The following is a 121,896-nucleotide window of genomic DNA, read 5'->3' as shown; positions in this document are numbered from 1 at the left end:
GAAAATAGTCATTTTTAACTATCTATGTCAACTGATTGTCTGTAGGCATCATTCATTCAATTATGCATCTTCCATACTAAACAAGAAAGACCATGTATACAAGATAGTCATGGAAGGCTTAAACACATATAAACACACACAAACTCATGTATTTATATGTGTATAATAACATAGGCATGTAGTTAGGGTATTTTTGGTTAAGCAGAAACTAGTATTAACATAATTTGATCTTGATGTATTTAAAAACAAAACAAAACACTAAGCACAAACATTTTCTAAGACATTTTCGTAGTTTTAACAGAAACCAGTGTAGGAAACTCCACAGAACACATTACGACATGAATACAACTGATCTGTCACTTGGATGAGGAACTTGACTGAGCCCCAGAACTTTCTGGAAGAGCAGGAGGAGGCCATGGCACTGGGCGTGGAGGAGTCAGAGGAATCACAACACGCAGTCTTCTGGTTATTGCTCACTTCACGTCTTCCTGACCCCGGCTGCACTTTGTTAAGTACATCTCTTTGGCTTGCTAGAACCACGTGACTCGGACTGCTATGTTAGTGTTCACTCTGGGACAGCCCCTGTGAGGCGGCAATGGCTGTGGACTAGGCAATGTCTCTCCAGTAAAAGAAGATTCTTTTTTCTCTCCTCCCTCAAAAAAAGAACATTTCATGAGGGACGGAGGGAGGAAAAAAATGGACAGGCAAAAAAATTAACAACATTGTTCACATGATGACAAAATGTGATGTTATGTGTGACTGAACTAAAAAACAAAACAATGAGCAAACACACCATGGTTCAATATTCCAAAGGCTAAGTAACCAGTAAAGCACAATTCCTTCCAAAGGATCATGAACTTCCAGGCACTTGTCTTGCTCTACATTCTCTTTAACCTCTGTGTAATACTTAAAGTGCAACTGTCCCACGGCTTTTATTCCTGCCGCAAATATCATAAAGAAAGAGCTGTGTTTTGGGTGAAGAAGATATGGCACAAGAAATGAGAAAGAGCTCATGGCTTTTGCAGCCCCTGGCGAATAGCAGGCTGCCATATAGCTGCGCGCAGAAATACTTTATACAACAAACTCTGGAACTTCATCATGAGTGAGATCCAGAGAAAAGTATTTACTGGTTCTTTTGACTGGAAAAGCATCTTGGATGTTGACACACTGCTGAGCCAAACAGCTGTTGCAGTAGAGGCCTTCCTCATCCAGTTCATGGCCACATCCGAAAGTATAGCTCTGAGCGGTGTCCTGACACAGACCGGCAATGCGTAAGAAGTCTTTCTGGTAAAGTCTGATGTCATCAAGACTCAAGCTATGTCGATCGGTGGAAGTCTTTGGTTTTCGACATATGGTCTGCAAAACAAGGGAAGGCTGAAGCAACTTCAAGAGTATAGGCTAAAGTGAAAGGCTAGCAATATTTGCCCCGTAAAGAGAGGGCTGCAAAATTTATAAAGGGTTAAGGAATCCCTGTATGTTAGAGAGGTTTCCAATCTGAGGTACCTGGGCCACTGAGAAGAAAAATATCAGCACCGCCAATAACGATAATAACAGCTAATATTCATTGAGCCTTTATTGTATGGTTGGCCCCGATACAAACACACGACATTGCTATCAGCACATTTAATCTTCCTATTAGTTCTATGAGGCTGGTGCTATTTCCCATTTCACAGATGAATAATCCAAGGCACAGAGAAGCAAATGCAACAGGAATCCAACTATCTCCAGCATCTCAGAAATTAAGCAATTGTCTTAAAATAAGACTATATAGGTACTGTTTCTTTGTTTTTTTTTTTTTTTTTTTTTAGTAGGATATGGCAATTCAGTGTGGCCAACACTTTCATGCTGAGGTCTGTTATTATGTTAATAAAAAATGGGAATACAAACTAATATTACTCAAGAAACACAGACTGAAGAACTATTTTTTCAAAAGCCAGAATTCTTGGGTAGAAAAATGATCTGAAGGGTTCTTGGTGTAGAGAACGTTGGAGGCAAGTGCCAGGATTAAGGGCAGCTCTTGAATATTGCTAGAGGCCATGTTCTGCCAAACGCTTTGCACAGCAGGTAGCAGACTTTTGGAACTCATTATCCCAAGAGGTGGTACTGGCTGAGCATATATAAATAGGTTGAAAAGTGGATCAGATAATTATAGTAATAGAAGATACTAAGTGGGTTATTTATGGAAACGAGGCAGTATATCTCTAATATTTGCTGCTGAACATCACATCAAGAGGCAAAAGTACCAGGCGGGGAGAACAGGGTCTGAGCCTAACAATATTTTACTGGGCAGTGTCATATCTGAGCACTCTGTGAAGATGACAACCTCTTGTACTGATGTCGTCTTCCCAGGTGCTGATGTGGTTTTTCAGAGAGAACTCATTAGGTCATCACTACAAACCCTCAAGGCAGGCACATGGGTGCTCTCCCATTTTGTAGGTGAGGACTCTGGTCCTCGGCTGTGACCCACAAACATTTATGTACAAGAAGAGCCAATGCTTAGTGGCCCAGCAGGGAGGGGGGCAAACCCAGCCAGTTTGACCCTGGAGCTCATCCACCTAATCATCATGCTACACACACAGCCTTAAAAATCATTCCCTGGAGTTTTCAGACAATATTTAATAAAATGTCATTTCACATTATGACCACTTAAATGGAAGAAAGAGGAAAAAAGGGCAAATGGGAGAAAAGGGAGAAAAACGTAGTAGGCAAAGACTGCCAGAGTGTAAGAGAGAAAAGAGAAATAAAAGAAACACACAGAAGAAAAAAGGGAGACAGAGAGCCCAAGAAAAAGCACATGGCGGGGGGTACTCAAAAAATAGAGGCAAATACAAGTTGTACACTATATCCAAACGCTGCAGCCATGAGTGTTAGAGTATGTTCATTTATCTATATCTTTGACATTTAACAGCCTAACTAGTGCACACAGGTTATCAAATACTCTCCCTTAGTATACTTTGAAAATTTACCCTGAATGGAGAATCACAGTGTGGAGAGCCTTCCGCCACAGCACACCAGGCTAGCTGTGGTCCATCAACATACACACACACACACACACACACTCACAGAGTCAACCTCAAGTCTGAACATCGGAGGCTTCCCACCTACATAAAGTGTAAAACTAAGTACATAATTTATCCAGAAACAAAATCAACTGGAAGATAAATAGAACTAGCAAACAGAATGGAAGTAGGTTCAGAATAAAACTATAATGTAGGTGGATTACATTACCTACATAAGAATCATTTCCTCAGGATTTTTAATTTTCATCTCTTTATATAAATATAAATGTTAAGTTCCTTTTTAAAATGTTCAATTCCTTTCATACCTGCGGAAGAGAATCGGTACTCTGGCCACGAAGTTTTACAACTGTTTCTGAGGAGCTGGAGGTGGAAGAACCTATTTCTTTCACAATCAACCCTAAATAAAACAGAAAAAAAAAAAAAAAAAAAAGTGAAGACTTCAAATTATTCATACCTCTCACCACATATCTACTACTATTAAAAATAAAAGATCCAATATTAACCATTATTGGAAAATCTCACTGTGACTCTGGGGGTAGAAAACCAGAATGGAACACATTTTATCTCGTATCTTACACTAAAAAAAGGCGGGGGTGGGGGGTGGGGTGAAATGAAGGTGGGGTCTGAGTATAGAAAGGAGAGCCTCAATTTTCTAAAGTAATCTTCTAATTAAGCTATTTACAATGAAGCTAGTAGTAAAAACGAAGGCCATAGGTGTAAAGCAGTCTCTTGATGATAGCTCCTAAATTTTCCCACTTTCCACATAGCAGGGACTTTGAATTGAACCCACTGGAACAGTGACGTGGCTCTCTAGGTCCGGTTCCACGTGGATGTGCAGCAGGTAAGTGTGAGGCCTCTGGCGTCACACAGATCTGGGTTGGAACTCGGCCCAAACAAGTAATTAGCTGTGTGTGCTGCCCAGTTACTTAACCACCCTCTGTTTCCGTCTCCTCCTCTTATAAAAGGGGGTTGATAACAGCACCTGTCAGTGAGCTTATGACAATTAAAGAGCACATGCATGAAAAGCGTGAGGCACAGAGCCTGTGCGTGGAACATGCTTAGTTCATGGGAGCTCTTCTGGGCCGACGGGGACATGGTGGCCCATCCCTCCTGCAGCTAGTCCCACTCACTGGTCAGAGACCAAACTGGGAGGCCACAGTGGAAATTCAATGTTAGATCCCTAAGAGCAACAGGGTCCCAATCATCCCAGCGCTCAGTGGCAACCTGCTAATATTTAGAAATAAATCTGGGGCTGACGCTTCCTTATGAGACTGTGGCATGTGAGGGAAGCATCCCCCCAAAATGCTTCAGAAGGTAAAATTGCCAACAAGAACTGGAGACATAAGGGAAGATCTTGCAAATAAATGAAGCAAGTGAGTAAATCAAGACCCGGATCCTTAAGGGCAAATGGCTTAAGCACCTTACCACCTTATTTAAAAAACAAAACAAAAAAACTGTCATGTGATTTTTATTCAGACACTGTTAGTAACCTGTAGAAATGACTTTTTGTGTTAAATGCTTCCCTTTTACCCCCTTCCCACAGGCATTTTCGTGGACATTGTTTTAGGCACACACACACATACATAGGAGCAAGAGGGTGCTATCTGTGCACCTATAATGTGTGTATAATTAGAAATTTATATTTAATATATATTGAAATACATTTGTAAGGAAAAATTCAATACAATAAAGCACACAGGCAAAAAAGGGGGAAAGTTGGGTGTAGGAACTCCAAGTGTCCTAGGGCAACCAGCCTGCTGAATCTTTGATGGTCAGGCAGAAGGATTCTCTGCAACCCCTGGCAGGTCTGTTCCTAGTGGAGCAGCTGAAGGCCAAGGTTCTGCTAGGCTAGCAGATGGAATTCTGTAATAAAAGGCTCCTTGTGCGCTGGCAGAGTAAGTGCCAGGAGGGTGGGGACAGAGTGTTGGCCTTATTCACCTCTGACTCCCCGCCCTTGTGCATGGAGAGGCTGAGCCTCAGGGCCTCTGGGTCTGGCAGGGCGATGGCAGTCACTCCAGTCCTAACAGGGTCTCTCATGCAACCAAAGCTTTGAGGAGCCTAACAATGAGCACCGAGGCCCTCCGACAGTGCTGGTCCCTAAGACAATTTGTCTGAATAGAAATTAATTTGTGGCATGTGACAAAAACAGCAGTAATGGAGGTTTAAAAACAAAATTCATACTGCTCCTATTTCTAAGATATCTTCTTTCATTTGACAGAAATATGTATTATGTAATATTATAGAATCCTATAGTAGGGTTATGGTGAATGCATGTTTTCTAGAAGAATTCATCAAACATGGACTTTAAAAGTGCCTTTTTATGTCAATCTTTTTTTGAGACATTTTCCTCCAGATTCCTGTACCTAGTATAACATCCTGGGGGGAAACAAAACAGAGCTGGAGACCCAACTCCTCTTTCTAGCCATGTGGCCTTTGTCCTCTCTAATCTACAGGTTTTCTCATCTATAAAAAGGAGGAGGCTGGTCTAAAGGGTCGCTGAGGACTCTTCCAGATGTGTTATATGATTTTCTGATTATCATTTAAAAGAGAGAGGAAAAAAAAACCCTATTTTAGAACTCTGTGCAGAGCAAGAGGTAGAAGATGCCACTTTCCAGTCCTTGGAGTTCCTCTCCTTCCCTTTCCCTGACATGGAAAGGCTCCACTTCCAGTCCTGTCTCTGATCCAGTTCCACCTGTGTCTCAGTCCAGGACAGTCCACTAGCTAAGGAGAACGTCCCGCAAGCTCACCGGAGTGTCCATTCAGCTTCCGCGACAGGAGCATGTCCTCCGTGATGTAGATGCACATGTCTGGGCTGACTTCCAGGGACTCGTCGTTCATTTGCTCCAGGTCCCTGGGGTCATCCACCAACATCTCTATTTCTGACACAGAAAAGAAAAAGACATTTAGTGACACAAGGGGAAATGGCCATCGTAATTCATAGCCACATTCTGAGGGAGGCTATGTGATTATTCATATTTAAAAATAAATTGGTTAATGAGACTCTACAACAGTCCACTCTCGGGCCAATTCTCAATTAGACGCCATTGTTCTCTTTCTCATGGGATTGCTGGTTATCTACGAGTCTTAAGGGCACGATCTGACTGTCAATTATAGTTTACTCTTTAAGAAAGAAGAAAAGCTTTACTGCCATGCTGCACTGACAGGGCCAACTGAGGCTGACGGGTCACTTTCCTAATGCCAGAGCAGGCTGTTGACAGAGAGAATGAGCAGTTCATGAGGTTCCCCACTGCCCACAGCTGCCCACTCTCAGGGTGTTTAGTGACTCAACTTGAGGTCCACCTGAATTCAATAGTAACCAAATACATGTTCTGCAGTCTTCCCTAATGGAGTGAGTATTTTCTTCCCCAAACCTGAATGCTACAGCAATTGTTTGAGACAGAAAAATAACAAAAAAACGATGTACACAAATGCTAAGTTTGGCTGATATAGCCTGTAGGTCTCATCTTACTTCCTCAACATAGCGTTAGGCAGCCAGGTGCTGTTTCCTTTACACTCCCTAGCATTCTGGCTATGTAAGTACTTAATAAATCCTAATTAATCAAATGACCTGGGTTCAAATATTTTTTCTCTCTTTTTTTTTTTTTGGTAGACATTTATGCCACTATCATTGAATCCAGTCTGTGTCCTAAGCAATGCATATTTCATCTGGAAATCAGAGATGAGGACCCAAGGGCTGCAGGACTCACTTCTACTCACTTTACATAAGCCACTAAAACTTAGAATCCACAACCATCCAGCCCTGTGGTGGCAAAGGATCATGACTGGAGGGATATTTTGTTCACTGTCAAACACAAATAACTCAACCAAGTCACTGGGGATGATGGTGAGAAAACTCTTTCTCTATTGTTACTTCTTAGTTGTCCTCCAGCCATCAATTCTATAGAACTACTACTTGAAAAAAACTAGGAGAGAAAAAGAAGAGAGCCAGCGAGGACAATTCAGCACGGTAAGCTTGGAGGGCCGGGAGAGAGGCTACCATCGTCCTGCGAGTCCTCCTCCAGCCGGTCCTTGCCGCCGCTCTCTACCCCTGAGGTGTGGGAGCTGCCGTGGCTGGTCATTGAGCTGCAGGTCTTCAGCTTGCGGTGGATGGCACTGCTGGAGTAGCTGTCCTCTGGCCCCGTGTCCCGGGGCTTGGTGTCCGCCTCGATGCCCGAGGTGTGGGAACTGCTGTGGCTGGCGGTGGAGTGACGAGACAGGCGCTTATGCTTCGTGCTGCCTGCGCTGCTCCCACTGGCCCGGGACCGCTTTTCCAGCTGGTCCATGTCGAGGTCCAGGTTGTCGCTGATGTAAGATTCCCGGTACTGCTTCTTCTCTGTGTGGTAAGGAACACAGCTCGTCATTATATTCGACCAAGACAGAAGGAACGATTGGTGAACTTAAGTGACTCATCAGGCCAAGAACAAGTATAATTTCACACTCGGAATCTATTGTCTCGAAAGTAGGCTCTCCACTTAAGAACATTGCAATGAATAAAAACCAGGACAACACATTTGAGGGGACTGCTTAAACTACTTAAAGTTTTAAAGCTTCAAAGAGTATTGAAGAGTGCTGCCTGACTGACCACCTCTTGTCAGTAATGTTATTGGTCCACAGTGACATAGCTTAGTAATTGAGAATAAACATTTAGAAAGTTTTAGAGCAATGCGACATTGTCATCACAGCCATTAATGGGATTCTGTATTTTGCAAAAGTATCAGTCCACAGAAAATTAGAAATTTTGAAAACCTAGTTCTTCCCACAGATAATTTCAGAAGCCCTGCTATAGGAGACTGCTTAATAAATATAATTATGCTAATTTCCATTCATTTTATTTGTTCATTTGTTCAATTTGCTTAGCTCTAACTATCCAATGCAATTTAAGGTAAAACTATTCTTCTGAGAATTTCTTTAAAGAATTCTAATATTGAAATGTACATTAATAAAGATTGCTTTTCTCCATTCAGGTTGAATTAGTGAGGCTTTGTCATTCTATTTAGAAAACAGTAATCACTACTGGTTTGCCATGTGGCCTCTGATTTGTAAAAATATTCTTTGATATGCCAATGCTGTTCTTTAAAGCAAACACAATATAGGAAAGTTCCTTCTATCAAATGCTACTAGCCATTATTACATTAAGGCACAAAGTCACAACTGAGGTGCAGGTGTACAACTGACACAAAAATACCATTTTGTGTGCTTCATGTCAGAAATTAAAAAAAAAATAGTTTAGCTTTCTCACATTTTTAATACTGATGAAAAATAACACAGAACAATGCTAAAAATGGAAAGTGCACTTGGGGAATGTTAAGTTGACATTATCTCAGAAACTGCTAACTAGTAGACCTCATTAGATTCTTAGGGGGCTGAAAACGGATTTAACTGCCTTGTTTCTTCGTTAAGTAAAGACACTTGCACTCCTGATGCGGGAATCCAGCTCTGAAGTGCAATCGCCACAGGCCCCCCAGAGAGGGAATGAGCATCAGCAGAAAGAGAAGCTATATTTTCCAGGGAACACAGTAGAAAACATGCTCAGAGCGGGCTAGGGGTACATTTCTGGGCTCCGGCCCATTCATGCCAACTCTAAGGAATCAGGCTAAACACAGAGGTGTACATGTAGCCACAGAGAAAGCCAACTGGAACTGGACATCACAGCCCAATACATACACCACTGAGACTAAAGGGCATCCACCCATCTTGTAGGGCTAGACTGGGTTATAATGATGCCCATTTTCTGAAGGCAACAGGGGTTGAGATGAAGATGAGAGCTAAAAGCATTTATAAAATTCTCATACAGTTTTTACTTACTGTAGTTTCAAATAATAGATATACCTGTGACCCCTGGAAGAATGGCAAGTGAAGGGGAAAAAAATAAACAAAGAAAAAGAAAAAAGACAAAATTACTATAGGGTGTTGGAGTTCTAAGACAATTGGGAATTGTAGATGTAATAATTTAAAAGCTCTTCTACATCTTTACAAACAGTCCTTTTAATTCCAACTTCCCGCTAGGGGTGGGGCCAGTCCTCGTCCTCCCATACTCTCTCATACAGCGAGGGAAGACAAGCACTTGCCAGTCTGCTCTCTTCCTGCGAGGAGCTCAGTGTAAGCCTACTTCCTGCTGCGGTGTCAGCGCAGCTGTGGTGCTGCACGTGGCTGGATTCTGTTCCCGTCACCATGAGTACTATGTCACTTAGACCCTCTGCAAACATTTAAGAAGGGTCACACCACTCAGTTACAAACTGAGGGAACTGCTGAAATAATTCAGAAAAGTACAAGAAATGCAAAATGCAACCTGTCATCTCCTAGCAATCACTGGTGTCAGCGCTGCAGATGGCCAACATGCCAGTGTTCTTTTATTCCCTCTGTGGTAAAAGCCCAGAGATCACAAAGTTTTCCATACATTATTTTAGAATAACGTAGTCAACGTGACTTCTGGATATGTGACCTAAGAATAAGCTCCAGCTACTGAATAAATTTGGGTTAAAATTTTTTTTAACAAAGGTATTTCCTCTCTTCTAAATACTGTGGAAGAACTCTTGTGATCATTTTCTACTATAAAATGCTAAAAAAGTATTTCAGACAAGATAACTCTAAACTAAATTTATTTACGAAAGGTAAGATTCTTCTTGTGCTACTTTTTTGCTGAGCCAATGTTGAGAAAGGGCTTTCTTTTTTAAAAAAGAAAAAAAAAAAAAAAGTCCTAAGTGTGGGTGAGATAACTGGATTCAGGCCAAGGCTGCTCCAGAGAAACTTAATTTCAGGTTTTCTTCAGACCCGGAGGGACCTCTAAGTAGAAGAAATTAAGTATGTTTTCTTTGAAAGGGGAAAAAAAAACCAAACTAAAAAAAAAACACGTTCCCTCCAAATTTATCTGTATTTACCCAAATAAAAAATTCAATTTATAATTTTTCATTCCTTCATTGCCCTACACACGAAAGCCCCCAAATGCATTTTGTAATTTACCTTTGACCTTATGGTTCATTAATTCTTATAGGCTCTAAAAAGCTCCCCTTAAAGTCACCTAAACAAGAATTTACTAAAATGCTGCAGGCAGAGAGCTGATGGAATAAATGAACTTCCCAAGGCACCAGTTAGGAACGAGGCTGACTTGGCACATGGTGGACTCTGCACCTAAATAAGCTACCCACCCATTCTCTCAAGTTTCCCTGGCACTCTGTCCCACGTGAATTCTTCTTAATATCCATGTCAGCATTAGAGAGACATACTTGTTACACCAATGAGTCATCACAGGGAAGAACTGGCAGTCTGGCAGCGAGGAAGCCAACACACCTGACAATTTCTCTCATTTTCTCCAAAGACAAACACAGTTTGGTGGCAGACAGTGGGAAATGAATCATGCTCTTATCACCACCTAAATTAGAATGACATCTCCAAACTGGGTCTCATTTAGATAGAGACAGCTTTTGAAAGATATCAATCAGATGTGCAAAACTCTATTAAGGTTTTTTGCTTGTTAAGAAAGAACAGGTATTTGCCTTGTTTCTCTTGGAAAGGTGGGGACTGAGAGGTCAACATTTGTTTCAGACATGGACCTAAAATATGAATCCGTATCCTAATGGTCAAATGCCTAAAATCTACTAATCTAATCGAGTTACCAAGAAATAGTACAATATGAATTTGCAAAACGAATTAAAGACTTTTAAAAGTAAGCAAATTTGCAAAGTAGCATTTTTGGGGATCAGCAGTTGGAGGGTAAGTGGAGAAACCCCAGGGTACCATAACTCAAGATAAAGGGCTAATAACCTTGTGATTAGTATTGTAAAGCTGATGCCGGCTATTAGAGGTCCCATCTCTGCCTTCCTCTTCTTCTCCATGTGTCCCTTTTTCAGGGTCCAAGATTCTGCGGCCCCAAATAGACTGTTCTAGTCTGTGTCTTGGCATAGTCCCCAAAGGACTGGCTGATAAAACCCTCAAATAAAAAAGTCTCTCTTCTTTGTCTGTCATTCTCACTAAGGCAGACTTGGGGGCCTCCTTGCAGTCAATAAGAGACTAGAGACATTTCTGTGACCCACCTTATTGGAAGGAATTTCAGATGGCCCGCAGATAACAGAACCAAGGTGGATCAGCCTATATACAAAGCTCTGAGGGCAGATAAACCTTGACCAAACCTTCATGTGGTGGCTTTTTACAAGGATTTTCAAGCCAAGCGTGGGATAATTTAAGGAGATTATACTCAAGGGGTAGCTAAACGACAGGGATAACCTCAGCTACTTGGGGCAGGTACGGCTCGTGGTCAAGGCTACCCTTGACTTCTGAAATAGAGCTGAGATGTGAATAGGAATGCTGCACTAAACCTGGAGAGGACTCATCCCCAAAGCCCACTCTTCAGGAGCCCAAAGCCCCAGTTCATGGCAGCTACAGAGTAAGGGGTCGCAGGTGCCAAGGGCATCACCTGCTTCCTCATCTAAGACCCTGCGGTACCTTCATTTTCCTCCAGCTTCCGGATGTGGCGCAGGACAGGCTGTAGATTCATGTAGAGGCGGTGGCTGTTGCTCAACAGTTGCAGGAGGTGTCTGGAGCGCATGGGGCATCCCGTGTAGTATATGAGCTTCCTGGCTGAGGGCAAGCCATCTGGCAGGATCTCAAATTTCTTACCCTGTGGAGGGAAAGCATAAATCAGATTCAGGAAGAAAAGCCTCTGATTTGCCAAGGTCCTCTTCATTTTCTATTTAGTAAAGGAAACTACAGATTCAGAAATAGATGTGCAGCTGGTCCTCAAATAATATTGTTTTGTTATGATGTTGATGAGCTGCTATAGGAACTGAGCTCTTGTTTACATCAATTAGCCCACGTAAAACAGGTTTCATGATACAGCGTTTACAGCGTTTTGCTTAAAGTCACTGAGCCTACTGATGACTTTAAGTGAGGACTCACTGTATAAAGCTCCAATCACAATGTGCTGAGACATAAATTACTATGTTCCCTTTCAACTACGCCACAGACAGAGAATTACCAAAAATTCAGGAAGGTGTCTAGCAAGGGTCTTCTGGGCAATTTACTGTATATAATGGAGAGGGGCCCATTATGACAGCACCCTCAAATCCAACCCCAACACCTTAAGCCAGCAAACAAATTCTAGAAATGTAAGGCATTCAGATACTTGTCAAACACTAGCCGTGTACCAGACACTGTGCTAGACGCTGAGAAAAGAGCAGTGAACAGGACAGACAAGGCCCCAAAGCTCTCGGAGATGTGTTCTAGTGGGACAGATGGTAAATTAACACAGTGAATAATTATAGTTTGTGATAAATTCGGGGAAGAAAATAAATAGCATTATGATAGTGAAAAATACCGGATACCTACTTAAGGTTTAGTGAAACATATAAAACTCTAGCTGAATAAAAAAGGGAGCTGGGAGCTAAACAGATAGCAGGAGGAATGGGACAGGAAAGAGAAGTGATAGAAGCAGTGTAAGTCTCTATCTCATTCTTTAAGTCAAGGATTATTAACAAAGTTCAAAGTTGAAGGTGAGAGTCTGGCAGAGATCCTTACAGTTATGGAATATTATGCATTACTTCCACTTTCCCATTAATGAATAGGGCAGCAGAACTACAAAAAGGAATATTCCAGACACAATGATTCTCAGCCAGAGGTGAGAAGGAAAGCAAAGAGAGGCATATTCTAACTTGGAGTCAGTAGAAAGCAATATGGGTTTGTGTAACTCAGACAGGGATGGAATTTCTCAGCTCTGGTCTTAAAAGAAAAACCACACACAAAAAAAACACACCAGCGGATCCCAATGCTAGAATGGTAACAACTGATACTTAAATGTGCACTAAGCAGATATTAACTCATTAACCCTCACAGTAAATCCATGGGGGAGAGCGAATTATCCCCATTTTTAAGCAAAGGAACGAAGGCACACAGGAGTTAAGTAGTTTGCTCAAGGTCAAGGCTGAGGCTGGCTGTGAGAAGACTCGTCTGAGAAGTCTGTCAAAGTAATTCCTGCTCTCCAGCCCACAGCCACTGAATCTAAAATCTCTAGGAGAGGAGGATGAGGCACAAAACTCTGTATCTTCAAAAAGCCCCTCATTTCAGTCTGATGGCAACCACTGAGTCCAGGACCTGCAAAACACTCAATTTCATAAATGCATTTTATTACTACTTAATTTGGGACATGAAAGGGACAAGTATGGTAATAATTTGCTCTTTTTCAAACAGCTCAGATCCTTTCGCAAAGAGTTGGATCAAAAGAGAGCCCATGAGAGGAGGCAGGTCAGGCCCCACTTAATGACAAGGAAAGTGAAATCAGATTGAGTTGTGCCCAAGTAATTAAAGTAATGTAAAGTCAGGAACCAGTCTTCTGACTCACCAAGCAATGTGGAATTAGTACCCAAATGCAATTTGGCAATTTAGCCCTTTATTTATATAGTCCATCTTCCTTATGGAAGAGAAGCCCATGTGTACAAATCTTCATCTTCCTTCTTTCTTTGTGTATTTTTTCAATAATTTTTGAACAAATTGTGGATTTTGGTGACTACTAAATAGACACACTATTGACTGTAATTCTTTGAACCCTACTAAGAATGGATAAAGAAAGAGCACGAAAAATCATGAATTTTCTCTAACCAACTAAAAAGTATACCATTCTCAATATTCTAAAAATAAATTATTTTCCTTGTTAAGAATGCTAGACCTTTCTTTATAATGATGAGTTTAAATGAATCAGATATTAATAGAAACATCTTTTTATATCACTCTTTATTCCTTGTGCAAATGAAGTAACTCCCGCAAGAACTGGCTAGTCCCACACTAAGACTAGCTTACCCTGTTATTAGGGTTTTCTGTTTTCTAATCCCTCTGTTGTGTGCTTTTAAAATGATTCTATGTGATGAACTCACATGGTACTTACTTCTCTCACTACATTTCTGCTGCAAGTAGAATACCTTAGGGTAGTGTGGTGAAGACTAGGCACACAAATTAAAATCAGTCATTTGTTTTGTTTTAAGACCCTTTCATTTTAGGTTCACCGCTGATGAGTGACAAGAACTGTAGCACATGCAAAAGAATATAAGAAAGCTATCTTCATTGTCAACTTTTAAAAAGCATTAACTTTTGTGCCTGGGACAATATTGTTTTAAAAAACAAATAACAACAAAAAAAAAATCCACAAAAACAAACAAGTAATTTATCTTAGTTATTTTAAACTTACCACAAACACCAACTTCCCAACATTTGTCCAGGGGAAATCATAAAGTAATTGTTTCTCTTCATCTAAGTTCTGTGGAAAGAATTATAATGCATATAGAGTTACTGATGAAACTGACAGACACTAAAATGGCTCTAATTTATCTCCCAGAAAACTAAAATACATTAATTAAAATCTGAAAGAGGCCCTCAGCTCTCTTTGGAGATGTGCAGACAGTAATTAAAAGATTAGTGATACAATTCTGTAGCTTCTGGTTCATGAGTGACTGCGTTAACTGGCTAGTTTAAGGCAATCTTTTCTCTTTAGGCCAATCCCTTAACTTTAAATAAAAGTTCAAAAGACTGAGGCATTCAAGAGATGAGGTAAGGTACTCAGACTTTCATAACTGGATATTTTGTTTACATCAAATATAAGATACCTTTATAGTCTCCTAGGCTCACAGAGAGAGGTTTTTTATCCCCATTGTTGATGGCTGTAGGACAGCACCATCCCACCTACTTATTCAAGGGACAAGCTTTATCAAAAAAGTATAATGGAAATTAAAGCATCTGGTCAGGTACTGTATTAATGTCCTCTTTACACAGTTATAAAAGCTCCAGGATAAGAGTATACTTTAAGTCACAGACAAAATATCTGGATATCTATCAGTGATAAAGTGGGCCAATCTTTGGCTTTTTGCTTTCTGTTCTAGAGGATTTATTACTAACAAGGTTTAGACTGCATCACTTTTGCCTGTCCCACGTCATCCACATCTGTGGCAGACAAACAGGAAGTCATGAACAATCCATGGCCACAAATGGACCAGTGAACCTATCACAGGACCACACAGGCACACTGTCAATTAAGACAGAGTAGATACTATTTGACACTTTTTTTCCTCATTTACTAACCTGGAAAATCTGTATTCCCCGCATGGTCAATCCAAGGGTCAGAGAGGCTTCAATTTCCCTTTTATCCTGTAGGAATTTTATTAAAAAGTATATTTTTCTTCAATAATAAACAATTTAGCACCAAAAAGAGAGAGAAATTATAGAACTGCAAAGTTTTTGAGCTGAAATAACTTTGTCTTTTGCATCCCTAGTTTTCAACAAGCTTTAAGAAAATCATAAGCAGCCCTGGCTGGTGTGGCTCAATGGATTGAGTGCCAGCCTGCGAACCAAAGGATCACTGGTTCGATTCCCAGTCAGGGCACATGACTGGGTTGCAGACCAGGTCTCCAGTTGTGGGTGAGCAAGAGGCAACCACACATTGATGTTTCTCTCTTTCTCCTTCCCTTCCCTTCTCTCTAAAAATAAATAAATAAAACCTTTAAAAAAAAAAGGTAAAAGAAAATCATAAGCACATGGTAAATTAAGAACAGTATATTCTATATTTTTTAATCCTTGATTTTTAAAAGCATTAGTGTTTTCACTATGTTAAATATATTTTCATATCTGAGAATATTCTAAATACTTATGTTTTTGATAACTCTAGTAAATAAGCCTTTTTTGCAGCTTTTGCATCATTTCTTTTTATCTTATATTTCCATTTTATATTTAATCTTTTCTTAGATGTTAGAATCTTAAATCTAATGTCACAGTTAAATTCTGAGATGCACTAGACTTCATATGTTTCAAACTGGGTAAACCTTCCAGCTTAGAAGCTAAAATTAGAGGCAAGCTAAATATTTAAGGGTCTCCTATGAGGACAGATAATAAAGCTGTAATAGTTTTATATTCAGTTAGTTTTTTAAAAACTACTTATTTTTAAAATGTTCAATTATTACTTGCCAAAATGATATACATGTAAATTGTAAAAAATAAAGTACAACTATATAAGGAAAAAGATCTGGCAATTAAGAATGTACTCAGAAATTTGTTCTTTTAAGTGCTTATCTATAATAAGTGGATATAAAACATAAGTTTAAAATAAAAGATACATAAAATTACTACGTAACTATTTTTTGCTATGATTTCCCTCAGTAAAAACAACAAATGAATACGTATAGGTCTTTATTATGTTTGGTGCCAGTTTTCCCATGAACATGGTAAGAAATATTTTTGGAAAATGCTTCCTCACCAGACAGAGAAAAGAGAAGATATAGCCTGTTTTTACTTTGGGGGCTTCTTTTTCCAACCAATATATTTTTACATCAAGAAAGGCACATATAGTAAGAGAAACCCATCCATCACTATGAGTTTAGGCCAATTACCCCTTCAAGGCTGTTATGATTGCTTCCTGAAATGAGACTGTGCTCATAAAAATGCTGGTGTGCGTGTATGAGGCGTGCAGTACTGGGAAAGGGGCACAGAGTGTTTTTTCATAAGTTTCCTGTCCTCCATCTACCTTATTTTCATCTTATAACCAGGCCTTAAATGAACTAGTTTTAGTGGCTGTCCCTTGACTTCTCCAAAGAATGAAAACTCTGCCCATGAGTTAACAATATCTATTTCCCCACTTCACTCAGTTACATTATTATTAATCATCTCTTTTTAAGAAGACAAGAGTAATTTTCTCTAGCAAGTAGAAGTATCACATTTTAAGTAAGTTTGAAAGATTAATTTTCACATGAAAGATAAATTGAAGGATATCTACTTTATTAAATGATTCTTAATAGAATGTTTTAAAATACGAGATTTTCTTATAAGAATCACTAATGTACCAGGCTCCTGGTTATTTCAGATTATCTCATAGAATTTTCTCAGCCTTGGAAATGTATGGAATCATTCCCACTTAATAGATGGCCTAGGATTATAGTTATATTTGCTTAGGACCCCAGTAATAATCAGTGGTAATATAGAGTTTCTAATTGATATCTGATTCCAAAGCCACACTCTTTTCAATGCATCATTAATAGTTCTAATACATTTTAAAATTTAAACTAATTGTCAAAAATGTTATTTATTTGCATTTTTTCCTATAAATTAAGTGTCACCAATAAAATGTCCTAAGGGAAAAAATACCAACTCAATTCTTTAGGAATTTAGCCAAAAAGATTTTATGGAATTCAGTTATGCCTTTCAAGGATAACAAAGCATCAACAATGCATCCCTTGGGCATGGAAGAGAGAAAAAAATACCATCCTTTGGTCCCTTACTAAGTTTTCTGAACCAAGCAGGATCATCACCAGCAGTATATCCAAACTACGACACAGTCTCCTACAGTCTAGTTATGCTCATCTTACCCCAAAGGCTAGAGTAGTGATAATAAGCCTAACAACAATGATAATAGTAACAACAACTGCTTGAAGCACTTTTCATCCACTATCCTTTAGGTCTTCGATAAAGCTCAGAGGTGTTACCATCCCCATTTAATTGTGGGGAAACTGAAGCAGAGACGTTAACTAACTTGTCTTAAGGCCACACGGTAAAAGGTGAAGCTGGGAGTCAATCCCAGAAGTTAGGTCCAATAGACCACATTCTGAACCACTTCATCCTATTTGCTTTGAGAATATACCTCTGTATATATAAGTGGGAATGTAGGAGTTCTTGCCAAAGATATGACACTTAATGAAATATGAGAGGAGTGGCGAGGAGGAGTAGTAAGGGAAGAGAAGACAGAAGATGATAAACAGTAGTGTGAGTGATTCCCTACAAGGGTTGGCCCCAACTGTTATTTGGGTGTGTGACCTCTGACCTCTGAAAAAATGAGGCTAGGGATCCACCGGACACAAAAGAGTCACAACAGCAGAGGGTGAGGGAAGCACAAAGTTTGGTGGTGGAAGCACAGAGGCTGTTTGTAAATAGACCTGAGCTGGATCCTGGTTCTGCCACTTACTACTTTTGTGGTCTTCAAGTCTGTTTCCTCACCTGTGAAATGAAGATTACAGTTCCTATCCTGTAGAGTTGTGAGGATGTTTTTAAAAAAGGATAAATACAAAATGTGTCCCATAAACACAGGATTCAATAAACACTCGCTGTCACGGCGATGTTCTTGTTATTAATGGGTATGGTGCAGGCATGACTTCACTTTGAGATATATTAAAAACTACTGATTAAATGAGTTGCCAATGTTACTTCCCTAGACAGAAATGCAGATTTGGAAAGGAGAAAAAGAACTATTTCTTATCACTGAAAAGCCAGACTCAAATTTTCAGCCAGTGTTATCTCAACATCAGAACCATGAAAGCGTCCACCCTAGGCCCGAGAAAAAGCATCACCAACTGCAAGACTGACCTACGATGACAAACAGCAAGTCCCATGAAACTCTTGTAAAAGCCTATTAAAAAGTGAAATGAGAACTTTAAATAAAAGCTTCTTGGGATGGAGAAGGAATTTCTTCTCGGAAGCTGCAGACACACTACAGTTTTGTACCTTATACAATCTGTAGTAGTGAACAGCGACATCATCCAGTCGGACGGCCTCTTTGATATATTTAAGATGAGCCTCGGAAGCTGTCAGTGCAAACTGATCTTTGTGCATGTTTGGAATGTGCTTCAGGATGTAGTCCTTCCCTCTCTTGGAAACAACCTGTTGGGATACAATGCGTGTGTAATGCAGCATTTGTTCGAGAGAAGTAAGTACCCTCATCTTCATCCACAAATGACAAAAGGACAAGGACATAAAATAAGCCATATAAACTAGCTAGTGTCTATTAGAAAATCCCCACTTTTACTCTGTTTTCACCATTGGTTATGTTACTAGGCTGAATCAGTTAATACTAAAAGCACAAAGTCAATTTAGCTGTAGTACTGCATATCTAAGAAGAAAAATCGTAAGAAATTGGAAAAATACATTATCTTAGCTTGAAACTTCATCAGGAAACAAACAAAAAAGCAGCAGCCCAAAACAAAACCATGCAAACTTGCAAAATTTTTGTACATGTCATTGCTTATACTTGCAAATTATTGGTACCATGAAATACATCTCCTGTCAGCACATCTTCAGGTTCTGGATCCTACTTAACTCTTCTAAAATTACAGCCACAGAGTGGGAGGTTCTAAATGTTAATCCAAGGAAGGCAGGGGACTGTGAGAAATTCTCTGAAATGTGTGGTTTTTGCATAACAGGCTGACATGAACAGTCTATTTAAATTCTTAGATAAAACAATTTCTTTCATACATCCATTGTAATTCACTGTGCCTATATTTGCATAAGACAGTAGCCTGAGCTCTTAAATGTCAAAAATACATAGTGGCTAGCAGCTGCAGGCTAAGAGAAAGGTGTTGATTAAAGGTCCTATCTGATTTCATAAGGATTAAAAAATATGGAAAGAATTAATGCAAAGTAAACAAGACTAGTGTTTAGAATCATCAGAATTTAAAAAGTTAGAGAATTTTTAGTTTTAAAATGTTTTTATAGATAGACATTTTGTTTCTTTCTACTGAATGAAACACAGTAAATTATCAGCCAATTATCAAGTTCTGCTGAGAACTCAAATTACAATTTTTCTTTCTAGATACCTTTTACATGGAGATTATCTATATCAGTACTAGTCAACCTTTCTCAGGTCAAAGAACACAGAGAAAAAAACATTTGGTAGGGCAGTGAAGTAGCAACTGTAGAGACCCCCAGGGCTCAGGACACGGCACCTGGGCACTTTGGGAACCGCTGCACACTGATTGGGAAGTTCTGCCTGGTTTGGCTCAGTGGATTGAGCGTCGGCCTGCGAGCTAAGTGTCGCTGGTTCGATCTTCCAGTCAGGGCACATCAGAGAAGGAAAACTCTGACTCCAAAAAACCTCCGCTGCCTTGCGGCATACCTCTTCAGGGGAAAGGCTAAGGGAGTAAACCCCGACAGAAAATCCGGAGCCGGAGTCCCTAAGGCGGTTTGACGTTGTAGTCAACACCGGCAACTCCTGCGGCGCACCTGAAGCCAAGCTGTATTGACTCCGTCTTTCCCTTGGACCCTTCAGCTGCGAAGAGAGGGGGGGTCTGCTGCATGGGCAACAACAGACCCTCCATATCACCCTGCCCAGGCTCTGTAGCTTCAGCTTCACTGGAGAGGACACTCCAGCGTCATCGCAAGATGTCGATTCAACACGGGAGGAGACAGATACCGTGTCACTCCCGAGTCGGACTGCACAGCCATTCTCGGCGGTGCAGATAGACTCTTAAGAAGCTACACCATCGTCTCTCGAGACGGACGGCTGCCGCCGCCGACGACGACGACTAGTCAACCTTTCTCAGGTCAAAGAACACAGAGAAAAAAACATTTGGTAGGGCAGTGAAGTAGCAACTGTAGAGACCCCCAGGGCTCAGGACACGGCACCTGGGCACTTTGGGAACCGCTGCACACTGATTGGGAAGTTCTGATTTAACTGACCAACCTTCAGTGAGTGCCTGATGACAACTAGGGAACGTAAAAACAGGCTAACTTCAGTCTGGCAGACATTGGTATGTAAAAGCTCGACACCTTTTGTGGTTTCTCTTCCAACAACTGAAGCACTGTCAATTACCTGTCAATCAGTGAACAACTTATATTGAGTACCGTAATGTGAAGTGCTGAAGAAATAGAAAAAGTTAGGTTTATGCCTGTCCTTTAGAGCATACTAAAAAACACTAAGTTTACTAGAGGTGGGTGGGGGCAAAAGGGAAACAGACTATTTGAAAATAAGATGTAAAACACATCCATCCAGGGTCCTGTTGAGCCCAGATGAGGGGTGCTGGACACCTGGACAGTCCACCGGAGAAAGCTACACCTGAGCTCAGTCGTGGAAGACGAACAGGAGTAGTCAGCCAGGTGAAACAGGGAGAAGGGCTTCGCAGGCTAAAAGCATCGGGGGAAGAAAGGCCAGAGCGTAACCACCACAGGAGTAGAGACACAGGAATATAGCATAAAGTCCAAGGTGCAGAACACCAACATAGACTCTGGAAAGGCTAGCAGAAACCACATCCTACAAAGGTCCTCAGTCACGCTTGGGAGCCTGGGCTGCCATCTATAGGTGATAGAGAAGCCTCTGCAGGTTTCAGTCAGAAGCAGAATCCAGCCTCCACTGAGAGGCAGAACCTGGAAGATGGCAGAACAATGGGGAAAGAACACAACACGCATTTACGAAGTTAACAAAAATACAAGAGAATTTTACTTCTTAAGCTGGGTGATGGGTTATCAAGTGTTTATAGAGGAGGAGGCTCTGGTTGACTGGACGAGACAAGGAGAAAGGAGGGTGATAAAAAAGAGTTCCATATGACTCTCAAGTTTCTGGGGGATCGAGCCAGTGGCAGTGCCACTAGCTGAGGTTAGGAACACAGAGGTGGGAATACACGGAATTGAAGTGGTGGGAAGATGTTTTTCACATGGCACATTTTGAATGTGAGAGGCCTTTGGGTAAACAGCTATCTCACAGGGGAGAGGCGGTTATTGAAAGCATTCCACTGGATGAAGCCTTCCAAGGTTGGGAGGGCTTAAGTGTCGAATGCAGCTGAGAAAACCAGGCAAAGAAGTGAGAAGTGCTCACTGGTGACCTCAGGGACAGCAGCAGGAATGGAGCAGTGGGGAAGGAAGGCAGATGGAAGTGGGTTGAGGAGTACACGTGGCAACTAAAGAAGCCAGAAAATCAAACATACATGATTTTTTCAAGAGGTTTTACGAGATTCTTTCCCTTCTTTCTCGCCTGAGGATGAGGTGATGCGAACCAAACATGTCATGTGTGTTCTGACTGGAGGAGAGTTAGTTGGAGCAGAGGCTAAAGGTACAGAAGAGAGAGAAGTTACAGCAGACCTGGAGGAAGGGTGGGCAGGGTAGAGAAAGAACAGCTGAGACAGTTCATGCTGGAATAACCTAAATTTTCTAGCTGAAGTAAGGAGACGGTGGTCAGAACAAGGAGTTTAACCCTGGCTGCTGTGGCTCAGTGGATTGAGCCTTGGCCTGCGAGCCAAGTGTTGCTGGTTCGATTCCCAGTCAGGGCACATGACTAGGTTGCACGTCAGGTCCCCAGCTGGGGGTGCAAGTGAGAGGCAACCACACAGTGATGTTTCTCTCCCTCTCTTTCTCCTTTCCTCTCTCTCTAAAAATAAATAAATAAAACAAACAAATAAATAAATTATTAAAAAAAAAAAAGAACAAGGAGTTTACTTATACAGAGGGTCCTTGACTTATGATGGTTTGACTTGGGATTTTCTAAGTTAAAAAAAGCCATACCCATTCAGTAGAAACTGTGTACATCGAATTTTGAATGATCTAGCCCTCTCTCGTGATGCTGGGCAGTGGCAGTGAGCAACATGATCACGAGGGTAAATAACTGATCCTCTACCATCCACTGTATTGCCAGCATTTTTTGTTTTAGTTCACTACTGCAAACACGCTTCAGGCTGCATTCAGGCTTCCATCTGTGTTTGTCAGTGCTGGCTTCCCAGACAAGCAGTCTGTTTTTCGTTTTCAGTCTAGTATTCAATAAATTACACGAGATAGTCCACACTTCATTATAAAACAGGCTTTGTGTTGGATGCTTTTGCCTAACTGTAGGTGAAGGTGAGTGTTCTGAGCACGTTTAAGGTAGGCAAAGCTAAGCTATGATATTTGGTAGGTTCTGTGTATTGAATGCATCTTGACTTACGATGTTTTCTAATTACAATGGGATTTATTGGGAAAGAGAACAGAGCTGCTCAAATTAAGAGTAAGTAAGAAGATCAAGGCCATCTAAGTGCCAAAAGAAAGCTGGCAAATTCTAAGTTCCACAATATTTAGAATGGAGAACAATGATTTTCCACATCAGCTATCAGAGAGAGTGCATCAAGATATCATGGGTACCACGCTCCCAAGTGTTAAATGTATATTTGGCCATCATGAAGGGTTTCACTGGCCATAAAACATCTGGGTTCCCATTTCTTGAAGCAACAAGAGTAGCAGCATAATGAACTAGACACATGCTAGAGAAAACACTAGAATTTGAAAACATTGCCTACCCAAGATGGGAAGTAAGCCTCCGGCTCAAAGTATTTTCCATAGTGTTTATTCCTTTTGAAGTTCCCAAGATCAGCCTGCAGGGCGAAGGCTGCCAGCAGGAAATAGGCCTCCTCTCGGAGCACACACTGAGAATGAAGAACTTGTTTTCTCAGGTGCCAGTAATAATAGTATCTTGCTGCTCTGTCACTAGGAAAATAAAAGAAAACAGAACTCACATTTTGATGGTACAATCCAATGGCATGTAAACAGACCCAAATCCTGCTGCCCATCTGCTGACAAGGGCTCTTCTGTTTCTGCTCCCTCCTCCCGCCTCCCCTGCCACCCGCCCCCAATTGAAAAAAAGGCCGGCTGTGGGGAACACCTGATCGCTGCCTCACTGAATTCTAAGTCAGTCTACCCGGACTGAAAAAAAGAACATTTCCTAAGATCTGTCACACACGTTCACTCGGAGAATAGAAAAAAGGTCTGAATCATTCCACTCTAATACGGTAACTATATCACGAAACAAGTATGACAACAGAACCCTAGGCATTTGTTGTATTAAAATAATTTTGTTACAATAATGCTGTACACGTAACATAAATAAAGATAAACCTGAAGGCACAATCCTGGCTTTCATGTTTTGCTCCTCTCTTTTGTTTTTCAGTTGAGCACATTACAAATACTCCAAGGCCCTTTTTAAAATGTCTCTGTTTATATGACTGTCTAGAAAAAATTTAACTATAAATGGTGTGTCTTTTTCCCCTCTCTCAGAATGAATGAAATGAAAGATGCTCACCTTAAGTCTTTTTTCTTTTTTTTAATTAAGTGGAAGTTACTTTATGGGTGTGTTTTAACAGGCACATATTATGACAGTCATGATATTCCTCGGAAAGGGAAAACTACTAGTGCACTCATTACAACCCACTGAGGTCAGAAATAAATACAGTCCCCATTAAACATGCTGAGCAAGAAGTGCTGACTGGGAAGAACATGGTTAAGCTTCAAAAGATGTCACAGGCATATAGGACGCCTTTGTGATCAAAGCAAAAATGCAAGAAAAAGACTGTACATGTATATTTAATGCACTTATTTGCCTCCCTATTATTTAGGTTGAATGTTTAACTGCGATTCATAGCTCATTAGCTGATGATAAAACATATGGGTTTGTTTTAACCAAGATCATGTTTAAGTATAAAGTGTTTTAAAAACTAAAGCATTTAACAGAAGCAAAATAAAACAAAGAATAAGGATAAAGCATTTATGTAATTTTTTCCTCCTTGGGACAGAGTACTTTTCAGAGCAATTGTTTTTATAATGCTGACCACTCAGTGTTTGGACTAGTTCATCCCAGGGGAGAAGGGCAGAAGTATAGGGATAAATTAAACATTCATTAGTCCTAGAGGGTTAATTAGTGGCTAATATATTTTCTTTCTTTCCAGTGCATTCCATATTTAGTAGGTAAATTGAGTAAAAATTTTATATAAACTAGGAATAGCTAAAAGGTTCCTTGGCCCTTTAAAAAATTCTTTATGGGCTAATATACTTCACTTTTTTATGTGCATGTGCCAATGATATAAATATTAAGAGTGAATCTCACATACAACTCACCAGCCAAACGGGGTTTCTCAAAGTTTTATTATGAATAAGTAAAACACAGATTTCACATTCTTAGTATTTTCTATCAGCCAACAAAATCACCTTTGAAAGTTCCAAATAATAAACCTACATTTGAAATAGTGAATTTTGAGTTTGTATCATGAGCATAGTGCTGTTCATGCAGCCACCTCTAAAAAAAGAAGCAATTACCCTCTCTTGTCCAACTATATCAAAGATTCTCCATTGGGTGTAATCTTAGCTTTAAAGCTATTGCCAAGAACAGAAGCAAGACCCCCAAAGTGAAAAGAAAACCGGGTTGAATAATACCCATGCCTGTTCATTTTTATGGAAGAGAGTTCTTACTGCTGCCCCTCTTCCTCCGCTCCCACCAAAAAAGAATTTAATCCTTTCATCAATTTCTCCACTCTTCACAAAAGCACTAGTTCCTTCTTGAATGAAGTACCTTTTTGGTGACTGACTTGTTATTGAAAATGTCGAATACAGAATATGTGAGCCAGTTATATTGCTAACATGCTCATTGACAGCCTAACATGACCATTCATTCATTTAACAAATATTTATTGAGTGCACACTGTACCTCTGCTGGGGATACACGTGTGTAAAAAGATTTGAAAAAATAAAAAATCCCTGCTCTTATAGAATTTATAGTCTAGCAGGTGGAGACAAACAGACATGAGTACTTTATTCAGGTGTAAGGACCTTGCTCGGCTTATTTATGTTAGGAGATGAGTGCTATGGGAAACAACGGTTTAGAATCTCTCCCTGTCCTCGTACCTGATCAGTCTGCCATTCTCCACATAGTACTGCACACGGAAGTGGATGATCATAGGCGGTCCGAATTGGTCTATGCCCTAAAACAAGGACACACATAAAAATCAAGCTCTTCTTAGTTACTTCAACAATGGATTTCAAAGGTAATAAAATACCATCATTTACAAGGTACTTTTTAAACACTGAAAGCTTTTATTTACTTCTAATGAGTGTGGTTTGCAGTGGACAGACAGTTGGCCCACATGGACACCAGGTTCATGCACAACCAGGAAGTTATCGAGCATCATTACTGTATTTGATACTCATTCACTATAATGCCAATGACAACATAAGGGAAGATAAAAATAAATGCCAGTGGAAATTTCAGGCTGACATCCAGCTCCTTTCTCAGCTCTGTCCCCTGTGGTGACCATTTGCTCCTCATTACAAATGTTCTCTTGTTCCTCTGGCATTCCACATACCAAATTCTGATATGCTGTTTGTTTATTTAGACATACATGCTCCTTGCTTTGTAGTTAGCTTTGAAGTAGCCTTCCAGTTTATTCCACGAATTCTTAAATACAAATTGGAAGATCTAGGATTAGACACTGGGGATTTATTCCTGACTTGCTAGGGTGATCCTGCAAACACTAGGTAAATCCCTGGTGCATGCTCCCCTATGTGAACAGAACTGATGTTTACTAAAGAAAGGCACCAGAATAATAAAATAATAAAGTATTAAATGTAAGGACAGTAAAAGAAGATTCAAAAATTGCTAATAATATTTAGAACATCAGTTTTGACAACTATAGCCATTGAAGAGGAACACATACTTTCTTCATGTTTTTGATTTCCAAGCATTATCCCATGATTACTGAAAAGTTATCATCCAACATTACTTAAACAGATATCTGAAATCTAGTTATATCCTAAAGTTTTTAATAGTTCATTAATGTGACATTTTAGAACTTATAAAATTCATTTCCCTTTTCAATTCTCTACTGTATAAAAGGTTTATGGTATTTTTAATGTATAATAACTAAAATAAACCTTTCAAAAACCAAGATAATTTTGCTCATAAATGTAATCTCACCCAAGTGACTTCGTATTGTCGTACCTTGCTGGCCTCTTTCTTCCATTCTTTTGGACAATACTTATAAAGCTTTTGTGACAACTCCATGTACACATGTTCATTATCTGCACATTAATTTAAAAAAGGAGACAAGATGATAAAAAAGGTTAGATTTTGCCCTGGCTGGTGTGGCTAGGTGGACTGATTGCTGGCCTGCGAACTGAAAGGTCACTGATTCGATCCCCCATCAGGGCACGTGCCTGGGTTGCAGGCCAGGTCCCCAGCTGGGGGTGTGCAGGAGGCAACCGATCAATGTATCTCTCCCACAATGATGTTTCTCTCCTGCTCTTTCTTCCTCCCTTCCCCCTCTCTCTAAAAAGTACAAATAAAATCTTATTAAAAATAAAGATTAGATTTTTTTTAAAAGAATATATAAAGAAACAGATTTTTTTTTTAAGTCCCAAGATTTGTGAATGTACTCTGAATTCACATGCTACCAAGAAAACGCAGCAAGATACTAGGACATAAATTCTGTGGGCTATAAATTAATGAGGTTCTTTATGAATTATTTTGATTTTGTAATACAGAACACATACTATTAAAACACATAATATGTAGAAGAAATATTAGTTTCCTACTCCTGCTTTTACTTGTTTAACTAGGGTCATTACAGCCTACAGTCTAACTTCCAACACCGTGGGAGTTACTTGGTCTCACCAAAACATGCTTTTGTTTGGCTCACAGAAAACTCTTCTCACAAGTGCAAAATAATGAAACAGTGCAGAAACACCATCTTAACTGCTATATAAGAAATTAGAAAACACTGATGATAATACCACGTTTTCAAGTGAGGAGCCTGACCCATGCTTTATGAAGAATAGCCCTTAAGTGTTCTCTGGGTAAAACACAGCATGACAAAATGACAAACCATTACTCATACTGCCTTTGGGATTGATCTTGTGGGAAGAGGAGAAGAATCTTATGCAAAACAAGAACGAATGCCAAAATAGTTCAAGACGAACAGAAAATGAGACTGCTAAAAACCCATATAAAAATGATCTACACATGTGAAAACAAGCTAGTAAAAAATATTTTAAAAGTTCAGACTTCCCAAAGAGAATCTTTCAGGAAAGATTTATTTCACAAGAAAAGCCTTCAGCATTCCTATCTTGTACAAAGTTTTTAATCTTTTTTTTTTTAAGTTTATTCCTTTTTCTCTAACCTTCACTAAGGGGGCAGGCTCATGGACAGAGGGATGCTTCTTCAATCCACTTATCAGAACAATTACCACCACCTCCCATCTCCCTTGTGTTACTGACTAAAAATGAAATGACAAGACCAGACAACCTTCCCCTTGAATCTGATGTGTGTTTGGCTTGAGTCCCCCCTAAAGAAGCAACATAATGAAGAACAGCACTGAGACTGCTCACCATAATAACAATACGTATTTTTAAAGTATCATTGTCTCTACCTTCTGACAGTTTGACCAGAGCTTTATTCTTAAAAAATTCTCAAGCACACACCAATCCTGCAAAGCAGGTGGCCAGTAATTTCCATTTGACATGTGAGAAAATTGAAACTGAGGCAGCCAGTGCCATATCTAAAGCCACACAGCTAGCTAGTGTAGAACCAGAATTAAGAGACAGGTCAGTGGATTCCTGTTCCAATGTTCTTTTACCATATTACAATCTCTCTTTTAAAAAGCATGTCTTAAAAATCCTTATTTTGAAAGTTAAGGAAGCTGTAAACTGGTTTTATTGGACTGACGTGTTGAACAACAAAGATCAATAGTTTGGTTGTAGTTGTAGTAAGAAGAATGAGTATAAAGTAAAAGTAAAGTTACTCAGAATCTCTAGGGCAACTTATTTCCTTCCAGACCCTTTCTTGAAAGAATGACTGAGGTACATACTCGTACAAGGATGGAGCTGAGCATTTGTGTTTTTATTGCTTTAACTACTGCAGGAAAAACTGAAGAGCAAATGGTTGACTCAGCAGTTCCTAATGTGTGTTCCCTGCTCTGGTCTCACCTAAACATACTACTGGTAGCAGCTCACATTTTGGAGAAGAAAGGCCTTGCTTACCTTGATTATGATACACTTTCCCACCTGACAGTTCTAAGCATTTTATGGTACTAAGGAGAGTTGAGATATCATAAGCCTTTAAATTTAAACCAATTCCAGTAGTAGAAAATAATTCATATCCAAGTATAAAACATAAAAACATTTCATAAAAAATTCTTCTTGAAAAATGGAGCAAAGATATGAAAGGTCTGTGGCATCTAGAAGATTACATTAGAGAAATTTAAAATACCGTTTGAACGAAGAAAGCTTATAAGGAATGGCTATAGGTAAACCCTGGGAACTTAACTCTAACAAAAGTGTTAGGGGGAAAAGAAATCTTTACTCGAAAATCGACTTTAAATAAAATATACAGAGGAAACTGATCCCATATCTAAAAGTCATATATTCTGAGTGGAAAAAAGAGAAGAGTAAGAAGGGAAAAACAGAAAATAACAGTAAATTAATAGATCACTGTTATATAGTCAACTGAATAAAGTCAGTTCTATTATGTCTACATTTCTTTTCATGCCAAAAATTATAAAACAAGTTGAATTACGAAAACATCCAAACTAATTTCCTACTAGCTCCCGCTGCTTCCTCTGTCCAAGAAAACAAAATTCAAGCTTGGTTCATTAAAACATAAAAGAGCAAACACATAAAATCTGGACTTCGAAAGAGGAAACAATTTTTAAGTTTGAACTATAATAAATACATGACCTAAGATTCTAAATCTTATAAAATATACACAAGAGTTAAGTTTAAAAAATGAATATTAGACTACAAATAATGATTCAAGTTACAGATATAAAATGTTACTTCCTTAGGGATTATTGGCTAAATCCATCAGAGATGAGAATAAGACTTACTCTGTATAACACTGAGTCCAAAGAGGTGACAGTCCTTTAGCCTGAGCAGGTCACACACCTGGACCAGCAGCTGGTGACACAGAATTTTAACCTGAAGGAAGAAAAAGACACAATTGGAGATAACCAAGTGCACACAATGAACCACAACTGGGCAATTTAATGCCCCCTAAATAGAGTCCTTGGAAGGACAGGCTGACACCAGAAAAACAACTGCTGGTTTATTGAAATCGTTTAATCCATGGCTGTGTTTCAATAAAGATTGGCACAATACAAATTTTTACAACATGGTAATAAAGTACCAATGCAACCTTGTAGAAGACTCATAATTCTTATGATACACAGGCAAGACCTTAGTCTAAACACGTAGTGCATGATAAATATTTCAGAAGGAACTAAAAACAGCCTACTCAGATTATCCAAAGTTTTAATTTGACAAGTATCTTTATAAGGAAAGTTTCCCTCTTGACGGTCTAAGCAAAATACTCATATAATGTACATTATATTAATTTCTAGCTTCTATTTATCTTAATTAATCATTTTATTGTCTTATACCTTGTAGGTACCTAAACCAGTTTCCTTTCCTGAATTCTTGTATAATTCAAGTATCATAAAACCACACTAATTTAAAACTCTGGGAATAAATTATTCTGAAAAGTCACATGTTGAATGATAAAATAATCCTTAAAAGATAGCTTTAAGATTTATCAAATGTCTAATGAAGTGGTTTGGGGGTTTGTAACTGTGCTGAGTCTACCTTTGTTGAATTCAGAATCACTAGAACTTAAGAGCTGGAATTGATTTTGAGACCAAAGCAGTCAATTTCTTCATTCTGTAGAAGTGAAAAATAAAACCCAGAAAACTTAAAAGTGGCAAAAGCAGGAATTCACAACTTTGCTCATTTGTGTATGTAACATTTTTGTATATGTATATTAAAATATATGCAACACAGTTTATCATTTTATATATATAAAATGATATGCATGGTATTTCACCACTCATTTGTACTATAACTTGCAAATCCTGTCTTCAATGATAATGATGCCAATTTATAGTTTTAATAACTATAAACTGTAAACTAGTTAATTCTGAATCAGTGACTTTTTATCATATCTTAATATGTAACTCAGATTCAGAAAATGAAAACATGTTGAGATTCCTTGGTAACTAACAGCCAAACAATTCAGAATGATGACAATGACAAGTGGAATAGAAAAATAAGTTGAACTACTCTTCTCCATATTCATTATTAAATGGCAACTAATCTGAAGCATCTTATCTGCTGGAAAGTGCAAAAGGTCTTTACATAGGCTAGAGCAGCACAAATTCAGCTGCTTAGAAGCACCAGGAACGCAATGTAGCTGGAATGGTGTCTTATTTTATATTCAGGATATATAGCAGGCACTCAGTAAATATTTAATGAATGAAAGCCAGGAGTCTGATTTCCCTGTGGGCTCCTTTTGTTCTGTTCCACCACTACAGACTTCTCTCTGACTTCCTGAACAGATCATCTTATAAATGTGCCATACAAGAATTTAGGGAAAATGTATTAATGCAAACCCACCAACAACACTGAAAGAACACACTTGCCAGTAGAAAAACATCATTTTCATTTATGAAAAAGACTTTTGATTTTGAGTTCTATATTACCATAATTCTACTTTACAAATAAGCTTAAATAGAATGATAAAGAAAAAAGTACCACATGTTATATAAAATTAAAACTATATACTACAAAATTGAGACTTGGAATGTCATACAGTTTAGGGCACCTTTAATCCTTAGTTTTGACTGTTTTAAAAAATGTCATACACAAAGCACTTAGGATAAAATGTGATGAAAAGTTTTTAACCCAAAAATTCTTAAACCACAAAGCATACATAAAAATAAACTATACTGTATTGTGTAACCCTTGTTCAAATAATGCTGTACATTCCCTCCATACATCCCATATAATTATTATTATTATTCTGTAAGTTAAAATGAAGTATTTGGAGCCTACTGATAAAGCTCTTTAACAACTCTCAAGTAAGTACAGTGTTCTTGTTTAAAAACTTCAATTAACTAAGGCTGTGGCTCTGAAGTCTTACCTGCTGTGGAAACAAGCTTGAGATTTTTGTACATATTGACTTACTGTAAGTCTTTTAAGGCTACATTTTAGTTGCTGTGAAATTTTTCATTCTTTAATCTTTAGGAGAAGTGGGAACTTCAAAAAGTGTTATAGAGTATGAGGTATTAAGAGTAAGAATTAAGACATTATCTAAAAATATACTCTACATGGAAGTTTTTAACAAAAACAGCGTTTGATTCTAAATGTCAATGGTTTGTTCTGGGCAAGAATGTTTAAAATATGTTCCAGGTGGAAAAAACAAAACAACACAAACAAAAAACAAAAAAACCTTTTCACTCTAGCTTAGCTAAGAGCTATAAGCTCTTGGCCACAATTTATACCGCTCAAAAATTTTGTGGCTCTTACATTTACCGTGATTTTATTTCCAAAAATTTCCAGATTTCCACATTTAATATGTATCTGATGATTAAATCATTTAAAACAGCCCCAATCAGTTCAGCTCATGGAGAATTCGGAATGGCCAAAACACTAAATTTATCCCACATGTAGAAAGACAACATTCTATTAACTACATACTCAGGGAATAAATTTTCTTTGTTTAAAAAAACTATTTAGAAATGATGAAAAAAATTAGAGCATTAATGAAATAATTTTTGTTACAGTTAATTTGTTATACCACAACTCTACAGACCTCAACTGCTGCTTTCTGAATACAAAAATAAGACATAATTTCAGTGGCATGAAGTTCAGAAACAAGCAAAATTGCTCTCTGGTGATAGAGGTGGGAACAGTTACTACCCTTTGGGTAGAGATTATTAATGGGAAGAGTGACAAAAGATCATTCTGGATTGCTGGAAATGTACTATATCTCAAGCTGGATGATGAGTACATGGACGTATATACTTGTAAAAATTCACTGAGCTGCATACTTAAGATTCTTATATAATACCTTGCTGCATATAAATTATAATTCAGTTTTAAAAGTTTAAAAAAGTGTCATATTCCTTAATATTCAGGTGAACTAAAGAGAATTAACATTGACTCATGAAGCATAAGCAACAGATTAGTGTTCAAAAGCACAGCCTATTCTTAAAATTGGCTAGACTTGGGCTACTATTAGAACAATGACCAAAACAGATTAAGAAGCTAGCAATTATTACCATTTCACATGTAGGTACAACTCAAAATTATTTAAAAATCAAATTCATATTATATATCAACAAAAATTATATTGCAATAAAAAATTTAAAAATAGCAAACTGTTTGTTTTTCTATAGTATCACCAAAATTCTCAATTTTACCCCAGGTGAGAGAACATTAAAGGCAGCTGCACTTGAGCCATAATTCAAAGCTCATACCTGTGCAGACTACTTTGACACCCCAACCCACCACATTATTAATGGTTTCATTCTGTACTAATTTCACCCTTAATTAACCAAGTCAAAACTTGAATGTGGTCACTGGTAGAAACAAAATTACTTAAATGTTTCTAAAGTGGGATCTACTCACATTTATGATGATGTTCAGAGATTCATCATTGGGAAGGAAAATACACACACTCCGGCGGTCTTGCATGACTCTGTTGTTATGGAAGGTCAGTTTGTTCATCGTGTGTGGGCTCCCCAGTGGTCAGGGCCGGGCTCCGAGTCCTCGGCAGCTCCTCTGGTTCCGAGAACGCCAAAGCCAAACTCTGCTCTTCATTACACACACTACAGGAGAAGCATCACGCTGTCCCACTATGTCGGTTTCATAGCTGTAAAAAAAAAAAAAAAAAGCCCCAAACAGGCCATGAATAAAGGTGGTGAGACTGGTGAGGAGAGAGACAGGGGAAGAGCAGCAACTGCTCTCCTCTCGTCGACTGGCTCATGTCTATAAGCCAGGGCTGCCTAGCAGAATAAATGAGAACTCTCTGCAAAGCATTCTGGGTTTTGCCCACTAACAACTGTTTTAAAACTTTCATTCACAGCTGTGAATTAAACACAAGCCAAGTGCCCCTCACAGTCGAGGTGGTACCACACACTGCAGGGCTCACGGAAGCACAGTCTCCCTTGGAGGAGTTTCCAGCCTCATATAAGAGATAACAAATGGCTCTGAAAATAAGCAAAATGACAAAATAGCAACAACAACAAAATTCTCAAACTTTTGTTCCTTCCATTACAAACTCAAATACATTTCTTGGCTCTCTCATTACATTCCTACTTCAGCCACTTGGGTCTGGCTTCACTCCCTTCACGTCACCCACACGGCTCAGACAAAGGAGGCCAGTGATCTGCAGACCATGAGCAGTGTCCACAGGAGTCACTGTAACTGATGGCTCTATGATACTTACCATGGCTGTTAAGCCCTCCTTACAACTCTTTTCTCCCTCGATTTTTACGGAACTACTCTCTCTCCTGATTCTCTAATCCGACAATGCAAACAATTTTTCTATTTGCTACTTCACCAATCAATAAAATACATAGAAATAACAAGACTGAATATATTTAACTAAATATGTATACAAAAGAAATGTGGATTTTGGATACCTCTGATAACTAATCAGTTTATTAAACATATTAATTTTATTTTTTAACTTCTCTCAGGTTTTCAATGTATACATTTTTGTTTGCAAGTAAAAATTTTGTCTCCAATTTTCAATAATTCACCATTTATTTGTTTCATATCTCACTGCACTGGCAAGACATTGATGACTAATTTTAAAAGTGGTGGATATTTCATACTTTTAAGGAGTGTGTCTAGTATTTCATATATTATTGCTAATACAACACTATTCAATCAAAATATATTAAGACTAGTTGCCTCTCAAACTACTAACAGTATTTATATTGTTCCTTTATATTGTTATATTTATATTGTTCCTATATTAGTGGGATGCAAAAGAGAATTTCCAGGAATATGGAACTGTTTTAGCAAGCAGAGTTATAACCATATAGTTTTAATAGAAAAGCTATTATCAGTGTCCACATAAATCAAAGCATAAATGAGACAGAATCTTGGCCTATTTGTTTCTTAAGGTTAAATGTCCATCTGTTATCAGCAGGAGGGTGGGAGAGAATATATATGCTCTTAGATGACACCATGAATAAATATAAACTATGATTTCTTTTTAAAGTATTGAATATAAATAATACACTATCCACCAGGGAGCTATTCAAACTAAGTAAAAACAAATGGTAATCCTATATACTGTATTTCCTCCTTAGGAAGGTGAGCAAAAGCTCCCTTAGGAGGATGCTGTTTTTCTTAAAAGATAATAGCAATGGCTTCACATTAGGTTGTAGTCAGCACATCCCCCTTTAGGGTCCTGGAGGTCAACGCTGCAGTTCTCTCCAGGGTGGGAGGGTGACCTATGTGTTCTATGAGTTCTATGACTACATACTCACTATACCCCAAACCCAATCACCTATCTAAAACACGCACACTTTCAGTTTAACAGTTCAAAGCACCAATTGTAGGACTGGTGTTGATTGCATCAGAATCCCCTGGGCATTTGTAATAAATACAGGATCCTGAACACAGTGTCATTTCTACTCCATCAGAATCTCCAGGGTCAGGGAGATTCTTTTTAAAAAGCTCCTCAGCTCTTTCTGATATTTATTCATGTTTGGAATTCACACTTTAGTTGACAGAAGGAAGGTATGGAGCACGGGTTTGGATATAATACCTCCACAGTACACACCAGGAAACATCTTGAAAGTACAGAATTAGGGGAAGCAACGTATGTAAATGATATCACATCATAACTATAACTGGGAAAAAAAACTGCCTCAACATTTTCGAAGGTCTAAATTCCTAAAATAGGTTATATGTGTATACTTAGAACATTTTCCTGAAAAATGTTACTAGGTGATCTAGGGATAAATAAATTGGGGATGCAGGGTACCCTATACATATCCTCTCATAGAAATTCAGAAAATGTTAAAGGCTCTGAGTCTTTTTAACTTAATATTTCGGAGACTTACTTGGGCAGAGAATGCTCCCTACCCACCACATATCTCTTAAGGTCCTGTAGAAAAAAATTCTTAGGCATACCATTTAAGAAACACAGTTCTAAAATGATTTCCTTGTCAAAGGCTGTATTTCATGGCAAATTTTCCCTATATATTGATATATTCCAACATGCGGTCCTCCTATCAAAATCTTTCAAGAAGAAATAAGCTATGCTTAAATGCATCTTATTTAAATTCAAAGACTTAAGTGATATTAATCCCAGTATATTTCTTCTTATTTAAATATACACTTCAAATTCAGTTACTCTTATAATTTTCTATTTCTAATTAAACCAATTAAAGGGGGTATTTCTACTGACCTACTTTCTAGAATTAAAAAAAAAAAAACAAAACACTAGGGAAAAATATGTTCTGAGGTTTGGGATGTTTCCAAAGCTTCATTAATTTTAAAATTTCATTTGAGTACAATTTTTATTTATTCCATGGTTCAAATAATGCAGGGGTGGGGGGGGGACTAAAAGGAGATTACTGAAGAAAATTTAATAAAAGCAGAGTGTTTAAGAAGCAGTAATGGTTCATTGCTGCTTTTCCTAGAAAGTTTTCAGTGTGGCAAACTAAAAAAATCCTAAAATAGAGATAGGATTAAGTTTTTACTTTACCCGCCAGGACTGCATAAAAGCTGATTAAAAGGTTCAACTGAAATAGCAAAATAACTGTATCTCTAAAATATGCTCCAGTATAAAATTTAATTTTAAATTGGGCAATCCTGGGGGAAAGAATTAGACTAAACTGATGCCAATCTGAATTGTAGAAATGAGCCCATATCCATTGGCTACATATTCTGTGTCCTAAACAAGGTGCAACTCAGTCACAGGAGGGCACATTTCCTATTCCAGGGCAGCCTTTTTTCTGTCCAATGATCTTAGGCTAGATTATCTACAAAGAACAAACCAAGTCATATCATATTTTCCAGGCAGCAACAAAGCAACTTTACTATTGATCAAACTCTACCTTGCCATTTTTATTAATACCCAACTTACAAATAAAATGTTAAGCTATAAGATGCCCACATTTGGATTTTAAACTCATATTATTTTAAGTCCTTATTTGCTGATAAGCACTACTGATTATAAAATTACTTCATTTCTTTTAAGGATCAGGAAACCACTACCTGGTATGAACATTCTATACTGATTTCCATTTTTTTAGCAGTTATTGGAAATAACTTTTGAAACTGGGTAATCCTGAAATAAAAGTATGGACTTTTAGTTAAATACACAGGGCATGGTAAAAGTAGGTTTACAGTAGTTTGTATGAAAATTAATATAAGAATAAACTCTCCCGTGTACTCAAACTGTAAACCTACTTTTGCCCAACCCTGTAATATAGCAATATTGGTTCATTAGTTGTGACGAATGTACCACAGTCGTGTAAGAGTTAACAACAGGGGAAAGTGGGTACATGTGGGTATACAGGAACTCTCTGTACTAGCTTTGCAACTCCTGGGTACCTAAAAGTATTCTCAATAAAAACTTTATTTTAAAAAAATGAAGTCACCAGAAATTTCCTACCCACATAACATAGTTTCATTTTTAGTGGAGGAAAAGAGGGGTTTTCAGTTTTGACAGTGTCATCCAAAAACACCTCCAGACATTGCCAAGTGCTTCCTGGGGGCAAAGTCACCCACTGTTGTGAACCAGTGCTCTTCAGGTTTCCTCAGAGCCGTTCTGTACTACTTTCTACCATCCAGCTGCTTTTAAGTACAGCAGATCCTCAATTAATGCTTCATTCGATGTTTCCTTACAACATGGATGAGGAAAAAAATTGATTCCCAGGGGGCCACTGTCTGTGTGAAATTTAGACATTCGCCCCAAGGGTTTTTTGGGTGGGTTTTCCCTGAGTACTCCCACATCCCCAAAACGCACACTTGAGGTGGACTAGCATTCTACAGTCTCAGTCTGAGTGACCATGGGTGGGTGTGAGGCCCTGTGACAGAAGGGTGTCCTGTCCATGGTTGGTGCCTGCCTTGTCCTGAGCTGCCAGGATATGCTCTAGCCACCTGGGACTCTGAACTGGAATAAGGGGGTTGGAAAATAATGATCTTGTTTTTATTAGACTTTCTTAAATGTATTATAACTCACATTTATTTCAATGTTTAACATTAAAAGTGTTTTGGATCTTTATTTAGAAGTTTGGTGATGTTTTTATGAGCAGAAATATGCTATAGGAATTTAACTCTTATTTATATCAATCAGCCAATGCTAAAAATGAGTTTTCATTATACATTGTTTTGCTTAAACTTGCAGTTTCCAAGAATCTACTGACAATGTACTGAAACAGTACAACTCTTACTAAACACAAATTTCCCAGGTAAAAGTCAGCAACTGAGTTCCAAACTCAGAAATCTGTCTTGAACATTGATGTCAAATTTTTAAATCTCTTGACTGTCCAATGGCCTCGACTTCAGAAAAGCTTTGGAACTTAGCCTTCTTGAAACTTGAATTTTTAATGTAGTGTTCTGCCAAACTTCTTACATAAGTACACGTCTATTATTACCGGGGGGTACTTGTTTCTAGAGAGCCCTATATTTTTATTCTAGCATCTGGAAAATAAAAAGTTAACCTGGAAACAACTGATACTTGATTTTCACTCTTTCTGTATGTGATATATTATGAGAATTTCTTTTTTCTTAAGGGTCATTTGCTCCTAAGAGCTACTTTGGAACCACAGAATTATGTTTCTCAAGAGTAAGTAAACTGAACAGTTTCTATTTCATGGCCTGTTTTGCAGTTACTGTTTTACCAAAAAAAAAAGACAGTAGTTGACATCTGTGAGCCTTCTGGAAAGAACAAGAGACTCTGTTACTATCTCATTTTACATTCCAACCATTGCTCTAGCAGATAAACAGGGACTGTTGAAAGCTTAATATCACTTCTGATATGACTGAACCTCAGGTGTTTAGAGACAATATGAATAGAACATTAATTAAGAAGACAGACTTGATCTTCCCAATCAGTCAAACCTGGGTTCTAATCTGGATTCTACAATATTAACTATATAAACTTGGACAAGTAACCTAATCTCTGAGCCTGATTCTTAATCTGTAAAATCCATAATATTGACCTCCTAGGATTATTGGAAAGGTTAAATGACATATGGATATAAAGCATTAGCTATGAGGTTGTTGAGGGAAGGGTCATAAAATAAGAGTCATGAGAAGGCACATCTACAAGTAATCAACATGAAAGATCTAACCTAGAGTTCTAGAACTGAAAGTCAGATGCAGCAAATGGACTAAATTTTGGGAGGCCTACTTTGGGGTCAGGAAGTTAAATGTATTGTTTGTTGCAAATGGAACAGTTGCATTATGTTAGGTGGTGACTCCCTTGAAATTTTACTTATGAAATTTATGAAAAAGAGAAAGTGTGTATGAGTGTACAGGTTCAAATGTGTGCTGGAATGTAGATGACACGTGTTTTGATCTACTTGGCACCATCTTTCCGTTGAAGGGTGCTCCTCTCCATCCCAGAGGTTTCCAGGGGCCCATCAATCACAATGTGTTCTCTACTATGGATGGGTGGAGAGATGATGAAAAGTAAGGATGTGACTCATGGCTGGCCAAACAGGTACCCTATTCTCCAGTTACAGTACTTGGTCTAAAGGGCATACATATAACCCGAGCAAAGTCAGGATTCCTCTATGGACTCTGTTATACAAATGTCGGGATGGGGAGGGCTGCTCCTCTTTTCGGATTGCTATTTGGGCAAATGATGTGGGCCTGGAGTGGTTGGCAATCATCTTTACAAGGTAAAAAATTTTCCTGAAGAAGGAACACATCACGGAGGAAACCGAGTCTCAGGAAGAATCCTGATGACATCATTTTAACTGCTGTATCTAGCTGTGTCTGAAGCCAGGAACCACTCCTGGGAATTCCCATATAGTGAGCCAATAAATTATCTTTCCTCTTAAGCTAATTCTGCCACTTGCGACTAAGTCCTCTCTACCACAGCCTGTTCAAACAAGAAGCTGATTTATTGCTTGACACACTATTCATTAATTCACTGTGTTTACTATCAGTAGCTACAAAGATTGATATTTAGTAGGGAAAAAAAAAAAGCAATGCTTTATGGTTTAAAATTTCTCTTTATTCTAAAACAAAATAGAATATTCCCCATGATGAATATTTATCATTAGCAAAGACCTAGAGGTGGAAAAAAATCTAAGTAACTGAAAAGTTCAGGTGGTTGAGTTGCTGTTCAGACACCACCATTCTCTAAGAGCACTACACACAGCAAACAGTTTATGGGAAAATGCATAAATTCCTTTGATGCAAAGTACAGGACAATTAATTCACAACAGAAATGTTCAGCAACAAGGATATCTCATCTTGAATACTAATTTGTTGGTGAACAGTCCTGTCTTATTAAAGACCACAGTGTGCTGTTACAGCATAGTGCTGAATGTGCTTTTACTGTGTTGTCCATTTGTAATAAATTACGGTAGCTGTAAGAAAATGCTTATTTTTGCAAACAAAGTACTGCTAAGTACACTTGATTTATAATTTGACAATTGGTCAGTTTATAGTCGTAGTAATTTTAGCAAAAATAGCTTTAATTTAGTGTCTATTTTATAAATTTGGTAAGAGGACATCATTAAGCTAATTACCAAATGCAATCCAGTACAGACTGTAACATTATCATACTACACAACTATAAACAGATGTGTTATTTGAAATAGTTATTGTAATGTTATTGTATGTAATATATGCAGGTAAATATGTAAATATATGTGTATATTTTACATGTACAACATGTATGAATATGCATATGTGTAAATCTGTAAGTAATCACTACACTTGAATGCAGTTATTGAATCTATGGAAAGTTGAGTTTGGAAAGAGGGATGATGACAGCAGGCAGTATAATGTGCACTCTGGAGCCAGACTGCCTGGAATGCAACCCCAGCTGTGACGCTTGCCACCTGGGTACCCTTGGGCAAGCCTCTTTATCTTTGTGTCCATTTTCCTCGCCTCTGAAATGGAATTGTCATGAAGATTATTTAACAGGTTTCTCACTTTCTACCAACTAACATTATTAACTTCGTATGACGGAAAGCAGCAAATGGGAGAATTGCTTTTTGGTAATATGTGGTGGTCATAATTCATCTATTCTGTCATTAATCGTATCTTGAGTTCAAAAAGAAATGGCATTTTTCTCCAGTTAGTAGCCAACATATTGTTTCATTTCTGTATTCAGCCAATGAGATTTGCTATACCTTGGGGATGGGATGAGAAGAAAATCTTTTAATTAAAGTGGACTTGAGTTGGTGCCAAATAATGCTTATCATACTCTAATAAATAAAATTATGTAGCTATAGCAAAGGGAAAATATAAGAGAGATAAAGGAGCTTTATATTGAAATGAAAAAAAAATTAGTGAAATCGATGTATGCATAAGCTGCAACCAATATGACTTGGCCTGTGGTAAGAGTCATGAATATGCTCATACCTTTTGATTCTATTGGATAGGATCAAATAATCTGACTTCTATGGAATATATGAGGAAATAATTCAACCAAAGCCAACCACAATTTTTAACAAAAGTACTCACTGAACCACCATCCATCAGTGTAAAAACTGAAAGAAAAAAATCTAAGTAGTCTAACAACAAGAATAAATTAGTAAATTTTAGTGCATCAGAAATAACATTGCCCTGGCTGGTGTGACTCAGTGGATTGAGTGCCAGCCTGCGAACCCAAAGGTCACCGACTGGATTCCCAGTCAGGGCACATGCCTGGGTTATAAGCCAGGTCCTCAAATGGGGGTGTGTGAGAGGCAACCAATCAATGTCTCTCTCACACATTGATGTTTCTCTCCCTCTCTTCCTCTCTCTAAAAAACAAACAAAAACCTTTTAAAAGAATAATATCAATTAAAAAAAAAACATTTATTTAGCATATCCCCCCCCCCCACAAATCACAAATGCCCACTATAGGACAAAATTATCCTGCTTTACTATGTTTTTAGAATACAGGTAACAGGAATAAAGAAGGCCCCTAAATTAAAGAGGAGGAAGGAAGGAAAAGTATTGTGTCAGTCAATGAACAAGCATAGCCAACTTTGAGTCCTCCAATACTTTGTTAAATATACTGTTTTTTGTTTTTGTGTCTCTCAAACCATTCTAAATGCCCTTAGAGAGCTAATCTCTTTGAAGAGTCAAAATTAGCACAGTGGAAACAACAGGAAATAATCAAATTGTATTTTAAGTTAAGTGTTAAGCTACACGGTGAAGTGAAGATTATGGGATTTGAGTAAAGGCTGAGAATTGAGGGGAGTGCAGCCTCAGGAAAGATTTCAGGGAGGGAGGGGATGCAAGGGGAAGAATAAAGAACTCCAAGGGCAGACAGTAACAGAGATAAGGAGCCCAGCGGGGAGGCAGGGGGAAATCCTGCCCAGAGAAAACAAGAGAAGAGTGCGTTGCTGTCCCGCGGTGCAGCTCAGACTGCACAGATGAGAAAGCGGCATTTGGCCTGGTCCCCAGCATCTTAAGGCACTTCCCTCAGGACCTTCTGAACAGGCTTGCTGGAACAGCACACAGTGGGCTGTTATTTTCAAAGTTCTGTTCTCTGTAACTCAACCAACCCCTTTCTAGCTTTGGCAACAGTCTTGCACTCTGTGGCACTCAGAGCCCTACTCTTGCAAGCTTTGCCCTTCCTTGGCTTTATTTTCTGCTGCGGCCATACTCACTTTATTCACTCTATTACAGAAGCGAAGCAAAGGGTAACGGTAACAGTGGTACTCAGGGAAATGAAAGCATTACTTTTTTTTTTACATTTGAGGTTAAACACACATTTCTGCAAAGCGTAATTCTGGTGTACTCTCTCTAAACTGAACAGCAAGAAGTGTAATTCTGTTAATCAACAATTACAAAGGCCTCCATACTGGAGTCCATAAAAGAAGTAATGGGGATCTTCAGAGTTATTTTAAATATTTCAAAAATCATGATAAAATTGACATATTTACCCATGGTGATACCTCAAGGGAAGTTAAAAGATCATTTACTTAAGCAATTTTATATCATTTTTAAGTGCTTATTTTGATAGCGGATTTAGTTTTACTGCCAGATTTAAAAAATGAAAACAAATGACTTAATTTATTATGACAAACAACCTTTCCAAACATAAAGCCCAAGGAAGATGAGGCAGAGGAAGGATAACAAAAGTGATTCTCAACAGTCAGAAAGGCTGGGATTGATTTGGTTGCTGCATATGTATACATTTTAAAAACAATCCCAGTAAGGGGAAAAAAAAATCCTTCCTTCTGTCTAGTCTATCATTCTAGCGACTTTCTCCTCTATCAGAGCTCCTCACTGTGTTCTCACCTGGATTTCTGAATGTTCTTGCCTTGTCCCGTTCTTTACATCTGCCACCTCCACAATGCTGGCAGCATGACCTTGTTTAACTGTACACCCAACCTTGCATATCACACCCCCCGGGCACATTCTTGGTGCTACAGCATTTGCACAGGTTAACACCTACCCTGCAAGGCGCAGCCATCTTTCACCATCAGGTCCCATCCATCCTCTCAGTGTGACCGTTCCACAGCTCACATTGCGTATCACAGCAACACTTTTCCACATGGTTCCCTGAACACGTCTAGCTCTCCTACTTCTAATGCTTCTGACCATGCTGTTTCCCTTGCATACAGTCTCCCCCATCCCCCACCTCCAAAAGGAAATGGTATCGTGGTACGACCTGGAGAACTCAGGACACTGGTCTGAGAAGCATGCCTTCACATCTCGGTAGGCAGCAGAGGGTCCGTTCTCTTGCACTTTTTAACAGGAGAAAATCAAATTTTAATATATATGCACAGGGAATTCACATATGCATGAAAACTCCAAAGACAATGAGGTAAAACTGAGTGACTGGGTGATCTGCAGATAATTTAGAAAGAATGGAGCACACACGACAGGTTAATTTTTGTTAGGCAACCAGGAAGTAATGGGCCACAATGGTGGGGTTGGGAGGAGGATAATTAACAGGCTCTTGTTTGGAATCTTTCTGCTTAATTCTTCCTCCTGCATTCTTATCATCCTTGCACCTGTTGACAAGTCAGTCTCCCCAAAGAGGACTGGAATCCCTTCAAGGACACAATCCATCAGTGTCTTTATGTCTCTCATGCCTGGGGTAGTCCTCGGTTTGCAATAGGCATCCAATAAGATGTGTTGAATAAATTATTTCAAAATTCATGAGAAATGTGAATAAATTCCTTAGCAATTAAGATTAAGGTTATATTCATTAAGAGGCACTCCCCCATTCCACTGCTTCTTGAGTATTTTCTGCATGTTATTTACAGGGGAAAAGAGGTACGTTTTTTTCTTGCCTTTAAATTCAGTGGACTAACATAATGGAAGAATGCTATTCTCTACCACTATTAACAAAATATAGTTTCTAGGAAAATCTCCAAGTATATCAGATTAAACTGACTTGTGTAAAAGCAAACACAGAAAAAGATATATTGGTTGGGATGCAGGTTGCAAGAACAAAAATATTCAGCTCAAACTTAGACTCTGGAGCCAAATTGCCTGGGTTTGCCTCTGAGCCAGCTCTTTACCAGCTGTTGATAGGATATTTATTGTAAGGCATATGGTAGAACTATGTAAGTGTTGACTATTAGTAAGCTAGTTTAATAATATAAGGGGAATTTACAAAAACCAAAGTAGCTTGAAGCCCAGAAGTAGGATGGGCGGGCTCGTGGGCGGTTTGATGTAGCTCACAATGTCATCCAGGACCGAGGTTCTTCCTGGTATCCTGAAATCACTATACTTTAAGGCTGGCATTCCTGCCCTGCCTAGTGTGGTTCAGTGCAGTAAGCACAGGCCTGCAAACCAAAAAATTGCAGGTTCAACACCCAGTCAGGCTACATGTCCTGGTTGCAGGCGAGGTCCCCAATTGGGAGCATGTAAGAGGCAACCAATCAATTTATCTCTGGCATGTTGATGTTTCTCTTCCTCTCTTTCTCCCTCCGTTACCCTCTTTAAAAATAAATAAAATCTTTTAAAAAATAAGGCTGGCATTCCTCAGAGTGGTCACATCAAACACGTGGAGGCAAACAAGAGTACTGACACTCACCCTGACCGGATGCCTTGGATCAAGCTGCCCATCACTGGAAGATGGAATAGATTGATTAACTTAAGCCACCCAGTGCCCACCTCTAAAGCCATATCTGGAGTTGGGATTAACTTCCCTGAAGTACACAGACATCAAAACAAAAAGCCTGGCTACCTTTGGGAAGTTGGGGGAAGAGGGGAGATGCTAGGTAGACAACAAGAAGAACACAGGCAATGATAAAATTCATAAATTTTAAACCAAAGAAATTACTTCTGGTCAAGATGGCAGATAGGCAAATGTGGTACTTGCCTCCTCCCACAAACATATCAAAATTACAACTAAACCACAGAGCCACCATCATTCAGAACCATCTGAAGAAGAAGCCACATCAAGGCTGGTAGGAGGGGTGGATACACCCAACAGGCTGGTCCCACACTCACATGTGGCAGGTAAAAATTGGAGGGATATCTCAGCTGCAGAGGTTCCTCCTCAAGAGCCAGGAGTCTCCGCCCCACACCAGGTCCCCCAGTCCTGGGTTCCAGTGCCAGGAAGAAAAGTCCCCATAACTTCTGGCTGTAAATACCAGTGGGGATTGAGCGTGAGGGAGATGAAGGGCTTCTGGTGTCCCAGACAGTTCCTCCTAAAGGGTCCATGCATGGACTTACTCGGACTCACTCCCTCTGAGCTCCAGGGCTGGGGCAGCAGCTTGAAAGGTATCAGAGACATGCAAGAAAGAACTGAAGTGTCTGGCATCAGGCAAGAGCTGGGGGGCAGCTTTCTTTCAAACATAAGAGCTGGCAGAAGCGATTGTTCCTTTGATGAGCCTTCCCCCCACAAAGCCACAGAGACTGCAGACAGGCACTGTATCTGAGACTCCACCAACCAGATTCATACTATTTGCCTGCCCTGGTGATTCCCTGAGGCCCCACCCCACCCAACTTTCAGGCCCACCAAGCTATTTCCAGTGGCTTTCCCATACAAATAGCTCATGCTCCAGATTTTCCCACAATCTCCCAACTAAGCAGCTCTGGCCTCAGCAAGCCCCATACCTGTCTTGCTAATTGGCCCCAGGCCCGGCACTAGCAACAGGTGGCCTTGGTTCACAGCTTGGCCTCTACTGGGCACCTCTGAGCCCAGCACAAGTAGCATCCATCTGCAGACTGCTTTGTACCTTATGCTGTGTGACCCCAGGCAGAACACAGGCAGCACCTGGCCTTAGCCTACATCTCATGGAGGCCCCAGAGCCAGTGTACCCAGTGGACAGTTACAGACCACATTTGAGCACCACTTCCACAAGTGACTAACTCAAGGGAAGAACTCAGCAGGCACCAGAGCCCCACTGAAGTAAGTCCTGTTCTGCAAGGTGAGCCCCCGCACACCCAATCCTCCACGGTGGTTGGAAGTCAGTGGCCAGAGGTTGGTGGTAACAGTCAGTACTTGCAGCTGACTGGCCTGGGGGTAAATCCTTCCTATTGATGTGCCAACAGCAATCAAGACTCAACTACAAGAGGAGGGTGTACATAGCCTACACTAGGGTGCAGATTGAATGCCCAGCTGTGCCACCGAACCCTACAGAACACCTACTACATTAGGCCACTCTATCAAGTCTGGGAGGTGTAGGAGCTCTACCTGATATATAGAAACAAACACAGAAAGGCTGCCAAAATGAGAAGACTAAGAAACATGTCCAAATAAAAGAACAAAAGAAAACTCCAGAAAAAGAGCTCAACAAAATGAAGACAAGCAATCTACCAGAGGCAGAGTTCAAAATAGTGGTTATAAAGGTGCTCCATAAACTTAGGGGAAAAGTAGATGAACTTAGTGAGAACTTCAACACAGAATTAAGAAACAGAAAAACAAAAGCAGAAACCATAAAAAAGAACCAGTCAGAAATGAAGATTACATTAACTGAAATGAAGACTACATTACAGAATCAACAGTGGAGTAGATGAAGCAGAGGATCAAATCAGAGATTTGGAAGATAAGGAAGCAGAAAACACCCAAGCAGAAAAGCACAAGAAAAAAGAATCAAGAAAAAAATGAGGATAGTATAAGCAGCCTCTGGGACAATGTCAAGTGTACCAACATTCACATCATGGGGTTACAAGAAGGAGGAGAGAGAGAGCAAGGAATGGAAAGCCTATGTGAAAAAAAAGAATGAAGCAAAACTTTCCTAACCTGGTGAAGGAAACAGACATTCAAGTCTAGGAAGCACAGAGAGTCCCAAACAAGAAATGGAAGGGAGGTTGGAGGGGGATGGGTGAAAAAGGTGAAGAGATTAAGAAGTCCAAGTTGGTTGTTACAGAATAGTCATGGGGATGTAAAGTACAGCATAGGGAGGCATCAATTATATTCTAATAATGTATGGTGTCAGATGTGTACGAGATTTATCAGGATGATCACTTAGTAAGTTATGCAATGTCTAATCACTGGGGTGGAGTCCTGAAACTAATATAATAATGTATGTCAACTGTAATTGAAAAATAAAAATAATGATTTTAAAATAAATAAATATAATTCATAGTATGGTTTTTAAATAAATAAATAAAAATAAACCAGTAAAAGTATTTTACAGCCATCTGTATTCAAAAGTCCTATTAGGTTTAGCAACCATGCACAAACATTTCTTTCAACCAAGATGAATTTCTAGCATGACTTCACCAAGAAAAAGTGCTGTTCTCAGGGAAAATCCTTCAACTTAGAAGCATCTGCTTCTAATTTTCACAATGAAATCTTTGATTCCTTCTTTCATGGCAACTGCATTCAACTCCCTAACATAGGATCTACAGTTTTATAGATAATGATTTTGCTATGAAATTTTTATTATCTGGTAGTAACATCTAAAATACTGACTTTACTTACGTTTCCATGAAATATTTTTTTCCAAAGAGTATATAATGCCTTTAACAAGGACTGGATTTAACACTTGGAAAGTTGCTAGCTTTCTTTTAACACTGCACAGTCATTTTTCCATGCGATAAATGGTTCTTAAACGACAACGATGAGATGTGATGGACAAACTGGAAATGTGAAAGTCCATGACAGTAGAATATATAATTAAAATATTGCAATTAAAACAATTCAGCAGTGAACATTAATGAACCACAGCTACACATTAACAAGTATGAGTCTCAAAAAACAACACGGAGCAAAAAAAGCCAGTTGCAGAAGATATATGGTAATGATTCTTTTCTATGAATATAAAGTTCAAAAATGCGCAACTCTAAGCCATAACTCAATTAGGGGGATACACACACACACACACACACACACACACAGAGACTATAAAGAAAGGCAAAAGAATGACTAACCTTAAAATGATTAACCTTATTACTATCATTGTGTAAAATGTACATAGACATTATAAACATTTTTCTATGTGTATTTCACAATTTGAAAAAGTAAAATAAATCAGTTAATGATGCTGAAAATGCTGTGAATAACCACATACTAGTAATTAAACTTTAAAAAGATACTTAAGATAGGCCCTGGCTGGTGTGGCTCAGTGGATTGAGCGCTGCCCCGTGAACCAAAAGGTCACCTGTTTGATTCCCAATCAGGGCACATGCCTGGGTTGCAGGCCAGGTCCCTGGATGGGGTTGTGTGAGAGGCAACCTGTGGATGTATCTCACACATTGATGTTTCTCTTTTTCCCTCCTTTCCCATCTCTCTAAAAATAAACAAATAAATAAAATTTTAAAAGATACTTAAGACAGGACAAATATGAAATCAACTAAACAGATTAAAGTAATCCTTATAAAGTATTATTTTGCCTATACACAATTGTTTTCACAGCCCTGAAACTGGAAAAAAAAAAGTCTTAGATATTCTGGTGTTGTTAATGAATTCTTATAGGAGCTTTTACAATCAGTGGCATGTGTATATACTAATTTCTGGCTTCCTATCTACTACCAAATGAAAAAATAAATAAAGTGATAGCGAATGAACACTTGACCACTGTATGAGATCTTAGAGATGATCTAGTCCAATACAAGTGAAGAACCTGACCCTGTAGAAATTGAGCAAATGACCTGGCAAGATGACACCAGATAGTTTTAGGCAGGTACCAAGTACTGTTTCTTCCCAAATTTTTCTTCTTTAAGTTCTACTTAAAAATTCCCATAGAGAGGAAGCAATTTTGTTGAATTTAGTCTCTTTTCAGAAAGTTCGTGTTTTATGTATTTAAATAGAAACATACTAGCTCTAGCCAGGTATCCCAGATGGTTAGAGCGTCTCCCCTATACACTAGGATTGCAGATTTGATCCTGGTCAAGGCACATACAAGAATCAACCAATTAATGTATAAATAAATGGAATAATAAATCCATGTTTTTCTCTCTCCCCTTCCTCTCTCTAAAATCAATTTTTAAAAATGCTAAAATGATTTATTAAAGAAAACATACCCAGATGCTAATAAAACCTGCCTCCTACCCCGGTAGTTGCAGAATTATATGTTTAAAAAAAAAAAAAGTTATGAAACCAGGAAGACTTTGAGATGCAAGGAATACAATTTTATCCTTATACACATAAATTATGAGCTGAAATTATTTTGTTAACTGGACACACCCCAAAAAGTAGCATGTGCAGCAGGACTCACCTTCCCACATACACATATACTGTGCATGTGCCAAATGTGCAGAACGGGGATGAAGTGAGACTCGCAGGTGCAGGCACTCTTATAGTAAAAGAAGGTCTATAAACTTCAAAGTAAAAGATTCCTCTGGACATTCTAACAAGGCTTTATATTGCTATAAAAGTCCTTATTTAACACCCTTTGGGGGTTTTTGCTGTGACTACATAAGTTAGAGACAAAGTTGTCACATAAACAAAATCCAATACTGAGTCACCAAACAGCCCAGTCTAGTCTCCTCCTTTTGACCTGCCTGTTCATTGGGTTTTCTGGTTCTCTGATGTACATCCCCACCCTCCCCAACCTATTGCTAAAAGAGAGCATTCCTTCTTATAGTAATCATCTTCTAATGCTTTGAGAGAGACTTAAAAGTCTTGTTTTTAAGGGTGTGGAGGAAGGAAATCAGAATCACACCTTACCCTATGCCAACAGGGTTAATCCTCCACAGAATATGGAACCACAGCTCAACCTTGAGGGTTAGAGTTAAAAACAAACCAACCAAGCAAACAAAAACCAGAAACCACGCTACCTCTGCTCAGCACTACTTTTGTAGATAGCTCTCGTCATGCCAGAAGGCACCTAGTCCAGAGGCTGACCTACAGACCTTGCCTGGAGAAATCAGATGAGCAGCCTAATTCCAAGGTCAGCCATCCCTCACGGCAGGGCCACGGCCCCACACCAACGGTGGATACCATTTACTCCCTTACTCCTGCCACAAAAAGGCTACATACTGCCAACATTTGTCTTGCAATGATATCATCTCAGATCCAAAGGCAAAACTATTCAAGTGTTCAAAAAGTACTCACTGAGAGGAGTGCCAATTTTCCTTCATGACTTTCACATTTGGAAGGGTAAATTAAGAAAACATGGTACTGACTCTAGCCATGGGCTTTTGAAGGAAAGCTGGATAACAATTCTTTCTCAGATAAGATATGGAAAGTTTTAAGTTACTGTTGGCTTTTCACCTTGAATACAGGTCTAGAGGATCAGGAGACAGAATCCAGAAATTCCCTCTAAAGAATCTTTCAAAGACATCTTCCAATTGAAGTCATCTGTCTACAATTTGAAAATTATTTGCTCTAAGAGTATAAGAAGTCAGGACAGTTTAAGAAAAATCTACAGCTAGTATTACACTTAATGGTGAAAGATTCAATGGTTTTCCTCTAATGTTGTAACAAGGCAAGGAATGTCTGCTCTCACTGCCCAAAATCAAAATTGGAGGAATTATGTGATTTTCATATATGTTAAAAGGTACACACAGTAATTATAATAGTATAATGTTGTACTAAAGATAGATACGCAGGCCTGTGGATAGAATAGAGTCCAGAAAGAGAACCATACGTAGTTATTTGATTTTTGACAAAGATGCAAAAGTAAAACAGGAAGGGAATGAACTTGCAACAATGGTGTTGGAACAATTCGATATCCACATGGAAAACACTGACCTCAACCCTGACATAAAAATTGACTTGAAATGAATTACAGATCTAAATGTAAAAATTAAAACTATATAACCTATAGAAAGCTTCCAGGAGAAGACTTTCATGATGCTGGGTTTCTCAGCATACCAAAAAACAAAACAAAACAAAACAAAACAAAAAACCACTAAATATTAAAAAAGGAAAGAAAACTAGACTTCTTTAAAATTAAATTGTTCTTTGAAATTCACTTTAAAAAATGACAACGCAATCCTCAGGTTGAGGACAAAATTTCAAAACATTTATCTGATTAAACACTTCAACTCAGAATAAATAAATAGCTCTTACAACTAACAAAAGACAACTCTCTTAAAAATATAACAGACGATTTAAACAGTCACTTCATCAAAGAAGATATAAAATGGCAAATAATCACTTGAAATTATGCTCAGCATTATTAGACATTAGGAAAATGCAAAATACTATGTTGAGATACCACTATGTGCCCACTAGAATGGTTAAAATTAAAAAGACTGGTAATGACAAGTCTTGGTGAGAGTTTGGAGTAACTAAAACTCTTAAACACTGCTGGTGGGAATGCTGTATGGTACCACCACTTTGGAAAACAATCTGACAGTTTCTTATGAAGTCAAACATTTACAACTCAGATATCTCATTCTTAGGTATCTGCCTAAGATAAATGAAAAGATATGTCTACCAAAGACTAACACATGAGTGTTCACAGTAATTTCATTCATAGTAGTTTCAAACTGAAAACAATACAAATATTCATTAAAATAGGTAAATGAACAAACAAATTGTGAAAACTGAAAACTACCCAACATTATATAGGAGTTACTGATATATGCAACAAAATTCACGAAAAGAGAGGCAGGGAGGGAGGGAGGGAGGGAGTGAGGGAGGGAGGGAGGGAAGGAAGGAAGGAAGGAAGGAGGGAAGGAAGGAGCACTATGCTAAGCAAAAGAAGCCAGATACAAAAAGCAAGGCCCAAAAGACTACATAAGGTTCTATTTATATGAAATTCTATGAGGCAAAAGTAAAGATCAATAGTCGTCAGGGACTGGGAAGGGTATAAGGGATAAAGTAGGAAGTAAGTGTGGATGAGAAGAGGTCTGACCAAAAAGTGGCTGTAGAACATTTTTTGGTATGACAACAATGTTCTATATCTTGACTATAACACTGCTTCCATGATTATATACATTTGTCAAGTCACTAAATTATCTACTTAAAATTTGTGAACTTGATATTGTATGTAATTTATATCATAGAAAACTGGTATAAAAAAACTTTAATGAATCTACATGATCATTAAAGTGCCTTATCTGTTAATACGTTACCTTAAGCCCTTTGCTGCATGATGCAGCATATAAACACAAGTGATAAACAGTAGTTAAACTGACTAAATCCATGGCTTCAGAAAGTTTAAACCAGACCTTAGAATTAAAAAGTAAGAATTCATGGTGATTTGGAAATGGACTATAATTTTAAAGGATACTAAGTAAAAACAAAGGTTGGCTTTTTAGGTTTACCAAAGGTATCATCTAGCAGAATTCTGGAGAAAAGAAAATTCTTATTTGAAAAAAACTTAATAGCAGAGTTTTAAATAAGTAGTACTGCACCTGTCACATGGTATAACTGTTCATTTGTTTGTCTGTCTCCCCTCATCAACCAGGCTCTAACCTGGAGTACAGACAGGTCCAAGCCTTGTTCAGGTGAGCACATAAATGATTGTTGAATGGAAGAAATGAATTGCAGATGTTCTCATGCTAAATTTAACTTCATTTGCAAAATCCACATGTAAATAAAACTTCTTACAGAAAAGTCTATAGTAGATACACTTCCATAAAACACTAGCGCTATTTCACTACAGCTTCACTGCCTTCTTTATTCCAATTTAAAAATTACAAAGTTCTAAAGAGAAATCAAGTAACTATATTTAATGTCTCATCTTTACATGTATAATGTGAAATCATTCAAAACACCTTTATCTTAATTTTACTAACTAATCCTACGAATTAAAGAGACCTTTTCAAGGCAACAGCTGCTCTGAACAAAGGCTTGATAGTGTGAAATTTTATACACATCTTTCAGATAAAGTCTAATGATCTGGAATTTTGTACCAAGTCAAATGTATTATCATGGGATGTAGACTATGTTTGAGAAGATTACCCTGTCTAGTTCAGACTGACATAAAAACTCTCTATGGCAAAATCAATGTAAGCTAATTAAAAAACACAAGTTGATTTAGTATCTGTCAAAAACTAAAATTGACGTAAAAAGGCACTATCAAAAAAAATCAAAATGTTGCACCATATTTTGTAAATACTCTAGAAATATTTTATCTACAGCGTGGCTGTGGTGCAAGAAGAAAAGGACAGGCCTCAGATGTGGACGAGTATCGTGCTCTAGCTTTGCAACGAACTGTGTCATGGAAAGGTGTCAAATCATACAAGCCATTTAACCTTCTCATCTGTAAAATGGAGAGACTATTACTTGAAGATCAAATAAAAATTTAAGTTCCCTTTAAAACTACACAATGTTACATACGTATAAACTATTATGATGCTAGAAAGCCTAGCTGAAGGAAATAAATGCTCAATAGCTTTTTAAGAAAGAGAGAATATATACAAATCATGGTTCTTAATCTGACAAATATTAGGTATCCTTGTACTATAATATATATGTCCATTCACACATGTGCACGCACACACACGTGCTTAATTTTAGAGTTTCAGAGTCCCCCTCTCATGACCTGTAGTCTACGTTATGCAACCTTGCTGTGGGCTGGCCCATGTACACTATAATAATTTCTAAATTCTTCTTTGTCCTGCTGACACCTGTCAGTAAAATGACTATCCAAATAACTGGAAGACCTCGAGGTGTGTCTGTCTGTACAGGGTAGCACATCTACAAAACACTTTCAAACATTATTTCATCACAGCAGTATCTTTCACTTTCTAAAAATATTTTAAGATGTATGACCTCACTCAAATATTAGCTATAATTCATCTTCTGAATGGTGATTTTTAAAAATAATACCAAACTCTTAATGATAGTTAAAATTATTAATCATGCAGTATGGCTTTATTATCTACATTTAGGCAGAAAACCTCATTAGTTAAGATGTATATCAATTTATGAAAACCAGTTTTATTTTACATTTTAGCATCAGAGAATTGAAAGAACACCATTTGGAATTATTATGATTATCTAAATTATTTTCATTAGGAAATATTTGAAAATATATGATTTTTAAACATTACCACAGCAACCTAATCAATGACATCTTGATTTGTTTCTTTGAAGGAAATGTTTTATTTTATAAGCTACCTGCTCTTGGTAATTTTCAAAATTCAATCTTTATTTATAGTTTCTGAAAATTTTAACAGAATTTTTCTTTTTTCTAAGTGCATCAGAGTTTATTAAGTAGGGAGTGGAAAAGGTGCAGCAGAAATTGAAGTATGCAACACCCAATCGGAACCGAACCCGAGATTCACGAAAAAAAATCTGTTACTCAATTGGCCACTTCCTCCCCCAACTGACACAGGGGCTTGTGAGGGAGGAGGAGGGAATAAGTCCCGTAGCAGGATAGGTGGTTGCTTCTGGGGCTAAGAATGAGCTCCACAGAGGTTTCAAGGCCAGGCTGCGGGCGGGCTCAGGCTCCAGGACGCAGCTAGCCGGTGAAGAGTTGGCTGCCACCCCTGGACGGTGATCTGGGTGTGCATCGCTGGCTCTGACCCCTGTAGGTAAAGGCAGCCGCCCTACCCAGTCAAGCTGTGGATACTGCTGGGTTTCTGAGCGGCTCCCATTGGATCTTTTCCTTATAGCTTTCTCTTGTTCTAGAGCACTCTCTTCCAGGGTCTTTCTGTCCAGCCCACACCATCACACCCCGGCATCAAGTGTTCTGCCCCACTCCCCCTGGTTCATCATTGCTCTGGTCAGAGGGGACAGAAAGCTGTCCTCTGAGACCCAGCCTCAGGGTAATCCAGGTGGTAACTGCCCGAGGCTCTATCTCAGCCAGTTAAACAAAATTTATTTTTCAATGCTCCATTAAGTCTAATTACTCTTACGAGTTATATATATTACTCATATGTCAGACTTGGAAGATATATACATGGGTTTCATAGTTTGTTTTATGGGTCAAACTGCTCACTGGCTTGTGGAAGTTTTAAACAAATTCATAAAGGTACTTACAAAGTAACTTTATTAATATCTTCAGAGGGTAAAATACACACACACACACACACACACACTAAGCAAAGTACTCTAGGAAGGAGTAAAATATCTATTTATAATTTTAGTTAATTTTTTTCTACTAGCCTTTTCATCCCAATATAGAACATATCATATTAATTTTTTAAAATAATAACAGAGAACACACAGGTGATCAGATAAAACAGGAACAGAAAACAGAAGAAGGTTGGAGAAACAGAAGTCTGGGGAAGCTAAAACTCCTTTCTCCAAGAAGGTAAAGGCAATAAATAAGGTGTTTAGTAAATTAATACTCAAATACAGTGATTTTCAACTGGTGTGCTACAAGAATTTTTAAAACATGCAATGCTTGACTATATAGTCAGAGGAACTGACCTCCTTTCCCTTACATTGTCAAATTAAAAAATGGTAACAGTCAACACAACAATAGCTGTCTGGTGTGAATGAATCAAAATCATCCCTCTATTTGGGGGAGGGGGAGTTCAGATCAGCAAAAAACATACTTTTTGGTGTGCCACAGAATTTTAGTCATTAGTTTATGTGCTTGCTCCATGAGATGAAGAGGGTTGAAAATCGCTGTTCAGATAGATTACATAAATGTTACTACAAAGCTACAAAGGAATGGATAGAGTCAATTAAGAAAGCCCCATCTGAGCCCTGGCTGTGTGGCTCAGATGACTGGAGTGTCATCTCATAAACCAAAACGTAGCAGTGCGATCCCCAGTCAGGGGACTTACCTAGGTTGTGGGTTCAACTGCCAGTTGGGGTGCATATGGGAGGCAACTGATCAATGTTTCTCTCTCAAATTGATGGGTTTTTTTCCTCTTTCTTTCTCTTTCCCCCACCCCTCTCTAAAGTCAATAACATCCTCAGGTGAGGATTAAAAAGCAAGCAAGCAAGCCCTATTGCAGAAGTGGATTTTATACAGATTTTGATTTTCAATTATTCTATAGCATCATGATAACCACAGATTACCATCCAATGGAAGCTAAATCTAATAATAGTCAATCTAGTAAATTTAAAATAAACTTGCTAGGCACTCGTAAATTATAAGATATAGTCATTGCCCTCATTAAATTTTTATTAGTTGGGGAGCTAGAAAAAATACACAAAAAGGTGTGTATACAGGAGCATGTGTTATGTTCCAATGAAGTTATACAAGCACCATGCAGCTCAGTTCATTGGAAGGAGGGGAAGCATGATCCAGACAAGTGTGCATGTGCCTGATGGGACAATGGGGAGAACAACTGGGCTAGACTTACAGAGTTCTGCAATGACAATGGAAAATAAGTCAAGTAACTACAACACAGGGAGCGCGAACTCTCGTGCCTACAGGAGCAGGTAACAGGAATGAAGCCTGCAGGGTGAAAAACGCCAAGAGCCACTTGGTCTCAGTGTTGGGGGCAAAAGGATCTCTGCTGGGGACTATGGGCAATGGCAGAACACACACTCTGTATAAAAGAGGGAGCTGGTATATGTTGCTCTAGAAGATCATTGTCACACCTTCCAGTTTTTCAAAAGTTGTAAAATAAATTTAAAAAATTAATGCAAAATTTCTCAATTTTTAAGTGTTGACAAATAAATGTTTTTAATGCTGTGTTGAAAACCCAAACATGTCTGCAGGCAACCTTCCTGGTGGGCCACAGTCTTGCAATTCTGGTTTGGAGTGTCAAATTCCACTCTAAGAGATCTGGAGTTCATCCTGTAGCCACTGGCTTAAGAGACTTAACATTTATTTCAAAATTTGCTTAGTTTTGCACCACTGCACACTCCAGTATTTACCATGTAAAATGCTCAGCACTGCCAAATTATCTCACCTTGGCCTTGCGTGAGTATTTCTGTTACAAGCTAATTATGTTCACTTAACTAACTATAGAGTGACTTATAAGTTTCAGCTGAAAAAACATTCAAAGTGATACTAATAAAACCGTGTTGACAGAGCAGTACCTAAGAGAATGCTGACATGATGTGTATATGCCACAACCGACTAGAAACACACATCCCTGGAGCTCCACTTCTCAAAAAACATGTGCCATAATCCACCGCAAATAAAAAGTGCTTGCTCTTTCCAGTATTTTCCCATAATTAGCAACTTTCTAAAAACTACTCCTATACTTTATTACCAAGTAACACTCAAACACATGTAAAAAGTTTTAATTCCACAATCACTGTAAGCTTTTAACTACTCAAAAACAATATTTAAGCATTAAAGGCCTACGTGTTAGCATTTTAATCAGCTTAGGGAAAGAAAAGGTAATTAGTATCAGAGACTTGTTGATTCGTTTTGATGATAGTATTATAGAAAGTTAGCATTGTAATTCAAAGGTAATTCCCAAAAGAGAAAATTCTTGGAGCATAATTATGACATAAAATACAGAGCTATGAAAATTGCTTAATCACATGCTTTGAAATAATATTCACAATGAAAGTCAACAACAAAGTGAAAAAGAAATATAAAACAAGCAATGTTTCTATGACTTCATTTGTTCTGGCTCTTGAGAACCCCAACCCTGAGCCACCCACTCTGTGAATGAAGGCTTCCAGGCTTGTGGGGCACTATGGTGTGTGGACTCCTCAGCTCAAACCTATCACCACTGCTGAAAACGAAGCCAACTCAAACCACATGTCTCACTGGGACTCTGTTGTATCCTTTTCAAATAAAAGACCAATGGGTTGAACTAGAAAACAAAATAAACAAGAGAGTCTTAACAAAGTGACATTGCTTCCAAGATAAAGTTCTTATCCAAAGGGATGCAATAAAAAAGAAAGAAAGAAAGGAACTGCATTAGAACTTTTTTCTATTTCAAAGAAACAGACTACAATCCACACACTAGAGCTTTACCAATAATAACTCAGGGGAAGCTCAAAGGCTGCTCATCCCTATCAGAGCCTGTAGAAGACCCTCGTGGGCCCCAGCATTCCAAAGTTCCACCCCACATTCTATCAGACATATTAAAAGGTACTCACATCCAATATTGAGTATTTATAAGAAATTGAACTGAAAATCAGAATTATCTTTCATAAGCTTTTCATTCTCTCTTGAGCCCACTCCAACTAGGATTTGTCTCTAATCCTCCATTGACATGGCTCAGGTCAAAATCACCAATGACTTCTACTGCTAAAACCAATGAGCACCTCTCAGTCCTCATCCTACTTGACCTCTGAGCAACCCATGAAACCACTGATTCACTCTCTCCTCCCTGAGACACTGACTTTAAGGGTATTTTCTAATTTCCCTTCTTTCCTTTTGGCTGCTCCTTCAGTCTCCTTTACTGGTTCCTCCCTATCAACTCAACCTATAAAGGCTGAAGAACCTCAGGCTCAGCCCAAGTACCTCATCACAGAAAAATAACTCATAGTCCCTTCTTCCCATGGTGTGGGTCAATAGAACTAATATCATCTTCTAAAAATAACAATTGTGTCGACTATGGTAGAAATAGGTACATAATCCTTCGCCTTAAGATATTATGAGATTTCTTCTCCAGAAACTGTAAATACTGATATGACCCAAAACTTAATCCATGGACTACTAACCCTGTCTACATACATTCCCCAAGTTACCTCATCCGAATTCTACTGGTGACTTCCAAATTTATGTCAGCAGCCTAGACCTATTCTTTAAACTCGATTCCTATATCCAACAGTCTACTCAACTTCACTTGGCAGGTGAACATAACACGGTTAAAACAGCTCGTAGTTATCTTTCTCAAACCAGCTCCTCCGTAAGATCCCTATCTCAGTTCATGGCAACTCCATAATTACGCAGAAAGCCTTGATGTTATCCTTACTCCAATCTCTCTTTCTCATACTCCTCAAACAGTTGGCCAGGAAATCCTATTGGTTCAACCTACAAATTAAGTTTTGGTCATTTCTCACCCCTTCTTCCATTGCTATGAGCATCTCTCAATCATATTACTGCAACAGCTGTATCCCTGCTTCCTCCTCTTGACCACCCTGCTCCATTTTTCTATCTCAACACTGAAGCCAGTGATTCTATTAAAATGAAAGTCAAACCACCTTACTCCTCTGCTCATAACTCTCCAGTGAAACCCCATTTCACTCAGAGTTACAAAGTTCTTAAAAAAAAAAAAAAAATGGCCCACCACACAGGCCTTCCATGATATGCTCTCCAAACCTCTGTGACCTCATCAACTACTTCTTTGTAGCCTTTCTAGCTGTTCCGGGAACACATCAGGCACACCTGTGCCTGAGACCACTGTCAATCCCTCTGCTGGAACACACTTTCCCCAGGTGTCTCTGGATGACTAACTTCCTCCCTCAAGCCATCTCAGTGAGGCCATCTTGGACCACCCTACAGTTAAGTCATCACTGAAAGTCATCAGTAGGTTTCGTGACTCTAAGCAAAAGACATAAGGAAACTGATTTTACCACAGGGTAACTGATATAAATGAGTTAAGTTCCTAAGGAATCTCCTCAACATTATAACAAAATGACACTGAACAAAATGACAGTATTCAAGGACCTGCTGTACTTCAAACTGCCAATGCTCCTGCATCCTACCCCCTGTACTCCTATAAAATTTTCTTTATGTTTACGGTTTGTCTCCTAATAGAATATAAGCTCCATGAAGGCAAAGCTTTATTTTGCTCACTGACATAATCTCTGGGGCCTAGAACACTGCTTGGCACATAGTACATTATGGCATACTACACACAGGCATATATTATATTGAATAGATAAATTAATTTAATTAAACATTTAATAATTCCAATCTCAGTTTTAATACTTGAGTCTTTTAGCAAATCCTGACCATTTTTGTTGTTCTTAAAGAAAGTTCATTTGTCCCTGAAAAATAGAAAGACCCCAGTCTGAGCTCATGGCCCAACCCAAGTCCAGCAGCCCCAGGGAAGCTAGGGACATCCTACCTTTGGTCCTCACTCATTCTGCCCCCTAAAACCAGGACTCCATTTAGTACTTATCTGAAACATCTGAAACCTTACACGCACATGTATTTTGTTCTCCCACCTAGAAAAGAAACACTTCGGTAGGATTTACACAAAATATTTGACATAGTTGCAGATACTTCCTAGAGATGCAAAGCCTGTTTTTTGATGGACTTAGTGAACATTTTCAAAGCATTAAGTATACCTAGTTTAAGTTATTACACAACACATAATAAAGAACAGGGTTATCTAAAGAACAGGGTTATCTGGGGTGAGTCCCCCTTTTAATGAACAGATCACAATGATACATCATGATTATTTTAGAGGATCCTATGCCTATTTTGACTGGGCTTGTAATTATGCTGTTTAGATATAAATGTGTCTTTCTAATGTGTTTATGTTTGTTTTTCTTAAACACTTCCTTTGAAACTTCCCAAGCTATTAATTTCCTTTGAAGAAATGATTTAAAATCTTAAGCCCTAGGCCCCATAACAGAAAATTATAAAGGGGTCTGACCCACATTATAGAAACTGTGCCAATGGTGGGGGCTGGGGCTGGGAGGAATAAACAACAATTGCCTTATACCAATAATAGTGAACCTACAGGGCACAGGAGCAAAAGACATAGGCCACTGGTACTCTTTAATTTTAGAAGTACTTTGCACAACATTAATCATCATAAAGAGAATTTTTAAATCTATAGATTTACTTTTTGGCATCTGGAAAAAAATAATTATCCAGCAGGCAGAAACTGGGGGACTGAGATAGCTAGGAATTAGAAGAGAATTAGGAAAAATAACTCGATCAATTAGTGATCGGTAAAATAGGCCAGCTGTTCTCATGCAGCTCATTATTTGTAACTGAGAAATACGTACTAGATTTTGTTGCCTACTTAATGCCATCAATAAACAAAACACATGGTGGGTCAAAAGTAGATTTACAGTTGTTTGTATGGAAAATAATGCAATAATTAATAAATAATAATACAAGAATAAACTGTGCTGAGTACTTACAACTGTAAACCTACTTTCGCCCCACCTATAGAATACAATCTTGTGAACAACCTCTTATAAACAAAAGCCTAAGGGAAGTCCAAGAAAACTTCAAATCCTTCTATACATCATTTGTTTGTCTTAATAAGAGCGAACGTTACTTGACTTTTTACTATGTGTCAGACCACGCTCGTTGCTTTACCTGTACTATTTCACTTAATAATCAAAACAAGCCTGTTGGATCTCCATTTAACAGATGAGAAAAAAAGGTTCAGAGAGGTTAAGTGACTTTCCCAAGGTCACACGCTGGAGAGCAGTGGAGCCCGGATGTGGACCCCAGAGGACTGACCTAAAAGTTCTCGTTTTTACTATTATTCTTCACTGTCTCTCTTCTATGTTGTCTTCATAACCATAACTCTTTTCTGTAATTTCAGTGAGCAACTTGTTGGAATGGTGGCCTATAGTAAGCACATTTTTTATTTTCTAAGATTAAACATGGTAAGTTTTTGCTGTTATAAGCAGTATCTCATTGAAGCAGGATATATTTACTACTCATTTGTAAAACATCTGTTATTTTACCTTTCTAATGAGCCAAGGTTGAAATTGAGCCTTTTCTTGAACCATGTGAACATCCTTTTTCTCTTTAGAGAAACATGAAAGAAACTATATCAATAGTTTTCCTTTGTAAGCACACTGCTTTATCTATTAGATTTCTCAGGGAAATCATACTTCTAGATTTTACCATAAGTGCTTCCTGGGAACTGTCACAGACTTTAGCATCAGAATTTCACTACTGTTTTAGGTAGAGACCGGATGTTTCCAGGGATGTTTAAGAATTGAAATAACTTGGGGAGAAGATCTGGGGGGAAGTATGCAGTAAAGGTAGGGGGAGACATAATAGCAGGAAGAGGCAAAAAAAAAAAAAAATCTTTTTTGCAACATGTTCTTCAGAATGAACTATTTTAAAACTATTTAGAAAGCAGTCCTCTGAAATTAGGGTCCACATCCTATATCATTTATCAATCACTGAAACAATGAGTCAGGACCTCAAGATATCACCTACTTGGCACTCATAAACCACGGTCACACTGGTGAGCCCTAGAAGAGAGGAAGAAAGGGAGAAAAGAGGAAAAGAGAGGTCCCAAGGGCTCTCTATAGGGGCAGAGGTAGAGCAGGCTTGATAAAGTACAATTCTGCCTCATTGGACTGCATCTCCATTTTCTCTGGGCAGGTCTGAATCTATTTGTCCACAGGACACTTCGTGTGAATCAGAAAAGGGTGCCCTGTCCTCCAGGCCAGTGGACTCAAGGGGCTGGGTTTCAGCCCACAGATGGCACTAGTCTAGACTAGACAGAGTCAGAAGCAGCATCTACTCTCGGCACTGTCATTTGCTGTAAGACTCTGCATGAGTCACTCGGTCTCAAGGGACCTGAATCCCTTCACCTTACAGGGCACCTTAATTCTAATCCTTTTTTCTAAGCTAAAAGGATCTTATTCTTTAATTCCCACTTTTAAATAGAAAGTTCTCCCTACTTTAGCTGTGTTAAATACGCATCCTTCTAAGTTTAGATTTTCCTTGTAATTCAGTGCCCAGTATTCTACTTCCTCCTTCCTCTAAAATTATCCCTTTACTTTATTTCTACTTATTTTTACTGGTCCCCAAAGCCTCTTCCCCAGGATAATGTGTATTCAAAAGCCCTCTCAAAACTACCCCTATATCAAAGTTTAACTACAGAGGCCAAAAGTACCATTTTTCCTGTGTCAGTTTTAGGAAAGATACATTTTAACTGAAATTTCACCACCCATAAAATTCCTTCACTAAACCTTTCCTACACCCGCCCCTGCCCCACGACCTGAGTGCTTTACACACAATCACAATGTAATCAAACTCCCAAAATATGTAATTATATAATCATACAAAAACATCCTAAAGTATATCATACAAAGACTTCCTAAAATATATATCATTTTGAGTACAGGTTGAAAAAATACTAAAGTTTTGGTGAACACACAATATACAGGTGATGTATTATAGAATTGTATACCTGAAACCTAAATAATTTTATTAACCAATTTCACGCCCATAAATTCAATTAAAAATTATCAAGAAAAAAAAAGCAAAGAAAAATACTGGAGTTTTCTTACAAGTTGTGTGTAGTATTTCTTGTTGGCAGAAGGGAGAGGGGGATAAGAGGATGATCATACAAGGACCAAATGCTGTATCAGAAAACACAAATTGTGTTCCAACAGAATTCTACTGAAAATTGTTAAATACACTTAAAACGTTTTTATTCTTTAAATGAAGAGAGTTGGAATTGGCATAATTGAAAGCCAAAGTTTCAATGCTTTGCCCATAAGAATATACATGACTGAATACCTTGTTTCCCAGCTTCCGGAACAGGCTTCATCTACCAAACCAGGGCATTTATGAGGTTTGTATTAATGAGTAATAGGAAAAACCCATCTCTGTACAAATGCAGAAAACTTTCTGTTCCTTAGAAAGCCTAAAATAATATTAAAATGACTTTAGAAAAAGCCTCTAAAATTTAGTTCTAAACTCAGAAAACCACCGAAAGGATAATTTGTGCATGCCATCTGGGATCCAGGCAGCCTGCTCAACAAAAGGGAAAACTTGTTGAGATCATCCAAATCTAAAATTCACATACATTTTTACATCTGGACTGAATTAATCTTTTCTTGGTACTGGCTTTCATGTAATAAAATAATTGTTTGCAGGTTTTATGTTTTTTTTTTTTTGTAAAGCCGTAGCCTTAGGAATCAAAATGTGCAACATAGAAGTTGAAAACTACAAAGAATCCCTTATCAAAAAAGTTAGTTGTGAGGCGGGACTCATTTACATACACTAAACTCTGAACTTGACAGCTCAGTCAAAAGCAATTCTGTTCGAAACTTTCATTTCAAGCATCTGCCACAAAAGGCTACTCACTCTATTATGTCATTGGTTCTGAAAGCCAAAAACTTTATAAGTGAAGTTAGAATAGGAAACGTAGTCCAGGAAAGCTGTACTAACACCCCCACCCCCACCCCAAATACAGCTTTTAAAGAACCTGTAGCTAAAAATTATTACCTAACACCAATATTTTGCTTTCAAAAGCAGTCTTATCCTGGCCTGTATAGTTTTCCTGTAAAGCAAGGAGGAGCATCTTAAGTCTTCCAGTTCAAATTATGTATTCGAAGCTGTTGCCCCCCCTTTTAAAAAGAGGGGTTGAAAACAGAGAAAGATTTCCTGTTCCTTAAAATGTTCTGAGCACCGCAAGAGCTGCTGATAACCGTGGTCCCTAAGTGTCAGATCTCAGGCATTCTTACAAGCAGTTCAACGGGGGTGTGGGAGGGGGGGGCATTAGTTCATGTTATAGTCAGTCTGCTTTCTGGAGAAGATATCCTGCAGATAACTTGACAGTAGGACCCTTCTCATCTAATAACCCCAAAGGCCCAATTTAATATGAAATACAAATCCAGTATGTTTACAAACACACTGAAAGAAAACTCAAATGTCAGTTGTCTCATATTGTGGAGTATTTTCATTTTTAACGTAATAATTCCTTTTCTCAAAACCACATCCAAGGAAAATGATTAAGTGCTAGAAGTTTTATACTACAAAGAACAACAACAAACGCATCTGTTTTTCTGCCTCTCTTCTTGCCTCCCCTCCCCCACTCTCCATCGTGAAGGCTGTTTGTAGGTCTTGGTGGTTGTTAAAATTACGCTATAATGGTCTAAAAATGCTACAGATCCTGAAAAACTTCGTATCCTTTAACATTGCTGAGCCTAAATTTATGCGCTGCTCTAAAGAAGAAAAAGTCAAAAGCGTTTTTAATGACAGATGTATTACGGAAAATTTTCCCCACAAAGTTTTGATGCTGTGAAATATCAACTCCCTGAAATCACAGAAAGGAAATGACTTACATTCTTGGTAAATGAAGCCACTAGCAGCTTTCTCCAGCAGTATTTTCTAATCCATAACTACACCCTGTGGCAACGGGGAGTATTTCCTGCAAAAGCTAAATTTAAATAGATGCTTAAAAAACCAATAAACAAACATCGTCGGGTCCCAGAGAAGAAGAGACAGAATTACACATTGAAAAGCCAGCAAGATGCTTTTTCTGAACATTCAAAAAATAAAAATAAAAAAATAAAAAACTGCAGAGCACAGGCTTGAAGTCAAAAGCAGCCCAAAAACATTGCTGAAGTTTACTTTCTCTGCTGTGGGCAATACACTGCTCCTGAGGGAGATACTGGCAAAACAGATCTGTGCTAAAAAATAAAAACAAAAAGGGTGTACAGAAGCTAACATTTCTCTGGACACACAACTGCATAGCCTGAAAAATCTAACAGCTTTCAGTCAAACTTGAAAATACACTTATTTTGACAGCTTTCCATTTATTCATGCCTTCAAGAAAACGACTTCACCATTTGGTTTTACCGTCCCAGGACTCGAGGTCCTGCTACAATGCCTGTGGACCTCACACTGGTGGCCCCCAGCGGTCCATACCTGACAGTTCCTGGCCATCCTGGAGGAGAGGCTGGTGGTCTCCTCTGCCTGGGGCCGGGCCTACGCGCCCGCGCAAGCTCCTCCAGGAATCCAAATTCTGCAGTCTGCGCCCCCAACTCGCATTCCACCGAGGCCCCCTTCTGGCGCCACCGAGCTCCAACTCAATCTCTGGATCCCCCGACTAGGCACTTTCAGGGACGATGGGGCAGACGCTCCGCTCCGGTCCCTTCCCGCAGCCCGGCCCCAAGGCGCGCACAACAGGCGGCAGGCACCGCACCCAAGAATGCAGGGCTCAGGGTCTGGCCCCGGCGCCCAGGCAAGGCGACGGGGCGCGGCGGACAGGCACCCCCAGAATAGGGCGCCGGGGACCACCGGAGTGCCGAGCGCTACGCATTGAGCTCAGGGGCGCAGCCAGCAGCACGGGCGGCCTCGCGCCCTCGCAGCCCAGGCAGCCCCAGACCTCCGGGTCTCTCTCACTGCCCGGCTCGGTTGTCCCGGGGCCCCTCCTCCCGCCCCGGCGTGGGCGAGCTTCGACTCACGGGAGGCAACCTACCAGCCCGGTGCCCGACGCCCAGGGCCAAGGGAGCGAGGAGAAGGCGAAGAAAGACGCGGAGAAGGGGTCACTGCTTTCGCTGGAGCTCGCGACTTTTCCTGAAACCTCCCAAAGCTCGGTCCAGCCGCCGCCGTCGCCGCCCGGCCGGCAGGGGGCACAGCGGGAGGCCCGGGCGCAGTAGCCGGGCTACGGGGCGACTGGAAGGCCCCGAGACTCTGGGGTCCTGCTCGTACCTCTTAAGAAAAGTCTGGAGCACCAGGTGTCGGGCTCACATCAGCGCTCGGTCCTTTTCTGCCTGCGCCGCGCCTGCCTGGCTTCTCTCAGTCCTTCGGCCTGAACAGCCCAGGGAGCGCTCCGCGTCGGGCCCGCCCCCCGCCCACGCCTCCCGCCCAGCCCCCAGAGGCTCCGCCTTCTTCCCCGTCCCGCGGCGGCGGGGGAGGCAGGAGAGCGGCAGAAGCCGAGCGCCGAGCTCGGGACCGCACGTGCGGCGCCTGCCGACCCTTCCCTGGACCCAACCAAGCCTCCCTCGAAGGGGTGCCGCGAGTGGGGGGGCGGGGAAAAGCGAAGGAAACCACCCCTCTGGGGTCCTAGGGAGAGAGGCGAGCCCCAGAAGGACGCTGTGTTTGGACCCCTGAGATCTAGGCCTTTTCTCGAGCGAAGGCGAGAGAGGCGAGAGGGGTCACTGCCAGCGCCTCCCCCTCCTGGCCCAATGGCCCTCTGTGACTCCCGGACCCAGTTCTCGGGAACTCTTCTTGCGGGCTGGCTGGGGGTGGCTGTTTGGCCTGAGCATCGTCTTACTAATTCGGAAAGACGGAGGGGAGGCCACTCAAAGAGAAGGCGTTTCCAGCGGAGGAGGCTTCGTGACTCCTAGCGTCCCCGCCTGTCCTCCTGTCCCGCACCCGCCTGGCCACCCATCACTTGGGACGCCGCGCTCTAGAGTTTTATTCTGGATGGAGGGGGTGCCGCCAAGGAAGCCAAGGCTCCCCCTCTAGTGTTGCTCCCGGTTCTTTAAATAGACGCAGCCTCTGTCTGCTGTAGTTGAGTGCCTGGGACCCCTCAGAAATTATTATATTTGCCCGCTTCAGATGGTGTCTGGAGAGGGCGACGGATGATGCAAAGGGCCAGTGGAATATGTTTTTATAGCACTGAAATCGAGGATTTTTTGCCATATGTAGCTGTTGGGTCTGGGGAAGGGGCGAGCTATGCCTCACCTTTGAGGCTTCGCCCACTGGGACCTGCAGCTGGGGGGCTGGAGACCTTGGGAGAGAGACCCACGTTCTTCCTGGCCCCCAGGCCCGCGACCCGCAGAGCCCCGCAGAGTTCCAGCCTCCTGGGCTTCTGCCCCCCTAGGTCTTAGGCTGACTGCTGAGCCTGCGATGCCTGGCCGGAGGGGTGGGAGGCAGTAATGCCCTACAGGTCCCCTCACCAAAGGAGTGATGGGTTGTATATTCAGGCTATGACGGTTGGGTGAGAAACGAGGAGGACCTGAGAAAGAACACCACCAAAATCAAATTTACGCTGATAGAAGCCAACTTTAAAACTGCCACCCTCTTTGGATACAAACATAAATGTGTAAAGCTAGCCGTTATTGGTTTAAAGCAATGATTTTCAACCAAAAGGGCACATATAAACTACTAAAATTCTGCAGCACACCAAGAGAAATTTTTTTTTTTTTGCCGACCTAACCAAAAAAAAAAAAAAAAAGTATAATTTTGATTCCTTCACACCAGAGGCAGTTGTTGTGTTGGCTGTTATCATTTTTGCTCTGAACAATCTAACGGAAAAGAGGTCACTGCTCCTGACTACATAGTCAGGTTTTGCATAGTTTATAAAATTCTTACAGCACACCAGTGTGCCTCTTGTAGCACACCAGTTGAAAATCTCTGGTTTAAAGCATGCCAGTCTGTGTGCCTTGTTTGCTTGGCAGAAGAAATTCAGTTTTGTGTTCATTATAGCTGAAGCTCATTTGGAATAGTCTCATTCGCAGCTTCTATATTTTGGGAACCGTGACATTAGAACTGAGTATCATGAACGGTGACCTCCTGTCTTTTCACAATTGTCAATACACTCAGAGCTTATTTCTGATTAAGTAGAGCAGTTTCTAATAACATTGCACTTACGATTTAGAGCCATGACTGCATTATGGAAAGGACAAGAACTATGTTTCAATGACTACTTTTTAAATTAGTTGTAGTTAATTAATAGAATAAATTAAAAATTGATTAACTAGTTGATTACAATGCAGACATTTAAAAGTGGAGGATTGAACCTTTTCTCTTTTTTATTTATTATATACATTCAAAATGAGCACATATTAAACACTAGTTGGGAAGGTCTTAAGTGAATCTGATGTCTAATGAGATAATCCAGCATTACATATATAAATATAAATGAGAAAAATGACTAATACATTAATATCTTGCAAAACAGTTCCTAAATCTGATTTTTTTTCAGGTTTTGTACATAAAAATCTAGTGAATAAAGAACAACACATTGTTAGATTGTGAATATTGCTGCAATATAAAGTAATTAGGTAACCCAAGGAGCAAAATATTTTTAAACAGCTTTTTTAAACATATGTTTAAGATTGGGTTTATTGTCTAGAGTTAGATTGCAGCAAAATTTACTATGTGAATATTTTTTGAATCATAATGATCCTATGGAGACAAGGAAACAGAAGAGGACCTGAGAAAAGACACTACCCAGTTGTGGAATTGAATATTATAATAAACATAGATTCTCACATAATACTTAGTAAACTAAGTACTTTAAAACTCTTAATATTAATTTTATAAACCCCTGAAACATCATAAAATTCTGAAATGGTTGCTTTGGAAAACAATACATACTAGCACTTTCACAGGTCTTCCCCCAGGCAGTAGGGCCAGGATTTGGTAGCTGGTGCTGAAAGAAAACTCTTGATTGCATCCTTGACCTGGGACTGTGCCAGTGGCAGCTGTCACTCAGTGGCAGACAGGGAAAAGGAAAGACATAATCTACTTAACATGGAAGTGGAGCTGAGAAAGAATGGGTTGTTTTAGATATTTATCACAGGAAATGTTTTCCTGTGTTTGTTAGAGAAAGAATGTAATTTTGTAGGCAAGGTTATGTTTTATGATTCTTTTTGATGTTGAGATAGTGTTTTATTTTCATTGGTATGATATGTTTTCCTAAATATGAGACAATGCCCATCACTGAAAATTCATCCTAAACACATGTTAAACTGTTACTTTTCCCGTGGCATATATAAGTATTACCATAACTATAATTTTGCTTTTGGTTTTCTTAGGAAGTTATTCATTCCAGGAATCTATTGAATATACCCATACACCAGGCACAGAGTCAGACTCTGGGATTTGAAGATAAAAATACGCCTAAATCTTATAGTAGTTTGAGGGACCAGGCATGGGAGTAAACAGTTACAATATACTTTACTGCTTGGTATGGTAGAGATATACAGGAGAAATAGTGGGAAGGCTTAGAACCCTCAGGGAGGGCATAGGACATCCCCTGTCAATTAGATGTGAAGGATGAACAAAAGTTTGCCTGAGAACAAGTTGGTTGAGGTGGTGGTTCTCAAACTTGTCCATACATTGGAATCACCAGGAGACTTTCAAAAACTATTGCTGCCCATGTCCCAGGCATGTGAGTTAACTGGTCTGAGATGTGGCCTGGGTTTTGGTAGTTTCAAGATCCTCAGATTATTGTAAGTAGAGATACATGTGGGAATTGCGGGTTAAGGTATTTCAGGTAAAAGGAATGAGCAAGTGCACAGAGGCGCTTTTAAAGTACAATGGCCATAAATTCATTTGTAATTCAAGAGGCTTAACCTTTGGTGGGTGGAATGTAAACATTTTGGTATAAGGAACACAATTATACAGAAAATTAAGAGATATGAACTGTTATGATTCATATTCCTTTACAAGTATTTTCCAAAGACTGAAACAGTATGTTGAGAATTTTGGTTACTTCCATGTACTGGAAGAAAAACTAGTTCTTTTTCAGCTTTTATATATAATTCAAGGTTATTTGGGATTCGGATTATGTTTTAATGCTGAAATACATGTTCTAGTCAGAGAAGTTAGAAATTTGACATACTGGTTTTTAAAGAATACTCTCCCAAAACTAAACTCTGTGCATCATTTTGGCTGAAGATCATAATAAAGAAATTATGTTCATTTTTCTTTTTGGTAATTACTGAAATTCACTTAAAAAGCAAAACAGTGCCTTTGAAAGCAATAAAAATAAATAAGTCCTATTCTAAGGTCTTAAATGTCCTTATAGTTCATATATAGTACTTTGAAAGACAAAATAATCACATGTGGAAAGTTAGTAGTGCAGTGATGAAATCCTGTTTTTCACTGCCTAACATTTAAAGTGCACTTTTTTAATTCTCAGTTGGTATATTACTGTATTCTGCAAAATAGAAACACAAAAAGGGATTTTAATGCTTAAGAAAAAGTCAAGAGAGTTGATTATCAGTCAGTTAATCCAGCTGTCTTATTACTGTGCCCACATGCCTCTAACCAGGAATACAAATAATTATTTTGTAGAGCCAGCACAGCACATGGGTTAATATTACATAGAAATTTAACTCTGGAAGATCTACCTGTACCCAAATTAGGGACCCAAAGTTGAAAAAATTAAATTATGCTCTCTTGCCATCAAATTTTAAGAAAATATTTTAAAATAGGATAACTTGATTGTCCTGGGACAAAGTTTGATTTTAATACAGCATGTAAAAGTTTTTGTCAGACGTCTGTGAAAAGCTACTCCATTTCCATTCTCTAGTTGTGGTGTCACCACAATCATCACATTCCAGTTCCTGAGGGCTTGAATACTTGAATACTCTAGACAAAAAGTTTTATAAGACTGGGTGGGCCAGGCCAGGCCCTTCACTTTTGAGGAGAGACCATTCTAAATGATGCCGCTAAGGAGTTAGCTGCATGAGGTGGGATAATCCAGCACCAAGAATCACACCGAGGTCTTGGGGTTAAAGGAGTTGTCTCAAAGGCAGGTGCTAGATTGAGAGATGCTGCTGTTAACTAAAATGTAGTGAGGAATTTAGTGTGAAAATAGCACAGCTGCCTTATGCCTGGGGCTTCACACTATAGGAAAAAAGATTGAAGATGGGTGGAAGGGTCCTCGTATAGAACAATGTCTAGTAGAAGGGATGAGAGGAGGGGTGGAAGGCAGGAAGTATAAAACTTCAGAATGTATGTATGCCCTTTGTGTGTTTATACAGTGGGCCGCAAAGGTCCCAGAGCAGGTTTTCCAGCTCAGATTCCTTGCAGAGATAGACAAAAGAAAGGAAGTAGGAATCTGATGATAAACTGGTGAGTCTGAGTAATGCATCAGGCACACCCTGATCGTCTTTATCTGATACTAATGTTCTAGGAGGAAGTCACTTTTTTCAAACACAAATGATAATATGGATGTCACTGAGATTCTCTTCAGTATTTTATGACATCTTATCCATTTGTACTTGAGATATGCTGAACTAGAACAGGGAAAGATGTGAACATCCATCCTCCGGAACACAAGCTTACAGACTGGCTGTTAATGGCTTTCTTGAGAATAACAACAAAAGTTCCATTTATAAAGAGGGTTTATGAAAACTGTCCGTTTTGTTTTAACTTGGTTAGCTTGAGTAGATTGTAAGCATAACAAACATGCACTTAAACTTGTTTTTAGTTGCTTAGAAAAGAATGGTGAATAAAAGTGCAAACTAGATGTGCTAGTTCTGGAATTTCACCGGAAGTTCATAGAGGCTATGGGACTCTGTTGGTGGGGTCTCAAAGGGACACTCCACCCAACTCTAGTGGTTGGGATTTTGGTTATATTATAAGGTCCTGTCATGCTGGTTATATTAACTGGTTGGATAAAGGGGAAAAATATTTGTGAACACCCACACTAGGTCCCTATTTGCCTCTTACCTGATGCTAGGTTAGAAACAAAATCTACATTTTCTCTTATTTGACTTGGCTGTGGGAATCAAATGCCAGAAAATCTTAAGAAATTCTTCAACAGGCAAGACAATGGTTTACATTTTTCTTTTTCAAGGGTAGCCTAAAGTATCATTTGATTAGCCTAAACAGAATTCTTATGCTTTAGTTCCCTGAAGAAAGAATGCTGGTAGACGATGGAGTTCGATTTAGAAATCAAGGATTGTGAGGACCTCAGTCCCAGATGCTTAGTTTTGGCAGGCCTGGAGAAAAAGTACCAGCTGAGAGCATTCTACATCTAGATTTGAAGTTTAACAGGGTGCTGGTGGGAGGTAAGACCTTCTTAAACATGCTTTCTTTTTAAAATGTTATGTATTTTTGATATATATATATGATTGAGCCAAACATTCTATGTGACCTCTTGAGCAGAAATACAGAATCAGCAAATCTGTTATTTTCTGTTCAGCCAGTAGTTCTATATTGGAGTGGATAATAAGTTTTGTCACTTACATCCTAATTTCTTAAAGGATAATAAAGATATATATCTATATGATAATTTTATCTATATATAGACTTAATATACAGATAATATGCAAATCAATATAAACTATTTTATCTCGTTACTTATTTTTATAGCACTTTTCATTGTCTGAAGTTATTTATGAATATCTTCACCTGTTTGTCAAGTGTCACTCCCTTTAGTTACTTTTATTTTTTTATATTTTGAATTTTTGTAAGAGTTTATCTGAGCCAAACTGACAACACATGCTGGGAAGCAAATCTCAAATGTTCCTTGCCTCTCCCTTTAGAGTTTAAGCTTCACGTGAACACAGACCTAATCTCTCTAACTGTTGTGTTCCCCAGTATCTAGAACAGTGTCTGGTGCATATGTGTTAAATGAATTAATCCCAAAAATTCTAGTGTGTGTGCACAGGCACATTGAGGGTGGAGTGGGGAAAAGAGAGAAGGCACTGAGGTGACAATGGGAAAAGACTCACATTTTTTGAGGTGTTTCTTGGACAGATATCCCAGGTGATGATGGGAAAGGATCTATCCCTTAAGAAGACTTTTGGTTAATTTTAATGGGGCACCATATATCAGCCAGTTCATATAATGTTTACATTTAAAGTATAAATATGTGATATATTTATCAGCAGTCTGTATCTATTGCTATTCCATATGTGTATTTTATTTCTTTTTGCAGTCTTCCCCCTACTTTAACTATTCACCCTACAGCCTTTTGAGATACTAAGAAGACTGTTACAGGGATTTTACTAGAACAATTAATCAATTATGGAATTCCTTGCCAACAAAACATTTTCTTAAGATACCCTTGGGGACAGAGTGCTTTGAGTTGATCAAGAGGAAAATAAGTGGCCTTGCTTCCATTTGCTCAGTGCCCCCACCCCCATGTGAAGTTGAGCTGAATCTTGTGTCCTCTGGAGCTGCTGCCCCTCAGAACACTAGGACTGGAAACCGCTCTGTCCACCCCATCCGGCCCGTCTACCTTTCCCACCAGAGCTGTTTTTTTGACCTTGAGACTTCCAGTCAACAAACCCCTCCCAGTTCTTTCATTTTATTAGCTGTTTTTGGCTTCACTTACGTCCTTTTGCATTTAATACCTGGACTCACCATTTTGAATATATTCTTCTAATACAGTTACTTAACAATCCAAAAATTTAGGTCAAAGCAATGGACATTTTATTGCACTATGCTTTAAAGTCACTAAGAGCAACTAAAGAAGATAAAATAAACCAGCTGATTAGTCATATCCCCAAGGCAACAGGTACAGTAATGGAGTACTCACAGATGCTCAGTCGGCCTCATATTCATTCCTGGTTGGCTCCCTTTCCCTTTCACTGCAATGGCTGTTCGGATTCTTATGGCTCTCTTCAAGACCCTCAGCCAGCTCAAACCCTGCCACTCTGAAACCTAGTTTACTCTTTGGTGGTCACTGGTCTAAAAGTTAATCAGTATTACCTCTTTGAATCCTCACACCAGCCCTTTGAGAGAGGTACTGTCATTACTCCTGGTTTCCAGATGCCCAAGATCTTAGAGAATGTAAGTGGTGGTATGTGGATCTGAACTCAGGAAATCTGACTCCAACCTCATACTCTTTCTTCCTACACTGTCTTTCTTCGGTTCTTCTCGCTAGGGCTTTAGTCCTCTCCCTCTCTAAAGACCATTCTCTCCTGACTCTTCTCAGTCAGTTTCCTCCTACTAAAGCTCTGTATCCTAGGCCCCACTAGCTGTTTGAGGGCCTTTTCTATCCTTCATTTATTCATTTAGCAAATGCTTATTAAGTGCCTATTGTGTCCCAGGTGTTGGGGACACAGAGGTAAACAAGACCTAATCTCACATCCTGGAGCTTAAATTCTAATGATCTATTCTCCATCTTAAATATTCAATATCTAACACTCCCCCAGGCCCTTCTTTCCATCTGCAGCATATTGAAGTCACCGTCCATTTTATGCTACCCCTAGCACCGACCCTGGGAAGGTATCAGGTACATATTTGATAGGCAGGTAAATTATTTCAGGTAAAGTAATCAAGGTTTGGAAGTTTTTCCTTAGTTCTCTTTCTGAAAAGTAGCCACTTCAGTGGGCTTTAGCTTACACCTTTTTGTCTGAACAGATGTGGGATGCTTCTGAAAACCAGCCCTTTGCCATTACCGACTGACTAGTTCACTTTAGCTAAAATGTATTCCCACCAAAGTTACCTCAGACTGGTACCTGTAGTTTAAACTTTGTAATCTATCATTGTAGAAAGAAAGACCCATGGGCTTATTAAAGGAATTTCAGCATTTTTAAGGGGGAAGATATTTGTGAGACAAGATACTTTTCAAACACATTTTTGCCACTTCTAACCTGGTGATTCTCAAAGAGAGGGTGATTTTGTCTTCAAAGGAACATTTGGCCCTGTCTGGAGACATGTTTGGTTGTCACAACTGGCTGGGGAAGGGGTGGGGGGCACACAATGCTACTGGTGTCTAGTGGATAGAGTCTAGGGCTGCTGCTAAGAATCCTACTGGGTAGAGCATTGCATAACAAAGCTGCTACCACTAGTTGAGAATTCCTGGTCTAAAGGAAGGGTCTCATCTGGGGACCCTAGCTGAACCTGCTGAAGGTCTGTTGACAAGAGTTGCTGAAGGTGAAGGGTCACTTGGGACCTACAAAATGAGGTATCTGAGCTTAATTTCTCCATCTACTCTTCTCCAAATTTTACGTGGATCTTTTTTTGGCCCCAAGACACTTGATGCACGTTTTATGTCATCCTGTATGGTGGGGGAGGGATAAATAGGATAGTTCCTTATCTGACTAAAGCATTTTTTGTATTAGTATAATTCCTGCCTCTGACTATAAAATTTCTAATGTGGTAGAACACATCTCTCTGTCAAAAGAGGTATGGCAACATTTATCTCAGTCCAAATTAAATGATAGTGAAGTCAGAGAAAAAAGTTGTAAACACTAAAGCTTTTCACTAAATCAGTGAAGAATCAACTTACTGAACTAAGATTAGTCTTAAAGAAGAGTTATATTAATAAAGTATAAACTGTATAATTTAACCAGTGAATAGGAATTGTAATTACTTTAAGATATTGCTAACTTTTATTTTATACTACACTACTTTTATTTTAAATGTATTTAATAGATTAAACAACATATGTTTTAAGCTACTGCCAAACATATAGAAATACATTTTGAAAGGATTGTTAGAGCTATCAAAAATTATTTGCAGAAAAAAACTTATTTGCATAAATTACATTGATCACATTTGTATTGACTAAAGTCATTTCTTTATCTTTATACTTCCATTATTCTTCATATCACTAGCATTTATTATAAAAAAATATATATATATGTATTCAAATATATACAAATTCTCATGAAAGCAAGACCTAAGAAGAACAGCTATAAAAAAGTACATCATTCAACACCTTTTTTCAAATATTGCTTGATTTCCACTTAGACTTATTAGCTGATTTATTTTAGATAGTGGCTTCCAAACATGTAAATGTATCAGAACCATTTAAGAAGTGGTGACAAAGAGGGGAATCTCAAATTGAAATAACAAACAAACTCTCCAAATGATTCTGACACCCACTTGTGACCATATAGGTAGTTGCTTTATTAATGCTTATGCTAAAGTAAGATATAAATGAAGAGGCCATATTAAAGGTACATTTGAATGTTTAATTTGAGGCCCCTAAATGCTTTAGGTACTGTAACTCTACCATCTCCTTCCAATGAATAAAAGTGGGGGCGGAGGAAGAGGTTGGGGGTAAAAATGTGTTAAGATGTGATTGGTAATCTTTTTATCACAATAGCACATTGATATCTCCCCCTGGCTGGTTTGGCTCAGTGGATTGAGCGTCGGCCTGCAAGCTAAGTGTCGCTGGTTCGATCTTCCAGTCAGGGCACATCAGAGAAGGAAAACTCTGACTCCAAAAAACCTCTGCTGCCTTGCGGCATACCTCTTCAGGGGAAAGGCTAAGGGAGTAAACCCCGACAGAAAATCCGGAGCCAGAGTCCCTAAGGCGGTTTGACGTTGTAGTCAACACCGGCAACTCCTGCGGCGCACCTGAAGCCAAGCTGTATTGACTCCGTCTTTCCCTTGGACCCTTCAGCTGCGAAGAGAGGGGGGGTCTGCTGCATGAGCAACAGCAGACCCTCCATATCACCTCGCCCAGGCTCTGTAGCTTCAGCTTCACTGGAGAGGACACTCCAGCGTCATCGCAAGATGTCGATTCAACACGGGAGGAGACAGATACCGTGTCACTCCCGAGTCGGACTGCACAGCCATTCTCGGCGATGCAGATAGACTCTTAAGAAGCTACACCATCGTCTCTCGAGACGGATGGCTGCCGACGACGACATTGATATCTGTCCATCCATTTCCAATTAGAGAAGAGTTGCTTATTTTTAATTTTCTTTGATATGAACAGAGTAACTAAAACTGTGATTATTAATTTGCTCAGTAAGAAACCATTCAACTAATATAAAGCAATGGTGTCTACCAGTCTTAGTGAATAACATAATTGCATCTAGTCCTCAGAAACTGCTACATCACGGTCTTAACATTTCCATAAATATGCTGAAGGGCAGCTCTGAGGACATGGAATATGGACAGAATAGGATATGTAAGCATTGCAATTTTACTTCCCATTTCAGAGCTTTGCCCTTTAGATGCTGCCTAATAAACATCTGTCTGTTTCATCCCCACTACACTGACCCATTCAGGGTTTTGGAAGGTGATATCTCATAGATAAGTACAAGATTGCATGGATAGGTACTATTTTGTTCTGTGAATGACAAGTGACTTCAAAAGAGTGGTTTCCAGGATTACAAAGCACTTAAAATAATGACAGTTGATTGTTTTCTAATCATTTAATGCTTTAGCTACTGTGCCATGTGTTTTAAGTTTATTATCTTATTTAATCATAATAGCCCCCCTGTAAGATAGGTACCATCATAATTCTTATTTTTACAAACAAAGAAATCATGGAACAGATAACTTACCCAAATTTAAATAGCCCATTAATACTGGAGTTTCTAAATAATTTTTAAAAAATAGAAAAATTACATGAAAATAATGGAAACACCAAGATGTAATAAAATTTTTTTAAAAAATCTGACACTGGTGTGTCTTCTTTTGTAGCAGAGTGCCTGATTTTCAGGCTGCAAGGTCTGGTGTCAGAATCGTCGGCAGCCGTCCGTCTCGAGAGACGATGGTGTAGCTTCTTAAGAGTCTATCTGCACCGCCGAGAATGGCTGTGCAGTCCAACTCGGGAGTGACATGGTATCTGTCTCCTCCCGTGTTGAATCGACATCTTGCGATGACGCTGAAGCTACAGAGCCTGTGCAGGGTGATATGGAGGGTCTGCTGTTGCCCATGCAGCAGACCCCCCCTCTCTTCGCAGCTGAAGGGTCCAAGGGAAAGACGGAGTCAATACAGCTTGGCTTCAGGTGCGCCGCAGGAGTTGCCGGTGTTGACTACAACGTCAAACCGCCTTAGGGACTCCGGCTCCAGATTTTCTGTCGGGGTTTACTCCCTTAGCCTTTCCCCTGAAGAGGTATGCCGCAAGGCAGCGGAGGTTTTTTGGAGTCAGAGTTTTCCTTCTCTGATGTACCCTGACTGGAAGATCGAACCAGCGACACTTAGCTCGCAGGCCGACGCTCAATCCACTGAGCTAAACCAGCCAGGGTGTCAGAATAGTAGTCTGAAAAGTACCCAGGACATGTGCCCACTCAAACAGACTCAAACCCGGATTTGTATATGGGGCAGGACAGGCTGGGAACAAAATTCTCAGCCCTGTTTCCAAATGGGTAAATGTGTTTAAAAATAATTATAAAGAATGACATGAGGTTATTTGTCAAGAAGGTGTCAATAACGCAGTGTTTGATGACACCCAAGCTTAACAGCTTAAGCTTGCCTGTGCTTTAAATTGATTAAACTAAAGGAAGAAATGACCAACATTCTCAGGTAAGTTGCTACATTCCTCTGCATCTGTCAGCAAATCAGCTGTTTCTCTTCCAGATTCCAGTTACTTCATTTGAGCCATTCATGTGGCATAAAGGAGAAAGTTGGAGAGTACAGGTTGTTTACGGGGAACTGACTGGCAGTCTCTGGAATCACCTTAGCCTGTAGTCTCTATGTTTTTGTTTATCATTGCTGGAGCCAGGTTGTAAAATCTAGCATGCGACAAGAGCCTCCTCTTATGTCAGTTGTGGCTCCCAGGGCAGTGGCTGTCAGCCATGAGAGTCTCCACAAGGAATTTAAGCAATGCAGAACCACCCACAGCTGGAGGCTCCCAGGCTGAGTGGGGTGGTAGGGACCTAGTTACTGTTCCCAGTGACCCTGAGGTTTGGGCACCACGCTGTCTCACTCAGCTCCTTACCCAGGCAAAGAATTTGGCAGGCTTTTTATTTCTTAAGTCAAAGAGTTCTCTGTTACTTTTCCACCTTAGAGAACTCTTAAATAAATGTCCTTGAGTTTCAAGGAAAGCCAACCATTAACATATTTTAGGAGATTGGGGGAGAGGTGAATTAACCTGGAATAACTTTTAAAAACTTTTAGCTGGATTTATGGATTACATCCATGAAGATATAAAGATATCAACCTGTCTTGTGAATTTAATCTTTATCCTCACCTGAGATTGCCTCCACTATTAGTAATTCCTATTTCAAAATAAAATCCCTTTAGCTTTGTGACTTGTAATGCTAATTAACAAGAAAAAAGTGTTTTCCATGTTCTCCATTTCCCTTTTGGGAAGTTTGTTTTGTTGGATACACAGCACTGCAAGTATGTGTGGTAGAGCAAAATGTTTTTTACTAATTGTGCTATTCTGTGCTGATAACATGCCATTAGCTTTATGTCAGTTTTTTTTCCCCCCAGCAACTATTTCTAGCCAGTGGTATCACTCTTATGTGTTACACTTCCAAAAAAAGAAAGAAAAAAAAAATCTGCAAAAGTGTGTTTCTAAAATAAAGTAATGACACATATATTTAACATCATTCATTTACATACTAAATGGGGACACATCAATTATAGAGTAAAACAGTTTTTAAAAGATTTTGATTTACTAGCTGTTATTTAAAAGGTTATCCTTACCCTTAAATAGGAGACCTAATCATATAAATAAAATATCTTGCTAATTATTTTAAAGAAAAACAAAATTTTAAATGTGAAACACGATTTATTTAAGATGTTTATGAATGTGAGAAAATAGCTCAGACTGAATCTTGGCGTTTTCTTCCTCAGTCCTCTTGGGGAAGGGGCTTTCCTTCTCCCTTCAGTCATCCTTCTCCTAGTGCAGAATCAGGACGGCGGTTAGTGGCGCCGACCCTCTGACAAATCCATGTATAACTTTTGACTCCCTCACAAACTTCAGTAAGAGACTTGAGCAGCCATGGTATGTGGTATCCACAGGATGTCCTAGAACCAACCCCTGCAGATAACAAGGAAAACTGTATATAAAATGGTGTAGAACAATGCGTACTGTACTCCATGACCCATGGGAAATGAACACTGTATCTTGTAACAATGAGAGACCTTCCAGGGGTCAAGTCCCACATTCTGGCCTTTGCCCTCTAGATTGTATCTTTAAATTGGACATCTGTATTTGAACTGCAGTTTTTAAACCACAGGCATTATCTCTTTTGCCTCACAAAAACAGTAGGGGGACTTCCTGAAATATCTTCAACACAAGTCAGCATTTCACATGGCTACCTCTTCTTAGCTGCCCAGAACGGGCCAATGGCACAGAGCCAGACAGAAAAACAGTCAACCTTAGGCAACTTTGATGAATTAAAGCAATTTAGTTAGTGGTAGAGCTAAATAGAACTCTGGGGAAGAAGTGAACAGGAGCAGTCAGGCAATGATCGCCGCCTGCCTCCCTCACTTACTCTGCAGATGGGAATGTAAATAGGTCAGAGTGAAGAGCTAGGACATACCAAATGAACTTTTTTATTGTGTTCTATAATAGGAAAAGAATGTTTTCCTAGATAACATGTTTAGAGAAGATCAATTGTAGCTGCTTTATTGAGTAGTTACTATGTTTGAGGCACTCTCCTAAGTGCCTTGCAAGTATTTTCTCATTTAATTCTTGTGCCTCCCACAAACCCATGAAGTAGGTAGCATTACTTATTTTCTTGTTGTAATCACTTAGAAAAGATGAGGTGACTGAGTCATACAGTAAATTTCCTTGTCCTGAGATCTTTTTTTACCCCCAACTTTATTGAGATATAATTGACAGATAACATTGTATAAGTTTAAGGTGTACTGTGTAATGATTTGAAACATATAGTAAAATGTTTTTTTACAGTTGCCAAAATATAGAAGCAGCCCAAATGTCCATCAGTAGGTGAGTGGATAAAACAACTATGGGATATTTACACAATGGAGTACTACTTGATCATAAAAAAGAAAATTTTACTCTTTGTGACAGTATGGATGGATCTAGAGAACATTATGCTAAGTGAAATAAGACAGTCAGAGAAAGACAAATATCATACAATTTCACTCATATGCAGAATCTTATGAACAAATTGAACTAACAAGCAAAATAGAGACAGATTCATAGATAGAGAGCAGGATGACAGCTAAGGGTAGAGGAAGGTTAGGGGATGGAGGGATTGAGCAAAAAGGAAAAAGGACTCATGGACATGGAAAACAGTGTGGTGATTGGGGGGGTGGTATAAGGGAACTAAATGGTAATGGAAAAATTACAATTAAAATTTTTTTAAAAAAGAAATGTCTACTATAATAAGATTAGTTAATACATCTATCTCTGCCTAAGTTCTAAAGCCAGGATTCAAAAGCAATCTGCAGAGAATACAGGGTGGGGCCAAAGTAAGTTTACAGTTGTGAGTACAACAGAGTTTGTTCTTGTGTTATTGTTAATTAATTATTGTATTATTTTCCATATGAACAATTATAAACTTACTTTTGCCCAACCCAAATATTTTTGACAACTGAATACAATGTCTTGTGATAAAATTTACCTAAAATATTAAAGAAAATGTGAGCATTTAAAATAAATTTGTTTAAAAATTGAATAACCAAGAGCTTTTAGTTACATGCCAAGGATTTTGTTTGCCAGTAGCTGAGCCCATGTAATTCAGAATGGCACTGGTTCCATGCAGAGGGCCATGCCAGAATGCCTGTTTGATACTGGAAAAGACCTGAAGCTTAACCCCAAACGCTGGTCAGAAGCTTCTGGGGGAATAATAATTGGAAACTGGACTCAGAATTTTAGAGCTGGAAGGAAACTTATAATTTAACCTCACCTTTTCATTTTATAAATGAGAAAACTGAAGCACAGAGAATTAAGTGACTACCAGGTTACATATAGTTATAACTAGTGGCAGAGCCAGGTTCAAGCCCTGGCTTTCTCTCTGCTTTCTTTCAGTTACACTAAGCTGCCTCCAGTTTCACGAGAGAGAATTTCCATTTACTTTTTCAGCTTTTAAAGAAATATCAGAGCTAATACCCATGTATTTAAGTAAACTTACCTAAATTTATTTTTTGCCTCTATTATAGACATTGGTAAATGAAAATGTGTTTGGATTTCTCAAGAGTACTTGAGTTTCATGAGTTTTACATTTCCTACAGAGAGGCCAGGTTCAGCAACTTAATTTTCACAGGCTAAGAGCTCTGATTAAAACCTTTACATCAACAAATAATTGATTTTGAGAATAGGGGACAGAGATAATCCTGAGATGAGATAAGAATTTATCCATTTACTTAAACAGAAGTATATTGCATGCCTATTGTGTTTTAGGCACTATGCTAGGTATTGGTCATCCAAACGTAAGTACAGCATTCTTCTTTCCCTTTAGGAATAATTTCCCCCTTTCTTTTCTGTTAGCAAAGGATCTGACATATTCTTGCTGCTCCTAAATTAGGTTGATGTCTTTCAAGGTGTATTAAGAGTACCATTTGTGGTATACCACATGATTTTAGATGGTATCAGACAAGCATTAAAAAAATAGTCATGTGTTCATTTCAATGTGTTTTAGAAAACCAGATCAACTCACAAGCTCATATTTAACAGGTATTATGGCTTAAGACATGGCTAATCATGCTGGCAACCCACTTTATGCAGACCATATAAACTACAGGCATGGTGCTCAGACATGTTCTATGAACCTTCTACAATAACATTTCAAAAGTATGATGATTTGGACTAATAGTATGAATTCTGCATGTACAGAATTTCTGTGTTCACTGCATTTTTTAAAAAAGATCCTGAAGGTTGATAGTCATTTAGTATGTGAAGAATAATGCATAACTTTATTATGCTAATCATGTATATTGCCATTCTAAGGAACTTGTTTTTAGGTACATATGTTAGAAATTGATTAGTGTTATTATTATTTATATAGTTTGTTTAAAAATATTTTATTTGTAAAATATAGTATTGCTTTTTTATTATAATTTTATGGTTACCTTCTAATGGCAACTAATTATTCACTTTTTCACTTTTACCTCAAAGATGTGCAACTGTTTGTATTACAAGAGTAAATATCAAAACTAATTAGTAAAAACAAGTCATGTTGAACTTATTTGTTTAATGAGATGGTTGAGGTTTTAGTTAGCATCTGCAGCCTCAACCTATGTATCTAGGCAATAGACTTTTGTTATATTAAAACTACCTCACACACCTACATCACTGCTCTGTTAAGCCTTTCTAAAAAACCAAATATCAGGCTGTGAAGACTGGGCGAGGTGTAAAGGCTATAACAGATGAGAGAAACCTAGTATCTCAGTTTTCCCAGCTAAAATACCCTGGTCGAGTGATTTTTAAAAAAGAGAGAGAGAGAGAGCAAGGGAGAGGAGGAGGGGAGCAACAGATTCCCAAGTCCAATCTCTAGAGGGTTTGATTTGGTAGCTTCGGGACTGATAATCCTGCATTTAAAAACACTTTCAATATAAAAAAATTCAAACGTATGGGAAAATATTATAAAAGAAAAAACAAAGACTATATATCCCATTACTTAGATTGAACAGTTGTTAATATTTTGCCATATTTGTTTCATCTATTTTCTGAAATATTTTGAAGCCAATTTTAAACATCATGATATTTTACACTGAACACGCAAGTATGCATCCTTAAATAAAAACGGGCATTTTGTGATATAACCAGATAGCATTATCACACCTAACCAAGTGAATAATAACTCTTTAGCCTTCAAAATTTCCACTTACCTCTGAAATGGTCTGTTGCAATCCAGGTCCAAACACATTTCATACATTGCATTTAGTTATTATACAAGTTAGTTTTTCTTCTCTTTTTAAAGTTAATTTTGTTTTTTAATAAACAATTCCCCTTTCACATGAAACCACCATTAATCAGTGAGTCCCCCAATCAGGCTGGCCCTCTGGGATTTGAGAAGCCAACTCTGGTTTAGAATGGGTCATAGATATCATTCCTCTTTCAAATATGCTTCTGTGTTCCATGGGTTTCCCAGTCTGGGTCCTTCCTAGAGACATGAGGAAGACAGAAGGTGGGTGGGACGGAAAGTGCTGCCTGGGTACGTGAGCTTTAGACAGGTGGGACAATGTACTCTGCAAGCAGCTGCAAATGTTCTGTGCATCTTTCCCCATAACGTGTTACAAAATAGTTCTGTGATTAAAAGTTTTTCTTTTCAATGAACTCAGGGGGGATACCCCATACAGCATCCCCCATGTAGAGGCTCATAATGCACATTTACTAGTTTTAAAGGCTCTTTGGTGTTGCACAAATTTCACTCAGTGTTTCTCAAACTTAGGAAGTTGGGGTTTTTTTTCCCTCACCACAGATCACCTATTAACATCTGTTGGAACATAGTCTGGGAAGTGCATTGATGTATATTATTATTCTGATTTCAGTAGGTACACCAATAAGAATTTGTTCTGGCAAATACCTTGTAATCACTTTTGTTATTTTTTATCACTCTTAAGTCTGTGGTATAAAACTGGTATTTTTATTCCCATTCAAAGATAAGTGCTACTAAGTACCTGATATGTGTTGAGTAACAAGTCACTGCCAGAGACAGGATTTAATTTAAAGCCCTAAAATTTGAAAACCTAATTGGTAAAAATCCAAATAATTCCCAATTACTATATCAGAATTTGTGTTGGCTGTTGTTAGAGAAAATAATAATGTCCCAGTATATTGCTCATATTCTCATATCCTATCCTCCATCTCTCTTAACCACAACCTCTAACTTAATGCTCTAAGAAATAGAAAGAAGAACTAAAGGGAAATAATGTCATTTGCCCTGAAATCAGATATCCTAAACATGAGTTATCACATTTTTTTTCATGATGCCCATATAAACATTTGTGAGGAAAAATGGAGTAAGAGACACACAGATCAAATATTCCTAAAGACAAAGATTAAGAACGCCTCTACTGTGGGATCTGTAAAGGTGTTCCTTTGAGACAGTTCCTCCAAGGGCCCTGTAACTCCTTATAATGTACTCAGTCTACACATTGCAGTTACCGACGCCACACAGGGGTGCTAGGTGCTGGTGGGTGGAGTGACATCAGTAAAGATTCCATGTACCCAGAGGAAGCAGAATGATTACTCAAAAAATGTACCAGATTAATTTTGGAACTTCTCAGTTGCTCACCCTGGGTGGTAAAAAAAAAAGTCTCTGTGGATTTTTTCTGCACTATCTGGGCAAACGCTCAGAATGAACAATTTTATCTCAGCTGGGAGAAATTCAAAATACCTTTTCAACAAGCAGGAATACAACACCTCATTCCTTCTAATGCTGCCAGTCTGACTCTTAGTCCCCAGGGTTTGAACTTTGTATATGTATATGGCACCAAAGTGTGGAAATAATGGAAGGCCTGCACCACAGATAAACGTTGGCAGTATGATTTAGGTATAATAATTGGCCATTATACAATCTCATTGTTATATTTTCTTATTAGTTAACACTTACATTAACTCTCCTCTCCCTCTCCATTCATTAGAATTTTCCTCCTTTTTCTATTTCTTCTCAGTTGGCATAGCGAAATAAAGTTGGCTTAGGCCCTGGCTGGGTAGCTCAGTTGGTTAGAGCATCTCCCGATACACCAAGGTTGCGGGTTCGATCCCCAGTCAGGGCACATACAAGAATCAACCAATGAATACATAAATAAATAGAACAACAAATCAATGTCCCCCCTCCCTTTTCTCCCTTTCTCTCTCTCTCTGAAGTGAATTTTTTTAAAAAATTGGCTTGGAACCAGATGATGTAGGCTTGAACCTTAGCTTTACTTACTATCTATGTGACCTGATGCAATTTCCCTAACGTCTCTGAGCCTTACTTCTTCACCTATGAAATGGTGATTTTTAAAACTTTCTCAAGGATTATGAGAATTTTGTGATATGAAAAATATCAAAATGCTTATCTCATATCAAGGATGTGGAAACTTCACAAAATCTGAGTTCTTTGCTTTCTTCTCTTCTCCTCTGCCTGAGTTACCTATCACCCAGTCTCATTGGATTGGGAAGAAAATAAAAAAATAGACAACTTCCCTGACTTTGTTTTCTTTAAAATAACATCATGAGCCATGAGAGACTTTTCCTAAAGGGACCCACTTTAGTTTTCTGCAGGAGAGGAGGAGTTGTATAGAAGCAGCTGGCCAGTTGGCTAGAGGGAGAAGACCAAGCCTCTACCCCTGCCTACATTAAGTACTAAGTAATTATTAATTTGTCTTACTTATTCTAATTGACCAAAACAAGAAACAGCAGCTAAGCATTCCTTTTCTGCTTGTACAGACATCAAAAGACCTATTTCAAGTTGGTAAGTGGACCCTGGTCACTAGAATGCCTATGATCCTACTTAAATGGGTATAATTAAAAAAACAATAGTAAGTGTTGGCAAAGATGTGTAGAAACTGGAACCCTCTAACATTGCTAGTGAGAATGTAAAATATTTTCCACTTTGAAAAATAATTGAGAAGTTGCTTAAGAAGTTAAATCTACCATGCGCCCAGCAATTTTGCTCTTAGAAATCTTACCCATGTGGAAATGAAAACATATTCACACAAGATGTAGAATTTTCATAGCAGCATTACTTACAATAGCAAAGATTGGGAACAATTCAAATGTTTATCAAGTGGTACATGGATAGTGAAGCACTATTTAGCCATAATAAGAAACAAACTACTGATACAAGCTACAACATGGGTGAAACTCAAACACATTATGCTATGTGAAAGAAGCCAGATACAAGAGACATTGTATGGTTTCATTCAGATGTATAGAAAAGGCAAATCTATTGTTGAGACAGTGTATTGAGATGGGGAGAGTGGGGGTAGGAATGGGATTAACTAAAAATAAGCACAAGAGAACTTTTTGGGATGTTGGAAATGTTCTCAAACTGGATTGTAGTAATGATTATACAACTCTATAAATTTATTTAAAAATCATTAAATTGTACATTTAAATGGATGGATTTTATGGTATGTCAATTATACCCCCCAAAAGTTCTTCTAAATACATGCTTATTGTTATGTAGTTCATGAGTTGATCTCTATATCAAAAGTAGCCTTCAGAAGTTGTGGAGGATATTGTAATCAGGCTGTAGGCCTGGAATTAGGCACACATCTGTCTTTCAGTTCTGATATTCATTATCCTGTAGCTGATGGTAAACAACCCCAGTGCTCCAACTTTTCACTTGGGTAAGGCATGGAATGGTGAGCGAAGGGGAGGAGCAGGATCGGATGATGGGAGCTACAGAAGAGAGGGCACAAGGAGAAGGTGAGCGGACCAAAAGCTACTTCTGTTCAGGCACATCAGGAGTGCAGATGGCAGGACACCTGCATGGCCTGATCTTTTGAGAACCAGGACCCAATATGCCCATCCTGCCATTTCCTATTTTGGCCTCTAGTCTCTCTTTGCCCAACCCTCTCCCATGACTTCTTTTGTAAAATTTCCACTCTCCTCTGGGCCATACTTCTCCATCTATTAGTCTCTCAGTCATGTGTGCACCAGGGAGTCCTAATCTGTCTTGACCTTATTCTGAAATGTCTTAACTCCTGTATGCAGCAGTTCAAACCAAGGAAAACCCTATACTTTAATCATTATTTTTCAGTTATATATAAAATTTTTTTCTAGATCTCATTGACAAACATATACCTAAGGAGCTAATATTATTAATTGCAATTTACTTTATTGAAGAAAATGAATGTGGGTGAGAATCTCAAAGAATAGTGAAGTATGACTAGTTCAGGACTCAATAATTCAATGGTTCTTCCTTCCACTTCATCCAGTCTCAGTAGTTCAGATCAAAATTTTCAAGAGAGAGGGAGCACTGTTATCATGTAGATAAATGTGACACACTCCTAATACTGATGGTTATACAGAGAAGGAAAACTCTGACTCCAAAAAACCTCCGCTGCCTTGCGGCATACCTCTTCAGAGGAAAGGCTAAGGGAGTAAACCCCGACAGAAAATCCGGAGCCGGAGTCCCTAAGGCGGTTTGATGTTGTAGTCAACACCGGCAACTCCTGCGGCGCACCTGAACCCAAGCTGTATCGACTCCATCTTTCCCTTGGATCCTTCAGCTGCGAAGAGAGGGGGGGTCTGCTGCATGGGCAACAGCAGACCCTCCATATCACCCTGCCCAGGCTCTGTAGCTTCAGTGTCATCGCAAGATGTCGATTCAACACGGGAGGAGACAGATACTATGTCACTCCCGAGTCGGACTGCACAGCCATTCTCGGCGGTGCAGATAGACTCTTCAGAAGCTACACCATCGTCTCTCGAGACGGACGGCTGCCGACGACGATGGTTATAATTCTATAGGCAGTTATAGAAATTTTGTGAATCAACTAAATATCATATAACTTGGTTCATAGTGCTTATTTAACATAAAGCCTATTAAAATGTACTTATAACTAAAAATTCTCTCCCAAATCTATCTGCAGTTGAATAATTTGGATTTTTAATTATATATATATTTTTAAAATAAGGTTATAGTACTTTACAAATAATAGTTAAACTTTTCTGGTTCTGGTGATGTTCCAGGCACCTTATTTAATCTTCACAATGAGCCCACGAGATAGGAACAATTATTATCTCCATTTTACAAATGAGAAAAATAAGATATAAAGATGTTCTCTGCTCCAAGTGACAGTTGATAAGCAGCACAACCAGATTCAAGCTCAGATCTTTCTGACTCCAAACCCAGTGTCCTCAATCACTACCTTATGAATTTAACTAGGCCTCATGCTAATAGCTTGTAAAAATTGTCACCCTCATTTTTACAAATGGGGAAGCCACAAGGGTTCAAGTGCATATGACACATTCAAGAACAGGTAACAAGTCGGTTCTTCGCAGATTTCTGTCCTTGAGCCATGTGTGCCTCCTCTTCAGTGCTTTATAAAACAAATTGTTCACTGGGTTATTATAAGACTTGAACAGAACTCTCTTCTTTTATAGGGCACTTCCCTGAATTCTAGCTGTAGGCTCTCCAGACAGACAGAACATTTCAGACTTCATTTGCTGGAAATCACAGGAGTAGCTGAAGATAAAAGGATCATCTGTGTTTAGGTTAGAGCTAGTTAATTAGCAGTTTGATTTGGTTTACATTTAATGCAAAGGTTTTGGCATTCACTCCACCAAGGAAAAGACAGAGGAGGCTGTGGATCAGGAACATTATCACATGGTGGATAGAATTCATATATTTTAAGTAACTAAAACTAGTCATTTGACTCAAGGTAAATCACTATGTATCAAGTTCCTTTAAAAATCTCTCTTTGGTATGTCTCAGAATTCTTTATCTTCGTCATCTGAATCAGGCCAGCATAGTAGAAAACACTGACAAATCCTGGAATGGGATGAATGATTTGCAGAGGAATATACTCTAAAACTTTCCATTACGAAGATGTGGCTGCTGCTATATTTACTGTGCAGAAAACCCCAGTCCTGTAACATACACAACCCTTCCCATTTTCCCTCTAGAGTTCTCTGATCAAATATAGTTTTATTTCCCTTCAATACGCGAAACCTCAAAACCCTTTTATCTGTTTGACAATCTAATACAAAATAGAATAATCATTCTCCGGGCCTTGGTACATAACCAATAACAACTTCCATTTATTGAGAGCCTGTGATAGAGAAGGCACTGTACTTGGTATTTCACATTTATTGCTTCTAATCCTGACAACTTGGCAAATTCCTTTCTATTCCTATATACAGAGAGACAAAAAACAAAAACAGAACCAATTCAGTCTGACTCAAAATTCACGTGCTTTTCATCATGCTATCTTGCTCTTCATCAGACCTTGGAGTACCACCAGGAATTAGACGATGTTTTTGGCAGCTTGAATGAACATTTATCAGTTGCCTACTTAATGTGTAACATGAACCTAGGATGAGACAACCCCTCCAAAATAAGATGCAAACCTTGTTCTTCAGGAGCTCATAATTCAGCTAAGAGGGAAGGAGACCGAATTAAGTTCTAAGAACAACAATTCCCTTAAGAACTGTGCTAGGAGAACCTAGAGAATGATGTGGTCATGAGCTGTTGAGAATGGGGAAGCCTCTTCAAATGAAGTGAGGCCTGGGAGACCCTGACAGAAGGGTAAGGAGAGAAGAGAGAAGCATTCTACAAAGATCTGGAACTAGGAATGGACAAGTTGCACTGAAGAACGGTAGATACAATGGTGTTTGTGCTAGGGAGCAAAATGATTGGAATGGCAGCTCATTGCGACCCTAAAGAAATTACATTATAGAGAGGGTCCAGGGAATAGCTATCCAGGTACTGCTTCCTGTCATGGGTAGAAATATGTCTATTTTTGCCATCACTAAGGAAAAAAAATAAGGAGAATCCCAGAAGATCTATGGGACAAATAATAGGCTTAGAAATCAGACAGTCTGGATTTTGTTTTCAGTTTCAGTCATTTATTCTTTAAAAATTTCTGCAACAGCAAAAATTATCAAAGTTCTTCAGCATTAGTTTCTGCTAAACAGGAAACTAATATATATGTAATCCCCTCCATACCGAAATTAGCCCCTTTCCAAACATGCGGAAAGTTGGAAGTAAGATTTTTGGTAATGAAAGTGCCCTCAAACTGCCTGGTTTCATTCCCTTCTAGCTCATACTGTGCTGGAGACAGAATAGGCAGTAAATATGGTTTAAAGTTATGACAATGTTGGCATCTTTTAGTATAACGGGAGAGAGTATGTTAACTATCTGTAGTTTTCAAGCATAGTTTCTAGATACAGTGTAATTTTTAAATTACAATTTTCCTGCTACCTGGAAAACTTGAAAATTTTCTGGTGTGTTTAATTATACAGTTTTTAATTTGTGCAAGACTGCGGTGAGCAATTATTTTAGTGAGTTTTAAGAAGGCAAGTTAGCCTTCCAGAGAAATTTTCCCATGCTCCCTCAGCTCTAATTTAGACTTAAAAAAAAAAAATCACTTTACTAACTTATTGAGGATAAAAGATTTAGCTATCTCAGCGCTACAGTTTTAGAAGGGTGAGTGAAAAACATTCCTCTGGGCTCCTGGGGCTGGACTGGAGCAGCAATGGGCAATGCTTGCGCCCACTGGCTAAGCAGAGCCTAGCAGAGGACCCCAGATTAAGGGGATTTATGTCCCACATGGGATAACACACCCATACACACTTGCCTTACCAATTCATCTTGCTTTTAGGAAGGCAGCAATAGTAAAAGCCAGGAATGAAAGGATGAAAGGAAGGGTTTAGAAATTGGACAGCCCCATTTATCCTTTTGTATATCACTCAAGGGTCCCAGACCCTGAAATTTTTCTTATTTGGATCTGTGATTAGTATTGCCCATATGGTGTTCCCAATGAGGGCTACTGTTTGTATGTTGAAAGTAATTCTAATCTATTTCCAAAAGAACTAATCCACACTTCTTGCCTCAGAAGTGCTCTACAATGCCTTCTTGCTTTCACTCATTTACTTACTCAGCATTTATTGAATGTCTGTTACAACCATAATAAATACAGTCCTTACATTTAGTGTAAGGACAGTGGCAGAGGAGGATGAGTTGATAAAACATGACAGCAGAATGCAGAATGCTAAGATGTGGTCAGGAACTAGGTGCTATAGTGACGGGCGAGGACAGCAACGGTCAGGAAGTCTTCCAGGAAACCGAGAGCTGGGAAAACCTGGAAGGATGACAAGGAGTAGTCAGGGTGGAGAAGATGGAAAGAGGCAGTCTAATCCAAGGACCGACATGCCCAGAAGCAGGAGGAAATGTGTGTGACTTCAGCAAAAATATGAAAGGCGACAGAGCTGAAAGAGGGCTGAGTGATCTGCAGAATTATAGCTTTCCAAGTAAGCAGCCAGGGCTCTAGGTTTCACAATGAGATGAGTTTGAGTGTTTGGACCTGTGGAATTCAGGAGCCCATGTAAAAGGGCATTTGCTTGATTGACAGTCAGGAACCATGACGGCTGACTGGTTCAAAAGATATTATTCCTTGAGGCAGAGATTCTGCAATGTATCCAGCTGGTGATAAAACAAGAGTTTCTCATTTCATTTCTTGGAGTATGATCAGGAATTCCACCAAGATCATTTTGGTGTAGTTTTGTTTCAACAAGCACCTATTCTTTCCTCACATTCCATACAGCTAAGGTGTTGCTTTCACAGGTGTGTAGAGGCCAGCTGATTTAAAAATTTGATCTCCTATTTTTTTCTTCTTGAGGAGCAGGTATTATTTATATTTTCATTGTACATCCAAGAAAACTGAGCATTAAATGACAAAGCCACAAAAAAATGTCAGTGCAGAGAAAGAGATAGACTGAAGGACTCCCAGAGCTTGGTGTGGATGAATCTTTAGGGCACTGTGATTAGGAGCAAATACCCTGGAATCTGAGCAGAGTGTGTGTGAGTTGGGGGATGGGCAGCAGCAGCAGAAGCTGGATCAGGGATTGACTCAGAGTGAAGCTCTAGGGCAGGAAATAACTACCAGGGGAGACTACGAAAGGACTGAAGCTTGCAAACAGACAATGACCATTTTCTCCTATTTTTCTTCCTAGAACCAAGGATGAGGAGTCAGGACTAATGCTGCCCATTTCCTTTCACCTATGACCCTCAGCTCCAGCTGGGAGATTGACTTTCTTCTCTAGAGCTACCCTGTGACCATTTTATCCTAATTTCATTGATACACATGGGTGAGGGTTAGAATGGCCTGATCTGCACCCTGTTGGAATAATATTGATCCTTGTTTCTGTCCCCAGGCTGAATACCAAAGCAGGTGCCTTCAGCTCAAGGTATGGCATCTGAGGCTTAAGAAAATTTGGGTGAGAATTAGGGGGTGAGGAGAGGGATGCTCTTGAATAAAAATAATAAAACATTATGTATGCAAAATTAAATGCAAAAACAAATAATTATTTAGGAGAAAAATCACAACAGGTAACTAACTGAAGCCTTGGAGAGTTGGGATTTTTTCCTAAAATATCTCGTAAGGGGAGTTACCAGTGATTCTTACCTAGAGATGCTTCCGGATTGCAATGTGGCTTTCGCTCCACACCTGTAATGCTCAAGTCTCAGCCCCTCCCAGCCCTTGCAGTGACCTGCGCAGGAGGGATGTGAAGCTTATGCTTCATTGGCTTCATGGTTCACCCAGATGTGCTACCGCTGATGAAGCTGCAGGAGAATGACTTCCTGGTTTGCCAGAAAGTCCCAGCTTATGACTATGATTCTTGTTTAAGTTTTAATAACTCCCTTTTCATTCTAAATAGTACAGTCCTGGCTTGCATAATAAATGATATGGTCAACCTATTTCTGTTGTTCACCTCTGTGAACACACAAGCCAGGTACAGGTGGGAGGCTGTCCAGTCTAATTTTAGAACCTCTATCACCTTTCTGACCTGGCTGAACATGGCAGAATCTCTGTTTCCCAATCCTAAAAAGGGGGGGGCGGGAGTAATCACACTGACCTACTTCGGGTGCATTGCAAGGAAGGCTCTTGTGTATTTTTCTATGTTTTGAAGAGTCATTATTTTGGTATGTAAGTCTTCTTTCATTTAGAGATCCAAGAATCTGTAAGTAATCCAGTCGATTTAGTCCTTTCTGTTAAGCTTTCATGCAGACCCACCCAGCTTAAATGGTCGGTCAACAGGGTGGAGTGGCAGGGCATTCAGGCCTAGTTAACATGATCACCTGAATGCCTGTCCTTCAGGTGAAACATTGCATCTAAATGTGCTATGAAGCCAAGGGAAGTATTATTAGGCAATAGCCTGGCCTTGGTGGGTTACACTTTGTCAGTTCATCACCATTTGAGAAAAACAAGCAGGAAAGCAAGGCAGAAGAGCTCCTCCCCCACATGAAGCTGGTTTGCAGGTGGGACTACTGAGCACAACACAGCTCCACTGTGGGCAGGCTACCGGATCCGACACCCCACTTCAGAGCTTTTGAGTCATACATCAGGTGCAAATAACCAGGCTTATTTTCCCTGCCAAAGTCACATGTAATGTTGAGGCAACATCAAAAAGTTAAGGTTTAAAAGGCAGTTTCCTCTGAGTGCTGATTTGGGCACATAAACAGTGGCGTGGTTAAATGCCACTCTGTGTTTAAAGTAATTATACTGCAGCCCTGGAATGTGGTGATGTGAAAGCCCCATTGCAGCAAACAAAGTTGATTCTATCAGCAAACTTGGGCAAGTCAGCTTCTCCCTGAATTTACTCCTTCCTACTTGGAAACTGTCTCTAGGAAAGTCAGAACTTGAGGACAATTTTGAGCGTACTGCCCAGCTCTTTGAGGCTGGTGCCAGCCTGCAACCAACAGTAGGTCAGCAAGATGTCTTGGGAATTTCAGCCCGTTGCAGCTGTGGTCACTTCTGTTCAGTGGGAGCCCTTGGAAAATAGCTGAGGCCTGCGGCAGTGGCAGTGGCCTGGATCTACGCATTACCTTCTCTTGCCCGATCCTGCTGGAGCCAAACAGCGACTGCTCAGCAGGGAGAAATCCAGCCAGAGAAAGGCTGGTGGGGTGGGCAAGGCTTCTTGGGAAGGGAGACGTCCCCAGGAAGGAAGAGATGATGATGACTCTGGCTGCTGGTTCCAGAAGCCCTGCTTTAATGGGTCCAGGCAAATAGCTGACGGGTAGAGTCTAACTTTGGCCTCAACAGAAGGACACAGGGGCTCTTTTATCCATTTCTGCTTTGGAATCCTACCTTTCTCAGGGAAGAAGACCTGGTAGTCACCCCTCTGCCCTATGTCCTGGCATCCTATCCACAACCATGTGTCTGGGAGAATCATTTCCCTTTATCCTTATACAACTTCCTTCATAAGTTACTGCTGGCAACATTATTCATGCTAATTAGCTGCCCTTGTTAGGTTTATTTCACTAGCTGTAAATTTTAGAGGAGCCATTACCAGGCCAACTTAAAAGTAGAATTCAAGAACAAGCTGAGTGGAAATCAGGTTTGGATGACCTCCACAGAGAAGGTCAAGCCCATTCCCATGGGATGTGAACACAGTGTTCCCGGGGAGGCATGTTCAATTGGAGTGACAAGACCTGGAAGTTTCAGGGAGACCATTTAGTTCAGTCACTTCATTTTACAAACGAGGGACCTGGGGCCCATCAAGGTGAATGAACCTGCCTTCTCACCCAGCTGTTCACTGGTCACCTCTGAAAGTGAAAAGGAGTTGGCAACACTCTTGACTACAAGGGAAATCCCTTTGGGGACAACTTTAACATAGTTATCATAAGAAAAAGCTTTGTCTATTTTTCTCAAGTTCATCTTTCTTTTCACCTCCTAACTTGTTTTTCATGGAGTAATGTTATATCCCTAAAGAAAACACATGGAATCCAGCTGTTGAGATTATTTCAGGTATTCCAAAAAGTATGCAAAGTAGCTTACATAATTTAATAGGTGCAGTGGACCAGCTGTTGCAAAGTAGGAGTTCCCCAAACATCTGGACTGATCTGTGTCCTAGGTTCTAATTATAAATTGTCCATTAGCTATAAATCTTTATGCTCTGAGTCTGGAGTATTCTCTGGTCTCCCGTCTGTCTCTGGCACTTTAACAGTAGTTAGGGAAGGTTCTGTGAGGCGGTGATGGGAGGGAAGATTGTTTAATGGGGTATTTGGGAAGAAATCTTTCTTGTCATATTTATTACAGCTCTCAAATGGTATTTTTTCTTTATGTACTGGCCTCAAATTTATGAGAAGTGAAAGTCAGGATTATCTTTTCTTTCTCCTTTCTTTTCTCCCTCCTTCCTCCTTCTTTCCTTCCTTCCTCTCTCCCTTACCCTCCCCCTCTTCTTTGCTCTTCTTGTCTTCCTTGTCCTTCTCTTCTTTTCCACTCCTTCACACCTCAAAGCCCACCTGTGCTATTTAATAAACAGTTGTCCACAGTAAGTGCTTGTGGAAGGGCTACTGCAGCAGCTGGTCACTTGTTGAGGCCTGGTCTCCTATGCATTTGTTAAAAGTAAGTATTCCTTCATATTGCTCAACTTTCGTATAGATATTATAAATATTTGTGTTTTAACATAAAATCAACAAAACTCTTTTGTTTTACAATCAAGACCAGGAAGTTTTAGTACAGAACTTCTGTCATGAGAAATCTCTGTCTTCTGCACAGAGCTCTAACCTTAAATTTAAATGATAACAAAATAACAGTCCAGGGGTTACTAAACCACTGGATGATTGATTATATATTTTTTGCCTCACAACCAATTATTTAAAATTCTATAAACGTAGGGAGTCCAAGGATCGTCTGCACTTTCTTGACAATATAAATGTATATATCTGCATCAGATGAAACTTTTGTCAGTTCTTCATAATATATAATTTATAATCATGTTATGATAATGATTTTCTGATTGCAGTGGATTAAAATCACTTGCATTTCAATGAAATGAATTGAAACCAAACCTATTCCTCCTACAGACTACATTGTCATCAGTGGTTACAACACCTGCCTAGTATCTGGACTAGAAATCTGGAAGTCGTTCTAGACAACTCTCAGTCCTCACTTTTCACAGTCAACCCATCACCAAGTTCTGTCAATTTCACTTCAGCAATAAACTTTGGCTCTGTCTGTTTTGCTTCCCATCCCCATTCACCCCAGTCTTCCTGAGCCTCCTTCATTTCTTTGCTGGACCACTCACTAATAACTTTTCACCTGGCCTCTCTTCTTCCACATTTCCCTCTTTCCAATCTGTTCTGCTTACAGCAACCAGGGCAACCTTTCAAAGAAGTGAATATGAGAAAGTTGTGCCATTGTCCCCAATTCCTTAGTCTAGATCTCCTGCTGCTTTTTCCTTAGCTCCCTATGGTATGTAAAATGATCTGGAAGATTTCCTCCCTTTCCTCTACCTGCCCCCTCCCCAAGATAATCTGTTTCTTTTCATGCTCAGGCAGGTCTTAACATAATGTCAATTCTTGGAAAAATTTTGTACCCAGACTAATGTCGTTCCCATTGTTATTCTAAAACATTGGTTCTTTTTCAAAATCCTCACAATTGTGAACATTTTATACTTATTATAGTATAATAATCTATTATTGTGTTACATATAATGCCTAACTCCTGTAGAATATATGTTCTATAAGGACAGTATACCCTGTCTCAGTGCATGATACACATTCAAAAAATACTTATGAATGAATGGATCATCATTGTAATACATTTGTACTTTGCATGTTTTATTTAGTTTAAAGGGCATGAGTGTTCTAATTCTCTTAAATTTATGTACCTATTGACCAGATGATTTTATCTTCCTTTTACAGGAGTAAAACATGTTTGAAGAAGAAAAGTAAGTTAGAAAAGGTAATGTAAGTTCTTCAAGTTCAGAGCTGCCTGATATCTATAAAAATGATTCTATAAAAATAATGATTAATGTTTATTGCTCTTATAATGTGCCAAGAGTGTTCCAACTGTATTAACTCATTTAGTCTCTAACACACAACCCTATGAGGTAGGTAATATTATTACTCCCCTTTTTTAAAGGACATGAAAGTTAGGCAACTTGCCCAAGGTCTCCAACATATACATGCATTATATTAAATGTTTTTTATATAATAGGTGTGCATTCATGTTGGTGTCCTCACTGAAATACCGTTCTACCATATAGGGCTTTACCCTGCCAGGATTACCATATTGCGGAATACTGGCAGAAAGATTTCTGAATCCTCTTAGTCACCATTTTCTTTCTTCTCTCTATGTCCCCTGTCACTGCTCTCCCCGCCTTCCATCTTCCCTTTCCTTCTCTTGTTCCTTGCTTCCCCCCTAGCTCTTTGGTAGTAAAATCTCTGATGGAGCTACTTTTCTGCCAGGCGATCATGTCCAAGGTCAGCGTTCCTACATTCCAAAGGTAGATAGGAGTGTATGTGGAGGACAGGGATTCTGCCAGAACAGTGACTCACTCTGCAAGTAACCAGCTCAATAACAGGTCACTGCCTTAGCAAGAGCAAAGCCTCCATCCCTGTGGAAAAGAAGGGGGCTAGCCCACAGCACTCCTGTGATTTGGGAGAAACTTCCTATGACAGATGGGAAAGCCATTCCCATCATAAGCCATGTCCTGGCTTTTTACTTCATGGGCATGGAAGGTGATTTTCAAAAAGGTATAGGCATGAAATGGGTTCTTGACATGTAACACCATACATATTTATAGTAAGCATGTATAGTCAACTCCAAGCTTTTCAACAATTAGTTACATAAGTGATGGAGTGTTTTTTTGGTCCATATAGAGGATTATGGTGGCATTGGACTGGGCTGCTCCCTGCCTCACTTGCTTCCAAACCCAGCCTAGACTGCATGGAAATGACCCCAGGCCTCAGTTCCTCCGAGCCTGTGTAAACCCCACATCAGGACCAGTCTCACAACCAGCCTCCTCCGCTGATCTAACACTGCTGCTGGGGGTGGGGAGTGGGAATCAGCCCTTTCAGACTTGGGCTGCCATAAATTTATGATCTTAAGGCTCACCTGGTCTTTAAGATTGCCTCACATTATCTTGCTCATCCTCAGCTCCCTCCTCCATTCCCCTCAGCAGCTATTCCAAACTTCTTCACTACTTTTCTCAGCCCCCTTACTCTAGCTTAAGCCAGTAGTTCTCAACCTTGGCAACCCACTAAAATCACTCCACAACCTTTAAAAAGTGCCAGTGCCTAGGCTGCATCCCAGTCCAATTATATTAGATTCTCTGGCAGTGTATCCAAGCATCAGTGTTTTAGTCAAGCTCCCCAGTTGATTACAGTGTCCAGCCAAGGGTTAGAACCATTGCTTTTAAGCATATAACTTGACTCCTACTTCATCAGAAAATGGGAGGCAGTAAAGCGGAAATACCTCCAATTCCTACCTGCTCACAAGCTGTTCCTCACGCTGCCTCACCCTGTCGTCCTTCCCTCCAGTCTCAGAGGTTGAGGCATCCCTCTCTTTCAGGACAACACATCAAACTCTGTCCCTCATACCCATGTTTTCCAAGACCTTCTAAGACCTGCTTTTATCTCTAATCTCTATTGGATCTTTCCCTTCAAATTACAAGCAAGATTAAGACTCCCCCATCTTTGAAAAGGTGTCTCTGGAGCTTGTCATCTCTATGTCTTCAGCCTCATACCCACCCACTCTCCACTTAGTTCTTTGTATTCTGGTAATGTTCTCCCGAACAGCAAGCTTTCTTACCTGCATGAACTCTTACTAATCTTTCATAATTGGGCTCAGTTGCTATGCCCTCCATGGTATGTTCCCAGATTCACTGGCTGGACCAAGACTCATATATAGCATTTAGTACACCTGATTGGCGTTCTCTATTTGTTTTTCTCTTCTCTCAAATTTAAACTCCTTGAGGGCAGGGACCATGTCATTTTCATCTTTTTAACATAAACACCTGGCTTTCTGCAGGCTTTCACCTGGGCTTGTTGAACTGAACTGCAAAACAATTTCCCACCCAGCTTCTTGGGCCGAATGATGGGGTCTAACTTGCTGCAGGTGAATTTCATTTAACCAGGTCCTTGTGCTCTTAGTCTCATGAATAACTGTCATAGAAATTATCTGGGGCAATTATTGGGACATTCTTTTGGATTTTATATTATGCCACAGAATAAGGTCATGTTCATTTGTTTAGGATAAATTTTTTAAAAATCCAATACAGGAATCTTCTCATCAGCATTTCCACACTTTCCAAGGCTATTGCCCCAACAATAATGGTCATTACTAACCAGAAGAATCAATAATGTGGTTTGTACTTCATATAAAGTTTTAGAAATTAAAATTAATACCCTAATGCAGTCCATTTTATTTTAGAATCTAGCACCATTTCTTTGCAGAGGCACAGATGACTTAACTCTGCAAAGCAGCTGGAATAGACTGGGCCACTACACTGAGCTATTAACAGCAGCAGCTCACTAAAGTTTTTCTGTTTCCTTTTGTTTTCTCTTGAACTCTCTTTCAAAAGTACAGGCTATTCCTCAATCATACTCTGAATGCTAAGCTCCCTTAACAGAGTAGGCGAATCCCTACCCTGCCTGATTAATTAGCTGATAAATCTAAGAAACTTCTCAGTCGTATGGCCCTTCCTTCTGCCAAGTTTTGTATAATTCATAGGCTGCATGTATTCGTAAACACAAGAAAACACCTGTGAGCAATTAACCAAATACCCTTGATTTAGAGGCCTTGGAAGATGCTGATGGCCCTTAGACCATTGGCACAGGTCTATAATTACGTGAGACCACAACCAAATCACCCAACGGCCAATTACAGGAAGGGTCATTCTTTCAAATACAACATAATTCTACCTCTAAAAATAATTCTGTCTAAGATTGAGAAAGAATTATACTTTATAAGGGTGCTGCTTTAAAGCAACAACACATAGAAGTTTGAGAAGGGTGTAGGACATCGGGCCATTTCTTTGAAATATGCATATAACCATTACAGCGGGAAAGGAAGCCACCAAAACCAATGTAAAAATTCACTAAATTAATAATTGTGCTTGAAATTATCCACCTGGAAAATATTGCATAGAACTCTTTGTTTCTATCTGGCCTAGGAACAATATCCAAAGAGTTAATAAACCAAGTCTGCAACCAACAGAGAATGTAAAACTCCATCTCTTAGACAATCTACTGTAGAATTATTAAACAATATGACTTAATTCTTTATTCTATTTGCAAAAATAAATTCCTATCACTCTGCAATGTATATTACTTCATATCCTATGTGACTAGAATATTAAAATTAAACCTTACAATATTGAAGAAAGCCATCTTTTTTCAGAATCAATCTCAAAAACCAAAAGACCCTAAAAACAAGAGTTTTTAACCACCTGTATATGCACCAGGAGCTATGAGTACCTCCAGAAATTCTCAGAAAATTTTGTGTGTATGTATATTTTTCAGGGAAGGGAAATGAGAGGTCTCTATGGCTGCACAATCTAATGCACTATAAATATTGTTGTAAGTTTAAAATTTCCCCTGGATTTTGAAGACTTTGAGTGATTAAAAGAATAAAAAAAACACTGTACTTATCATTATATTGATTAATATAATATTGAAATGATAATATTTTGTATGTACTAGACTAAAATATATTGTTAAAATTGATCCCACTAGCTTCTTTTTATTTTTTTTAACTATGACTACTGGAGAAACTAAAACTACAATGTAGGTCTATTAGATGGAAATGTATCTATAGCTTTCATCAGTTTTTCAAAGGGTTCTTTTCTTAGAGCAAAGAGGGACTTGCTCAGCTCTCACACCTTCAGATTCCATCTCCAAGGGCCTTGGATAGAACCCAGCACCAGGGGCTCTGATACAGGTAAGGCTGTCCATGGCTCACAGTTGGAGACATGCTGCGTGAAAACCTCTAACATTGCTGGTGTTTTCAGAGACAAGCATTGGTCCACCCATCCCTTCACCACTGGCACACATTCTGTAATCTCTCTTTCTAGCCTTAGAGGTCCACATATCCACCAATCTGCATTGTCTTCCTGGATGCTCCATCTAAACCCCGAATATATTAGCACTTCCCACACCAATCCTGCTTCTCCTGCATGTTCTATTTGGGTCACAAGCATCTTTGAATTTCTCCTCTCCTCATTCCTTGCCCATGCCAGCACATGCAAAGTCATTAAAGCCTATCAGTCTTTCTAAGACGCCCTTTTGTGTTTCTTGTGATGTCTGGATCATTGTCATAACCTCTAACCTCACCTTCCTTCCTCCAGATTATCTTCCTCCCTGCTGTTAGAGTTAATTTTAAGATCCAGATCTGATTACATTACTCCGTAGTTCAAAGATTTTATCATGAAGTTCTTATTATAGCCAAAAAGATCCTCCTTGAACTGTCTCAGGCCAGGTTTCATCTCCACTACATCCCCCCAACCCCATACACCCTCAGCCACACTGGACATAGTCTTCTTCTCTACCTCCAAGTCTACACCTGTGCTTCCCTCTGCCTGAATGCCTTTTTCTCCCCTCCCTCTTAAGACCCACATTATCACCATCTCTATTATGTCCACTTTAGGACTTTCATAGCACTTTGCGTATCTCCATTATGGCACATACACTGTACAGTATTGAGTTATTTAACTGTGATCTCCTCTGAGTTTTTCAGTTATTGTCCTGGTTGCCTGGCACAATAGAACCTTATTTGATATCCAGAAAAAAATCTAAGTAATCTTCCAAAAAGTAAGGTCTCTAACCTCACAAGCTAACAATTGAAGGATCCTTAGAGATCATCTAGACTACTCTAATTCCTTGATGAGCAAATCAAGACCTTTAGAGGTCACACAAGTTATCACAGATTGAGTGCCTGCTATTTCAATTCATCTTCATGATGACCTGTGAAGTAGGCATTTCTATAATACTCATTTTACAAAAAAAAAAAAAAAAAAAAAAAAATGATGCCACAGGGAATTTAAGCGATGTGCCCAAAGTCACATAGCTAATAACCTGGCAAGTTTAGATAAGAATTTCTGTCTCCTTGTACATGGCCTAGCCATCTTTCTCTTGTCTCACATGACTACTTACAATTTGAGGTGCTCCCTGAGTTATTCAACAGACATAAAGATGACTTTTTTGCCTTAAATAATTTTTTTCAATTACAGTTGAAATACAATATTATTCAGATGTACAACGCAGTGATTAGACATTACATAATTTACTAAGTGATCACCCCTATAAATCTAGCACTCATACATATGCAGTCAATAATATTGTAATAACCATACATAGTTATATGTCCTATGCTGTGTTTTATATCCTGTAACTATTCTGTAACAACCAATTTGTACTTCTTAATCCCTTCACCTTTTACACCCATTCACACAAACCCCTTCCCATTTGGCAACCGTCAAAATGTTTTCTATATCTAGTCCATTTCTGTTCTTCCTGTTTGTTTGTTTTTTGTTTTTAGATTTCATATATAAGTGAAATGACCTGACATTCGTCTCCTCTTTGTCTGACTTATTTCACTCAGTACAACATCCTCTAGGTCCATCCAAATATGACTTACGGCTGCCTCTTATTCCATTGTATATATGCACCACTTCTTCTTTATCCATTCATCTTTTGAGGCACACTTAGGTTGCTTCCATATATTGATTATTATATATAATGCTGCAATTAACATATGAATGTATATATCTTTTCAATTTAGTATTTTGGGCTTCATCAAATACATATGCAGAGGTGAAATTGCTGGGTCCTTCTTTGTCTCTTGTTATAAAATCTTTGTTTTAAAGTCTATTTATTTATTTAAAGTCTGTTATTTTTTTGTTTGTTTCCAGTTTCATAAAATATCTTTTTCCATCCTTTATGTTTAGTCTTTGTGTGTCTTTCCATCTAAAGTGAGTCTCTTGGAGACAACATATGTAATAGTCCTGTTTCGTTATACATTCAGCCCGTATATGTCTTTTGATTAAAGCATTTAATCCATTTGCATTTAAAGTAATCATTGATAGATATGTATGTGAGGTCTGTTATTTTTAATACAATGAGATTGGTTTGTGCAACATCATGTGATCTGGCAGCCAAGGAGAGTGGACTGGAATATGCATGCATGAAAAATGATGACTTCACTGTACTAGTCAGTGGGGGAGGTAAACTCTGTCGAGTGAGCATGTGTACTGTGTGGCCATTGTATTCAAAATGACTGAGCAAATAGAGCAACAAATCTGCTTTATAGTTTGCATTAAGCTTGAACATTCCTCTGTGGAAACTATTTGGATGCTTCAGAAGGCCACAGTTATGGGCAACTGGTGTTTGGCAACTTCATCACAACAATGTGCCCACTCATGCACCACATCCTGTGCAGAGTTTTTGGCAAAACATCATATCATCCAGGTGACTCAGCCCCCCTACAGCCCAGATTTGGTTCCCTGTGACTTCTGGCTTTTCCCAAAACTAAAATCACCTTTGAAAGGGAAGAGATTTCAGACCATTGATGAGATTCAGGAAAATATGACAAGGCAGCTGATGGTGATTGAGAGAATTGTGTGAGGTCCCAAGGTACGCACTATGAAGGGGACTGAGGTGTCATTGTTCTATGTACAATGTTTCTTGTATCTTCTTCAATAAATGTCTCTATTTTTCATAGTACATGACTAGATACTTTCTGGACAGACCTCATACATTGCAATTTTATTACTGATATTTTTTATCTTTCTTTTTCTTCTAAAGAAGACCCTTTAACATTGTTTTGTAATACTGATTTGTTTATAATGAACTCCTTTAGCTTTTTTCTTGTCTGAAGAGCTCTTGATATGTCTTTTGATTCTAAATGGTAGCTTTTCTGGGTAGAGTAATTATGGTTGTAAGTCTTTACTTTTCATCACTTTGAATATTTAATGCCAATCACTTCTGGCCTGTAAAGTTTCTGTTGATAAATCTACTGACAGTCTTATGGGAGCTCCCTTGAAGGTAACTAACTGCTTTTCTCTTTTGGCTTTTAAGATTCTCTCTTTGTCTTTAACCTTTGACATTTTAATTATGATATGTCTTGGGCTGGGCCTCTTTGGGTACATTCTGTTTGGGACAAAAATAACATTTTGGAAAGAGAGATAGAATTTTTTCATGGAAAGAACCATCCTAAGACAATGAGACCAGTTTCACCCTCTACTCTCTTTTAGTTTCTTATCTATTAAAGAGATTTATACTAGCTGTACTTACAATATGAAATATTATGGAAATCACCTAAGTGTCCATTAACAGATGATTGGATGAAAAAAATGTGATGCATACAATGGAATATTATTCAGCCATAAAAAGAAGGAAATACTACCATTTGCAACAATATGAATAATATGAATGAAACTTGAGGGCATTATGCTAAGTGAAATAAGTCAGACAGAGAAAGACCAATATTGAATGATATCATTTAAGTGTGGAATCTAAAAAAGCCAAACTAATAGAAACAGAGAGTAGAATGGTGGTTTCCAGTATCTAGGGAAAATGGGGAGATGTTGGTCAAAAGATATGAATGTCTAGTTATAAGATGAATAGGTTCTGGAGATATAATGTACAGCATGGTGATTATAGTTGCCAACACTGTACAACATACAGTACTTGAAAGTTGCTAAAAGAAAAGATCTTAAATAGTCTCATGACACACACAACAAAATTAATTATTAGAGATGATGGAGATGTTAACTAATTTTTTATGGTAGTCAAAATGCAATAATACATGTATAAAATCACCATGTCATACAACTTAAACTTATACAATGTTCTATATCAATTATATCTCAAAAAAGCTTGGAAAAATATAAAATAAAGGCAGATATAAATATAAAATTAGGTATATATAAAATGTTTAATATATCTATACCAAACTATATAATATATATCTATGTTAAACTACATATAATAAAAATAATATAATAACTATATTATTTCAACTTGCAGATGTTTAGGCATTTCTTTTGAAACAATTTTGTTCATTATAAAAATAAATGGTTTTCATTATGGAATAATAAAAAATAATGAAGAATAGAAAAAGATATCAGCATCAAGATCACTATTAACATTTGACAATTCTTCCCAGTTTTTTTCCTATACTTTATTTTAAATCCTCACTTGAGGATATGTTCATTGATTTTATAAATGGAAGTAGGGAGAGAGAGAGAAACAGCAATGTCAGAGAGAAACATCAATTTGTTGCCTTGCGTATGCAACCTAATTGGGGATCGAACCCATAACCTAGGTATGTTTTCTAAATGGGGATTGAATCAACATCATTTTGGTGTATGGGATGATGCTCCAACTAACTGAGCCACCTGGCCAGGGCTCTATACATTCTTTATTTGTTTCACATACTTGTGATCATATAAAATTTTTTCTGTCACTGTATTTTTCATTTTCCATTATGACATAAACTTTCCTTCTTTATTACTATATAATCTTCATAAGCATAACTTTTCATGGTTGCATGGCCCATCTACTATTCATACCATAATGCTCAGAGTTGTCTGAGTCCTATAGAATGATATTTGAGAGCATAAAATCCAGTAGCCTGGTAAAATGAGCATTAACAGCTCAAAAGGACATAAGAGATCTGTAATCCATTGTTTCTCAAAGTGCGGTCCTCAGGCCAGCAGCATCTGCGTCACCTGGGAGACTGCTAGCAATGCAGGTTCTTGGCCCCTATCCCAGATCTATTGAATCCTAATCTGCATTTTATCTAGATCCCCAGGTTATTCAGTGCACTTTAATATATGAGGCATAGTGACTAAAAACCATGGTTCTGAACCTTGGCTGACTTCAGAATCTAAGGCGAAGATCTTCCAAATCGTGACATTCAGGTCACACTAGAGACTAAACCAGAATCTATAGGAGGGAGACCCAAGCCTCAATCTTTTACAACACTGTCCAGATGATTCCAACGTGCTCTAAAGCCACAGAAAAAGAAACTGAGATCCTGCCACAAATTGATTAGATGTTTATGCAGCATCTATCTCTAGGGCTGGAGTTCTTTTTACAAAGTCATTGTATAAATGTCTATGAGAAAATACCACAAAATAAGACAAAGCAAAAGAAAAACAGAAAAACAACAATGAAAACAAAATAAGATACAACAATGCTTTTAAGAAAATTTAAATTTAAAAAGTTTTTAAAAACTTTTCCATATGTGTTTTCCTTACTGCCCTCCCTAAACTCCTTCTCCATTTCTCCCCCTCTCCCAAGATATTCCTGACTGTGATATTCTCTGGAGATGTTCAGAGACCACAAAAAGTGGGGTTCCTGTATCACAGAGTCAAAAAGCAATAGAAAGAATACTAGATTTCTTCTCAATATTTTATTTGTCTTGGCACATTCTCCTACTTTCAAGTCCCAAATTTAATTTATATGCCTGCATTTAAGCAAGCCCATTAATATTGAAACTGACTTTATCTATGCAATGTCACAACCATAGGCTGACAGAAAAGCTGAAGTCATAGTCATGAATTGTTTTTCTTAATTTTCTTTTTCATGAATTAATCACTTCATTAACAGGTAAAGGGAGCCAAATGTACAGTGATGACAGATAACTGACTTTGGGTGGTGGGCACAGAAAGCAATACGTATCATAGAAATCTATACTTCAGACCCATGTAATCTCATAAACCAGTGTCACCCCCAATAAATTTAATAAAAAATAATTAACCACTTGAAAAATAAACACGCTAGTTAACTTGGAAGGCTTTGGTCTCCTAGTCCTGCAGAATGCTTAACCATTTTCAACCCTAGGACTAAGGAGGATTTGCCATTTTTTAAAAGTAGGACTCAACATTTGTTTCCCTTTTTTACATAAACTAGGATCACAGCACATACTCTGAAATTTTGACCTTTGAACAGGATGTTATAATGGAGCACTGGGCACATGGCATGACAATTGATTCATTAAAAGTGATTTAAAATTTTTTAATCTTTAATCCCAGCTTTAGGGAATTTAGCCATTCTGTTTCTAATTTCTTTTAATATTTAACCCCAATTTAATATTTATTTTAAATTTTAGAGTGTTTTATTTTATTATTTTTAACTAGAGTTCAACAATATTATATTAGTTTCAGGTGTACGACATCATGATTCAGCATTTATGTACCTTAAAAGTGATCACCACAGTTAATCTAATAACTTAAACTTTATTTTACAAGTTTGTATTTTAAACTTTTTCCTCTTAGTAGTACAAAGACATTTAAGCAGGTGTATTGCTAGTAATTGCCAGTTGAGTACAAACCCTTACCTCTTTTTCTTCTTGACAGCCACTACAGATTAAAGCTTTAAAAAAAATTGGTATATAAAAAGAGAATGAGATGGGGGCTATCAGCTTATGAGAGATTCTGAAATTTTCTAGAAGACAGAAAGCAGTTAGAGGAAGAGTGACCCAGGAAAGGGGAGGCTGGGGCATTTTGCACTGACTCCCTTTCCCCTGGGTCCCTAGGTCGGGGGCTGCCCTAGGAGTGAACCTGTGTGGAGGTCACAGAGAGTGTGACTGCCAATGTGGGACATGTCAGGGTGTGCACAGAAGTGTCCACCTCAACCTCCACTAAAATCTGAGGTGGGCTGTGAGGATGTGAAGGTGGCACCAGAGGTGATGCTACAGCCACATACATCAGGATGTGGAAGAGCCAGAACTCAGTCTTCCAACTGAACATGACATTTTTGCTTAATACTTTTGGGGGTTCCTCCACTGCCTTACTCAAGGAAGAGGAATGTTTCAGATCCTTTAAGCCCTGAAATTTTGCATGTTTGTGCATTCTGGGGGGTGAGAAGGGCCATCATTTTCATCATATGTTCAAAAGGGTCCATGTTAAGTGTTTAAGAATCACAGACATAAAGCCCTAATCTTCAACATGACAGGTGAGGCCCTGCACAGTCCAGACTAATCCTTCTCTCTGGAGCCCCACCTCCTGCCAGCACCCTCTCCCAATCCTCTCAGCTCAGCAAATGCTAAGTTCCAGTCACAGAACCTCTCACCAGTCTCAAACAGGCCATAAGCCCTTTAATACCTCTTTGATTTACTACATGCCTTTCTCTCTGCCAGGAATGCTATCCCCTTTGCCACTTCCTTGGCCCCTTCTCTGCCTGGGAAGTTACCTCTTAACCTTAAAGACTCAGCAATAAAATAACTTTTTCTACTGTGCCATTTTCTCCTTCTTCTTCCCCATTTCTTCCTCAGTGGTTTCCTGATCACTCCATACATCGATGATAATGGAGCTTACTCCTTGGCGTTGTTATTCATAGTTCATGTGCTGGTCCCTTCCATTCATCGGTGAAGTCTTGAAAGTTCAGACCATGCCCCTCATCACCCCCAAACCCATAACCTGCAACAGCTGACAACCATTATACTGATGCAACCAGTGAAGAGATGAATGGCTGTTTATTAGCTTGGCCAGTTGTTTCTAGATCTTATAGTGACCCTGACCCTGAGAGGCTGGGATGTTCATAACTAGGTTTCCTGTTCAGGTTGTTACAATCTGTCTGGTCCAAATGTACCTTCCTGGCTGATTTCTATACACTTTTTAAGAATCATTATAAAAAAAAAAAAAGAAAAGAAAAGAAAGAAAAATCAGAGCAAGAAAGGTGACTTGGAAATTTAAAATGTAATTGATGACATTAAAAATTCAATAGAAGGTTTAGAGGAGAGAGTTAGAGAAATCTTCTAGAAAATAGAGAAACCACTGCAAGGCTGGTGTGCATGGCCCTCCTTGAGGCGTCCTGGACTTGCCTTCTCACCAGAGCACATCTTTGTCACCCTGCTTTGTAATAGCCAGGTTACCAGTCTCTGACCCCTGACAGGCTGGGCTCCCTCAGAGCTGGGACTGTGTCTCCTACCCCATCACCTATCACAGTACTTGCCACATAGTAGGCACTAGCATACATCTATGTTGAAAGAATGAATGAATGAAGGTACATTTCAGCTGAGCTTGGGGTGGAGCGGAAGCTCTGGAATAACTAGTTCTGAGGTTCCTAGAAAAGGTAAGTGAGGGCAAACCCCAGGGAGCACCTGTAAGGGAAGAGCTAGGCTGGTGGCAGCAGGCAGGTCCCCATCTAATGCAAGTGTGCCTGAGCAGGGAAAGGGTGACTTTCTGGGTAGATACAAGGGGGTAGAGCCACCAAGAAGAAGAATTCCAGGAGAAGGTAGGGGAGGGAAAAGCTCACCCAGCAGTTAATGTTTATTTAGGAATTACTACATGCCAGGCACTGTGTCTAGGACTTTTCAAGTACTCTCTCACTTGGACTTAACAAAAATCCAATAAAAGAGCTATAATTTTTACTACATCTATTTTCTAGATTAGTAGAGTAAGGTATAGAGATAAGAAGTATCTGAACCAAAGTTCCAGAGCTCGTTAGTGATGGAACCAGGATATGAGGGGAAAAGTCTGATCACATCTGTGCTGTTTTAATCACTGGGAAAAGGTTCCCACGTTCTGGGGTTGGCCCCAGAGTGCTCTGTGCACATCATGACTCGTGGACCTATCTGAGGATCGTGACCAATCCCTTCCCCAGATCACCGCAGTCTCCCTTTCCCAGAAAATGCTGTGTGGGACAGAGTAAATAGCTGGGTTTGGGGCATAATGGTTTTCTTCTGTTTTGTGTTACTGGATATGATGCACAGAAAAATGCCCAGAACCTCAAATAATTACAGTAAGACGACTCTGCTTCCTTCACGTGGCCACAGCAGACAGGCGGGAGCCCAGAGACACTGCAGAGGGAGTGCTGTAACTGTGAGATGGGAAAAAGCAGGAGCCTGTGATCAGGAATTTCTGACGGAACCACAAGCACAGCGTGGCACTTGGCAGAAATGAGGAAAGGTCCCCCTTGAACGTCACTGACTTGTTTCTTATAAAAATCTCTTAAGAAAGAGACCATGAAGACCTATGATTAAGGGAGAAACATGGCAAGTTGTAAGACAATTTATGTAGTAGGGTACCATTTGTCAGCAAAAAATCCCACCAGATAGTTTACATTCTGGAAGACCATACATGACCTGCTAACAGTGGTCATGTCTGATGACCAGGCCATGTGTGGGGGAGACATTGGCTTAACCTGTATTTTTCACAATACTATGATAGCCATGTATTATGAGGTAATAAAAAAGAGTAGAATAAATAAAAATAAATAGGTTTAAAAAGAAAGTGAAAGAGGAGATCTGTTGTTTCTCTGTCAGGGTTAGAATTAGTGCTTCCATGATTGTACCAATTCCTTGTTTGATCGCCATGGCCACACCCCACCTGCTTCCCTCCATTTTAAACCTAATGTAGAGTACGCCTCCCAGCACAAGGAGCCTACAAAACATTTATAGCTTCATAGTTTGTTTTGAGAAGAAACTGTAGAGATTATTTAGTCCAACAGTTTTATGGATGAAGAAAGGGAAGTCATTCCCTTCCTTTGCCCTCCCCAATTCCTCCAATTTCAGCCTTCCCGGTTTTCATCATTCCTTTCAGACTCAGTCCTAGAGCTACTGGCATAGGAATAATTAATGCATCGAGCCCAGGAGAATCAGCGTCACCTAGATATTAGCTCAAAACCAGCACATCATTAGGGCATAGTCAGTAGAAGAGGGCTGGGGGTTAGAGATAGCTCTTTAGAAAGTATCTGCACAGTGCCCGCTAGTGTGCACTTATGCGTGGATCAGTGTTTATATGTGTGTGTTTTCTGTGTAGGTATGTAAGACTGTGCACGTGAATATGTACATTTGTGGATGTTTATATATATGTATTACCGAATGGGAGAGTCTGCATGTGTATGTGTGAGTGTGAGTGTGAGTGTGAGTGTGTGTATGGAATGGGAGGATATTTCTTCTTCCAAGCCAGGAACCCAAGGAGGTGTTGCCAGCTACTTGGAGACACGATGCCACATTTCTGACTCTTCTGCAGAGGACTTCCAGGCACCTCACTATAACTCAAGAATGTGACATGGGATGGTTCTTACCCTTCCCTGGAGGGAACACACTTTCTCTAGGCTGTGGAAACTGGCTCATCTCACTTCTGGCTACATTGCCAATTTTCAATTAAGACCAATTTCTCTGACCCTCTGGTGACAATATCATGGAAACTAGCTAATTTATAATAATCCTAGAGTGGCTCAAAATATCCAGCTTCAGCAATGGGAGGAACACGAGTTCTGAGATTCAGAGGTTCTGGTTTCTCCTGATCCACCTACTTTAATTCCCTTCATAAATGAATAAAATATTTTGTGATTCTAGGTGTCTTCCCTTTTAATAGGTCACTAAAATTATAAATAAACCACATCACATTACCAATAATTGCCAGGTCCACATACCACCTCCACATGTAGAGAGGCCCAGCTATAGAAAGAGCCTGTGTCAGACCCTACAGAAAGTAAATTCTGTACATTCTTGGTCAACAGGATGTCTTTCCTGCTGGTAGAAGTATGGCACCTCACTGGATTGCCTTTTATAACATGATAGATGCTCTCTCTCTCTCTTTGAATTCCAAAGATTCAGAAAGAGAATGTATATTTAAATAGAACACATATCTTTTTGGGTGAGACATGAGCAATGTAATTATACAGGCAAAATACTTCAGGTGTGAACGCATTAAGAGAAAATGATTTATTTCTCTTGTTTAATGTAGTGAAGACCCATCTACGCAAATCCATTCTAAAATTGGAATAAGTAACATATACAAATTGATGTAAAGAAACCAGCAGAGAAGTAAACAGCATAGAAAAAGAAATGACTGTGCAATGCGGGGCCAGGGTGGAGATATAGTGAACTTCCTGAGGAAATGGTTGTGTTTTGGGTTAGTTTCTATTTTATTTTACCCCTCATCTATCTTGAGATGGCAGCTCACAGAGGCCATTGACACTTCAAAGATATAATCTCAAGTACTGAACCACATTCACAAGCCAGTGTTAATAGTAAGCATGTCTAGGAGGTTGAGAATGTATGAACATGGAGAGGACCTGGGACAGCATAAAGGTGAAAAATAAACTTTCAGGGCAGTATTCCCTGGAAAACATGAAGGACAAGTTAAAAGAGAATATGGCACACTGTAGTTTCTACTTAGCAATATCCAGAACTCAAGGGCTGCTCCTTGGTGTTTGTTGAAAGACACACAATGGGCCATAGACTCTTCTCTTCACCTGTACTAAGGCTCTTAGTATCTAGTCCCCTAACTTATCTTTAGAATTTTCAATGACTTTTTTTACCGTGGCCGAATCATATCTAACCATTTTCTCAAAACATGATTATTTTAACAGTATTTTAGTAATCCTCTTCCTTCTTGCCAGTCCTTAGTGTGCACACATTCTGTGAATGTTAAGTACCTGAACTGAAAGGTGTGATGGACGTATAATGTCTCTCCCCACAGCCGTCTCTCTAAACTCACCATGAGAGACTGTCACTTGCTCAGGAGCTGGGTGTATCTTGTGTGTCTTGGGATGCCCAGCACTTTTCACATAACAGATGCTCAAAGCTGTTGAACTAAACTATGAACTGTTGAAACAATGTCCCTTGAAGACCCACATCATCACACAAAAAGAGACATTCTGCCCACCGCACCCTGCCGCACCCCCTCCCCCAGCAATCTAGCTGTCCCTAACTACTGTGGGTAGTAATGGAAATTTCCCAACCAAAGGACAAAACCAATGAACAAACTGCTCTGTCCCCCTGGCCTTCAGGGTGTTGGCATTCTCAGCCCTCACTGCCCTTCTGTTCTCTCATTCTTTCCTCTGCTCCTCTCTCCACACATTCCAATTCAGAGACCTTCTTTTCACAAGAGAAATTGCTGTAGAAGGCAGAACAATTTTTATAGAAAATATTCTTCAAAAAGTATGTTGGAAACCAGTAGTTTTTTTAATACTTAGGTGCCTGTCACCGTATGAGTTGTTAGCTGTCTTGTATTCATTACCTTATTTAATGCTTGAAACAGTCCTAAGAGGATGTTCTTTTCCTTACTTGAGAATTTGGAAAACTGAGGCTCAGAGAGAGTAAGAAATTCACTCCAGATGATATAACTAGTGCCTGGAAGACCTGGTTTCCAACCCCCACTAAGCAGTTTCATGCCGAGGCCTTTATTCCACTATCTCCCAGGAGAATTTCTTTTTTTCCTCTAGTGAAGGAGGAAAAATATGTAACATACTATACTTTTGTTCTATTTTCCTATCTGTGTCTGGTATCAGAGGAAAAAGACTTTTTCATTCTCTATTTTTCTTTTTTATAAAAGTAGTATTTGTTCACTGAAAACCATTTAGGAAATATAGAGAAGCAAAAATAAGAAAAAATCACTTGTAATCCCACCACTCAAATAAACATGTCTGAATTTTTTATGAATCTTTAAAGATAATTTTGATTGGAACACTTTTATGGGTTTATTCTATACAAAGAGTTCATATTAAAAACATACTTCTATGCCAAAAAATAGTTCTACAGAATTCAATTAATAAACACTTCATGGTGTGTGTGTGTGCACATGCATGTGTTTTAACATTTTTGAAAGGAACACCTCTGTAACTAACAGTACCTGCTAATATTTCTCAAAAAGCAAGAAAGAGTGTTTCCTAATTTTATGAATAGCTGTTTGTCCAAAATTATTAAAGTTAAAAAAAAAAACCCAAAACAAAAATACCTTTACTCTAAATGAGGGCTCTACAGACTTTGCTAGTAAAGGGGAAGGAAATAAATATTTCAGCTTTGCAAGCCATCTGGCCTCTGCTGAGGCCGGTCCTCTCTGCCATCACGGCAAGAAAGCAGCCATTGCTGATCTATAAATGAACTGGCATGGCTGCATGTCAGCAATACTTTTTATAGACACTAAAATTTCAATTTTATATAATTTCCATGTGTCAGAAAATAGTATTTTTCAATATACGGATGAAGTATTATAGAATTGTCCACCTGAAACCTATACAACGTCACTCCCATAAAGTCAATTAAAAACACCAAAATAGTATTTTTCTTTTGACTTTTTTTCCAACCATTTAAACATGTAAAAACTATCCTTTGCCTGAGAACCATACAAAAACAGGTGACAGGCTATAGTTTTCCCACCCTTGCTCCAAATCGTCCATTCATCAGAGCCAAAAACCAAGTTACAAATTGGTGAGAATTCTCTTTCCAAGCCTTCCTTCTGTTGGTCACCCTCTCTCAGTGTTTCATGGGTTCAAATAGTACTTGCATTTTCTTCAGTTAATTCTCTTTTGGGAGCATCTGTTAACTAACCAAACTAATTCACATTAGGAGTGATTGGCAGGGACCAGTCTTCCCCCTCGGAATTTCCATGTGAAAGAATAGGCACAGATGGAGCTAACAGGATATCGAGGAAGACATTTTTGAGTAGCAGGATATCATATTCTTCATTCAGGAAGTTGATTTTGGTGTTACGAGGCTTGGCAGGAAGGTTGAATATGAGTTATCTACTGGTGCTTACTATCTAATTGGGGAGGCAGGGCAAAGAAAATTAAAGCTTCAAATCAGAAACTACCAACTGTTAAGAAAGTGGGAAATAAATTCAATGGCTAAGCTATGTTGAAGTCTATTATAATTGCCCAGTGGTATCAAGCCTAGGCATTTGGGGACATTTCTCTGTATATTGCTGCACATAGGACCTTCCCCTTTGTCTTTAGTAGAAAATGGCTTCAAAACATCCTCATGGGGTCAAGGCTTTTATCATGTTACAGTCCCTACTTTATGGGTTTGTCTGTGCTATTGAATGCATAAACAATTTTTTAAAAATATTTTTTATTAAGCAGCAACCCAAGTTTGAAGGCCATTCTTGAACCTTTCACTAAATTTCCATAAATTTTTAAAACTCCAAACAAATGCATTCATGAGTACTTTAGTAACTGAGACTGGGAGTTTCACCACTAAATTCAAGCCACCATTGAATACGTAAAGGGAAATAGGGCAATATGTGTTGATGTGAGAACATTTTCTGCATAGGTCTCTTCTCACCAAAGAGAGAAGAAGACAGGTTACCTAGACTTAAAACACAAGATTTTTTTTTTTCCTGAAAGATGCTATAAAACAAGCTTAGATGAGCTATAAGGCAGTGGTTTCCCCTTGCAGTATAGTTTGCTTGCCATCCACCCAACCCTGGCCAAGGCCCTAAAAGCTGGAGCTCAGCTCTACCCAGGGCACAGGGGAGGCTGCTATCGGGGTCTGCCCAGGGAATGCCAGGAAAAGCCCCAGGGCTAAGAGAGGTAGCTTGATGGTCAACATCTAGGCATCAGATTGCTTCTGAAAGTTAATGGTGAAAAATACACCTTCCCTCAAAGTTCTAAAAATTGCTGCCCAGATACTGTTATTTTTAAGTCACACAATTTTTATTTCAATGACAAGTGCTAATTGGTTATTAAGATAATGTGCATACTACTAACCCAAGCTATTGGCACTGCTGCTTGCTGCAAGCCCTGGTATCGCCATCCTGTATCTGACCATGGTTCTACTTTATCTGGCTCCCTGCCTTTGACAATGGCCAGGGTTTGATGGTTCCGAGAAAGGCAAATGGCCTAGCTAATGAAAATCTGTACTTTTAGCACATATTTCTCTCATGTTGTCGGGCAAAGTTAAATGGGTGCAAGTTTCTTTGAGAAAGCCAAATCTAAATTTTGGGCTTAGACATTGTAGACAGAATTGCTGTCTTAAATTTTTAGTTTCATAAAAAGAAAAGCCTATCATGGAAATTATTATTTAGCTGTAACTGGATGGGGTGGGAGGGGGTGTCGGTATGATGCTCTTACTAACCTCCTTTACAAATGGATGTGTTAGGAACTGTGAAGAAAGACCCAGAGTTTGGTAGCCAAACGCCAGTGTGGTTAAATATCCACAGAGAACTCTTCTCCCTTTGGTGATTGTAATTCTACATCTGTCTAGCCTTCCTCACCTTGGTTATAGTGCTCTGCAAGAGCCAAATAGATTTCAGATACCAAGAAGTGAAGTCCAGATTCCTGTTGATAAATAAATGTCTCAATTACTGGTGTTCCTCTGAAATACAGGGTGGGGCAAAAGTAGGTTTACAGTTGTGAGTACATAAAACACAGAGTTTATTCTTGTATTATTTTTATTAGCTATTATATTATTTTCCATAAGAACAACCATAAACCCACTTTTGCCTAATCCTATATGTTACTGAGTGAAGCAAAAGATCAAGCCCCTGAGCTTCAGATATTTTATTTTGCTATCCACCATAAAAACTCTGTGTTCAAGTAACTCATCCCCTTTGAAAATTCAAAGGAGAGCTCTGAGTTGGTACAAAAGAGGAAAAACTATAACCAAGCTATCTTCTTTATTATACCTTTCTTGGAGAAAAAGTGAGAGGGCTATAGTTTTTACAAAATAGAACAGTAACAATATCACTTTGAATTGATAAAGCACAGGGGTTTCAGATTTGAGATTTGAAGTTTTCTGACAACTTTTTTTTTTTTTTAAGTGAAAGTTGGGAATCCGGGTGATGGTTGGAGGTCAGGCTGGCCAGGAGAGTGGAATTGGCCACCAAGTGACTCCTGGCTCCCTCTCCCAAGCTTGCGGACCCAGGAGTCACTCAGGGATGAAACTAGACTCCAAAGAGAAGCATGCACAGAGAAATAAGAGGATCTCAAGGGCATTTGTCTCAGATTTAACCAAGGGTACATTATGTGAAAGGTCATTTACCATCAGAACCTGGCTCGCAGCCTTGAGGAACAGAGACCCACAGGAATCCTGCGCCAGTCCTCGGAGGGGGAAATGGGTGAAGGGGATGAATTGCATGGGGATGCAACTGATGACTTTTGCTTCGTACCTGGACAATCCGCCTCATTAGTTCTCACTTAGACTTTGTGTGCTTCGGAGGTCAGCTCAGAGGGGACAGATGTGGGTCGGGCTCTTGGGGGTCACGTTCTGTGTCTGTGGCTACAGATGATAATATTGACTTCTGTTTGCTGTGGTTTGTTTTTCTTTGTACTTTCTCTCCTCTCTACAGCAAAGTTATGTTTTTTCTCACTCTTTCTTAAATCTTTTAATTGCTATGGAAGACACAGAAGCGTTGGAGGAAATCCAAAATAGGGAGTTTTCCAATGGGCTTCTTTCCTTTTCTCCAAACTCTGTATCACATTAACAGCACAGCTTAGGAGCAGCCACCACCTCTTTTCAGAGCCATGTTTGTTTCAAGGCCTCTGTCTCTCCCCACACCATTCTCCACAATTGTCCCCAGGTTCAAGGGCACAGGGGCCCTGGGAAGCTTGCATCTTCCCTGAGAAACCACACATAACTCACAGCAGCCTTGCATGCTGGGCCCTTAGAATTAGAAGGATCTTAGAGCTCATCCAGTCTTGAAATCTCTTCCATTAACCCTTTCATTAATAATAACTCAGATCTAACATTTACAGAACTTTTACTATGAACCAAGGAGTGTTCTAAATATTTTACATATATAACTCGTCTGTTTCTCATCCAGTCTTATGAAGTAGAACCACTATCCTCATTTTACAGATGGAGAAAGTGAGGCAAAGAGAGGCTCAGTAACTTAGCCCTGAGGGAGGTGTTGGAGGGTGCCACTCCTCTTCAAGTATTCCATGTGCTAGCCATTTTGCTGTCTACACCCTAGGTCTTTTGTCTCATGACTCCACTCTCCCCTCTTCCCTTTGCCTGGAAATCCACACCACCTGGCCCGTTCCCCAAACTTCATATTATCTAAGTTCTACCTATCCCTCCTCGTCCAGGACACACGCATCTCCTCCAGAAAGCCTCTTCTAATTGCCTTCAGCCAGAGTCAATCTCCTCACTTGGAAATAGCAAATACTTCAGTTGTGCTGTGTGGCATGTCCTATGCACATTCTGCCCTGTCTTTAAAAGCTCCAACATCTCCTAGCACATGGCACGCAGTAGGCAGTATCTGTTGCAATACTTACATATGTCAGAAAAAAATGCCTGGATGCACACTATAGGTTACATTACTCCATGAGCCAGTGCCCCCTGTTACAGAATGCAATTAGGCTCATTGGCTATATTAAATGCGTATTTAAAAAGAAATATTTATATGTCAGTCAAATGCTGCGCAGTTTTTCCTGAGGTGGAAAGTACCTCTGTAGTGCACAAACCTACAACCCCAGAGCAAGAAGTCTGAGGAACCCCGTGAATACGGGCAGGACGCTGCCTGCCCAGCAGCGCCAGGAGTCTCGTTGCTTCTCTTCATTCTCTTGTGTAAGAGAAACCGTTTCTGTCTGGCCTCTGCTCTACCAGCACCCTGTCCGGCCCGTGAACTTTTCAACCAGGGCAGTGGGGCTCTGCTCAGTGTGGCTCTCCCATCCACCAACATGCCCTCCTGGCAAGTGGCGTTCACAGGCCACAAAAGCGCCACTGCTTAACCATGAGCCTTGGGGCTTAGCCACAGCTCAGGCCACCACCCTCAGGACGCAGAACAATTCCACCCTCATGTGAAGTAGTGTGTTTAAAAAGTCAGGATCGATGAATCCACATCTCCTCCTCACTTTCATGCAAGCAACAGGAGAAACAGTCAGGAGGAGAGGAACACACATAAAATATTTTGAGCTGATAATTTGGCTGGATCTTACACATAGGAAGTCTCAGTTTAAGAAGGTGAAATCATCTCCCGACCCCAGACTTAAACTATTTGTAAATATTCACTGAAGTTAAAAAAAAAAATGAGGGTTTTTGATTCTGGCTATGCATCAGATTTCCTGTGGAATTTCACACACACACACACACACACACACACACACACACACACACACACACACACACACACCAGGCTCTCTCCCTGAGAAGCCCACAATTTGAAAAAGCTGCATAGTTTAGTCTGATGTGAAATGTGAAGTCTGGGTTGAGAATTACTCTGACAAAAGAGGACATAAAAATAAGGGCAACTCTCAGTCTGAAGACTTGTCTCTTGCTGTTGCTGCCTTTTTATCAAAAGGGCAAGAGAGGAACATCAGTAAGAACATTAGTTCTGCAAGCCACAAGACATAATACCTCATCGCTACAGAAAACAGTGGGTGGCTATGATTTTAACCCCACTAGAAGTAAAACACTTTTCACGAGTATAAACCAAACTACATATAAAATTCTACGAACTCTAAAAACAGGAAATTATAAATTCAAGTTTGTGGACCTTATATTTCATTCACATCCAAGTGCCATTAATGAGTTTTTGGCAATATTTCAGTAATAAAATAAAATCAGAATGGCAAAGACTCATGATTGTCTGAGACTCTAAGGAAAGCAAGTGGTTTTTGAAAGGTTCTTGTGAATCCAATGGAAAAGTTATTACTTTCTATTTTATAGCATATAACTGGCCAACAGTATTATCCCCAACTCACCCTGATTAATGGCCTTTTCTACAGAACAGAGGGCCTTCCTCTTGTTGCCTTTAATTTGGCAGATGCAGCTGGATGGGAGGCTGTAGGGGCCCACCCCATGGCCTCCTCTCTAAATACTTTTTCCTCCTGACAGTTCACTCCAGGGGTAAATCTCCCCACTGGTAAAGGTTCTTTCATTTTTCTGTCACCCTAGAAGCAGGTTTTGTCCTCATCCTTTTTCATATAATCAAAATTTACCAGTCTCAAATTCCATTATTCCTGAGTATTCTATTCCCTAATCTCTCTTAAGAGAAAGTTGAAATATTCTATCAACTAATCTGGAGAAATAGGATCTAATAAAATACATGACATTTCCAAAGAAAAAAAAATTGAGTTCAAAAGGATAATGCCTGAGCCTAAAACTAGAACTTAAAAGGTAGAGTTTCAGGCACTCAGAGTGAAGGAATTGATGTAGCTTTGGCAAGATAGGTCTTTTAGAAACTCTCAAGTCATAGTTTATAAGTACCTACCTAGTCTGCCTATTCCAAGGATCCTGGTTCATTGGTTCAGTTGGACTCCAGAGAGAAAATGGGAATGGACATACCACAGCTGCAAGAATACCCCAAACTCCCTCTGATGGTCCCCACACAGTCCAACTCTCTTTCTCTTCTGTTGAGGCTGGGTTATTCAGACTGAGCCCAGCCATGAATCATTCAACTCTTGCTCTTTCTACAAGAGTTCTGGCAGTTTCCCTGGCAGAATTTTCTCCAAAGGAAGAAATGAAAATTCATAGCAGTCAATTTTGCTTTTGCTTACAGCTCTGACCAAAGTGCTGCCACATGTAAAAAGCAGGGACCCTTCCTGCTCTCTTTCTCAGTTCCAAGTGTCATGGGGAGCTGGATTCCTGCTGAGAAAGTGGGTTAAAACATGGACTCATTTCCTGTTCTCAGTAAGTCTCTGGAAGAGGTCCAAGAAATGCCCTGAGTTCACCTAGGTCTCACCAACAATTCACTATGATGTTTCCATTTCACACACCCTATTTCACTGTCCCCCAAAGCATACCTGTGTATGCCATGCCATTTGGCCCCATCTTTGGTTCAGAAAGTATGGGGATTTGATTCACTGGAAGGAGGAATGTGAATTTCATAGAGGTGGAGGGGTGGGCTTTATGGATGTACATGAAATACTTCAAATTGCCATCCTCAATTTTGTACTTAAAATACCAAACAAGTGTTCTGGTACCCAGAAGTGGGAGTCAGGTTTTACCTCAATTATTCTCTTTAGGAATGAAGCTTACAAGCCACAGCAGGGCAGATAGAATCAAAGCTACTGTATTTGCCATTAGAAAGCAGAAGTTCACCCTATCTGGGACGTCTGTGTGCTGACTGTAGCCTCCCATGGCTGAGGACAGGAACCTGCAGACAGATCCTTGACAGGCACAAGAGTTTCTGGGCAGCAGCCATCTGTTGGCTGGTACTGATGGACCCAATTCTGTAAACAGTCATTCAGTTCCCAATTTTGACAGGTAAATTTTAGTAAGCCTGAAAGGAGGGAAATGTTTATTAAAAGGCCAGGGGTATGGGTGGGGGCTAAATTCTAGATATATTCTGATATTATAATTTATTTGTCTTTGCTTTTATTTGTTCACATTCTTCAAAGAAAAGCAAATGATAAAGTCTCAGAAGGTAGACAGAGTCTTTCTTTGGCTGACTTAATGGCTACACTACAAAAACCTTCTCTTTGTCAAAAGGGAAAATCCAGAGCTGTTAGCTGACACCTTGAGAGAGCCCTTCTGCCTGCTGTCCTCTGCCGGGGTCACCTCCCTCTGGAGGTCAAGCTGTGGTGACACAGGCCTCAGCTATGTCCCCATAAGTTGACCACAATGCAGTGAAATGCAACTTATTAGGATACCATGAAAAACAACAGGGCGGTTTTAGTAAAAACCACCCAATGCATTGGGTGCTAAACTAAGTGACAAAAATGACAATATACACCTGCCATCTCTGCCTACCTCCCTCAGCTCCCACACCTCAACCTAAGCTGATGTGGAGTGTGAACCTGTAAAAATGTCAGGTACCGCAATAAGGAATGCACAGATTTTGTCTTTCATTGCACTTCAGATATATTTAACAAGTCACATATATTTTTAAAATATTGTTTGTGAGATATTGTTAATATTTCATAAACAACATTTAAGAAACAGAAATTTTGGTTTCTATAATAATAAATTTGCTTTTATATACATAAATAGATTTTAAAAATTAACCCCATTTGCTGTAATCCAAAGAAATGTGTCAAGGTTCTAAGGTTGAATTACAGTTACTATGGAAACTACAAATGTAACCACCATGATTTAGAGGGCTCTACATTCTTAACTACTGTGTTATTGGAAGAAATTTAATTTTTAATTAAATGAGTAGAACACCAAAATAATTTTAGATGAAGTTTCTTAAAATGCATTCAAATATCATCCAGCATATTCTTTGTTTCTTTGGGGGGAAATTTTTCCCAGCAATTAGTGCCAGGTTTTGGGGAAATGGGTTAGAAATATTTATTGATCACTTATGTATACAGAACACACTTAATAGGTACTGCAGGG

The 121,896-nt window shown here is 39.2% G+C and overlaps 1 protein-coding gene and 1 non-coding gene across 5 annotated transcripts; one reads left to right on the top strand and one right to left on the bottom strand.

The window, feature by feature from the left end:
* Positions 1-638: 638 nt before the first annotated feature.
* Positions 639-66,078, bottom strand: FRMD6 (FERM domain containing 6). Of its 4 annotated transcripts, XM_090270873.1 has the most exons (14): positions 65,956-66,078; positions 32,934-33,177; positions 29,357-29,447; positions 26,476-26,555; positions 25,383-25,459; positions 23,009-23,195; positions 18,480-18,635; positions 15,078-15,143; positions 14,191-14,259; positions 11,460-11,634; positions 7,018-7,353; positions 5,768-5,899; positions 3,326-3,417; positions 639-1,356 (listed from the first exon to the last, which is right to left on the bottom strand). In XM_090270873.1, exons 2-14 carry the CDS (start codon positions 33,030-33,032, stop codon positions 1,072-1,074), a joined length of 1,845 nt encoding a protein of 614 aa, XP_090126999.1. In that variant the 5' UTR covers positions 33,033-33,177; positions 65,956-66,078; the 3' UTR covers positions 639-1,071. The 4 variants fall into 4 exon arrangements, with proteins under 4 accessions (XP_090126999.1, XP_090126996.1, XP_090126997.1 ...); XM_090270870.1 differs by lacking the exons at positions 639-1,356; positions 3,326-3,417 and having other exon boundaries at positions 5,727-5,899; positions 26,452-26,555; XM_090270871.1 differs by lacking the exons at positions 639-1,356; positions 3,326-3,417; positions 65,956-66,078 and adding an exon at positions 65,723-65,949 and having other exon boundaries at positions 5,727-5,899; positions 26,452-26,555.
* A 2,492-nt stretch (positions 66,079-68,570) lies between these two features.
* LOC150016749 (small nucleolar RNA SNORA30/SNORA37 family) lies at positions 68,571-68,699 on the top strand. The gene has a single exon (XR_016510315.1). It is a non-coding gene; the product is annotated as a small nucleolar RNA SNORA30/SNORA37 family (small nucleolar RNA).
* Positions 68,700-121,896: the final 53,197 nt, after the last annotated feature.

The sequence above is a fragment of the Furipterus horrens genome, unplaced genomic scaffold, assembly GCF_987537825.1.
Source record: "Furipterus horrens unplaced genomic scaffold, mFurHor1.1.pri manual_scaffold_3, whole genome shotgun sequence".
Taxonomy (NCBI): Eukaryota; Metazoa; Chordata; class Mammalia; order Chiroptera; family Furipteridae; genus Furipterus; species Furipterus horrens.
This window is presented reverse-complemented; position numbering and strand designations above follow the sequence as displayed.

Coding starts and splice junctions, on each gene's coding strand:
- FRMD6 (XM_090270873.1), bottom strand. CDS start 33,032: ATGAACAAACTGACCTTCCATAACAACAGAGTCATGCAAGACCGCCGG. Junction 11,635..14,190: donor TTGGGAAGTTGGTGTTTGTG/GTAAGTTTAAAA, acceptor TTCCCTCCACAG/GGTAAGAAATTTGAGATCCT. Junction 1,357..3,325: donor GTACCGATTCTCTTCCGCAG/GTATGAAAGGAA, acceptor CTTGTTTTGCAG/ACCATATGTCGAAAACCAAA.